Source organism: Cyclopterus lumpus, chromosome 7 (assembly GCF_009769545.1).
Source record: "Cyclopterus lumpus isolate fCycLum1 chromosome 7, fCycLum1.pri, whole genome shotgun sequence".
NCBI classification, from domain to species: Eukaryota; Metazoa; Chordata; class Actinopteri; order Perciformes; family Cyclopteridae; genus Cyclopterus; species Cyclopterus lumpus.
The window spans coordinates 6,971,982-7,116,160 of NC_046972.1; the positions used below are offsets into that span (position 1 = coordinate 6,971,982).

At 42.3% G+C, this 144,179-nt stretch overlaps 1 protein-coding gene across 1 annotated transcript; it reads left to right on the forward strand.

Moving 5' to 3' along the window:
* Positions 1-7,937: 7,937 nt before the first annotated feature.
* ajap1 (adherens junctions associated protein 1) lies at positions 7,938-102,924 on the forward strand. The gene is made up of 5 exons (XM_034537534.1): positions 7,938-8,086; positions 87,924-88,675; positions 100,957-101,044; positions 101,174-101,416; positions 102,852-102,924. Exons 1-5 carry the CDS (start codon positions 7,938-7,940, stop codon positions 102,922-102,924), a joined length of 1,305 nt encoding a protein of 434 aa, XP_034393425.1.
* The last annotated feature ends 41,255 nt before the right edge of the window (positions 102,925-144,179 follow it).

Below are 144,179 nucleotides of genomic sequence, written 5' to 3' on the forward strand. Positions count from 1 at the left end.
CTATTAGATGGATTGACACAAAAGTGTGACCTACTTTTCCTCTGGTGCCGCCATGAAGTTGATGTTTGTGGTTTTGAGTGAAATCTCTCGACAGCTATTGGATGGATTGCTCCAACATTTGGTACAGACCCCCCCCCCCCCCCCCCCTCACTATTTAGGACCAAATACCTCTCAAACTAATGACATTCCCATCCGCCTCAGCTGTACTTTGTGTTGAGTGCTCATGAGCAAATGTTAGCGTGTAAGCTAAGCTGATGAACATGATCTAACGTGCTACACGTGATCGTCACAACTGCGTTGTCAGCATGTTAGAATGCTGATGTCAGCATTTAGCTTAAGCACAGCCTCACAGAAGCACTTGCATGACTCCGTCTCTATGGGCTATATGAAAATTAGAGGTAATGCAGTTTTTATAGATTGTGGATTAAATTGATTCCAAAATTAGCATAACTTTTTTTTATATATATCATTGTAATCACAGGGGACGTGCAGTAATTGATCCCTCCTGTGTTGCCTCACAACTCGATCCTCATCCAGCATTCTCTGTGAAGTGTTTTCCGCTGATGCAGTCCTGAGTTTCCATTCAAACATCGTGGACGTTGCTGCTGTTAATTCCACGGGAACTAAATCCATGAAGCTATTTGAATTGTCTTCAAACTTCGCCAAGTCTCCCCTTTTTAAGTTTGTTATTACACCGGAAACTTTGACCCGTAGACGGAGAGAAGCGACTGCAACAAAGTTGAACTGCGACCAATTAGGGAAGGAAAGTTGCCACGAAAAAGCAAACACGGAACTATCTGCTGCTGAGCTAAATGACTGCAGGAGAACGCATCAGTGCACACACACACACACACACACACACACACACCGACGTGGCTGTGTGTTTACACACATAAACAAAGATGTGTGCTGGTTAGGAAGAGTGAAACACAAGCTCCTGTTCCCTTGATCTTTGTTGGCGTGTCAGTGTGTTATCAGGTTCGGCTCCTCATCTCTTCAAACTACCGCCGCCTCTGAATAAATGCACAGCAAACACATCAGGCTGCGGTGCAAATACCTGCTTTTTACACTACCGACATTTCATACATTCAGCTATACATCTCATTACACTTTGAATTCGAGAACTGGTATTGTGTATATATATATATATATATATATATATATATATATATTTATTTTTTTTAAAACTCATGTTGCCTCGTGTTCTCTGTGATACAAAAGGCTGGATCTTTTCTTTGGCAAACACTCCGCCGAAACAGGTGAAGAGTGAAGAGTTAAAAAGCTTTTGTGACAGTTCATGCCTTATGTCAAAATTACCTCTCGTTTTCATCCCCGCTGTGCAATTTCAATTCTGTGGCTTCCTTTGCACACACACACATACACGCACACACGCACTCACACACACACACACGTACACACGCACACACGCACACACACACACACACACACACACACAATTTATGTATTTATTCATTTCCTCCACAGCTTGTTCAAAGCGATGTACACATCACCCTCTCTTGACGTGTGAATCTCTGGTTTTTAATTATTCATTCTGCAATATCTAAAGCAGATATATTCCAGCACTTTTCTGCTGACAACCAGAGCTTAAAAACAAGAGCAAAGCGGAGGACAATTTGAGTGAGCAAACAAAACTCCTACAGGGTAGTAAGCCCGGTCTTCTCACTCATCATTGAGCTCCATTTGACATGATGGAATAAATCACTTTGCCACAAGATGAATCCCAAACGCAGCGATCTTCGGCCTGGTCTTTGGGCGATACGTTTGTTTCACACAAGACGCGGCAGAGACACGCCTCCTCAGTGCATTTACGAAAACCACTTTCAATGTGCAGGTGGACGGCACGCCGCATCGCAGCTGCATTTAGGAACTCGGTCTCTGGAGGCTGAGTTACATATTCATGCAGGCTATTGTGTTGTTTATGACCCTTTGGTCACTAATGGCCTGGAGCCTTTTTAGTTCACAGCCATTACTTTGTGTTCGCCTGCAGTTCTTCAGCACGGACCGATGAGACAAGACAGCCTTTTAGCAACGGAGCTGCTGAAGGCTGAACGGAGAGAGTGACACATATTATGTGGCACATTTATACAGCTGCTTGGAGCTCACAAAAGGTGGCTCTGGGAAAAAGTGAGTTTTTATTTAAACGTTTTGACAGTGAGCGGACACCCAGTTAGGTTTGCAGGGCTCAATTTAAGGAAAAGATGTTGTATTTGAATGTGCTTCTTATCACGATGACACGACTCGGGGAGAGAAAAGGACAAGACTGAACTTCTTGTGCCTTGGCCTCCCGCAAATGTTCATTAGACCTTTATAATGTGAGGGTAATGGACCGAACTAAGAACATATTCATAATCTTGACATCCTCAGATTCAGAGCCGAGTGGCGAAGCGGAGAATGTCATGTTTCCAAAAGGAGCGCTGGAATGAAAAAAAGAATGTCTGTCAAAGCTGCATCAGTTGTTTGTGCTTTTTTTATTGCTCAGTGGAACAAGCTGTAAACACCACATTGACACTCGATCACCTTATAATTGACACGATGAACTTGTGAACACACGATTCACACACCCAGCGGACACAGAGGAACATCAGCACTCCCGTGTCTGGTGGGCTGACTCACTCAATGTAAACTCTGGGTTTGTGCATCTTGTCCAGTAAATAAACAGGAACAGCTTTTTTAAAGTTTTTAACTTCGCTAAACAACATGCTGCTGGAACGAGATGTTTTATTGATTGAGTAACATCAGCGTTTTTAATCGTTGCTCTATGATCACTGTGATGGAGACAACATGCATTTGCTAATCCAGTAACCCTGAAGGTGAAGAAGATACAAGTGTGCATCTATTGCACTCAATGACAGTGTAAGATGCCTTTATTATGCAGTCAGCAGAATAAATGCATTTTCTTACCGATGATTGCCAAACCTTTACTGCCCCATAAACACTGCCGTTACCCTCGGCTGTGCTGCGTCTAGCACTTCTCTGCTTTAGGCGCCGTGCATTTTTGGAAGAGTGCCTTGAGCGCCCTGAGTAGAAACCTACTCCGCTCATTGTTTTTTGTTGTTGTTTTTTTCCATCCTCCGATTTTATATAATACCTGTGTAGCCAAATCACAGCGAGCACAATAAACAGCATGCTGGCCGTGTGACTGACGGCAGATCGTCAGCTATTCTGCAGTCGCCTGGCAACAAGCGAAACAAAACCACAGCGTGATGCTCGGTTATGTGTGTGTGTGTGTGTGTGTGTGTGTAGGCCCCTTCCACAGATACATAATAGTTGTCTGTTTTTCTTCATTTCTATGCTTATAACACGGAGGCAGTGCAGCTCTCGGTCTCTGTGTGTTGTTCGACCTTCAGCTTGTACCCATTATGCCTGGGTCTCCGAGCAGCTCCTCGGCTCTGTTTACTCTGCGTCTGTCACCGGGAGAGGTGGCTACATCGTGGACAATTAATCACAATGTATGTTCGCCAGACCCTTAGTGATTACTTTTAATGCTAATGAGGCTTAATCGCCCTAATGCCATACTTATTACATTATGACGAGAGTCCTTATTAGTTAAACATGCATAGATTACATGTTATTTCTTTCATCTGTTGTACAATACTTCATTGATATCTGTTTAATTCATTAACGTGTTCCTCTGGCAGCTTAGAGCCATGTCCAATGTCTAGTGATTGCATTAATTATCTCATTTTGAGGAGTCCCTCAAATCAATGGTATTCAATCTTAATGGTAGATTATGATTCGTATAATTAGAAGTATTAGATACATAATCCACAAACCCTAGCATGAAGTTTCATATGGTGTCGTGACACCTGGTTCACCGGGAGTCATGCATCGCACTGGAATAAGACATGTTTGATTTGCTGCAGTATATAAGGGTCATACTGTAAATCCATAAATTAAAGAGATACAATAACGTATTGCCATATCAGTACAACCGAATTACATACTTGGTTCACAGGGGACACAGACAGCAGCCTCCTGGGGTCAGGACTGTTTTTTTTTTTACCCATCTACCTCCTCGACCGTTACTTTTTATTTGTGATTTATTTGTTATTTGTCAAAAGCAATAGTAATCAACGACGTATGTTAAAAAAGTCTAATTACCAATGCAGTTTCATTGTGTGGAAATGTCGTTTTCAGGAGCCGGGGCTGGCTAAACACAGAGAAGAGATTAATGTGTGCAAGAAAAACATAAGCAAAACTGTCAAGGTTTCTTATTTTCTCAATAGATTTACATTCCCTTTTCACAGTCTATTGTGTTCTTTAATCTAGTATTTGTCCCATCGGGGCTGAGCTATTGTTAAGACTCTCAGTTCAAACAGCTCACGTTACTGTCGATGGAGATGTTGTGCCCAAACTGCTGAGGCAGGACCTGTGCTGCTGTTGCTCTGTACAGTCGCGGTGGACAGCCTAATAAGCCTTGGGAGACAGTTGTGGACTTACTGTCAGCTGTTTTGAGGGTTTTCTGACCCCTGGTGGCCCAAAAATTGTGAACGCAGCTTTAAGGGCTGAACATGACAAGTATTTATTGCTTCACTGAGACCAAACCAGCTCCAATTGTTGAATTGGGAATTGAGTAGATTACGTGCCGCTCCAACTGGAGCAGCTCTTTCTACACAGGACTTGTAGACTCTGCCGTGGACAGGCTGGTCTCACGGGAGGGGCCCGCTGTTTGTCCCCCATGCGAAGTCAAGAAGTCAAGAAGATCACTTCCGTGGTTATTTTTACTCAAAAAACGTTTTTCTTTTCTGAAACCTAACTAAGTAGTTTTGTTGGATAACCCTTAACTAGCTGAAATTGACACGCACAACAAACGAGTAACTTTTCGTGGGATATCATGCAAACCGTTGTATGAGGATAAGCTGATGGGACATGTTGGTGGCTCGGTTGACCCCTGCATATCCCATAGAGCCGACCCCTTGATGCCTCGTCACTCTCATGTATACATGTTATGTCCATTGTTTGAGAACATATTTCAAACAAAAACAAAACAACTTTTGTCTTCTGCATGATGTAAAAGACAAGTTACTCCACACCCTAGTGGTCCCACTCCCAAGCTCCTTCATATTGTTGTGCAGCACGAGGAACAGATGTGGAGAAAATTATTGAACTACTTGTGATTGCTCTGAGGATGAACAAAACAAAATGTTGCTGCGAGAAGTCAGCATTTTCCCCAGCATATTGTGCCCCAGAGCAAAAGAAACTGAACGCCACACAGACGAACAAGTACATTGTATCCATTATTTTTTATGACTCAAATACATTTAGAAGTGTGTACCGAGTCATTCAGCTCAGAGAGGATTATTCCGTCTCTCGCTGCCATCGGCTGAGCTCCTGTGAGCCCTGCGGCAATCAGTTCAAGATGCTTTAGCGTCAGCCTCCCCATAACCGGAGACGTCCTGGACTTTTCTGCCGGTGCCACACAGTTTATATATGACCTGCCCTTGCTGTGATGGTAATCCTAGAGTCAAATATTGGTTCAGACTGTCCTTACCAGACAAATGACAGCCTTAGTCATTTGGTCAAGCACAACCTATGTTTACATTTCCCCTCTTGTGACAGTGCAAATATCGACTGCTGTCTGTGAGAGAGGCAGAAGTAGCACAATATTGGCAAAGCACCACAAACTCTCTGAAAGGACAGGTCACAGGCCTCCCTTTCAAAACAGATAGCGGCGAACATGAACACAAGAAAAAATGCCCGATGGAGCGTTGATCCGATCACCGGTTCCGTCAGCGGATCCTTCGGCATCAACGAGTGCTCCATTGCGGCTCCGTTGCTTTTTCGAGGTGTAAATCCTAAAACGCTAATGTCCGTGTCCCTTTTTATCACATGCCGCTTGGGAGAGGAACGATCTTGGCAGGCGGGAGGAGTGACAGGTGGATTTTCAAAATCAGGGATATCTTCATCCAAAAATTTGAGAAATGACTCCAACCCAATGCAAGAAGTACTGGGCGACTGGAAGAGATCGGCCCAACAGAACTAACCTCAGGCGGTGATAACTCAACATGAGCTACAGTCAATGATAAATACTCTTTTAGTAGGATGCATGTATGTATTTGCTTATGTATGTGCGAATGTAATGTGCATGAGGTCAAAGGGTCAACAAACTAAATGAGAAGTAAACTATGAAATACTCTGGCAGCGCTACACAGCTCCTTCAGCCACCGGCTGATTCATCCCCGGTGTCTGGGGGAGAGGTACCGCAGGTCCTTTCTCCCCGCTGCTGTCAGGCTGCACAACAAGCTGAGCTCCCAGTAGGCCACAAACACTTGAACACTTTGGACTTCGCACTGAACAGCACTTTAGCCCAGTTGCCCAGTTGTGCAATACTAATACGTTTAAGTACTTTTTTAAATTTTTTTAAAATTTATTTTATACACTTTATCCACTTTATTCTATTTCTACTCCGTCTGTATATATAATAATATTCTTGTTTTTTACTCTTTTATCTTAATTCTGTTATTATACTACTTGTTTTTTACTTATTACTGTGAGCAATGCTGCTGTAATCCTGTAATTTCCCCACTGAGGGACTAATAAAGGATTATTTTATCTTATCTTATCTTATCTTGAATATGAAATGGATAGTTCCAGTCCTTGTTCATGATTGGCTGAGCCGCGTTCAACACAGCTGCGGCATTTCAATCGTAGGACTGCACCAAACTAGTTGTTGCGAAATGTCAGACTTTGTTGCAAATATTTAACTACGGCAAGTGGGTGTCGTCCCGAACACAATTTAAACTGTTAACCAATGGGAAGCCGGACAAAAGACGTAATAAGTTCGAATGTAAGGTCAGTCCAACAGCCAGTGAAATGAATGCTGGTCTCTGAAATAAAACGCCTTTACACACCAAGGCTTTTTTTGGGGTCAAATTCATTTCAGTAAATTTTTCTCAAAATGTCGTTTTTGTCATGAGTATGTTCACACAGAACGTGGCGAAAAAAAGCGACTTAGTCATTTTCCAGGAAGAGATGATTTTTTCTGAGCTTCCCATATTCAAACTGTACACGACATTGCACAACGACACGGAGGCTCCAGAGTCTGAACCATGATGGCAAACTCTGTATCGCCTTTAATTAGTCTTAAAAACCTGTCGCGGGCACAGAACAGTAAAGCATCCTCACGAGAGAGCATTTTTGCTCTATGTGCACAAACGAGGTCCCACGACCACGGGGGTCTGTGACGAGCGCAGAGCTTTTCCTTCACGAAGATGCTCTTCAATGTGTGTGTGTGTGTGCGTTTTGAGACTCAACGGCAGCGCGTTACAGCGACACTCCTTCCGTTGTTTCCTTTCACGGTAACACCCCCGACTAACACACACTCATTTCGCTCAAAGGGAAACTCAATAAAATGTGCTTCCCTTAGCTTTGGCTGGACAGCAATCAGACGCTGCTCTGGGTCCATAAGATCCTTAAAGTTGGACCTCGGCCTCCTTGAATCTATTCCAACTTTTTGTTGATACAATGCTGCCACTGTCACAACTTTGCATGTTTGTGTGCGTGTGAGTGAGTGTGTGTTGTGTGTGTTTAGGTCTGATGGTCAGCTGAGTGACTAAAGTTACAGTCGACCTACTGACAGAGCATATATATATATATATATATATATATATAATTTATTTTTTTTAACATCACAATTAATTAATTTGCAGTTTTCGTGGTTTGACTACACATTTACATTTTTCAAATGATTAAGACATGTAGGCTACAATGCAAGTTAATATGGTGCCAGAGTCCATAAAAACATAGTTAATGTAAGTCAGTATTACTGTCAATGACTTCACTGTTGCTTCAGAATCAGTGAATTTAGATGTGCATATGCTGCGTACGCATAGGGAGGATGCTATTATAATTGTATTATCGTGTGCTGCCTGTTATGTTAATTTGCTCAGGAACATCAAACGCCGACCCACGGACTTATGTCTGCGGCTGGGAGTGTGGATGAGTGGTGGGAAGAGATGGACAGGATAGAGACGGCTGAAATTAACGAGAGAGAACTCAAAGAGCTAGACGGGAAGCAGGTGTTCTGTCTGAGTCGGTTCCCCCATCGGGCAGCGTTTCCCTCTTGGTAAAATTGTAGCACACTCCTCGGTGGCTGCGTTCACGTGTAATCAGGCCGAAAACACAGCATGGGGAGAAGAGAAAAAAAAATACGATATGTTGCTCTAGCAATGGAATAAAATATATGAAATGAAACTATGTTGCTTCTCTTATTTCATGTGGTTGTTCTCGTCGCTTTAAAAAGCAGCTTTCTCCTAATATTCTCAAGCTAACTTAAACAACTCTTTTGATTGTTAAAGGTTAAAGTGTCTTTCCTCCTGGACTAAATGAATGCTAAAAAAAACAAAAGTGTGAAAGAAACAACGAGAGCCTACAGGGATTTATGCCGCCCAGTCCAGCGGCCATTTATTTCCATCCAAAGAGGACAAATTAGCTCCAATGTTTTTTATTTGTATCAGGCTCACTTTTTTTTGCTTGGCAACCGTTCTGCTAAATGTCCGCGTTGTGCCTAACAACGGGACTGTAAAATCCCTTTCGTGGCTTACTGCTTGAATAGACGAAGATGCGGCTACCACACAAGATATTGTAATTAACAGTCAACGATTATACATACTTGGTGTATAATAACCTTTAATTAGGTAGGCTACAGCAGGACAGATACAAAGATAATCTGTTTCAATTAATTGACATTTTATTCATTGTTTTATTCATTTAACAAGCTCTCAATGAGTCAGAGACGCTGGTTGGCTTTCACCAGGCGGCACAAGAGCCTTTAGAGTGATCAATCTCAATCAATTGAGGACCGTAACGGACAAATTCATCTCAGGTAAATACGACACTTTTTCTGATGTTAAAGCGCCCTCAGAAGTGCATGGAAAAATACTGCTTGTCTGGTAACTCGTCTAATTGCCACGGGGCATCACCTCTGCGTTAGATTTTCCTATATTAGTTTTCCGAGCCCAAACGAGGCTCATTAGCTGGCTCGCTCTAATTAGTGGATATATATCAGAACACCCTGGGGTTTCTCACACTGCATGCTGGGAAAAAATGAAATGCCATTAATCAATCTGGCCTCGTGTTTAATGTCTCGGACAGTGGAAACAAACGAAATGCTGATTGAGTCAGTGATGCGGAAACAAAGTTTGTCCGACGCAAAGAAAGTTAGTAACGGAGACGCTGAGGCATCGCAGACGGGCTTTTGAGGAAGAGTTCATATCTTAGTTTGTTGCATTAACACTGGTATAGTTTCTATTCATTCTAGTTAATTAGCCAGCTGCATGTCATTTAAATATTTCTCGATATTTAGAACACTCCCCTCAAACAGAAATGTTTCAGGCAATTAAGGAGACTTGATCTCGCTGTGTGTTCAAATAGCTCGGGAAGAGTTGGGAGAAGTGGAAGCTGTTGGATGGGAAGAAGACAAATACGGTTGGCTGCAGGAACCTGGAGAGAATCCAGCTCAATGAAGCAGGCAGACAGAACTCAGCCGTCTCTATAAAAGGAGACTTCATTGTGCGCTTTCAAATATATTGTGACAACTTCACATTTGGCACAGTGCTGTATACTGAGCTCAACATGCCATTCATGTTCTCAAAATGACACTGCTTTAGGCTCACCCGGCAGTTGAGATGAATTTTCTAAAGTGATTATATTACCCGCAGGGATATTTTGAGATCTTTAGTGGTTTGCAATAAAACATTATTAGTATTTTTTTTTTTTTTTTTTTATCCAGCTGACTAAAAAGGCTCTACAGCCCTTCCAATGTTTTAATTATAAGACAATATTCTTTGTAGATTTGCAAATAAATAATTCTCACTTAAAAAGAAAATATTAATTTGGATTTTTACATCAAGCACTTTTCACCACAAGGGAGTCAACGCATCAGTTGTCATTCGTAGCATGCTTGGGTTGCATTTCCTAATCTACTCATCCTTTCAATTCAAAACTTAAGGCAGACAGCAAATCACAGTAGAATACAAAAGAAGAAGAACACAAACTGGCAGGCTGGACACGTCAGCTAAGAATCAGAAGAAGAAGAAACAGAAGACTCGTTTCAAACCATTTCATTTGTGGTCATGAAACAAAACAATGTCGCTGGTCCATTCCCTCTATCGACACTGTTTGTCACTGCCCTCTCAAACCATAGAACATATGTTCAGGGTTAGAGAAATATCATGTTTATTTCATGTTTTTATGTATTACTATAGGTTAAGGTTAGGTGGTAATAACCACTTATATGTAAGGGAGCGGCCATGCGTAGTCTCTCGTGTTGGGGTTAGGGTTAGTCCATCTTTATGTATGTGTAAATGTTCGCTCCGCTTCGTACTTTTCTATATGTGACTTACATTCGAAAGCCTTACTCAACAACAAGACCAGCAATAACAAGGTGGAGAATAACATTGATGCTTTGAGTGCCTTGTTTGAATGGCACCAGGATGCATTTCTCTCCAAACACAGATAAGAGGTTAGCCCCAGCATGTTCAGGTCAGGTGATGTTGTGCAGACTCTCTGTCAGGTCTCATCCCGTCTCCCACATTAGTCTACAACCCCTTTGTGAGACGAGCGCGCCCTGCACAGTGTGTTCGTCCTCCTGCAGACTCTCTGTAGAGAATAGAGATCGAAGAGACACGTTCTGTTACGCGCTATTCTTTACTTCAGTAATACAAGACTCATCAGAAGCGGGTAAAGGATTTTTCCGCATCAAGACATATGAATGCGTATGCACTTACATGCTTTTCTGTTTTGAGGACAGTCTCTCATTAATGTTTTTATCTTACCCTAATCTCAATCGGGTGGTGTTACTTTCCACACTTCGGATAAAGGTTTTATTGTTACATTATGTTACAAATAACAATTGGCTATTGTTTGTTTAGTTTTTTTAGACGTGGCGGAAATGAGGGTCAACCCGTCCATTGAGCTAATCTTGAATTTAGTTATCTTAAAGTAAACTTGTGTAATTATTGACTTAAGAGCCTTTCTGAAACCAATACAAGGTTGCATTAATAAGCAATACAACACACCCATGAATTCATACACACACATGATTGTGCTGTGCGCTTGCTGGTGGCTAATGCCTGTTGCTGTTTGAGAAATGTCGTTATCCTTTCAAGTTGAACTTACTGCAAGGAACCTTCCGACTGGGTTGATTTTGGCGTCCCCCGTTTCCGAGACCACCCCCCCCCCCCACCGCTTTGCGTGGTGAAGATGTGCAGCTGTCTGACTCCCTTTAGAAAAACCTCTCATTTTACTGCGGCTCCTGGTGTCTGAGCTGAAGGAGTTCGTGGTGAACCTGCTTCACGGGAATTGTTTCGTCTGGGAATCTGACCTGATGGAAGGCACGAAGGAATAAACAGAAATAGCCGATGGTCTCGCCGAAGGTCTCGACTGCTCATGTCGTTCTTATAGAAGCATCAGTACTACACTCAAACAGATGGATAACCAGTTCCCTTTTAACTGGCTCAAAGTCAAGTTTTGTGTTCATCCAACTTTAAAAAATGCTTCAGATCCAGAATATCACATTGACAAGAATATCAAACTCAACATTAAAAAGAATATTACTGTCTAGATGTCAAGGATTCATTTGCACTTTATATGTTCTTCCACGTAAATATGTCAGTGTTTTGTATTCGAGGAATAGAACGCACCGTCCTTTAGAAGACATGACGTCTGTTCCCTGGTTTTGCTCTCGTTCCATTCATTCTCAATGGATCCGCTTGTGAATGACATTCAAATGGATTCCGGGGAATGAAAGGAAATTGTGCTGATTACCTGTTGATACATACCGTAACCGTACAGACGCCCTTATGGACACTTTTAGACAGAAGCTATAAATGAAGTCTATACATCTTCTTCACTGATGTTTGACGTCACAATCAAAAGCTCTCTGATGTTCAGGTGACACATCAACACAAATATCAGTCGGTTCAAAGTGAACTTTGGCTCAGTTCGACGGCTCCGCCGCAGCAGCACTTGAATATAATGCAAAGAGCAAAAGGAGGGCATTCTCCTTTGACAACAAACAAACCACCCATAAGGACAAACGGGCATTCACGGTGCTGCCTGAGTCCCCTCCGAGCGCCACGAAGCCCCCCACCATTTAACAATGCTCCCTTCATCTCCTGTCACATTGCAGTTTATACTCTGGATGCGAGAACATGCTTTCTTTGCAATTTCGAGGCTGCTTAATTCCTTTTGTACAGTTTATCTTTTTATAGTACTTTTTATTTTTTATTTGTTGCACTTTCCTCTTTATCTATCCGCATTTCTCTCTACTGCCTACTTATATTTGTCCTTGTGCATTTCCCCCTCTGGGGATCAACAAAGGTTATATCAACTTTCATAATGGTATCACTTTTATAGATGGCGGCTTAGAATGACATGTTCACTATAGTATACTGCATATCTACATGTATCCGCACATCCATCCGTCAGCCGTCCACCTCATCTCACAGAAACACAGCGTCACTGGATGGAGTTGGGAGATGGCCGAAAGCCTTCTGAGCCTTGCAACCTCTAATACACTGACGCCATTGAACAGGCAAGAGGGGCTGTATTGACTTTGATCTGAATTGAGCGACTTTCATGGTCAATTTTACACGGGCTGCTAGCTCTGCGCATCAATTCACCCCGAGAGGAAATGAGATTCCTTCTTCACTACTGGACCTACTGCAGTGTGAAGACCAGATACGTGCTCCCTCCGCTCTCGCATGACGTGATATTGTCTCTTTTAAGCACACACGCACACACACACACACACACACACACACACACACACACACACGCACACGCATAGCTGACCTTTGTACTGTGAGGTTTGTGGAGACCTTCAGTGGAAATACAGCCGTTCCCTCACTGTCACCACTTGTTCTATACCTGTTTTACCAATTCTTAATAAAGTCTCATTACAGTTTGTCAGCCGGTCATGGACTTTAAACATTTCATTTTATTCCCCAGCAACAGGATTATGTGGCCAGGACTTTCTCAACCCGTTCATGATGTCATTTTTTACATTTAAGGCACGCAGAGATATTTTGTCATGAAATGTGGGTTTAGGGCAATACCATCCTCATAATCATGCAATTCAGTTGTTTCTTATTACACTGATATTAAAACTAATGTACATCTTTTGTTCAGAGTGTCATTTTTGGTCATGTTGTTACCAAATATACGTGAATGTTAATACTGAACTTATCGGTTAAATGTTCACTGATAATCATACAATCCAATAACTGCTTGTCTAGCAGGGTTGAGCAGAAGTGTAATATATATATATATATATATATATATATATATATATATATATATATATATATATGTGTGTGTTATATATAAATGTTCAAGGCAATGCAAATTTGAAGTGAAACCAATGGCTGCCTGGAAGATGATGTGACGTTGCTCCAAGTCAACTTTAGGGGAGAGTTTACTTTAACCTATTTTCCAGCAACAGGTCGCATCTTCAACAGTCTGTGATCTCACAAATGTCTCAAACCAAAATGATTAAATCCCACTTTCAAACCATATTTTGCGACAAGACTTTCCCAATCCGAGGAGCAGCTAGTAGCCAATAGGCTCGGACAGTGGGCGAATCATAGAGCCATGTTTTTGGTAACGTTACGAAAGAAGGTTTGAATCCCAACAAAATAATGTATTTTAACATGTGGCTCGTCCTGGGCAAAAATGTCCTCATTCCACCTGAGCTGCATGGACAGACCTTTGAAAAAAATATCCCAAAAGTCTGTACTTAAAAAAGCTAAAGACATGCTGTCAACAAAAAAAAATGTCCGTAAGGAGAAGAAATGAAGACACTGCATTTTCTCTGTATTGAAAATATGTCTTATCTAGTAAACAGCGCTGCGTTTTCATCCTGAGCGAACCATGTGGCTGTGTTGGACCATTTTCACATTTCGTAGTTTATGTGCTAAAAAATACGAGCCTATGGAATGGTTATCCAAGGATACATTTAAAAACACCTATTTCCCTTCAAAATGTTTGGATAAAAAAAAGAAAAAAAACTTTATTTTCTTGATGTTGTGGACATTCCTTATAATTCGTTTTCCCGTAATTAAACATTTTATATCCAAAACATTCCTCTTCTTTAATTTTCTGCTCTACGGTCAATACATTTTGCCTCTCAAAAAGGTCCAAAAAGAACACGTGCGCAAACACGCCGCGGGCTCTAAATGGCTCCAGTTTAAAAAGCGTCTGTGTCATCGTCAGCTTGTCCAGCAGCCATATGACGCGGCGCATCTCGCCAAAGAGCTTCGGCGACGGGGAAACGCAGCGGGGGTGTAAGTGTATGGATGAAATTAATAAAAAATGCAGGAAAACATCAGCGCACTCTTTTCCTCAAAGCAGGCGCTGTCACGCTCTCTGCTGGTACGTGTCACATAAAGTGCACTTTGCAATACGTCGCCGCTGTACTCATTTGGCGGTTACAAGCCCACCACTCTCTCGTCTGACCGTGTTTGCGAGGAGATGAAGCGCAGGACCATCTCAAAAATGTTTTTTTGGGGGGTTGTTGTTGCAAGAGTCTCTGGTATAAACTCTAAGCTGTGGATTACCCAATCGTCTCTCGGAGGAATGGAAGATTGTTTGAAATTTGATTAAATTCACTGGACTTGTGGGTCGTAAAAGTCAGCGGTTTAGTTTTATGTAATATTATGTGAGATTATGGAAGCTAGAAGATGCTCTCGGTGCCATTTCGCTGGGACTTTAACGGCGCTTTAACATTTTTTTTATTGCAAAGTTCTTTTGAGATCAATTCCCTATTTAAGCATCCAGCAGACAGCATTCATTGAGAGTTCACTCACAGTTGCAGCACTGAACGTCGCTGTATATGAACCGTTATGCATTCCCTTACTGTTGATCTCTATGCTTAGCTGAGGAAAAAAAACCTATAAATTCAGGCAATTTGGACACATCGATATTAATACACTTTGAACAAACAAATGAAAGATGTCTTAGCAGCAGCGGAGGCGGAGCTTCAGGCCTCTACAGACTGAGGTCGGATGCCGGATATACTCGTGGTACAACCAAAGTCTTTCCCTGGAGTCAACGAGTGATCTTTCTTTCCCGAAACGGCCACGTGCTGAACAGCCAGCTAGGAGGTCACCGAGGTCCGGACCCACCGTCTCCGCTTGAAACTGTCGGGTAAGACAGCTGTCTGTGGAGGCGAGGTGGCTGGAGAAGGCAGAGAGGGTGTGGCGCAGGGTGCCTGCAGCGATGTCATACACAAAAACTACATAAAACTAAAAATATTACTTGGTGATATTTGCATCTCAAACTACTTTGCAATTTGTTGTGCCAAAACAAATGACCTTTTTTTCATATTTTAGATTTAATTTAAGACTTTTCCACCATAAATTACCGCAGAATACGAAATCAAGTGTCCTCTCCTCCCCCTCGTGGCTGACTGATTATTGCCTGCCCGTGCCTTTGCCTTTGAGATGCAAAAGTGAAATGGCACAGATCGTTTTAGGCCTTTAAACAAATGGCCGATGTGTTCTTACTACAATCATCCAATGAATCACGCATCCAGCTGTTTATATGGTTAACAATTTGCATCACAAAAATGTTAACGTCCACTGAGATGATGTGGGAAATTAAGTTGTGGTAGTGAAATATATATCTCTCTCCCTCTCCCTCTCCCTCTCCCTCCCCCCCTCCGAAGCTTTGAATTCAATCACTGCAAATTTGATTAACAACAAACCCATCGCTGGCCTTGGAGATTAAGTTTTGTTTAATTTTTCATCAGCTCTGTCAAAAGACGGTGAGGGCAGCATCACCCAATGGGGCTGGATCAATGGGCAGATGTGTCACTCGCTGAGGATTAAGCTTCCAGCTCGGTCACGCGGCATTGTTTGCGGTGCTCTTTTTGTTGTCAATATCTAAAGTGCAACCGCCCGATTTTGTCGACATAAACATGCACAAACAGAGTAAGAGCCCGGCTGCTACAATACTCTAAATCTAATCCTGATGGATTCTTTTTTTTCTTCCTTTTTCTTTTCGTATGTAAGCCTCACAGAACATAAAATCAGGGACTTCATTGCTAGGCAACTAGTCTCTGCACAGAGATGGGGAGGGTGTTCTGTGTTTACTGTCAGAGAACTGCTGCTAGTGGGAGTGCAGCCTCTCCAAAAGAGAATAGATAAAAAATAGATAAAACAGATAGCACTCGTTTGTGCAGATTTGAAATAATAATAAGACCAAGGAATTGCTGCATTCGACAAGAACATGTATGACTTGTTCGTGCTCGAGGTCCGTCCGCGCCCGGCTCAGCGTCCACTCCTAACGCGGCACATTAAAGTCTCACGGCGAGAGGCGCTCCCTGGATTACCGCGCAGCAAATTTACTGGGCAGACTACAGAGGGAGAGAGAGCTCTCTTGAGAATGGGAATGATGAGGTAATCATTCACCCTGATCTGAATTAATAAGGCCTCATTAGGCAGTCGGAGACACACTGCAGCACTGGAAAAAGCCACAGTGTGGATTCGCCCCACCAGTCGGATTTGGCCTCTGCAGCCCGCCGGCGCACACTGTGTTCGTTAAGAGAACTCCGTGTCTCATTTGCACTTGTGCATTAGCCGGATCTGAGGTGCGTGGGAATTGTATTTAATTGTCTATTTATTTTATTGTAATTGTATTCTATCGCAGGGATGGGCTCGTGCTACATGCTCGTGCTTTGTCACAACAACACAGTCGAAGGAGCAGGTCTTCTTTGAAGGGAGATGAGGATGTCAGTGCAGCAGACTCAATGTACTGTTGTTCAATAGATTCGGTTGCATCACATATTCCAGCATAATCTGCCGTGTCTGAACGCTCCACCCTTGCGAGTAACTCTCTTTTTTTGGTCTGCCAATGCGAGCGGTGTGTTCTGGGTCAGCGGGAGAGGGCCTAAAGCCCCCCAAACGGCCAACAGGCAACTTGTGACAACTCTCATTCCCTTCAACTGTCTTTACTGGGTTTGCACCCCTGTGAAGTGAACCTAAATGTGCAGACAGCCCCACTGAAAAACACCATTGATTAAATGGCCAAAGACCTCACCACAATCTAGATTTCATTACCCAGGATAAACACGTTGCATCAGGGCCTGAGCTTTTGTCTCCCTGCCAGTCTGTTTTGAAATTCAATAGATTATAGTGGCAGATCTCTGAGGAGTGGCAGAGAGAATTGTTTCATGGAGTGGAAGCCTGTGGTTTTGGTTTTATTCCCAGGGAGTACTTGCCCGAGCAGACTGAAGGGCACTTTGGTTCAGAAAGCACCCCACCTCGCCTCAATCTAAGTAGATGTGACAGGTAGCCATGAAAAACACACACAAACACACACACACAAAAATAGATGAAATGCAACAAAGACACAACAGCGAAATTACAGACATGAAAACCCCTGCCTGTCCTTTTCTCTCTGCGCTGTACATGGTATTGCATTTGGAGGACAACCAACCAGAAAGAGAAGTAATAGGAACAGTTCCAGTTTGATGCATCCTGATTATTTCCATTTACCTCAACCTTCAAAAAAAAAAAATGGAAGTTAGGTAACAGTTAAAGATCGAGCTGGAAAGTTGAAATACAATTCCATGAAAGTTACATGATATATGAAAAGAATCCTGTTGCAACAGTATCATTCGCTGTTTCGTCAGAATCATTCACTGAGGTGTGACAAGCATGCAGAAGAAACCCAGGGGTAAATTATTGAGGACTAAGTCATTGACCTACTTCTGCTCTTTCGTCAATGTTAGACTCAACTATGAATGAAGTAAGAAGGGCCAGACACTTGGAGACATGAAATAAGCACAGTGTGTTCAGATTTTAACTTTTCAATTGTTCCATTAGCTCAGAAAACCCAGCGTGAGTGAATGACCACATACTGAGTGATGAAACGATCACAGTCACTGAATGCAGTGCTTCACAACATAAAGCACATGGATCTGTACATTTTATTTGTTACTGGGGCAGATCTACTGCTGTGAGAAGACAGAATTCCCAGAGGAGAGGTCATTTATAGGACAGAGCCAGGCTGTCCGTTAGAGAAAGGTTTGCATTGGTGAACACGGACACAGTTCAGATGGGAGGACATCCAGCTCAAGGCCAAACGTTAATATCTTAAAAGATCCACGAGGACTCTGCTGGCGCACAGTTGTCCAAATGGAGAACGAAGCATCAGTGGACAGAACGGATAAAAAGAAAGAACGGTGAGCTAGATTTGTGACCAGTTTGAATCAATATAGACTCATGTAATCATGTTACTTTTCCCGTGTTGGAGTGAAGCTATAACTGCTTCCATGTAAGTAATAGCCTATTGATCCACCAGGTAGCATGTAACAAAGAGTCTTTATTCTCTCTCCCCTCTTCCTTGGTCCAGTATGTATTGACATCCAGCCTGCAGGTCATGTGAATCATTGTTGGAAATTGACATGAATGATATAACAAAGGGGGACATGTGATCTCTTGCTCCTTTATATGTTTATTGAAGCACCCTAAAAGAAACTGTTTGAAATGTTAGGATGTGTCAATAAAAAAAAAGTCTGTACTAAATAGATTTTTGCAAATATGCAATATCAGATCAACGACAATAATGCCCTGAAAGCTGCTAAGTCATCATACTATAAACTAATAAATTATGCATCTATGATAATAAAATCAAGAAGCCCCTACGGCCTACTGGTGTCCTTCAATGTGAGCTTTTTCGCATTTGACTATATTTCTAAACCTCTACGATGAGGGTCAATGCCTGTTCACACTTTATTACTGAGATGAACCTCCCGGCAGTTTGCACACACATTACCACCATCATCAATAAGTCACCCAATGACCTCCTGATGGCGGCTGACTCTGGAGCTGTCAGCGTTTTGATCCTTATAGACCTAAGTGCATCCCTCGTCCCGGTCAGACACCCACTCTCCTCGACAGCATGGAAAAATATCTGGTCATGCGGTTTGCATCATTCCTGACAGATTGTTCGCAATCTGTCATTGTCGGGGCCCACCTCTCCTGCTCATGTAATACGAGGAGTCCCACAAGGTTCTGTCTTGGGCCCACTTGTATTCTACATTTAAATGCTGCCTCTCTGGCACAGCATTAGGACATGTGATATGTGAGCAAGGATTGCATTGCTATGCAGAAAACACATAAATACCTCAAAATTGTACTTAAATACTGTACTTTATTAAAAGTACTTCCGCCACGCTTGTTTGGAAACCTCGGAACAGCTACAGTCACTTTAATGAAACCAGAGATTGTGCAGGTGAACAGGCCATTGCAGTTAATAGGTCACGTGGTATGTAGCTCGTAGTATACCACTTTCACACAGATGAGTGTATGACTTGTGTCTGACCCATTCATTACTTTTCACAACTTCTACTATGGTGTCTCCGATTGTCCCAATTAGGTGAGACTCCATGCTCCAGTGCACCACCATGAAGGGTTGGATCATTTATTATTCTTATGCAACACAGGGCTGGTCAACCAGATGCAGTTATAGTTGACAAACTGACACAGGAGTCCATTCCAGTAGTGCATGTGTTATTTGATTCAGGAGGAGAATGTGAACAGCGGCTACAAAACAATTCTCTGGGCAGATAATATGGCTTGCATCTTTACATTACATATTGACATTGCTGTCTTGGGAAGTATTGATGAGTGTACTTCTGTCCAAAGCCATACGCGCTCCACTAATAAAACACGAAAAGGGAACAGATTAAAAAGAAAAATCTGCATCTACATGCATTGCGATGTACTTATAAACCTGAGAAATCAATTACACATTTAATAGTTGGCACTTTTCTTCCCTTGTGCTGTCATATTTACACACTCCCACACCTGTATGCTTTGTCTCTCTCTCTTTCTCTCTCTCTCTCTCTCTCTCTCCCTCTCTCTCTCTCTCTCTCCCTCCCATTTTTCTTGTTCAGGCAGTGCGCTAAATACCATCAGTTGACCGAAAAAGCGGGATATAACATCCAAACCACGTCCAATACTGGTCTAGAGACGGCTGAGATGCACTACTGACATTGGACACTGCAAAACAGGAACAAACTGCACAGTGAGCAGCACCTGGTCAGGTGACGCTTGAGTCGCCCGTAAAAATGATGCACATTTGATTCAAACCCACCCACAGATGAACCCTCCACGCTGCCTTATATAACCACAGTTAAGTATGGATGACGCTCCAGCAGCCATGGCATGCAGCATTAACACCGAAAGGTCACAGCGATGCAAGGCATGTGGATGAGCATCGATATAGAGCCATTAGTCAGGCCTCTCCTGAGAATTTTCTCTTTAATACAAAACCCGTTCTATGTGACCGGCGTCTTCAGCGGCATGAACCCCACCCACCCCCTCAAAAGTTGATGTGTCTCTTGTGACAGTGCCCACAGCTTCTCAGCAAAATGTGGGGAAGCAGCAGGCACTGTTGGTTCCTGCAATTTGCCCTAATGGTTTTACATACCTCCTTCATTGAAACAGTCACTTTGATTTACCTTTGCAGAGCAGAGAGCTGGGAGGACATTTGGGATTCCAGCGGATCGGTGGCGCGTACAACGGCGATAAGTAATCCAGAAGGTGTGTTCAACAGATAAATGTCTCTTTGCTTGAGCTCCGTCCCTCCCTGTGCAGACCGTGTGGGTCTGAGGGTCTGTCGTCCTACTCTGTACTCTGTTTATTCTCAGCGCCTGCAGCTCTAATGCTCAGCCGCTTCGCTTTCTTATTCCACTCACAAGATCGTTGAAGTATTTACTAAGACATTCAAACCTATACCAACGCAACACAGTTTAGAAAAAAAGAACCACTTTTCTTCACTTGATGCTCTTAACGTTTGCCATTTAAAATTGGTTTTCAAGAAATGACTATCAATTAATGTTGGTATTTTGATAGTTTTCATATGATATTTTCATAAATACAAAGAAGCCACTTTTGTTTGGGATTAGTTTGTGAAGTTAGGTTATATGTCAGATATCAAAGTCCAGATGAGGTTAGCGGGAATGTTATTAGGTTTGTCGGTATTTTCGTCATGAAGTATTGTCTGTTATCGGATTTTGACCTGATGATGATTCTTTGGGAAAAGTCAATGAATCATCAATGTAGTTCATCCGGAGACGGACATAATCATGTTTGCTAAATGTCTTGCCACAACACAACATTTCACAGCATTCCATCCAAAAGGTGAAAAAGAAAATAGCCATTCCTGCACGCCGGTAGAAAGAAACTCGTCCGTGTTCTCTTGAGGTCAAACGACATAATGACAGCATTAGCCATTTCTTCTTTCAACGTAGGTCACTGATGTGACTCTCCTTTAGAGAGATGGGTAACGAAGCCTGTCACACTTTCAAATGCTGCACATTCAGCCATTATGCATGTAAAACATTCAGCAAATTAGCATGGGACCAGCACCAGAGGACACCAAAGGCAAGTCTTCTGTATTATTCATGGGGATTTGGGTTCCACCATCTCAGGAGCTTTTCAATTAGGAGTTCAGAATGCTTAACTTTCAACTTTCATCCAGTTTTCATAGATCTTTAGACTGACTGCGAGTCGGCCTGCATTTGCATGTATGACGTACACTTTTGATTTGTTTTCACCTGCATACAGCTGCTTCCTTTTATACTGCCAATGACTAAAGAGTGTAGGTACAGTACACACATAGCTATTTAAAGTACAGGCTTGGATCCTTCCCAAACAAGTAGAGAGAAGAGGCCAACATGTGTTGCTGCTCTCCTTCTCTCTAAGGTGTAATATGTGGTTCAGTACCACCGGACAGCTGCAGGATAACAGCTTCGATTTCTTTTGCTCTCTGCTCCGAAATCCTGTGTGACTAAATGGTCTGCCATCATGAGTGCAGTGCTGAGGTGCAGACCGCAAACAGGGCCGTCCAGTCAGGTAATGAATTATGAAATGACATTCTGTACAGTATATTTCATTGTTTGCTTCGTTCTCTTTTGAAAAATGTAAGTACAGTGACTCCAAGGACGAGCAAACCTCACGAGTGAAAGCCAGAAAGAAAACTAAACAGCAACATGGCAAGAATTATATTAAAAGGCTGGACTTTTTGGATGTTTTCTATAAACAGTATATGTACTAAATTGTAGGTCACCATACTCTATAAACATCATAACCTTTTTTTTTTAGAAAACCTTATTTCAAACATAAATGAATATTTCATTTCTTGTGGATTTTAGCCATGGAATACAAGTGCGTAGTGAGTATTTACAGCAGCAACGCTGAGTAAATGGGATTAACTCAAAATATCCTTCAAGGGTAGCATCCTATTTGTGTTTTCCCTCTAAAATTGTGTCTGTGGGGGCCATATAGAACTGCTTCTGGAAGAACAATGGGAACATTTTCATATTCTCAACCTTTCTTCATCTTGCTCGCACCAGCATCCCAAGTCGGTTTCACAAAAAACGCTTTGACTGAACAAGCACGTTAGATGAAGGCCGCCTGCTCATGAGGTTTGTGAGATTCCTACATTACACCCTCAAATTGCTATATAAGGCTACTTGTCCTGCCCCAATTGAGAAATTTAATTCACAAAAAAGTAATTTAAGAAGAACTTCAAATCGCTGCTCCTCAAATCCTGACAGCGGTTACCGTGGAGACCCAGTTTAAACCTGGCATTAATGTCTCTATATACAAGCGTAAACGCCTGCCAGGACTCATCCAATCACTGAAACCACTTGTCAAGGTGGTCTTTGGTCACAAATGTTTTGTCGTGTAAACACTAATGCGTCTTGAGGCGTCTCTCCGACAAGGACGCAACAGGGAAATACGTCACCACAGCCGCGGCGCTCCTTTTTTGCTCGTCCTCGTTCTCAAAAAAGCTGCTGTAGAAGCAGGTTATGAGTCGTGCTTATTCTTATGAAGGTAGTGCAATAATAACACGTAGGCTCCCTAGTCTGAAGCAAGACAACTCTTTATTGCTCCCACATTGTCAACTGCAGCATATTATAGGTGCACTCTCTCTGTTCTTACCTTTCACAATAAAAGCCAGAGACATAGACTGCATCTCAAACCAGAACTTAAATTTGTTCAGAGCCTTACGCTTCGAGGCAACTAAACAAAAATAGCTTACACTGGCTTTTTCAATGTCTGACATTTTTGATAAAACCCATAGAGGTATAGTTTGAGTGTGTCAAACGCCTTTTGAATATCTTCCTCTTCTTTTAATATCTGGCAGACTAGGCAGGAAATGTTTGTTTGCATACAGACAGGGGAAATGAGATCCGATCACAAGTGGACACTTAGACGTGTGTGCAGACACATTTTAATGTGTGCACTGACGTACTTGGAGCCGCCCACGTGTGAACTGTGAAACCAATAATATTGTGATGTCAAAATATACTGATATACCATCCACCCATGAAAAAGCGTTATATAGTAAACACACTTGGAGATTTTATGTAAAAGAAAAGCGATGAAAGCGACGAGTTCACAATTTGTGTGCGAGGTTTGCGCATGAGGCTCATTGCCTCCTTTCGCTATTTTTGTTCCTTCATAAATATGTAACCATCAGGATACAACATGTACATAAGGCATTTTAAAATCGGAGTAGTTAAAGGTCAATTTAGTTTTGTACCTTCTGACAGCTTGACTGCTTCCTGTCTTTGTCCTAAGCTCGGACAAATATGGCCAACTGGTATATATGGCTCTGGGCAAGAGTTTGGTTCAATATGTTGGACTTTTTCCATGAATGCGTTGATCTGCTTTACTGATCCAAATATTCTGAGTCAAACGTCAAAGGTCGGTCTCCTAAGCTATTGGCTTCTTCTGCCAACCTTTGACTTTCTACTTCAAGTGGCTACTAAAAGTGAAATGATGTTCAGTGGACCTGCACATTAAAAGTATCCCAGTCATTAATTACCATGCAGGGGAATCAATAATTACTTAATGAGTAAAGTTGATAATCTCAGAAAGAACTTCATATCCACTGATGGCTCCTCCTCATGCACACTAATTGAGAATTGTATGATGGAGGATAACAACTGCCAATTTGATTTTGTGCAGGTTACTTCTCTTTGCATTGACATTGAGAGGATGTGGTTGTCTCTGCCTACTGATAAACTGGCTGGTATAGACCATCTATATGGTAAACACTTGCGATTTGCTTCTGATCACGTATCTACTCAAATATGTCACATCTTCAACAAATGCTTAATTTGCGGTGTGTGTCAATTAGTATACTCCCCATTTTGAGAAAATTATTGAAGAAAATGGTTTTCAAACAAATGCAGGATTATTTTATTCTGACAAGGAACGCTAGCTTAGACCACTTGATACCTCCAACCCCAAGAACAAACCTCCTCAAACTACAGTTATTTTTCATGCAATTACTGCTTGGAATTGACCAACTCCTCTTAGAACTCATACGGGTAAAAAACAATTAAAGGCGCACCTCAGGCCATTAACCACAAGACGTTTTCCATTGCTTTTGTAGTCATCTGATCCTTCTTTGTATAAATTACAGACAGAATACATCTCGACTAGATATCTGACTGTACTATTTTAATTTTTTTTAATTCTTCTGTTTTGTACTATTTTCAACGGTTTGTTTCACATCATGTTTTGCACGTTTTGTATGCATTACATTTGGTCCTGTCTGTGGACCCCAGCGTCACCTAACGGGATCCAGTTAATAAACTAAACTAAATCCAAACCACAGTCATAGCTGAGTGAGTGATTGTTGGTTGGCCTGTTGTAAAACACAATTATTTTGGAATGGCCTCAACATGCCGTTATTGATGAGAGCTCGATAGCTTTCCTACGAGAGCGCTTGACCTCGTTAATTGCTCGAGGAGATGTAATTGTGTTTCACTCACTCAAATCACCCCTTCATCCGTGCAGTCACCATGTAACCATCCACCTGTTAACATCCAGGATCTACTGTGTTGCAGCAGCACAGCGTCGTCTGAGCTTGAGACAGTCTCTCAACAAAATGTTCCATTTATAAGAGTTGAAGTTTTAGGGCCAATCTGCAGGAGTCAACAGAAGTAAAACCAGAGGTAACAGATAGAACGATATGGATTTTATTGTTAGACACTTTTCACAAAGCTCCATATATTTGAGTGAGAATTCACTTCCTTCCTGCACAGTCAGTAACAAGAAAGTAGCCGTCCCGCAGAGCTGCTCCTATGATAATGAATAGAACAATATAGATACGGTGACTGTAGGACCATTTTGGAGGAGGGGGTCGGAGGGGGATAATGGGTCCTATTTCTCAGTCGGATCAGTTATCTCCATAAAATAATGCTCATATAGTTAGAAAACAACAGCGCAAACACAAAAAAAGCTCAATAAATCAACATGGCTCAGACAGTGTCAGTGGAGCAGCTCCAGGTTGCAGATTGCAAACATCAGAAGATAAAGCTTGCGTGATGTCTGGCAGGAGGAAGGGTTTTCTCATGTTTGATTGCTGTTCCGTTTCATTTTTCGCAGCCGTTAACAGCTGATAAGATAGACCCCATTTCTCAGGTCTGCCCACTAATCTTCCTGAGCAATAACTAGGTTGGAGCCGTCTCGAACCGGAGGCAAAACAATCATTCGATGAAACCCTGAAACAAGGCCAAACCCTCTGATGGAGAAGGCATGTTCCTCTCTGGAGCAGCTTTATTAATATGTAAAGCTCAAGTAAATGCGGGATGTGTCACATGTCACTTGAGGGGGGGAGCAAGAGCAGCAGCGGAGGGACTTTTTTTGCATCTGATGGAGCTCCTCTCCTTCCGCGAGGGCTTCATTTGGAGGAAGTGAGACAGACCTCTTTTGCTGGCAGTGTTAATATTTATTCCCCTCATTTAATTGTCACCCACCCACACACTGTGAAAGACCCACGCATATCCAGCACAAATGGGTACATACCATCTTTCAACCAAAATCCGCTATGAGGTAATTTGACACAGTTGTTTTCTAATGGGTATTTTGCCGCTGGTAATGCAACAGATGAACACACTCAGTCTTCCTTCCAAAGCCTCCAGCTGTATAGGATTTAGCCTAGCACCGCTGGAGAGACCCCAGCACTTATTGCAGGCAACATGGACAATTTATGTCCCCCCCAGTTTTGGTACCCAAACAACACGTGCCATTACATAATGCTCAGCTGAACAGATAATACCCAGAGTCCCTTGGTATGCAGTTGCTTTTTCTCATTAAGAGTGGAGGGCCGGGTTATCTGGGAACACTTTCCAATAAGTAAGCCTAATTCTAAAATATCTGTTGTAACAATGTGGAGCTCTAGAATTAAGCTCAAATCAGGTATTAATAGAAGAAAAATATTGCACATATTATATTCCGAATTGTAGTTTTATAAAGCCATAATATTGTCGGGCGGCGCGAATTTTTCGCCCGAGTTGAAATATTTCAACTTTGGCGTCGGGCGTTAAAATTTGCCTCGGCCAATCAGCGTTGAGATGCTCCGCCCGTCACTGTGCCGCCATTGTTGCATCAGAAAAACATGGAGGACATCGTAGCGGTTTGCGGACCCCCCGAGCTCTTTAATACAGCTACAGGTTAGCCTGAAGTAGCGCTGGAAGCGGCAGTCATCCAGACGCAGTTCCTGGTGAAATTCACCGAGCTGTGTGCGGCGACGGGTGATGTTCCGACGTTTGTGGTATTTCCACAACAAGTACAGAGTAGAAATAGTGGCTATTTCTTTCATGGCGGACGGCGGAAGCTATAACTTTTTTTACGGAGACAAACCACACACCCTTTTCGCGTCAAACGCGTCTGTGCATTGACTTTGCATGGGATCTGGACGCGCGTTTGGTGTGAACACAGCACAACTTGTCGGGCGTCGAAACTCACGCGAGTAACGCGGCGCGAATATTCGTGGCGCGTTTGGTGTGAACGCAGCATAACAAATGGGCATGGGGAGGGTTGTCACGTTTATGAACCAATATTGGGCAAGTTGCCTGACAAATGTAATCAAGGATTGGTTGCTCATGACTCATCAGCAAAAGTAAAAAGGTTGCCTGTTACATTACTCGTCCTTTCTCAGCCCAGGTCGGTCAAAGCTACTTGCAAACACATTTTCTCTCCAGTTGTGATAGCATTGTGGTGGTTAAAGTAATTCGTCAGCCAATATGTCGGTTGCATTGTTAAAACGAGGCAAGGTGGTCCCACGTTCACACTCAGCAAAGCCTGCTAGCTTGTTAACAACCTGAACATATGCTCCTGCCAGAAATGGCCAGAGCTATAAATAAAACTATGTTTTCCTTCAAATTGTGTGGAAAGGAAAAAAAAAAAAAAAGAAGATGAGTGGTGTGTACTGTAGCGAGCCTACAGTTTAGAAAGTCTAAGATATATAGATAGTATATGATTATGCCTTTTCTATTTTGTGATGCGCGTGATAGTTAAATACCAATGGCTTAGCGGCGGGTGTTGTTGACCAAAATTACCTGGCTCATAAGATAATAAAATGTACTATTAAAAATAGTTGAGCTGCTGCAGGCATTTTTTAACTTCACCCCAAGAGGTTTTTACATTTTGAATACACCCACAGTTTTTTCATGCTGCGAAATCTGAAAGTCTGGTGTGGAAATGTTTACAAATGATTTTGTTTATATTCAGAAACAGCGATTACACATTTGAGAATTAACTTAAAACTACAACAATTAATCATTTCAACACTTTAAATGTACAATTTAAATGGGTCTTATGGGGAAGTAGATACCATTAGAAGTTGCGAAAAATCATGGCTGAATGGCTTCACTCCTTCATAATGTCAGTTAAATTTTTCATGAAGGGGTTTGCAGTGTCATTCTTTGATCTTAAGGATAGTTAAATACATATTATAGAGGTACTGTAATATATCCTGGGCCACGATTCAGCTGGGAAACGTTCACCTCTATGTAACCTGCACTTAATGAGTGAACAATGACTTGCTACAAAAGAACAGACTCTCTTGAATTTTGTTATGGATATTTATGGCCATCATAAGATGATTGCGGATGGAAGTGCCTCTCAACTGACAGGCCCTATTTCCATAATAAAGTATGTGGCTTATTCATGGTCTACGGAAGATGAATCCAACGTTTCTGTGACTACCAGCAGATCAAAATTTGTATTACACAAAAGAAAATAGCAAAATCACGTGAAAAGAGTTTAAGGACAACGCCATGGTTGCGACCATTCAGTCACAAGGAAGCCCCGCCCTAAAGCTGCTTTATTGTCTATTTTACTCTACACAGGAGCATAATTCAAGAAATTACCATCCTGCTGTATTGAAGAAGACTTGAAACTGGCGATTAAGACCATAAACTCACGTTGACAATGTTTTCCAAGGTGGTAAATCTAGTCAAGGTACGGCCATTTTCTCAGAGACTTTCTTCCTCTGTGCCATTACCGGGGTCATCCCTGCTAGAAAAATGCTGGAAACTAATATTTAAAACTAATAGCTAGATTTACATGAATTAACTTTTACTCGAGCAGCTCAAAACCTCAATTTCTCCAGTGCTTTGACTCGGTAAAACTAATAAAATCCTCATCAGCCTGAGGTGCAGTTTGTGTTCAGTGCTAATCAGGAAACATTATCACGCTAACACTATTCACTGAACGTGGTTAACATTGTACCTGCGTCTGAGTGCACAGCAGCACGGCTGCAGAATGAGTCCAGTGTGGACACTAAAACAGGAATTTGGGTGACCTCAGTAAAATGATTCAACTATGCTTTGTTTACGGGTGACTGCGGGTCAGTGGTTAGCAGGCCTGCGGTTTGATCCCCGGCTCTGCTAGCCCTAGTCGATGTGTCCTTGAGCAAGACACTTAACCCTGGATTGCTCCCTGTAGCTGTGTCTACGGTGTGTGATTGTAAGTCGCTTTGGATAATAGCGTCAGCTAAATGTAATGTAATGTAATGCCCCTCGCAGACCTCCACTCCTTATCGGCTGAGGTCGTGGTGATCATATTCATTCTGAGCACCGCTGAAGTTACACTGAATTTCCAATTCGTGGCTTCCTAAAGCGCCCCCCCCCCCAAAAAAAATCCTCATTTCTGATACCAACATACTAGATCTAGATTGGGAGAATGGGACCTTTCAGTTTCACTTCACTTTTGTTTCAAAACGCACAATGAAAACATAAAAACCTTTATATCTCCCTCATCCCCCCAAAAAAGAGCTCTTAGAATATATGTAATAACTTGAAGCCTAGACAATGAAGAAATTGCATATTTGAGCAAATATTATAGTCACAAAAATCTTGGACTTCTGACAAAGTGTAGCGTTTACAACAGCTCTGTTTGCTTCAAAGATGTCCCGTGTACTGTATGAAATCAAATGTTCGGATTTAATTGAGTCTTAAATAATGCAATCAAACAGCAGCCTGCTCGTGTGCCAGCTAACATAGCCTTCCACTAAAGATAAAATGACTTGTTCAATTCTTTATGAGCGATGGGAGGAAAAGCAAAAAGACAGCCGGAGACTATAGGCTCAAACGAATTAACCTGAATGCATTTTCATTTAGAGCGGACGGGGATTCAAACCATTCAATAAAACGGACCGGCCTAAGTGAAAACGGAGTCACCATTAATAAAAGAGGTTAGCGTTCTCGAAGCAATTATCGGGAAAGGTATTTGCAACGGTCATACCAAAGCACCATCATGTGATAAGGAGATGTGGAATATGCTGATGTGAGGAAAAATACGTTTTCAAGGTCACGAGGGAACATTAGGCAGAAGCCTAAAGGATGAAGGGGAGATTGTAACCGAGTGGACCTCAAAAGGAGTCAAAGGTTATCAAGGTGAGTCCCTGTGCAGGGAGCAAGATAGAATTCCTTGCCATTAAAATATGAATCAGTCAAGAAATAAGCAAACGCTGTTGATAACGTAACTCCATTTGTGTGGCCCTGTTTAATGGATCTTATCGCACTGATAAAAGTGTGTGTTGTTCATGAAGAATTAATTACTAACCACTACCAAGGGGGCCATGTTAGGAGAAAAGCTACCAAACAACTGCGTCTTTTATTGGCAGGAGAGTGTTTATAGGGCTTTAAAAAGAGACACGCTTTTAACAACGGATGCCCTTATCTGGAGTTTGCCAGTTCATTACCAACCACACTACATACAGAAAAAGAAAGGGTTCATCCAGGCTAATTTAGTCCTGGCGGTAATTTAGAGAAACCTGACAATTTATATGAATTGCTCTTGTCGGTTTCTTAAAAATCGTTTTAAAAAAAGATTACTCATCGTACAAAGTATTCGCCGCATGAGAGTTAACAGCTTGCTCTTTTTGCAGAGGACGGCACCTGCCGTCAGCTTGGATCAGAGCCACGGAAGAAGAAAAAGTTGTCAAAATGTCCATAAGCATATTCAAACCACTCCTGCAGCATTAGCAACGTTTCCACTCTCGAGCCACGTGTTTTAGGACAGTTGTTTCAGGAAGCGACCTGTGCGTACATTGAGGTGACGCGGGCTCACGAGCGGCTGTAGGAATGATGACTCTTGTCCGTTGGGGGGCACAGGGGGAAATAACACCTTTCAACCCAAAGCGTGATCTTTCACTGTTTCGGTACATCCTAAAGGAGTTGGAGTTCAGGTCTTTGTGAAAATATCACGTTGGGGCCAACACCATGAAAAAAAACTCCATTTCTTTTAGTCTATAGCTCCAAAGCGTTGCCAGCGGCGGCGTATTTAGCGCTCTACAGCACTGATTGTGGAGAACACTGGGATTTAACAGTGGATTGTGCTGCGTGAGCGGTTCGAGCAGCTTCTTAAGTTATGACACGTTTTTCTTTCTTTCTGGCAGTAACTGTGGACCTCTATTGTAATCCAGTGTAACTGATGTGAATCCAAGCTGACTACAGCCGCCATCCTCCAAGAAGCAGCGAGCTACAAACTTTTCAGCCTTTCAAGCTCACTGCGGTAGGAGGTTGTTATTTTTGATAGATTTCTTTAACACTGACAGATATTTGATGCACTCTGAAAGTGACTCATTCCGAAATAGAAATAAAAATATATACAAAGTACACGATGTTATAAAATATATTTAATAAAACATTTCAATGTCATGGTTGAGCGAATAGGAGTGAATAAGGGCCGTCGACCCCAATTTGATGAGATTGTGAAACGGTTTAATTGAAAAAGGAGTAGTTTACTTACATCATTTTTAATCATAGATAAGTGCATGTTTATTTTTCGAATTGGTATCATCTACACAGACTTAAACTTTGTAGACAGTATACTGTATATCGTTGACCCCACTTTGTATAACAATCTATTTTTGTTGACAGCGTGATGTCGTGGTTTCGTTCCCCCATCTTACATGGAGCTGAATCAGACCGCGACGTAGACGACACATCCTGCGCACTGCACTGCCATCGAGTCGAGCAGAGAGACAGGCGCCCGAGCAGCTGAAGACAAGGACACCAGGGCGCAGAGGGCGAATTGCTCCACAGTCGACTGTTCCACGGCTCGGGGCTCAGGCAAACATCTGTTGGTCGGTTGAATGTATTAAGATCTAAAATCGAGCCAATTACCAGAGAGAAACACAGCCCCTGGTCAGTCTGTCCGCGGCCCATTTCTGGTCAGCTGCTGATGACCGCGGCTTGCTCCCATCTTCCTCCCTCCCACAGGCGTGATTGGCTGATACTGGTCCAAGGACGGGGATGTGGGGTGCTACAGCGGCGATGAAAAGCCAAGCGACTGACTCATGTTGTTTATAAAGGAATCCGTGCTGGAGTGGGTGTGAAGAGGTGTACCTCTTTGTTTATGTGTGTATATGGTGTGTGTGAGCGTTGGGCTTAATCTCTGGCAGCTATTTAACATCGACACATTCATATTCAGATGTGCTTCCAACCGCTGGGGTTTTTTAAGGCCTTTCTCTCTCTATAGGTGGCTTGATCTGGAAGGAGGAGGCAATTATTTCTGATTGGACACAGATAAAAGGCTTTGCTAAATGCGTACGTGCCAGGTCTGTTCTGCGCTGTCGGTTCAGTGGCATCGACACCAGATTAATATGACGGTAGTGGGACGGCAGATAACGGACCAGTTATATAAATGTGTGTGATTGTTGTTCAAGGAAGTGACAATCGCCACGGCTCGGATGTGGTCCTGCTAATTGACGATCAATGCCGGCGCTGAAATCTGTAAAACTATAAATAAATGTTGTCAGGAAGTATTAAACTAAAACCACAGGCATGTTAAAAAGGGCCTGAATGGCAAGTGTCCCCCTTTGCCCAAATGTAGGTTGTAGCTCAAGTATGTATAAAATCCAGCATAAAACAACCTATGTTTATATTAATCAGACTGATTCTAACTATGCACATTTTTTACTTTTGTCTTCTAAAAGCAAAACCTAAAAGCCCCAAGCTCTGTAATATTATTACTTAATCATCACTTGAGACCGCTGTTTGTGTCCCGTTTCATAGCAACAGCCAGCGTTGCTATGAGCAGCATCATTTTTTGCAATTAAAGAAAAGGATCCAAATCAACGCACGCAGAAACAAAGCTTATGTCTTTTCTTATGTGTGTTCATGCATACTCTTTCTTCCTCGTTGAAAGCCCGGCACCTAAAGTACATTACCCACAATGCAATTTTCCTCCACATTGTTCAACTTTTTTTTCCTTCCATTTTTTAAACTTTAAATCTAGTGATGTCACGAGGGGATTTCAGGGGATCTATCAGATTTCATGCCGCTCCCTCCGTACTCCCCGAGAGTCCTCAAATCTTTTCGTCAAATAGCGTCAACTCAAGGACAAAGCGGTGTCCCCGAGGCTTTAAAAAATGATCAGTGCAAATTAATCCATATGGTTGTTCTCATAACAATGCTTGTATTGTGTATTACAATGAAAATGGCAGCCTGTATTGATCATTATAGTTTTTTATTTATTTATTTTGTTTTGATAGGACAGTTAACAGGCATTCATATTTGACACATTAACCCCACTGAGAAAACAACACCTTTTACTGAGACGCCTAGGTCTCAGTAAAGGTGTCAAACGTATCCTACAACACTGTCTTAATTCTATCTTCGAAATATATATATATATTTTTTAAAGTGGTCCAAAATCCAAAATGAGCTTTACTCGTCCACGGTCGTGAACATGAAAGATGTGCTTGTGGTTGTCTTTGAAGTACATGACCTGGCATTCGAGTGTCTTTTCTGTTCATGGGAACTTGACAAGGATACGTTCTTCCATCAGCAAAGATCGGGGCTTTAAGGAATGTCACCTGGTGGTGAAATAAGATTTAACGCACATATCTTCTACTCAAAAGAATTCAGTAAACCTCCCCACAATCAGGACATTTGACTGCTGTTATGCTGTTGAGTGTATTTTCCCACTAAACCTTAAACCCGCAAAGGAGCGATTTCATATTCTCTGAGAAAAAGAAAATGAAGAAGAAGAAGAAGAAGAAGAAGAAGAAGTGCCTTGTCAAACAAGTGTTCAGACTGATTCAATACTGTAGGTCAAGCACCTCCCATACTCCATTGAAAATAAGATTTCATGCTCCACGGCGGCAATGTAAGTCAAATTGGGCTTTTATACAGCTCAGTCCGAGCAGTGAAGGTCAGCATTTGGCCTTTTTCTCTCGGATTCAGAGCCATCTTCAGACATCTGACTGATGTCATTATCTAACTCTTAAAAAAGGCAGATTTCTATGAGACTCGGTGACACCGGCAGATTAATCAAAGCAACCTCTTTTCCCCCCATTTGACAGTTAGACATTTTCATGTACCGGTACACGAAAGGTGAATACGTACTCGAGTATGTATGAGTACACTGGTAGGCTGCCCAGTCTGGTTTATGACCGTTCCACATGTAATGTCACACGCCCTGCTGGGTGACCGACACTCTCCTCAACGCCTCGCGCTGGAATCCGTCGTCATCTTTCTCGTTTAATGTCGGGCCGACAACGTCTGTCAACCATATCAAACTCAATTATTCCCAGGGAAGCCTCCACCAAAAAAGTAATTTCACACCAATTAAAAGCTGCAACAACAGAATCTGTAATTTGGCTTTGCAGACCCCTTCAAACCTGCCTGCAGTCCTGACAATGTGATACAATGAGGTCAGTCATAAGCTGAGCATGATGATCGTAATGGCTCTTTTAAAAAAAATAAAATGTTACTTCATAGGATAAAGTAAAAAAAAGAAATGGGGAGGAATGATATCAAGAAAATCCCCACTACATGAAGGTAGGGTGTCTATAGGGGCAAAGAGTTCGGGGAGACGAGAGAGCATTCATTTAAGTGCTAAAACACACAGCAGCTGTTGGAGGATATCGTGAGATAATTAAAACCCGCAGAATACCTCTGCCCCATTGGTTTTTATAGCAAATGTTAAACTGCCAGATTATATTTAATGAACATTGGGTTGTCACTGCGACCTGAAGAGGTGAGGGAAAAATTAGCACGGGTTAGCGAATAACCTCCATTGGTGCCACGTAGTCATTAAAAGCATAAGAATCCCAGATGACACATGTGCGGAGAAAGAAGGGCATCCATCATGTACTCGAGCATCTCTGACACTGAACCCGTTGGGCCTTCAAAATCCCTTTATTATGTTGTTGCCAGCGGGACGCGGCTGCTTATCAAATCTCTCATCCCACAGGACCTGTTATGGGGGATTTTCTCTGTGGGAATCGAATTATTGACGGTTTTCTCATTTGAATAATTTTGCAATAACAAGAAAATGAATTTCCTGTGTCCCTCGCCTGGAAGTATTCGCGCAGCTAAAAAGTGTATCAGTGTTTTAATAGCTTGCCTGTGGTTGTTGTTGCATCACTTTGTACAAAGGCCTGGAAACTATTTGAATGTTGTCTGTTTGAAAATAATCTTCTGCTAATAAGGGTATTTGTATTCCTCTGTCACAACGGTGTTATTTATTGATTATTAAATGCATAGTTTTAAATATGTGCCCCTTTTGTTGTCTGTTTGATGGGATTTAAAAGGAGGAAATACACGAGCTGTCACGTCCGGGCAGAACACAGGACACAAATGCAGGGTCTTCCAGGTAAAGTCGTCTTTATTTGTAAGACTGACTCTCCAAAAAGTAAAAAGGAAAAAGCAGGGCTATAAAAGATTATCAAAAAACAAAGATCACTCCACTCTTGGAGGAAAACAAAAACACTCCTTAAAAACTGGAGGCACTACGAAAGATTATCTAAACCAAAATCACTCCTTACGGAGGAAACAAAAGACTATGAAAACTTTAACAAACAACCTAATCAGGAATCAGGGAAGACAATCAGACAGGGGACACATAAGGGAAGGACAAGGAACCTGAAACGAGAGGAGAGTTACTACTTCAAAATAAAACAGGAAATGACAAGACAAGAAAACCCAACAAAATAAAACAAACCCAACAACTTCACCGCGGTGCGACACGAGCAACCGTGCTCTGAACACATCTGTCAGCATGCAGTAACGCAACACTCAGCGCCGGATTAAACCCTAATCCTAGACAATACCATGAAAACCATAAAACAGAGACACAGAAGTTTAAAGAACAGCTAAATTAACTGAGTATGAAAAAAACAATGAAGACCGACTGGCCCCAGTCAGTGCTAATATTATTATATATCCTAATGTGTGAGTATTATTAATGATGCATTGACATGGACGCAATATTTATGTGTATGATTTTGGTTTATATGAAGTGCTATTTTGGTTCCATTTTCCCCATAGATTATGTTAAGTGACTTAATTACACAAAATCTGGTCCTTTTAATAAAAATCCACAAAAAAAATAAATATATATATATAGTCTATATATTTCTCTGTTCCAAAAGGACATCTCTGGCATAAACTATAACCACTGAGAGAGAATCAATGGGAAATAAAAGTATTTCTGCCACCTTGTGAAAAAGTGACACAGACTGCTTCCATTTCATGCAGCTACATTAGTAGAAGAAAGTTGAAATTAAAACGGTATTTGCCTGATTCTCCTAATTTTCTGCACCCAGCTCATCAGTGGCACATTGGCACGTCTCTTTATTCTGCAGGCGAGAGCGCTTAACAATGTCCTGCGTAACCGCACACAGCTCACATCGGTTGATGTAGCAAAATGCATATTAGACAACAGCCTAGTAACAAAGGAATACATGGGAAATGTCTGGCCCGCCAAAAAATACTTGTTTTAAAAGGTAAAAGTTTTTCAATGGAAGGTGAAATGATAGCGTTCCATTAGCGTTATATGTAACGAGTAACTACCCACCCCATATATTTGTCACTGGCGATAGACAGATCATTTATTAAAGTAAAAAAACTATATTTTAACCTTAAAATAAATTATGTTTTTTCATTTATGTTAACAAACTGATAAACAAGAAGTAAAACCCAGTTGCAATCACCATTTACTGTTGTTGCAAAATCCTTGTCTGAAGTCTCTTTGTATTACAGTGTCAACTGTGTTGAGATTATCTGAACAGAAAACACATTTCCCTAATTAACCAGACAAGAAACGTGGGCTTCAAAGTGCCGCTGCAGTCTCTGCTTCACCGTTCCTGTTCTCTTAGAAGCAGGTAGCACTACTGCTGTGGATCTGTATTGGCTAATTTGATCCCCCCCCCCCCCCAACACAGGAAAGTTGTTAGCACAGGATGTCTTCTCGCTCCTGTACAATTTGTCCTAGACATCCCATTACTGATTGCTGTTTTTTTTTCTTTTTTTGGTTGATGACAAAAGAGAAATCATCTAAACAAGCAGAAAGCGGCCACAAACTCGCACAAAGGTGATCTCAGGACCTGTCAACATGTCATCTGACAAGTCAGCAGAGAATGAGGGATAAAACTTGAGATGCATTGTCATGACCTTCTGTTCGCTCGGTTTTTTTTTTTCCAGCTGGCACGGGCAGAGAGAGTGTACACACAGATTTGTTGTCTGAGTGTTTACGTGGACTATTGACAAAGCCGCGGATGAAGAAGAGGCTCCATTAAACACCTCGGGCCCCGCTTGTGCCACCGTTGAGAGAATCACATAATTTATCTTTCTGATTGTCTGAGGACAAAATCAATTTGGACAGAACAGCCAGCAACAATACGCCGGGTTAATTACCATCGTGCTATATGATATGCTCCGAGGGCAGAATAGAAATGTGTTCCCAACAGAGTGAAGAAAGTTCTGCTCGCTGCGGAAACACAAAAGTTGGAGCTCTCACTCACAAAAAGGTTTCCTTAACTTCCACACTTTTACTTTAACAATGCCGGGTCCAAAGCTCTATATATTCACTAATCATACATGAGCAGTGGATCATAAACTAATCTCCACAAACAGTTTCCACATCCATATGCACGTGCTACGAAGGCATTTTTAAGCACGTAGTCATAGTTGTGAAATTAAAACAAAACCACTTGGTTAGGTTCAGGAAAGGATCGCAGTTTGAGTTAAAAAAATAATAATTCTCTTATGCAGCCGTTCTGTTGGGGAGGGCGGTCTGAAACATTCACTAAACAAGGAAACTATACAAGTAATTAAACAAGCTGCTTCACTATCAATTCAACCTCACTGGACGACAGACGTCCTCATTAGGCTCATATAGGCCATTTAGATGTATTTTGCACAGGGTTTTGTTTAGCTCTCACTCCATTTCAATATTACATGCCAACAGTGCAGAAGGAATTATCTCCACACTCATGAATATTCCAGCAGGGTTTAGGTAGAGGTTTTGGAGCTACAGTATCTTACCCCAGATCTGACTGCTCTCATCAGCCAAACTCTCAGCAAAAATTATACATAACATCAGTCGCTCTGGAACAAAGACAAAGACAGAAATATAACTTCAGAGAGAGTTGTTGCAACTTCTCTGTCAGCAAACCATATCAACAATGTATGATAAAATGTTGGAAGGCTTTCTGTATTCGCTTTCTTAAACGCATCGACGTCTTTTCATTGGAGCAACACAGAACGAGCTGAAACTACTTCAGAGGCTTGGAAAGAGGCAGACTGACAGGGTTCTGACATAAATTGGATACAATTGCTGTCTTTTGTTGATTCAAACACATGTTCACATCTCAGCAAAATTTCACAAGCTGTTGGCTGATACATAATAGAGCAACTCACTAGAAAGTAGCACAAAAGGATAGTACGATGATATGTAGTACTTCACAGAGCATACTAAAAACAATGCCACGAACAATATAATAATACCCAGTGCCTCAATGTATCAATCAAGATATTTAAATAATGTAAAGTAATTAATGGGAGGAGGGCGACTGTGGCTCAGTGTTGAAGAGAGTTGGTCAGAAGATCAGCGGTTTCGATCCCCGGTTAGTCCCTGTCGATGTGTCCTTGGGACACTTAACACTTAAAGTTTTTTTTCTTGCCCTCACACAGGTTCACCCCTGATGCTGGCCAACTAGCTGGGGGTGCGCCTGGCTGAATTCAAGCTGCTGCAGCCACTAGCTGGGGGTCCGTCTCCAGCTCTCCACCTGGCTCCCAGCAGCAGCGAGGAGGAGGGAGGGCGGGCTGCGCCGGCTCTCCAGTTCTTGTGTCATTTGTGGTCTGACGAACGTGGCAAACACAACCTAAGCTCAAGGGTCAGAGACAAGACATTCTTCCTTCAATTAAAACCGTACAGGATGGATTTGAAATCAAGTGGCATTGAGTCTGGGCCCAAAATGCACAAAACGCAACGACACTGATGAATTGAACTGACAAAAGAAAGCCATTTATCATTGATTGATTGAAAAGAGGAAATTCTGTAGTTCTTGTTTCTGTTTCTGTGGATGGAGACAGAAAGCGGCGATGGATGAACGACCAATAGTTTCTCAACGTGTGGGAATATCCGGCTAATCCAATGAGGCCGAGCGCTGCCTTCCAAGCCGCTGAGCTCTGCACCACACTCGTTTACGCTGCCAGCATACCGAGAGGGCGCCACTAATTCCACCCGAGACCAGTGCAACTCACACTCTGATAACACAGGAGATTGATTATTGAACCGAGCTCGTGCCACATACCTCGCTCTATCGTGGGTCATACATCTCCAGCTGATGACTTTAACCTCGGAGTCAATGGAGGTTAGAAAACGAGATAGTGTTAAATGGAGACAGAGATTGGTGCGGCAGGCGAGTGATTACTGTATATGGATCAGACTTGAGTTAAACGTGCTGTGTGTTCTCACGGTGAAAGTGGGGTTTCCCTTCCCGCTGCTCGACGAGGACTGAATTGCACGGCACGAGATAAATCTTATGACCCCTTGTCGCTATGAAACACCGGGCATTGCCTCCTCAACCTCGACAACCCGTGATTTGTGGCCCTGCAAGGTCATGATGGTGATATATCTGCCAGTTACTGGTTTACTGCCCAACAGGTTCTCGTCCAAAGCATCCTTCAGAGATTGAGCTGCCGTAAACCTGATGTACCTTGTCTTTGTCGTTAAAATGACAGAGATTTTCAATTTCATATGGCGGCCCACGTAGAGGGACAGATGTTCACGGAAATGTATGAATAGGAGACAAACAATAACGGTCTCTCTCTGGAAAGCAAAACCTGATATATCCATTTCTTCATGGTTGGTGTACATTTTGATTTGTCGAGATCACTCAATAAAAGGTGAGGCGGGATTTGCCTAAATCATCCGTGATCATCCACGAGGGCCCACAATCCCTTTTCATGTGAACCTTGACAGCGGTTGTTTTGCTTTGGCCCGGTGCAGGTCCAACTCGCATCGCCATCTTTGATGAAAAATCACATTTCATGACATCTTGTGTCTCAATTTCTTTTTACTTTTGGTCACACGTCAGGAATAGTAACACTCTATTCACCAAAACCAACCTACCCTGTGGAGCTTTGACTACAAGCAGTAGCAGTATAGAGCAATGTTTACAAAAACAGAGTCACATCCTGTGGCGGTTTTTGTGTTATTTCGCTGACAAAAATCCATCACACTTTACCGACAGATGTCCTGGTCCCTTGATCTTATGGACTTGCCCCATCGGTCTGTGCTGTAGCAGTGTTGCCCGGTTGTTGTAGTAGAGTGTTCTCATGTTCAGATCAGGTACAAACATTTGTGATTTCCGACAAGGTCAGACTTCCTTTAAGAACAAACTCTTTTTAAGCACAATCCTGGCCCTCACTGCTCCGGTTTAAGCGAAGTGGAAGTTCAAACTATAGACGATAATCTATTTTCTATCTATATAATAATTCATTTAAAATGAACTCACTCTGTATCCATCTCGTGGTGAAGGGAAGCTAGCGTATCCATTTAAAGTCAGACATACAGAGCAAGAGTGTTGCCCCTGTGAAACCAAAATGCCTAAAAAGCAGCTGGCATGTCTAACTGCAGTCCAGTATCGTCCTTGCTGAGCCCAGTGGCTTTCCTTAAAAAACCCTGGCCATTACTTAAAAGATTGGCACAGGCAGAGTGTTCTTTTAATATGCTTTTGATCCTGTGCCCCTAAAGAAGGTATTTACAATTCTAAAAGTGGGCGAGTGTCCTCCTTTCAATGAGCGCACCACAGACATTATTCACTTCTTGAAATTGCTCTCGGGCAGCTTGACCTGCGCAAAATCACGCCGTCGTACTCAGTCACAGAGTGATTGTAATGAGCGAATTTAATCACAGCTTATGGTCTTTCACAAAAACACGTGATGTACATTTAAAAATGGGCTGCTGCCACAGTCTTTGGAGAAGCCAGGCGGACTTTAAGTGGAATACCACAAAAGGGTAAATGAAATCGTATGCCGGTTGCCTCTGGATGCCCAATCAATATGTCTAAGTGTGACTAAGACGACTCGCCAAGAGCTAGAACATCGAGAAGCAAATCTCTGAGATGTGTCATGTCTAATGTTTAAGGCTGGTGCAGCTCTGCAAACAACGAATACAGATTGACATATTTATGTCGCTACTTTTGCCGGGCTTTAGTTGCCAGTTCATGCAAATGTCACCCGACACTGCTGGAGGTTAACTACAGGCTCATCTGTGGGTCTTAATCAGTTTGGGTTATCGCCCCAGATCGTTAGCAGAAAGCGGTGTCCATGCCATAGAGGGAGTTATAGAGGACGGACATTTTCCACTCAGAATTACCACACGCAAATACAATGGTGAATGGTTCACTAAATCACGTTATTATTTAATTTATTAGTGTCATAATTTTTTTGTGAATAAATTGTGAATCATTAGGTTTCCGCACTGCGTTGCAGCAATGCCGGGCTGAAAATCTCAGCAACTACTTTATTGAGTACAATGTTATCATAATGACGATCAAAACTAAAACGAAATATTATAATAATCCAAACACATTCTTTGATATTTAATCCGTTTACTGTACTCATACATGTTGTGTAATTATTGTTGCTATTATTGTCCCTATTTTGGTCCTGGTCCAGTGTGCAGAATGCAATGTGCTTCTGCCTGAAGCCTGAAGTCAATGCATCATTGACACAGAGTGTTATAAACAAGCACCTATGGTGCTTTTTGGTTAATTTGGTCCTAAATCAAAGGTGTTACAGTCAATAGAGCCACATATCTAGAGGGTGGATAAGTAAAATGATTCAACAGCCAACAATAAATAGACGCCATAAAAGTGGCAGAAAACCGCCAGGCTCGAGCCAATTTGAATGATGGGAGTAACATAAGACCAGGGAGCGAGTCGTGACGGTTCACACTTATTTGGCTTCAGAGGGTTGTATTTCCAGATCATTTCCACCTCTCTCCCTCCAGCTCATTGGTACATTTGCATATCCTGTTGCAAAGGTTTGGCACCAATTGACAGCCTTCTAATTCTGTTGAGAAACATCTCCGTCTGAATCAAATGAGTGTTTTCTCCATGCAGAGCGCTGGCACGGCGCACAGTAAGTGGGAGACTCTTATATCACCAAATAACACTGCCATTGACTCATCTGCAGAAGGATCAATACCAGTCAGGCGTTTTGAAGATTAAAACTGAACAACAGTGCACTGACTTGTAGGATGCAGGTGGTCAATAGATGACCGTGTCCTCATTAGGAGAACAGATTAGAATAAAGAGACTCGATCTCCTGTTCCGACACCCGACAGGAGCGACCCAATACATATTCAGTGCAATTATTACAAGTGCAATTCGTAATATTTGACTGGCTCTTGCACAAGAAAGGACATCATTTATCAGTGGGTGGGAGTGTTTCTGAATACCTTAATCGCTGTGAAGATTTCAAATATTCTAAACGGGCAGCGGTGGCCCGGTCCATATTCTCAGGCCCCCTGAGCTACACATCCGGATCGTCTCAGGGGCACAAACGTTTGGACATTGCTTCAGCCCTCCTTGAAGGATGGAGGGCGCTTCAGACTCCGGTGAATATGGAGTGGGTATTATTGTACATCTGCGGCACAGGTAACCAAACAATGTAACACGTGTAGTCAGTCACATAAGCCGGTTAGTGATGTTGCAAACACCAGTTTGGCACAGAAGCATATTTATAAAGATTTTACAAACATCCCGTGGTACTCGCATTGTGTTGTTTTTTTCTTCTTTTTCTGCGAGTGTTGCTCTGTATGTATAGTCCGGAATTAAAGATTACACTTTCTACACTAGCAAACTAACTTCGGCTTTGACTCCTAGCGAAAGTGAAAATGTGAAACTTACTTTTCATACAGAGCAATAGGTAACGTAATCGTACTAAAGAAAACAACCTGGACAAATGAGTCGGAGTCATGAGCTCCTGTGAAGCCTTCTCATCACTGTGGAGCTTAATGAACTGAAACATAAAGGTCTTATATTGTAGAAAGTGAGAGTTCCATGTGCTTGTTTGAATTGTTATTATTCCAAAGCAGGTCTAGTTCAATATCAATAATGTGAAAGTATTAAAAAGTCCCCTCCAGATGTGCCGCTAAACTCTGGGTAGCTGACACACCCAGTGCATTAGTCTACTTTGAGAAGTCCTATGAAATGGAAATAAAAAAAGATCAGACGGATGATTATGTAATGCGCTGCCAGTACAAAACCCCCAAGCAAATACAGAAATGTGGAAAGTTGAACACAACGCAACAGGAGTTTCAAGGGCACATTTAAACTGGTGAACTGTATGCACTGTGTGATTTGAAGCCAGCCATTACACGCCCCTGAAGGGTTGTTAAAGTTTGTCGAATTTAATTTAACTGATTGATTGCATCGCTTAAGTATTAATGCCTCCTGCAAATACTCACATTCCACTTTAAATGTGCCGTATTTGAAGATTGAGAAAGAAAATTTTTTTATATATATATATATATTTATATATTAATATTTGTGTAACTAATCTAGTCTGTCTGCTGGGTTGACTCATTATGTAAATTGCATTTTTAATTCATCAGAAGTTCAGGGGGAGGATGAGATAATTGGAGAAATCCTTCATCAACAATTTGCTTTTCTGTTGAGGTCTCCAACGTGACCCGCTCACTTCCCCGTGCCCGAAACATATTTGTTCATCTTCTCCTGTGATTAATTTAGTCATTTACTGTACTGCAGACATTATGAGCAAAAAAAATCCACACGCCAGCATGAATGCTCAGCTAACAACGGGTAGCCATATCTTTTTTTTAAAAATATATATAAATGAATAAAGTCATACATTAAAAAACAAAAATGGTATTTACTGTCGAATGGACAAAGATAACACATATGTGTTACATATATACGGTATATTATAATTATAAGGAGTTATCGCTGTTTGACCATAATTGTGATTGATTGTCCCAAAGAGTAACCGGATCACTCACAGCAGGTGACATGTTTATTGTTGCTTTGTTTCAGAGCGAGTCCACAGAATCACAATTCATTCATAAAGTATGTTGTCTGTGCCGTGTCAGTTGACTCTAAATGTAGGTTCTGTGTAATTTAAACAAATGGTACAAGGCGGCATCAATTGAGCATCACGGGGGCTTGAAAAGCCATATATTTACTCCAATATTTCACTTTTCTCCAGCACTCAATCAACCCGCTCCAAACGCGCTGGGAGAAGGAGTGAGCGAGTGAGGAAATTGAAGGCAAAGGCTGTTACATGTAAGAATCCCCGCACCACGCTTGCTGATTTATTTTTGTTTGTCCTCCCTTGACTCTTTTCCCTCGCTTACCTCTCCTTTCCAGCTCACTCATTCTCCCTCTCTCAAAGTCTTCCTCGCTCTCCCTTCACAATTATCTCTTATAGCCTGTGAGGTGATTAATGGGTTTCATTTGACGTCCTCTCCCACCCTTCGCCGAGCACCAACAAATAAAACCAGGGCCCAACACACAAATTGTCCCTCTGAAGAGCCGTAAAACTGGAGGAAATACGGGGGCTGCAAAGACAATGAAGCAGAGAGATCTGGCCTTTGGAAAGAAAAACATTTGCTAAGGAACGGCCTGCAACGATTTCCTCTGTAGCCTCTCTCCCCAGAGAAATCCCCCTGCTGCTAATCTACAGTTATTGCTACTGCCGACGGTAGTCTCCAAATTAAAGAAGGGAGGGGGATAGAAAACACTTAGACCTTATCGTCCCTCCACTAGCCGTATAAACACTTTTCTTGCTCTGCGTAACAGAGAGGCCTTACAACTGGCATTGTTTGCCTCGTCATTGGTTAAAAGATTCTGAATGAGAAAAGGTCCATCCAATCGACTCAGTCATTTGATCTTTTTGATTTTTCTTTTATCAGTGGTTGCTGGAGGAGCATTTAAAGCTCTGATTTGGGAATACAACTAACCACGGCTCCTTACTGAGGCCATAGAGATCCAAATATGGGCAAATAATGTCAAAGGTCCACCAGACTTGCAGAGCTCACTGTGATGTGGCGATCGAAATTGAACTTGGTTGGAACATTCATGGTCCCCAGACGATGAATCCTACTAACCTCTCTCCTGACTTTTCCTCCACCACCACCATCAGGTCAAAGTTTGGCACCGATCCTACGAAATGTCCACTGGATGCACTGACACAAAGTTGTGTACAGACATTTGCGGTTCCCAGATGCTGTATCGTACTGAATTTAGTTATCGCTTGACATTTCTTCTAGCCATGAGATTAATTTGCTTTGAGGAAATGACTGAATGCCACAAAGTATGATCCGCACATTAATGCCCCCCTTAGGATGAATTGTAATCGTTGTGGGGGTTCATCGTTACTGCAATAGGGGAGGAGCCTGGGCTGCTTTTTTTGGCATCAATATGTTTGCGTGCAAGCTACAGTCTGGAGTGGACCCTCCAGAAAGTAAAAAGTTTGCATGTGGACACTTTATGAAGTGAGTATGGCAGGTTATTGCCACTCTAGACATCACAGGTATGCCCCCCCCCCCCTCGAGCCCAATCATCTGCCGGTGCAGAACCCGTCGGCACATTTGGATTCAGCCGAGGAAGCCCCTGTGAATTTGGACATATCAACCACCACGGCCGACATCAAATAAACAAACCTACTCCGAAACCTACTTTCAATCTTTATAGCACACACGGCCATCAACCGCGCTGCAGCGCTCCTTTATAGTCACATAAAGCAGATATTCTTTTACAAGGAGCCCTTCCTCCGAAGTCGTTCCAAAGGAAATGCACGATCTAATGCATCTGTTCACAACTATTTCTTTCTGTGTACATTTTCAGACAGCGATGGGCCTCTCCTTCATGCTCGGGGCCATTTTCAGCTGTCTTATCCATGAGGCATGGTGGGAAATGCCAGCCAATGACATTCAGCTCTGTAAAGGGTACATCAGTCCATCTGCTTTGCCGTTCGCAGCTGTCTGACCACTTACCAAACCCTGTCTGGGCATCATTACCGTATGTCCACCGTCCTTCTGACAACTGGACCCTATGTGAGACAAATACAAAGGGAGCCCTGAGGTCATCCAGGAATGGAAGTACCAGAGATGAAAAGGACAAAACTAATGGCGATGTAAGTATCCCTACGTGCCATATCATCATCGGTACATACAGCATGACATTTAATTCAGAACCAAAGGCTTTTCATAATTGCATGTCTTATTTTCCCTGTAGCGATGATCAAATGTCATTTACACGCAAACGGGACACAGGCAGAGTCCCGCCGCCTCCTTAAAGTGTGCAGATATTCAGTTGTTAAACAGCATATGGCATAACATAACCCACAATACCCGGGCCACAGCAAAGGTATTCAGCTGAAGTGGATCTCCAATCAGCAAAGTGCCGGTTTCACCACAGTGCCATTAACAAGGGAACCAACGCAATGTGTAAGTAAGGGAAGATATAAATCATTCAAATCACCTGTCTTGAAACCTCGAATTTATAGCAGAGTGTGGAATGGGAAGGCGGTGGCAGTGGGTGTGTCGGAGGGAGCTTTACAAGCCTTTCAATAAACATATGAATAATTGTCAGGGAGTCGTTACAATCCGCCCGCACTCTTGATCTCAAATCGATGCATTGAGGATGAATGAAATGCCACAGAGAGGGGAATGACTAAGCTTAGCAAGAAGGAGCGGAGCTGAGGCAATATTACACGCTGATTAATACAGTGTCTCTGTGAATTGCTACACTGGGAGGCTGGCGAACAATGAGGAACAGCGGTGTAAAAGAAAAAGGCAGGAGGCTATCTTTTAACCCGGATTTGTTTCTTTTTTCTCTCTCTCGCTCTCTTCCTCCCCAGAATGTGACGGTTTCAGCTTTTACATGACAGTATTTGTAGAAATGTCTGGCAAAAAAAGTGTTCTACACTGCCGCGTCAGCACAATCCTGACTCGGAATGGTTTCCTTTGAGCATAATACTTGAACAATTTTTCTGCGTTTATCCAAATTTCCCAGCCCCCCCTGACAAGTGGCACACACGGCTTAGCGGTGCGTGACGCGGGTTCCTTCAAAACAGAGCATGTATGGCCTCTGTGCTTGTATACTGTATATGCTTAATCATACGCCGCTATTAAGGGCTGTCATTGTTCCGTCAGGATTCCGATGCTCGATATTGAGAGGAAGTACGTTTGGTTCCTGCTTTACACTGGATTAAACTAATCTGATTTGAGCCTGTGATGAATCTTATTGGATTTGTGCACCAATGCCATAACCTGCAGAGGCAGGGGAGTACTAAAGGAGGAGAATAGGTGTGAGAATAGGTCCTTGAAATCCAGAATGACTCAATGCGCGTTAAATCTGCATTTACTCATGAGACATAACGGGGGCATTAGGACAGAAGAATCAAATTATTATGTTTGTACAGCAAAATCCTTTGAATTGCAGATGAAAGCAAGTAAAACCTATTAACTGCCTCATAATACACCGGTGGCACACACGCTCTTATCAAAACACACTATTATTCAGCCCCTGGCAGCCACTAGTAGTGGTGTGGAATGGCCCGGTGTGGTATAAGGATGATTGCTGCTTTTGCTCCAAGGGTCCTGTTCTTTACAAATGTCATATTTGCGGAGCTTGGGATGAGAAGAGAGACGTTCATAGCCAGAATGTCTTTAATCCATTGGCGGACTTCTTTTATATTGTTCAGCGGCGGAGTGATTTACAGCATCCCGGTAGTACAGCCGGAGGAGTAATACCATCAATTTGGCCTAATTCAATTTCAGTGACAAACCTCTCACACTGGGTAAACCCATTCCCACTGATCACCTCACTGCAGTTAAGAGAGAGTGTGTTTGTAGCGCAGAGCCGAGTGTCCCAATGTGGCACCGTGACAACAACTTTGTAAGTGAGCTTACTGTCAAAACCCAAACAATCCCAACAGGTATGCCACTGTCAGGCACCATGGCGGCTCCAATACACGTCCAGAACTACGCCAGCTTGTCATTTTATATATATATATATAGGGACATTAATTGTGTCCATGTTGTGTCCGACTGCTGGTGAAGATCACGTGGTATGAAAGAAAGCTCCGGATCAGCTACTACAAATTTCAACCTGGTGTAGGCACGTGACATTTGATAAGACACCAGACACACAGCTTTCTTCAGGGATCTTTATTTCTCGACTACTCTTAAAGAAATAGAGAAGTATTACATTAATTTGAAATCATTTTGTGTTAGATTCAACAAAGATTGTCCAGTACACTGACAGTTACACTGTGAACACAACATCTCACTTTAACACGTTTCACATCAATCTGGGTCACTAAGCTATATAGTAAACTTCCCAATCTGATGAAATGACTCAAAGCCTTTTAACTAACTCAAAGTGCCTTGAAACTGTGTCGCTCAGTACAAACAATCAGTGTAAAAGTCAAGTGTCATAAGTCAGCAATACATAACAAAATAAACATTATTTTGGGTACAATGGACACACAATAAATGTTCTTGAACATGAATAATAACAGAAGGTATCCCTGTAGGATGGTCTTAAGATGACACACATTATTAGCTGTGCTGTCTTCTCATGAACGCTCAGCACATTTAGCGACATGCAATACATTTCCTGACTTCTATATATATATATCTTTCGATCGTTTTGTATGAAAATAACATTTAATAAAACATTTTCCCACTCGGTTACACTGGTTTTAAATATCTTTTTGACCAATTTACAGTGTCAACGCTGGGTGATCTGGTGGCCATCAAAGTTGTAAGTCGCAAGGAACACTGGCGGAAATAGCACGATGACTTGATTAATAATGTCCTCGGCCTCCAACCGGGGATGTTGCTGTCACAAGAACCTTTCTGCAGGCAAATTGTTCCAAGTGCCGCTTCAAAAGATCCATTTCCAAGATATGCAACGACTTCCTTTAACAACTTCTCAAAGCTTTAGTAGCTACAAATGTGCTTTTCGTAAAGTTGGAAATATCTCTGTTCTGCGAGTTAAAGCCGGTCCTTTTTATCGGGTTTCCTCCCAGACTTCCCGACTCCTGACATTCTGCGGTCCGTCCACTTCTGCCCTCTCCCTCTCCCCCCATAGATATCTCATCTTAATAACAAAGCCAACCATGTGTGATATTGGCTGTGCTGGCTTTCCAATGTCCACGATCCATCCACTGCACTCCCAACAGTATTTTGCTTCACCAATATTGAGGAAAGCGTGGTTATTCTAGGACAGCATTTTTCTAGATGACAGGGGCACAGAAGTGACTTGAAATATATCAAATTACCCCGGTGGTCATGCCGGTCATTATGCTCTGTCTCTCGAGGACAGAGTTGAAAAGCTCAATTTCGAAATTCAAAATTCACTGGAGAAAGAAATAATGAAAAGGAAGATGGGCCGTTAATCCTGCTGTACTTTATTAAAGGGCAAAGCGCAACTTATAAACAATAGATAAAATAAACAAACGATAAAGGCTGACGGTATGGCGCTCAGAAGTGTTTCATACTCCTTCAGGATCAATTAAAAAAGGTGCCCCTCAAGTCGGTCCTGCGATTGGCTCCGGGCATCCAGCTCGGAGCCAGAGCGCCTCCCTCCAGGATTTGGTTTTTAATTTATTGTCTTTGCACAACATTGTTGCCATTTGTTACAAAGAAAATGTGTCCCGCCTTGGACACATGGGGAATAAATGCGCTGCACACGCTGCATATGGAGGGGGACGACGACCGGGTATCACTCTGCACTTCCATCGGCGCCACCAGCCAATCAATTAGAGCATTATTTCCTCCTGCTCCTGCTTTTAAAATATGCCCTATGCATGCCTCTTTTCTGTCAGTGTTGTGCTTGTTTCCATAGCGATGACTCCCGTGCTCCCACATCCTCTACTTCTAGGTAGGCACTGCCGGGGTGACTTTTTCTCAGAAGAATTTCTCCTCATTACCGCTCCTCCGCCAGCCTAAAGAGAGATATTCCAGCAGTATGCCAATTGTCCTTGAGTGCGCTCCAATAAATGTTCATTGATATCTCGTTGGAAGGCTCAGGTGTTTAGATTCGACATACCAGAGCGGCTTTTTACTTATGTCTCTGGGTGTGAGGCTGAATGAAAAGGGACGAGGAAGAGGAAACCGACTGGGGTTCTATCTTTTTGGGGGGAGAACGAGAAGGGTCGACTGAGGCGCAGCAATACGTTTCTAGAAGTAGTAAATGCTTTTGCCTCACGATCACGTTGATTTAAAAGTGATTTCACTCTCATGTCGAAGATTTTTAACATTGTCCTTTAACCACTGGTTTTATTTTTTTTGGCATCCCTCTGGATTTAGCCCCCCGCCGCTCACACAAATTGAACATTTCTTCAAGGTCGTCTCTCCCGCATTTCACGTCACTGCTCCCACCCCCCCCCTCCCCGTCCTTCCACGCGGCACTGCTGACGTTGCTCAAATTCTAACCGATTAATCTGGCTGCCTTTGTATGATTCAACCAAATGACAGACTATAAGAGGCAGCAGCGCAGGGCAGGAGGGACCTCCAAAGACATGCATTACAACAATACGCTCCTGATAGGGTTTCTGGCAATGGGCCATTTGGGTTTTCATTTTTATTTATGAATGGGAAATGCGTGCAGCCAGAATGCACAGGGATAAGGGTCTTGCAGAAAGTCAATTAGCAAATCGAGCTTGATTTAATGTTCCCCTCCGCCATCTCATCATGCAAAAAACACTCGAAGCGCTGTCCGGATTTATCACGTGCCAATCTTTCCCACTTCCAGCGAGGACCGTACAGTGTGTGAAACGGATCCAGTCACTTTGTTGTTTTCGGTTATTTCTTCCCGTTTATTCCAGGCATATGTCCGTGGCCGTCCATAGATGCCAAATGAAAGAACCCCAGTCTGTTTTCTTTGGAGAGCATATGCTAGTGGCTCAAAGACAAAAATCACTTATCCTTGTTTACTTAATTTCAGTCTCCTCACGATCACCACTTTTCCTTTTATTTATATATATATATATATATATATATATATATATATATATATATATATATATATATATACATTTCACTCATTATAATAAGTTTAAATACATCTGAGCAGCAACCTTGCTGAAAATGACACATGCGTCATCAAATTTGCGACTCCCAGGGTCTGAGTGTGAACTCGCTTGCTTGTTGACACGTGAACAATGCGAGTGACTCCGCCGCAGCTGTGTGAAAGCACACAGGAGAGCCCAAAGTAGTGCATCAAGCAGACAGCCACCGCCGTTACAGACAGACGGAGCAGGTGAACAGGTACATTTTGTGAGTGCGCCTCCCTCAGCATTCATCTTCAAGCTATCTGTCACGACATAAACGGTCATTGGGAATCTCCTCCTGCACTCCTGTGCGGAACCGAAAAGGTACATTTGGTTTTTCTACGGCAAAATGCTACATGTAAACTAAGGTGAATCTACTACTAGTGCTCTTTGAAGGGAGAAGATGTGACATTTCCCTGAAAATGGGTGAGCAGCGCTGGCCAAAGTGAGCCTTTTTGTGTGTGTGTGTGTGTGTGTGTGTGTGTGTGTGTGTGTGTGGGGCGGAAGAGACAGAATAAGTGCATGTCCAGCTTGTTGGGGAGTGTCGAATCTCACAGCTCTGGATGGCAGGAGATCAATGGAGGTGGCTCATCCACACACTCTATCGGCCGCCCTGCTCACACTCTGTTCACCCTTTTATCTACTCCCTCACAGACCCTGGTAACAAAAAATGCAAAGTATCCTCATTTAAAAAAAAAATTCGGCCACTCTCCTACGAATGTACAGATCAGTGCGCAGGCGGCTGCCCCCGCAGTGCAGAAGCTGTTTAGGGAAAGCAAAAAATACTTGGTTCGGTTGAGGAAAAGAATGTGGTTTGGCTTATAAGTACATTTTGTTAAGTAATTTACACTGTTTGGAGTCCGTCCACCCCAACGTCTTCTTCATGCAGACTTTGTTGCCAGCTGGGTCCCTTCGAGGCAGCTCTGAACCTCCTCTCCCACGACTACTTGGGTTATGTACGTATAGATACCCTAAGATAAAAAAAACAAAACGTGTTCACACACTTCCCATCATTTAAGTCACGCTCCCAGGAACACGGCCTGCGAGGCCACCGTCGGCACTGTGCGACACACGACGCACACTTTGGCATCACAAACAGCCCGAAATGATCCTTTGCATAATCCGAATTTGATCCATTAGTGCAATAGAATTATGAAAAAGTCTCGAAAGAGCCGTATCAGTAAATGATGATCTCGTTTATGAGTGTGCTCGATGGGGACAAACATGTGAAAAGCAACAAAGCGTGTGCAGTTCTCTTAATACATCCATGCAAATTCATTAGCTCCTTTGTGCATGGTTAAAAGCCCACGTCCCTCCAACTCCGCGGCCCAGTTTCTAATACAAGCTCTCTCTCTCTCTCTCTTAAAAACCCTCCAATTGTCTCAAAACTGACACAACGCCTCCAGAGCCACTTCCTTTTCAAAGGCTGAGTAGTGCTCCTCAGGACTAGCACATTTGTAGTCACTTGTAATCCTCAACCTTTCATGATTAATCTGGATCTTCTGCCCGTGCCCGTTCTGCGGCTCCTCATCACCACGGCCTGCGGTACCGCACCTGTCCACTACAGATCCACCTGACTGCACTCATCAGCCAGCTCCCTGCACAGCTGTTGGGCGTTTTGCTCACGAGCTCCTGAGGAGATCCGGAGACGGCGTCCCACGTGCACTGGCCTGATTGTGTGTGTTTTGTAACTGATGCAGCGCTTCAGCTGTCCCTGCTCATCACATCTGACTCCCTTGCCTGCTGATCTATCATTTTAACTCCCTTTACGCCGGATGCAATAAGCAGTACAACGCCAAGGCATGTCTGTGTTGGAGAGGTATTGATTCAGCTAAAGTTAAGAGGCTGTAACCTACTCGTGCTGTTATTGATTATACTGCATTGCTATGTCATATTTGGCGACTTCCACTTCCACTTTATACAATGTATGATATTATACGCTTAAGGGAAAGGCCCAAGGGCAAAAAGCCAAGCAGGAAGTGCCAAAAACTGCAGTTCTTTGAATGGCCACGTGATCCCCTTAGACCCCCATGTTAAAAGGCTTTACAGCACGTTTACAGCCCCGGTCGGTACAAAAGACATTTTGGTCTCTACAGCGAATCCCCGTTCACGTCAACTGTTCGGCACAATTGAGGCCGTGGCTGCTTTGAGTGACATGCAGTGGAGGCCGTATCAGGTCGCTGGCCACTAGCTGTCTGCTCTCATGCCACGCAGAGTACGGCTTCTTCGTCGCTGCCAAGATGGCGACGGCTGGTTGGTGAAGCCGCCCTTTGGGCTTCGTTCACTACGGATCGTCAGAAACCTCTGGGTGCAAGTTGGAGACTGCGTCCATGTTTTTTACACACTCAATGAATGAACCTCATCGACTTCCCATCCATTCCATTTAGTTTCATATGTGCAGTGTGTGGAAGATATAAATTCAGATGTTAAATAAATAATTGTCCTTATTATGACACGGTAAATGCCCAAACCAAAGGGAAATGCATACAACAAAGTGCATTGTTTTTCACTTTATTCTCTTCATCTCTCTGATTGTTTCAGTTGAGGTATTTTACATCCTCCATACACAAAGAGGCAACTGGTCAGTACAACTGAGGCTCCTGTGTGGACAGCTGTAGCTGTAGGTGTATTTGATTTGCTGGTGTTCAACCATCTTGTATTGTACTCTTGACAGGATTGCACTAAAGTAAGTAAACAGACGCATATGAGTGAATTGGAGCCAAGAAGCATTGCTTCGAGGGAGCATTAGAATATTCCACATGAAGCGGTCTCCCTGACTAGACTGTCAGTAAGCTCCATTTAGCCTCTCTTAAAGAAGAGAGAGTGGGCAGCAGACGATGCAGGTAATGACCAGTCAGTTGATGTAAAGATGGATAGCTCCGCCTTCATGTCCAAGCACTTGAAAGCTGCTTTCACGTCAACGTCAACACAGTGGATGGAAAACATGTAGCAAGAAAGTTGGCTTTGTTCAGTTGAATTCTACCCTGATGCACAAGTTCCCCACAATATTGTATTCTTTCTTTTATTCTTATTCATTATGAATGATTTATTTATTTTGAGCAAAAGGAGTCTTTTCTCTACAAATGTCATGTGTTGAAAGGAAAAGAAGAGAAAAAACCACTGATCTCGAGGAAGTGAGTGTTCCTCGCAGATGCCACTGGATGATGTTGCCATAGTAACACATCAGCTTTCTCAGTCACATGATCCACATTTCTTTTGGGTGCATGACATATAGTGATATAGTCAGATTACATGCTGCATGGTTTCCATGGTAATTATCAAGAGTGTAGCAGTGGGTATTAACGGTCTAAGTTAAGGACTTTATCCAACAGCCCTCATGTGAACAGCGGCGGCTGCCCTGCACACCCTTAAACATTAAGGTGTGCAACACAAATCAATAAGGGGCCATTATTCAGTGTGAACCCTCCCACTAAATAATATTGTAAATTAAATGAAATGGAAACCTAGAAAGGTCATCTGTTACACTCGCGCCACCTTTCTCTCTTGATGTATCGTCAGCACTTTGGAGAAATCGCGTGGTAAGCACACGTTTCTAAGGAAATATAAAAACCACCCTGCACTAGAAAACACAATAATAACCCAAGGCAAACTTTGATTTTTGTTACAAATACAGTCAGAAGGCGATTTGAGGGGGACGACGACACATAGTTGCAACGATAGATTCACCGATGAAACTTTTTCCGTGCAGATACCGATACTCATACGCGGTGTGGGCCGATGCACCGATCTGAGACCAGTGTTGAAGCTCTACGCCTCTCTGTGTGTCAGTGGCTGGGATCCTTCTTTTATATGTCAAGCAACGCCAGGGTCGTCTCGACCTTCGCTTTCCTAACTCTGTAATACATAATGTAATAAGTAAACTCATAGATATGAATTAACTGAATTTTAAAAAAATGGTATCTTTCTAATAATGAATAACAAATGAACAGAACATTACGACTCGGGTGTAACTGGTCAAAACTTAAACAGGAATTATAATATATAATGTAAAGACGTATAATTTAATTGAATAGAGTGGCCCTATAGGCACCGCTACCCGATCCGTTATTCCAATCAGCCCCTCCCCTAGTGCTCGGGCAGAGGGGTCCTTCACTTGAAGGGTCCAGTCTGCCTGACTCACTGACCCTGTATCATTGTGCAAATTAGAATCTATGGCCCTGACCATGGCTCTGTAATATGAACAGCAGCAGTACAGCACATCGTTACCTTGAATATGATATTGTCATTCTGAATGTGAACTCCAGCCCACTAAAAGGACGTGCATGTTAACAACCCAGACGATGAAATAAAGGCGCAATACAACTTCTCAAAGAGGAAATAGCACGAAAGAAAGAATAAATAAAATGAAAATATATAAGAGTTGATCTCTAGAGCCACAAAACGCACCCCTCCTCAATACTCTCAGGGATGTTGCTGTCATACTCACCAGCTTATGGTGGCGAATGTTTAGCTAAATTCAGGTATCACAATGTAGCCGACATTACTGCGTCATTTTGCTGAATGGATGAATGGCTGCTCCTGGTTGTCATGGGTCCCATTGACAGCTGCAGACTACATTTAACAACCCTGCATTTTGCAACTTCGACTGTCGAAAACTTTGAAGGAGAGTTAATTTATCTGAATGAGTTTTTTTGTCTTTCGAGCCCTGGTCTTACACGATACATTTGGAGATTCAAAAGGAACACATTCCCAGGATAGTAAGTATTTTCCTCATATTATATTTTGGGGCTTCGGGGAGATCTGTCTGGCAGCCGATTCTGACTGCCACCACTTTACCCACCAAGTAGCATGAAGCTGAAACTCACAAATTCCCATATTGCAGCCTTTGCAATATATATTTTTGTGCTTGCGATTTCAGTTTGAAATTCCCACTAGCGATGACTTTGAAATCTGGAAACTTGAGCATAAATTCTGACTCATAACTTTTGGCAAGGGACCCATCACAGGGCGTAGAATCATTTTGTTATGTTTTGTATTGTTATTTAATGTATATGTGTCTCTTGTTTTATAACAAATTAACGTTAGAATCATATGGGTGGTCTTATTGTTAAAAAAAAATACAGGCTAACCTGTCCATAAGAAGATTTCCCCTGTTTAAAGCATGAGCACTTTTTTCGAGTGATATTATAAATGTGTAACTAAACTGCATGACAATAGCTGGTTATATGGGTCTTTGCATGCACAAACAGGAGATAAACAGTAGATAGCTCCTCAGTAATCAAGCAAAAGCAAATTCTGAAAAGCTGCCAAAACACCGGATTAAGTGATTTGTATAATGGAAGCATATGGCCAGACCGGGTCTAGTGCTACCACTTGACAAGAATGAACTCAATTACAATAACATTTTGTATTCAGAGTATGCTCAATTAACTCGGTGATGTAACATCAAACTACATAGTCTAGCATGAAATTTGAAAAGCCGTATGCTTATTCCCATTTATTCTTGGTAAAAAAACATAACTTACCCCAAATATATACAATACAAACCTAATAAATATATATATATATATATATATATATTCCCATTGTCGACACATTTAAATTGATTGTGCTGAATATACTGTACGACATTTTTAAGTCACATCAATGCAATGGAGCCACATGCATCAACACCTTTTACGTTCATGTTAAAACAACATTACGCGGTACGATGCTGCAGCAGGGAGATTAGAAAAAAAAAACAGCTCTGCTCTGTGGGTGTAATTGCATTTTAAACATTTAAACATCTGTATCTTCAAGTATGTCTATAGATTAAACTCTGTTCATTTAGGATGTTGTATTTATTATTTGAGTTTCAGCAAGAAAGTACCTGCTGTATTGCCCTTAATTTGGATTATTGGATGTTAAATCGAATCGAGCATTGTAATTAAATTGTATTCATTAAAGTTGCTGCTGCAAAATAAATACATACTGAACAAAAAATAAACAAGTTTGTCTTTCCTTCTTTCCACTGACTGTGCTAATCAGTGCTATCATAGAAACCCATGAACACGTCCTGGCTGCGGGAAAATGTAATTATTGTGGAGCGAGCCTGATTTCGCAGCTGCCTGGATTATTTTCGCCGTATGGCCCCCAAACATGTTTATTAACGATTAACAATCAAAAATCATTGTCAACATGACATCAGGATGGACATTACAATCACCCTGTTCGCTTAATGTGCATCGCCAACTGTTTCCTAAGTTTAAAAAAAGGATTTAAAAAGGAAGGCCAGACGGAGAGTGGATTGAACTGTTGCCTGGTGATAAACCATGTCAGTCAGAATACTTGCTGTCTGCAACCCCAGCAAAACCACGGCCGTAACCCCAGCAACCAACCCTGCACACTTAAACTGTATAGACCACAACCGCCGTACAGAATGACTCAATCCAGCTTAGGAGGCACACAGCAACACTCCAATCCCTCTTCTTTTTAATTCACACTCTTGAGGCGGGGTGCTAATGGCTTACACAACAGATGTTTGGGTCCATGTGAGCTGAAGCCACCCACAGTCTTCGACATGCATGACAACCTGTGACTCCCTTGTCTCCGAGGCACAACAATCAGGCCGCTCACGCTGCGTGTGTGCCGCTCCCATGAACAGAGAGAGAGAGAGAGAGAGATACAAGGGGAATGGGATGGATGGAAGCGACGACAGCTCCCATCTGCCTCAGAGAGAGGTATCCACTTGGATCAGAATGTATGTACACACACTAATGCAGTAATCAGGGTATTTGACAGAAGTGTGCTTTATGGCGACACTTAGAAAGGGGGAGGAAAGTTGCCTCATCGCGTGTGGAGCAGTCAATTTTATAAACAGCTGCTATTCATCTGATTTGAGGGGAAGGAGAGCGTCAGCGTTAATTTTGACAGAATACGCTGATCAAGGCTATCCCGAGGAGCTGAAGCCCGACAGAGCTACACAGACACACCTGAGGCAAGAAGGGTGGGGGGGCTCTTTTTTCTTCTTCTTCCAGGTATAATTATGAATCTCTCTAGTTGAGCATTTGTGCACGAAACAAGTCCAGGTACGGTGAGCGTAAACAATTCAGCTCTGCACTTATTTTTTTTCATCCCAGGAAAGGCTAGAGCGGTTTAAAAGGCTAAAACAGGTGTGATGCGTTCATCGGTTTGACACTTTGACCCCCGAGCTGTACATGAAAGGCCGCCACGTTCTCTATTTTTCTCACGCAAGACTTGATCTTGTCATAGGTGATATTTCCACCTATCTCGCTGTGCGGTCACATCAGCACATTGACTCTAATGTAAGGGGATTTCGCCTACCGCTGACATCTTGCAAGTACATGTGTTGCAAAAAAGCCTCCGGGATGACAGTTTAATGCTGTATTCATCTCGTATTGGGAAAGATGGTCGAAAAGTACCTGTCACTTCAGCATTCTGCTGGTACATGTTGCGAACAACACAGTTAACCTCAGCTTAGGAGAAGTTACGCTATCACTCCTCTGAAGCGCAGGGTAATGGGATAGATCCTGATGTGATGGGATGGACCCAGACATCTGAGACTTCCTGAATTCTGACTGTGAGTGTGTATGTATATATGTATACACAAAATTCATGCCCTGCCAAGAGTAGTGAACATAAAAGTTGCTATATTTATATATATATATATATATATATATATATATATATATATATATATATATATATATATTACACTCTGAGGTTGATTTAAGTAGGGATATATATATATATATATAAAATAATATAAAGTATATAGGTATTATATTATAATATATATATAGATATATATTATTATATTATATTTTATATATGTGTGTGTGTTTATATATCTCTCTACTTCACTCGGTAGAGGGGCCGCAGAGTGTAATTCATATATATATATATATATATATATATATATATATATATATATATATACACACAGCAAATGATATGTTCACAACTCTTGGCAGAGCATGACTTTTTTTAGTATAATAATAATACATTTATTTATATAGCACCTTTAAAAACAGGGTTTACAAAGTGTTCTACATAGAAGCAAGGTAAAAACATAACATCAATACAAGTAAACATTTCAGAAAATACATGAGGCAAAGGAGACAATGCCATATAGGCAATGAACACAATAGAGGAATAGAAAATTACAAATACAAAATAAAGCAGAACAGACAAACTAAAATAGGGGAACCAAAGAACTGCATAAAAGGACGACATCTTGGAGTGTACCAGTCCTGTTTTGGGGACTGGAGTCAGGAGGAAATGTAGAGGGTGCTGGGGGAGCTGTAACAGTTCTTAATTTCGTTGCCACCATCTCGCTCTTGGAGACTGTTGTTGTGATGATGAGCTGCAGCGATGCGCTCGTCCGACCAGAGGGAGGGGATGGAAACCGTGGAGCGATCAGGCCAGGAGCAAACAAACCCTCCTAGGGAGGCTCTGTGGATGCAACGGGGCCGACAAAGGAGTCCGAGCGCCCCGATGGCCGAGACGAACGGAGGAGCAGAGAAGCTGTTGAGCCCGAGGTGCTGCGAGGTGGAACACTGCAGAACCACGCCAGCCGGGGTGGATGCAATCGCCAACCATGGACCGGACCACCGGAGCACCAGGACCGCTAAGAGGCGACCAGCCTCAGAGCAAGAGCACGGAGCAGGGAGTCGGCCGGCTCGCCCGCAGCCGCCGGCCAGCAAGAGACCGTTGGCCAGCCAGCAAGAGACCGTCGGCTAGCCAGCCAACGCCAGTTGATCAGATCGCAGTGGTGGAGAGCAGGAGCCAACGGCAATCACAAAATAAAAAAGAATCCAAGATTTGCAGAATAATTATAATTATTATAAGGAGCCGCCAACATCTGTACAAAGTAAAGCTCTTCGAAGCTTTTTCAATGCTTCAGGCAAAATCTAAATCTGCAAACATTGTAAAATATGAAGCACTTTTTGATTTTTTCAGCCACCCCGCGGCATGGCTTTAGGGATGGCAAAACATTGCATCACTTTGGATGGACCAAATAGAACAACTATTTGATGGATTGCTAAATGGCATGATCGTGCTCTGATGAAACAAACTCAGTGCTGGAGTTATTCTGATTATATTTGTCAAAATTCATAAAAATGTGCATTTCATGGTTGAAGATGGCTCAAAACACCATCTGCTGCGAATCCCGCAAGGCTGATTCTGAGGTGTAAGTGAACCGTCTGGGAACAATCCACGTGATGAAATGAAAGACCAACCAAAGTGGTCTTTAAACCCCCCCATGTAGCTATTTTCCAAGCTACTGTAGCTAGCTGCCATTAGCTCTGTCTGTCATGTGCGCAGGACTTTTCTGCAGGTGGGCGTGGTTTCACCTCGCAACCCCTTGACCGCTTTTTTTTCCAAATGGTGTAGTGGGTGGACCTGGGTTCAGACCTGAGGTGAACTAGCCCCCCTCCCCCATCAAGAGACTTTACACATGTCATGCCTAATCCAACACTCATGCGTGTGAGTGATTGACGTGACGTGAGACACCCCACCCCATATGAATCTAGGCACTCCAGCACGTGGCATTTTTTTTTTTTTTGTCTTTAAAATGACGTCACGGACGCGAGGTGCTCGGCAAGCAGGTCGTTCGTCAGTCTGAGAGAAGGAGAGAAGCAGCAGGAGACGGAGCAGCCTCCTCTCTCCTCACTCTGATGACAAACTCTCATCCCCGCTCTCTCCAACTCCGCTGAAAACAACTCTCAACCCCTCCAGGATTCTCCTCCGTCGTTTTTCCCCCTCTCTCCTCCTTTTTTTTTTCTTCAGTTGCACCTATTTTTCTTTCCTTTTTCCCCCCCCCCCCCCCCGCCCCCCACACACACACTTTGTCTAACCCCTCCGCACCGCTCAATGCCACCAGAGAGGTTTGTGATGTGGCTAATGAGGACCCCCTACCAGCGGTGACTCGTCTCCTCCGCGCTTCATCCTCATCTTCCACCTCCCCAAAGAAATATTTGGACGTTCATCTTGCCTTTCAACAATGTAGGAGAAAGGTGCGCTTTTCATTTTTTGCGACTGGGATGCCAACTACATGCCTTTTTTATTTTCTTCATTTTTTCTTTATTTTTTGCTCACTCCCTCTTACATTTCTGTCTTTCCAGCCAGTGGTGGTGGTGGTGGTGGTGGGAACTATGAAAGATTTTCATGAAGGCAAAGTTTGAGGGTACCTCTGTCGGTTTCCCGCTCCACACCTGTCCGCCCGCACGCGCGAGCGCGCGCGCTCGCCTCCCCTCGCCTGTGTTTCACTGATTATCGCCGTTAGAACAATTGACACGCAATTTAAAAGAGACCTGACTGTTGTTCCGCTCTCGCGAGTGGGTTTTTCAGCGGCGGCGTCGGGAGGAATTTGATGTGCGCAACGTTGAAGGATAATGGCTTAAATAATGGTTGCGTTCCCGACAGCCGGAGTAAGGTCCGTCACTTGAGTGTTTTCATCACTGTCGACTTCGGAGGAAACGCATCCCGATGGGAGGCTACCTGGACGACTGAGTCGGATTCGGCAGCCGAGAACAATGTGGATAAAACGGAGTGTTGCGCGCAGGTAAGACACGAACATTGTGTGTTTCACGTCACATTATAGTTGCACTGGGAATTTTGCAATTTGCTCGGGGCGACCGACACACGAAGGTATTTTAGGAGATAGTTCACATTTGACGTCGCTGTTTCGACATCACGTTGTCTTAGTTTTTTCTTCTTCTTCTTCCATCCACGCCACTGCAAGTTATGAGTGTGCTGGAATCGACGAGTGTCTGTATCGATAGAAAAAAGTGCAAACGTGTTTTTTTTACTGCTACCAAAGTTGTCAAATAATTAATAATAATGAATCTGTTGTTGTGTTGTTGACGCCGAGGGGACGTTCAGACGGAGTAGGACGCTAACGTGGGGAATGTTTTGTGATGTTTGCGGCAGACAATGTGATCGAACATTTCACATCCTGTACGCTGGGGGTCGCCAACAGTACGGCGCAAGAAACACGCACGCGCGCTCCAAACACACGTGTATGGACGCACGCGCGCGCGCGCGCACACACACACACACACACACACACACACACACAGCCTCAAGGTTAGTTAGGTCTGCCAGCTCCCTCTTTTCGCTCGGGGGAAACAAACACGTGTACGTGCTCTCAGAAAAACTCAAAATTCACAAGGTAATTTAGTAGGTGAAAAAATCGAAAATACATTGTGTGTACTGGCGCTGGAGGTCTGATACATATGGAAGAAGTTGGGGGGGCAGAGAGTATCGTGCTGATCCCAGGAGAGGATGCCATGCAGAAGGAGCTTCGCCTCCTTCATTCTCACGCTTTGCTTCCTGTCTCCTTCGGTTCTTTATATTGCAACTTAAAACAAATGATCCAGGCACAGAACAGAACAATTATAACAAAGGGATGCTTTCTTTGTTTTTATGATGAGTACAAATGATAGCCCTAAAACTGTAGCAGTAGGAAGACCAGTTTACAGACTGCAAAACAGCTAAAATTGAGCTCATGAATTTGAGAGAAAAATGGCTTCAGAGGTGATGACAGGCTGTGAAATGAGACCAAACCTGCCAGCCAGGTGGGATCCCTCTTGCCACCTGCTGGATCTCATTCCCATCAGTGGCTCTAATTCGTTCCCAATTTAAGCAATTCATTTGTAATATATGCCCGACACACGCTTCAGCTACATCTTAGGGCTGACCTCGCAGGGTTAATGACAATGCACGACCGGCAGACAGAGCGGTTGTATTAAGACGATGAAATTAAATGCATTTATGTTTCCATATCTTGAGATTGATCGGTGAGACGCACAGAGAAACCAATTTCCATCCTTGGAAATCTCCCTGTTGCTTGCTGACATGATATGGATTGTCAGAAATGGGAGAAGAACTGTTAATAGATCCACCACGTTCCAGATTGCTGTTTGCATTTGTCTCTGATTGTCTTTTTACTGTGATTGCGGTGTTTGGTTTCCAATGCATTTTGTGTGTGGGATAAAGCATTGCTTTCCTGTACAGGTTGTGTTTAGCAGTATTAGTTTAACAAAACAAAAAGAAGAAGCAGCGAGCAGTGAGCACAGTGTGGGGACGGCTTCTGTACCTGAACAAAGAACAGACCACCTACAGAAACTTGATACGTGGGTGTAAATGCAACAGCACTGAGTTTAGCAGCCGAGAGAGGAGGAGGAGGAGGATGGGTGGAGGGAATGATAGATTCCTTAATACATTAAAACCATTGATTTAATCCACTGTAGTTACTCTCAGTAGCAATCTGGGCAAAATGTCTCATTAAGACACCTTGTGGATTTGGGCTGGGTGATAATTCACTATAATTGCCTATCGACGTTCAGTGTGATGGTAGGATGATGGTATCACGTTATTATCCCACAAAACTGTGTTGTTCAAACTAATAACACAAAAAAACTAAAACAGAATAAGTCATTTAAGTTGTTTTAATGGTTTTCTCTACAGTGAACACAACAGTGGAATACTTGGATATTAATGTGTGATTTTAATATTTCATAAATTAACCGCAATGGGGTATAACATGATATGGCAATTATGATATGGTTTCACTTAGACTATTTGAACTATAATGCCGAGCTTTCAAATATCTTATTGCAGAGTAACGACAGAAGCCACCTCTGCTGTAATGGGGCTCATAAAAATATATTTTAAGAGCTGCAATAAAGTTTGAAAAATCAATCTTTTTTTATTGTCGAAAGATAATAAAACATGTAAATCATCACTTCACAATTTTAAGTTATCTTCAAATTGTTTCTTTTGTCGAACCAATTGTCCAAAGATATTCAGTTTGCAATGAAATCAAAGAGTCACACTGTGGAGCTGGGACCAATGAGTGTAATGCACCTCTTCTTGATAAATTACTTAAATCAATGGTCAGTTGTGGTTGATTCATTTTCTATGAATGTATGTATTTTCTAAGTTAGAGCTATTGAAATAAGTTGGCGTGACACAGTTGCTTGTTGAAAACCTTTTTGAAGCATCAAAAACTAAAAAAAAATATTCCACTAGCAAGATTGGAGAGGTGCTTTATCCTCATCAAATCACACACCGCTGCAACTTTGGCAATGGCAAGAGGTTCATTGGCTTGAATACTGTGCAAAGTTCAATTCCCCCTCCAGCATAAACTACCAAAGTATATCATTATTACTCAGGAGGAAGACACACTACACCTATGAGAGCATGTGAGCTTACATGCACCTATGTGAGCTTGCATTGCCTCTTAAATGTGACACTTTCCTGTCAACTTAATGGGCTTCTCAAGTTTCATCCATATACATCTCAAAGAAGATCAATTTAGATCCTGTAACGGTCCAGGATTATAACTAGCCCCAACCAGAGAGTGTCTCACTTGAGGGCTAACCAGCAGGGATTCATCTCTCTCAGGCTTGGCGTCTCCGGGCTCAATCTTTCATGAACATCACACAGTTTTCGGTTCCCCACGGTGAGCTCTCATAACGCCTCGGCACTGGAGATGCAATCAGGCCTCGGCACACTGCAGCTGCAAAATATAGCTGGCGGAGACGCCGGTTGCCTTTTCAGCAGGGCTCCACTTGTTAGTTTCCAGTTGCCTACGGCCACATATGTTAAATCCAGGTGACCCTACCCTTTTTCAGTCCTGGATAGATACCTGTAAATAATGGGGATGGGGATAACTGACATGTCAAGCGATTGGACGGAAGACTCAGAATAAATAATTTACAGGAAGAGAAAGAGAGGCACTGGGTTTAATGAATCCACAGCTCACAAATGTATGTGCGTTGATGTTCCTGGTGATCCTGTGTTTGGTATTCTGTGGCTTATACTCGCTTGAAAAAGAGAACTGCTTCGTATCTGAGAAATAGTCTCATCCTGATTAAAATCACTGGCTTAATGAAACAATGTTCCTAATATATTGTATTATTAAACTCCACACAGAGGGTTTTTCTCCAGTGGGAAACGATTGCCCTTGCGCAACATCAGCAGTCTAAAGCGGCAGCGTAGGGCGTCGGACCAGTCGCCGTCCTCACTCGCTCTTCAAAGAACCGAGAGGTGTAAGCGTGGCATTACTGTGGACGAGTCCATCAGATATTCAGATATTCCTGTGATTTAGGTGCCATCTTAATAGCTTCCATGAGGGTTATTAACTGGGCCTCTCTGGAGCATGATTAACCTAATTTGCAGTGAAATAGGCTGTGTTGCCTCTCTGAGATCCTATCCTCTGGAGATGTGTGTGTGTGTGTGTGTGTGTGTGAGGGAGAGAGAGAGAGAGAGAGTGCATGTCGTAAACACCCTGTGCTCAGCAGTCTGTTAAATCCAGAAGGACCAGAACAGGTTGTCCCTGTGAAATGGTGTAAGAGACAAAACAGACATGGATGCTGTTTGGAAAGACAACAAAGAGAGCGAGACCAGGGAGAAACTTGCTGTTGTTAAGTATGGTTGGTGAACCATACATGTCTCGCCATTAGGCGGAAGTGGACTATAACGGCCACATAGCTGCTTAAAGGGTGCTTTATAATGAGAGGACGGGAGATCAGCTTATATAGCTTTTGGAAAACACTCTTTTGAATTCATGCTCTGTTGGCTAAAGTGGTTTTTCATTCAATCGGAAAGGCAATGATTATAAGTACATCACTTTTCTTTTTTGGACCTGAAAATACTATGAAACAGGATCCAGACCATCTTAAAAAAACCTTTCCACTAAATTAAACCCAACTAATTGTTGTTCAGTGGTTTCCTAACAGCTTCTTAAGGCAGGTTTCTGTGCAGGTTTAACTGGGTGACAATTTAAGGAACCCTAACGATGATCGTTTGAGGATGGCAAATTACTGTTGAATATGGGTTCTTTAGGATGGATCTATGAGCTACTTGGGCCAACAATGACGCTGCTGTCTTCCCAAGCTAAAAGCCCCTCATTCAGTGCCCACCAAAGTGCCAGCATCGCTCAGCCTGATTGGGTTTAATGACCAGCTTGTCTAGTTTGGGCCATGCGAGAAAGTGTGTGTTTCTATTGCACTGAAGCACATCCATCCCACCGAGTGAAGGAACTAACGGTACGGAGCTCATACTTGATTCATGCAGTGAGCCTTCTGCTGGATCAATACTGCCTCTACAAAGAATCAGATTTATCCGTCATGGCCCTTCCCACTAACTGGCCTTCTCCGGGCACGGTGGGCGCCTCTCAGTGGGCCACTTTCCACAAATAAAAATACTTTATAAATGAACAAAAGAAAGCTCCCCCCTGAGAAATGGGCCAAAATAAAAAAAAGAAAGAATTTCAGCGAGAGGCTGAGTTGATTGGGGCATTGTCCTGCTTGTCTGATCTTTTTATTTTTTCTTCTTCTATCTTACCGTATTCCCATGGTCTTTACAGCCCTTCTTATCTTTCTGAGCACGTGGGTCATGCACTCTGCAGTGAGAGTAATAAATGGGATGATGCAACACCCTGGCTGTTGCATCTTAGACCCCCTCAAACCACACACATATCTGGAATCGCATGCTAAATGACTATTCATGCAAAGTGTAACGTCAAATTGAGCATTCCATCTGCATTGTTTGTGAATTTTGTTAAAGCGGGATATGGCGCTGACTGGTCAATACTCGACAGCCCCACAATGCATCAACAACTCAGTGTTGGCCCCGACCCCGACTGCCATGAACCTCGGTGTGACACTCGACAGTCAACTCTCCCTGACTGCCAACATTACCACAACAACACGCTCCTGTAGGTACATGCTGTACAACATCAGGAGAATACGACCTCTTCTCACTCAGAAGGCGGCACAGGTTCTGGTCCAGGCTCTGGTCATCTCACGGCTAGACTACTGCAACTCCCTCCTGGCAGCAGGTCAAAACATTGGTACTTGCGTACCGTGCTGCAAACAGATCGGGTCCGGTCTACATCCAGGACATGGTCTAACCTCACACCCCAGCTCGTTCACTTCGCTCGGCTTCTGCCAATCGGCTCGTAGCTCCGTCACTACGAGCTAAACACTCAACAAAGTCACAACTGTTTGCTCTGCTGGTTCCTCATTGTTCCTCATTTAGCGTCCGCTAAATGTAATGTAATATATGTCACTTTATTATGTTTTTAATATATTTTCAGGTGAAGAAATAACTGTTTAGATCCCCAAATATGTGGCCAGTTTATCCAAATAACGGCTGTTTGAAATTTTGCTGAGACTTTTTTCAGAGACGTGACGGAGTAGACTTACTGTTAATAGTCTGCTGGTAATGGCAGACTTAATCATTCACTCATGTAGGAGGTGGTACGTCAGCCACACACTCTCCACCCTTTCTATCTATGTTCCGAACTCAGCAATGCAACAATGTTTCTTACACTTCGACCACAGTAGTCGGTGCCACAGTTTAGCCTTACAGGCATGGATGCAGTCTCTCTATGTGTGTTTGTGTGTGCGTGTGCGTGTTACACAGGACCAAAACACATGGAGGATTTCATAGAATAGTTGCTTCCCAGAGGCCCGCTGCACAGAAGCAATCCATAAATCTCTGGAACTCTTTGGAGAGCCAACTGGTATTTATCTCCCTAATACAGGATATCTACTGTGGAGAGCTTAACTCCTACACCTCAGAGCCTGTATTTTTCAAAGCTACACAACCGCCATGCGGCTGATATTCGGAAAAAAAAACACAACCAACGCATGGAGATAATTCCAAACGGGGTATTGTTACTTAACAGATGTGGCGTGGTGAAACTGAATTTTACAAGTCCAATGGGAAGGTAGCTACTGGACTGCAGCAGTCTGGCACTCAGGTCTAAACACAGGATTTACCATCTATTTCTACCTCTCGAGAAATCACTTGTTTACTGGATAATAGCTCATGTCTGAATTAAGGTTTTATAGATTACTACATTTAAAATGGTAAATGTTTGCTTCTATTATCTCTGAGTCAAAGTAAGAGTTTGAACGGGTCTTCGTAAAGGGGATAAAGTTTATAGGAGCCAATTGAAGGCAGAATACCTGCTTGTGAACACCGGGCCAGACTCTCATGTCATCCAGCGGAATGTATCACTCAGTTGGAGCTGGATCCAGGAAGATTAAGCCCCATTATCAACAAATTAGAAAGCGGAAAATATAGAGGGAATAAGTCATTTGATTCCTGTTTATCTTGGCTATAGAGTTAGCCCCCACAGAGCCATTTACGTGAGTGTGTGTGTGTGTGTGTGTGTGTGTGTGTACACATGCTTGGCTGTATTTGCCCTGTCTCAAAGATTGAGCACACAGCCTTCCTCAGCTCCAGTAAAGGCACTGCATATTCAACAGGCTGCAAATAGAGGATCAGAGGTATCACAGCTCCGACAGAGGAAGGGTGAAGGCCCCTCGGCTGTACTGCCTGAAACGCGGTGCAAATACAACCCACAGCTGGGGCCGAATGCACCGCCTCGACTATCTGGTGCACGAATGCGAGTGTGACGTGATCAGAGAAATGTGTAACACTTACACGTTGGTCATTCGGTGAAATATCACCATAAGACATTATAATTACAGGATAATGATGATCGTAATTACATCAGAAAATGTCATGAGCTTAATTTTTTCCTAGGGGTGACACTGTTTTGGTATTTATTCTTGCAGACCCTGCTCATATGGCATTTAAACGCGTCATGAGCTCTGGGCTCCTTACAAGATGATGTGTGAGTCAGTTTAAGTGAAGTCACATGTCATAGAATAACAGTCTTAACTGTGTTGTATTCTCACTTATTACCACTTATCAACAATAAATAAAAATATCCTTATAATAAATAACTAAATGATGTAGATGTTCCATACCAGAATCATAAGGCATCGTAAATGTAATAAAAAAATGTATGGCTGGTTATTTTCATATAATTTTATTACCATTATCAGCAGATGAGAAACCCCATCTGGTTATGATAATGTGCATATGAAAGCAGAAGGTTTATCAGCCGTGAGCTTTCAGACGTCGGGGGCCTAAACCTCCAGGATCTGCCAACCCCCATGATCTTCTCTCAGAAAAAAAGGCTGTTGGAGCCTCATCCCTGGAAAGTGCTTTGCACAATAGGAGTCGTGAGAGTGGGGAAAAAGTGCCAAGCAAAGGCGGGGGAAAAAAAACTGGATTAAAATAACAATAGAGCATTTTGCTAATGGTCCATTTTGAGCTGCTGCCACAGTATGATACTGTCTGTGATAATGATGGTGGATAGGAAAGGAGCTGGTGCCTCGATGAGTCCTGATGCGCCGCGTGTCGTACTGTGCGAGAATGTTTTTCCAGAGCAGAAGTATTCTGACTGTCATTCGTTCCCTTGGAATACGTCACCTTATTAACACACATTAAAGCTTGCAGACAATTATGAGGAATTAGGCTGAGCGCTTTTCCTTTAGTGAAGAATTTACCTCCAAGTCTGGAAATTTGTGAAGCACTGGTTCAACAATGTGCTAAAGGAGGTTGTCTTCAGTGTCATGACAGATTCCATTGTGTTCAGGACTGTGGGCCAGGTGCCAGTTAAAATTAGTTTTAAATGGAACAATGGAGGAAGCCATGTAGCCTCATAATTCATAACTATTCAATATGCAGCGCCATTCATCAAGGCGGCAGAGAGTTCCTCTCAGCATTTTGTATACCTTCTGACATTTTCAATTTGCCTTATCATTAACAGTTTATTGAGTTCATTGGACTGGAATGGCAGCCCTGCCATCATTTTCCCCATTACTAACGCATTCCTCTGGGATGCTCAGCCTTTTTAATGGCTATATGTTTTCTTTTTAAATGACAGTTGGGTGTTTCTTTCAAACTGTTTGCATCATTACAATCCCTTGTTTATTTCCTCGCACAAGTAGAGATGATTCCAGTCAATTTAGGCGTTACCTGTCAAGAGACACCTGGATTGCATTGTACTGCAGCTATGGTACATGTACTTACCACTCACAGCGCTGCAACACTACATGTCATCATTCACCCATTCACATACTGATGACAGGGGCCACCATGCAAGGTGCACCTGCCCATCACACCCATTCATACACTGCAGGCACAGCCTACGGGAGCAATTTGGGGTTAAGTGTCTTGCCCATCGACATGTGCTAGCGGAGCCGGGGATTGAACTGCCAATTCTCTCACTGAAGGGACCACTGAGCCACAGTCGGCCTGCTCTCGCTCTGATCTTCCTGTCCGGTTTTAGTGATCAATGCGTTACAGAGTGGAAAGGTAATGAGGTGAGATCAGGATAACTTTCTCTGACACCGTGGCGTCAGTAAATTACCTTGGTCCACTATGAATACCATTACCTGTACGCCACGTCCTCTTAACCCTGGAGTTCATTAATGATAATATTAGAGCACATTATTTCTCCATTGAATGTATTTATGATGTAATTCAACTGATTAACCCCTAAGTGCTGTTCACCTTATTACAATTTTTTATTGTAGTGTGTGGTGGGTTTGACCTATGAAAGGTCACCACATTTAACAAGGTTTATCCTCTGGGAACCTGTAATGTATATTCCAAATAACCAACACAGGCTAGTGCGCCAAAAAAGCTTTGCTTGGTGAAATATTGGAGATGCAAAATTCAGGTGCAGCGATCACGTTTGTTACAAATACTGTAGGTCTTGGCAGAGTCAGTTCCCCAGAGAAACAGAAAAGAGGATGACAGGCTGTGAGACTTGCTGTTTAAAAAAAAAAAAAGCTATACAAATATTGTTGTTATGCTATAAATATTCCATCCAGTTTGATTCTCTAAATAATGTAGAGCTTTTCATGCCGCCACCCATGGATTCAATTGTTTGTTGTCCCCTGAGTGTGTGTGTGTGTGTGTGAGAGAGAGTGAGAGTAGGTGTGTTTTTGGAGCGTGTAAGATTTAAAAGCGTCCACATGCTCCCTCGCTCCCTTCGAGAGTTTTGCTCTTTGCAAGCACCGTGCAATATAAGAGCCTCACTTTTGCTCCATACTCTAACTGTCCCAAAACTCCCCAGGCCCATTGTCTGCTTCGCCCCCCCCCCATACACACACACACACGCACACACACACACACACACACACGGAAGATGAAGCAGCAGCACAATACAAAAAAAAGTGATTCCATACATGAATACAATCAGTTTGTGACGAGGAAGGAAGAGTTCTATAGTCGTGTGCATCACAGTGGCCTCCAGTAGATGTACAAATGATGAAAAACTGGAGCCCCGAGGATTCAGTCAACATGTTTTCCAGTGTTAACATGTAGTACACATGAAAACAATTCTATGTGTTGTTTAGATTTGATGTTGCAGTATTTTGCCCCTTAGACAGGTTCAAAGTGTATGTATAGTTTCAGTCATCTGTATGATTAGATCTTTGTAAAGTTCTGTTACTGGTGTTTTAATTCCAGTGATCTCAGCGGCTGTCTTTAGACATTCTGACTCGATGATCCACATTATTTTGTTTTATAGCAGTTGTTGGGCTTCAGAAGCTGCGCCATCAGTAAATGTGAGGTGGTCGACAATCTCAATCCCAAGATATAAAGGCACAAATGATTTTACCTCTTACCCCATCTATCTTAGTCAATAGCACTGAAGGCTTATTGAAGTCAGTCAGTCCTGAGACAGTTTGTTATTTACTGACGGCTCTGAACGGAGGCAAGCGTGGCTACACAATTGTTCTAGTTGTTTACAGGTTAACCAATTGAGTTTGGCACCCTCCTGCCTCCTGAACTGTAGGTTGTAGCCTAAGTCCTGACAAAGATTTGGCATTGTTGAATCTGGTTGGTCAAGTCGACTGATTGGAACCGTTTTTTTTGTTGCTCATTGATCCCCCTCTGTTTCAGCTTTATGCATAACATAAACAGTACTCGGCAGTGTTTGTACTAGTGCTCCGTTAGCTGTTAACGCTTAGCCGAAGACACTGTCCAAAACAATAACAGCGTACAAACTACCGCCGCCCCACTGTGTCCACAGATGGTTGGGGGTTATCGATGGACTCAGCAGTGTTATTACTAGCTACCTCAACTGGCCGGGGGCTGGTAAAGAGTGGTGAGGTCAATGGCAGTATAAACCAGGCAACAAAAGGTGTTTTGAGACAGTGTGAGTCAAGCAATCATGAGAAGTCCTTGAGCAAGCATCCATTACTGGCCTCCCACAATATTGTACCGTTTGATGCAAGCAGGACTTCAAGACACAAACATCTGTTTCTGAGTGCCTCCCCCCAGGTGATTTTAGAAAATCATTCATAAATTCAAAAAACATTTAGCGCTCTTTCCTATATGGGTGCTCTGGTAAATATATTTATTAAGTTATTTTTTAAACGGTAGCCTTACACTGTTGGTATTTATGAATGATGAATTATTCTTTGTTTCACAACCACATTCTCCTGCCACACAGGTCTGGCTCCGTGAGATGACCAGAAGTGTAACATGATACCATTCTAACCCTCGCTGCAACTCGGCCCTTGAGAGTCCTGCTAAGAATCTGTCGGTCAATCTCACAAACCTAACCTGTCTCAGGCAGAGCATGTTTGCACCTTGTTCACTTCTTCGCTCCTCAGCGAGGGCTTACATCTCTGTATTTCTGTTTGCCTTTGAAACCTAGATAATATATCACCACTGACCTGAGTATTTAGATTAGGCATACCAATTAATATTTGATATTCTCGTCCTGACTGATGGTCAACCCTCTTTAACCGTTCACAAACTATCACGACCAGTGCCTTGCATACAGTGGGTGCTGTGGTTAAAGAGTTGGCAGCCGCGTTGTTGTCCTGGCGAACTGTGCCAATCTGTGTTACTGCCTTGCATACGGAGCAGGTATCCTGTCACGAGAGAGACGTTGAGTATGACGTTATCAGTACCGGTATAGCTGTGAACGTATAGGCTGAACAACGTGATGGGGGTTCGCCCAGAAGTTAGCAACAACTCCGGCTCACTTAAAGTTTCTTTGAACTGTTTATTAACCGAGAGCATTAATTGATCAAAATCCATTTAGTGGGTTAACTGTGAAACAGTTAATGGTTCACATCCCTAATTGTTGTAGTGTATCTTTGTATCTTTGCTCGTGCTGCTTCTGTTTTTACAAAGAGAGCAGTATTTAAGTTAAATTGCTAAGAGCTTCCCTACTTAAGGTTTTTAAGACTCTCTTAAAGCTACATGCTGGAATTAATAGAACTGGGAAGGGCAGAGAAAGACTGTTAATCTGCCCTTTTTTTTCAATATGCTGCAGCAAAAAAGCAACAAAAAAAACTGTCCCCTCAATTATCCCAAAGGGGTCAGTCATTTCTAAAAGAAGTGGGTTTATGTTTTCTATAAGACAGCAAGGCAATTACCAGCATATTAGAGAGTGATGCAATTATTTACTGTGCGTCAGCACTGTTCATGCTTTTTTTCTTTTCTTTTCTTTTCGAGGTCAGTTTAGTCTTTGGGGAGAGCAAGTGGCATTTTTCAGCTCCCCAAGGCTTCATGCACTTTTGATTTTACAGTGACGCTGATACGGCATGAACCCTCCTCTATTGTTGATAGCTGTTATCGTAGTGTGACAGTGCATGATGTCATGTATCTACTGTACATTCATCAGTCTCAGCTCACCAAGCAGTGATCTGTGGAGCAGAAGATGGATGTTTTCCCTGGACAGCAGAGAGGTGCACTTATTGCAGACGTGGAGGGCTCACGTGTGATGTTCTGGGCTCGGCAACACGATCATGTCAGGCTGAGAAACCTCTCGGAGCTGATGCAGCACCGCTAACATCCTCCCTTTGTCACAGCCATACGTAGAGTGTTTGGGCGAATTGAGCCACGAGATACAATGACCGTGACACACACACGTACAACTTTAGGGCTTGGATAATAATTTAATGTTTATCACTTTTGGTGGAAATGTATTATAATGATGAGATAACTTCATAATACAACTTTAATGGTTCCGATATCATTTTAACTATTTTTTTGTTTAAGATGTGTGAAGAATTATTTTTATGTTTACAAGTAAACACAGGTGACTGCATTACACAGAGCTGGAGTAAAATCAGAACTACAGGGTTGTTTCTCCAACATTACTTACATCATTTAATATCACATTTACATTTATAATAACTACTACATCCTGCCCTGGATCTTATTATTACAGAACAGTATTCAATGTGTCTAGTCAGAGATAACTTCAAAAGTGTATGTGTATAGTGTAATAAATCACATTATATTGTTGTTTATTCAGTATTTGCTTTTAGCAGCCTTTAAAAAAACACAATTTCCCACAAGCCTCCAGACCACCCTGGGTTAATCGTCCTTGATGTAATAATAGCAGTACGGTTTCGTCAGTGATTTTACAGCTAACGAAGATGCAACATTGAAATTAAAAGAGAGCATTCTTGGTTATTGTATTATGAAAGAAGCCAAGTTGCAATGATGTAAGGATGCTTGCTGGTAAATTGTCAAAAGACCTGTAACTATTGTGTATGTTTTTAATGCCTTTTTTGTATTCGTTCAGATTAATCTTTGTTTAACTCTAATGCTCACAAAGGATTCAACCTCTAATAGCAAGTGCTGCAGTAGATAATCATTTATGTTAGAGTGTGAATAGTACACCCTAGGTAACACTTTGACTTAAGTCCCCCTATTTAGCATTTGGAAGCACTAAAAACATTTGATGAATGGTTTATAACACATAAAAAGACAAAATAAGAGGTGGCAATGAGTGGGCCTTTCAAGGTAATTACTTTAGAATATATTGTCCCAGAAATAAGTGTACATTATTCAAAAGATCATTGCCCGAATATTATTGGGTAATGAACTTTTAATTCTTAAGATTAATGAGACAGTAGAAATTGAAAGAGAAAAAATATATTTAAATAAACCAATCAACACAATAAATAATATGTACTCTCATAGTTAACAAAAAGCGCGTAATGTCCAGGTCTTACAATGGGAGCAAAGACACATCAACACAACGGACAATATTGAGGGAAGCAAACAAGATTGACGTCATGTCATACATTATGATGATAATAATATCATAAAAAATGATATATAAACACACACACACCCCTCTCTCACTCTCACTCTCACTCTCTCTCTCACACACACACACACACACACACTCACACTCGAGGGGCCATTGTTGTAATTTGATGAAGCAGTCAAATGCAGCTTGCTTTGCCAGTGGGGTCCAATCTGCACTCCTGTGTGTGCTGCGCTCACAGTGAGTCGTCTGAAAGGAGAAGTGTCCTTGTTCTATGGCCTGGATGTTATCAGTTTTACCCCCCAGAGGAGCAAGAATGCCAAACAGCTCCTTCCTCGTTCGCTCTTTTATTTCTCCATCTCTGTCACTCTCTTAGGCTAATACAAATGCATACTCCATACCCCCCCACCCAGCTCTATTTTAAGAGTCTTCTTCCCAGTGTGGATGGGCTGTGCTCGGGGCTGGCAGAATCAGGGAAGCTGGAATGAATGAAAACACATTGTATGAGCTCCTACCAGCATCCATCTGTCTTTAGTGTGTTCTCAATCCATAATCCTTTAACATTGTTCAATGTAGCAACTCAGCTACTGGTTCTTCTAAATAGTACCCCTCAAAATGTGCAACTTTAAAGGAAGACATAACCAACCCACACATCCCCTGGAGGCTTTTGAGGAAAGCCGTGACATTGTCATGTGTTTGAGACAACTTGGCTAAAAATAACGTCTAATACAATGATCCACACAGGCACTGAATGCCAGAATGAATTTTTTCAAGTGGAAACGTATCTGATTATGCAGACACTCTCAAAGACGAGATCAACATCATATTCCTTCATATTTTCCCCCACAGGGCATATACAGTGTATGGTATTCATTTGAAAAGCTGCTTGGTATATATCAACTATTATTTCACTGACTGATACTAACCAGATGTTAAGTTGTGACTCTAATAATAATTATGACAGGATTAGGATAACATGTGCAAGATCATGACTAAGAAGTTTTATCTGAGGATATGTTACTGTTTTCTGATTTTCATAGTGTTGCTCTATTAAAATAAACAACTGTTAGCTGTTTAGTACGAGAGCAAGAATCATATATCAATTGGTATATTTGAAGTAAAAAGTAAAACCCACAGTTACCCTCACTAAACCTGAATAAGACTATCAGCAATGGAAACATAGCCCTTGTTTACACCCGGGAGATGCCGACTGGTCGTCTGTATTGTGCTGTAACCAACAGCACAATCGGTTTGGTTCAGCCCGGAGGCCTCAGCATCTGGACGTGGTTACGATACAACAGTTCAACACAAAAGAACAAATCAAGTTCCTGTTGAGGTTTTTTCTTGAAATGTTGTCGACAGGAAATCCTCCCCTTTTCCCAAAGAAAACATTTGACATGACCGGGGGCAACTTACCAACGTGCGTGTCCTAGCATTTTTATGATGTAGACTGACAGCTACAACGAAATCCTACAGCGAAAGAGATGACGATGGACGATGTCTACCAGAGTAGGGTTGGGTCAGATAAGGGCGTTATTGTAGATGCCATTAAAGGGTCTGGAAAAGTAAAGCTGATTGAATCTGAAGAAAAATATCCTTCATGAGGAAAAAAAACAAACTATGGGTGACTATTAAAAAAACAGGCTGGAGCCTTGTAGACCAGCTGCTATAATCAAACAACATTATAGATCAGGAATGATCGGCAGTTAGTATCGGTGGCAAAAAAAAAACTACCTGATCAGTTATCTCTAAAATCCCTTTTTGTCTTTGGTGTTGATCTGTGATCCGATCTGTGATATGATCCAAACTGGGGGTTTAATGATCCGTTGAACCACTACTCAAAGCCCTCCCCAACAAAGGAAGGTCACCGCTCAGTGTGGCTCACTACTCTCCAGCATGAGGCATTCATTCAATACTTGATCTTTTTTTAACCACATTTCTACAATACAGTCTTTATACACACTGCGGTATACACAACACATCTGGTTTTGAAGGCCAGATCTTAAATCCCTTTGATCCTTCTACAATTGACTCTTACAATGTGGTTGTTAATTCAGACAATGTCTCTAACGTCTGTAGTTTAAAAATAAATAAAATGTAACCCACTTTATAGAGTTGTGTGCCTCTATGCCTCATAATATATTCTTTAATTTCCATCTGAATAGAGGACGACTTTTCAGCAACGACAACAAATTCATTCATTATTTATCTTCACTCAAACATGATCAGAAAGATGGCTTACAGAGTACTTTAACATCTTTAAATGACCTAAATACAATTCAGATCACTTTGTAAGAGAATAGATCTGAAGGTGGAGCATATCTATTTATTCATGTTGACTATGAATTTAAAATTAGGGATGATCTCTCTCTAAAGTCCTAAAATCCTTTCTGCAATATGTTTTGGTAATGACACAACCCTAGTTATCTCCGATTAAAAATGTATTTCACTACTTAAGGACGTTATTACGGGTTTAATTGCCTAAGCTACATGGTTCAGATAAAAAATTAACTTTGAAAATGAAAAATCATGCATGCTGTGACAGGAATATTAAGTTATTTTATTTGGCATACATTCTTCCCTGAATAAGGTTAAGCAAGTTTTTGGAGTAATCAAAGGATTCATCAAAACATACTGACAATTAGTTTTTTTTATATCATTTGACTTGACAAACACCCCTGTTGAGATCTAATAAAGTAATGGATTAGTATTTAATGTGTGTCTGTTAACATCCTCATATCAAATGAAAAAAATATAGATTTGTATTCCTACAGCTCCAGTACCTCAACTAGGTCAGCATTCTGCGTCTTTAAAAGCACAACCATTGTTTGTGATGGAAAACAAAAACAGATCAGTTGTGTTGATACAATATCTAAGTTACTAATCTTAGACATTATTATAATTTACCACCTTTTATGTCGTTGTCCAATCAGTGTTATAAGATCGAGTCGATTCAATAAATTCCTTAGTGCGCGCTGCTTTGACAGAACGCTGAGTTCTGCTGCTGGCTGCTGTGTCTGTCGCCAGGGACGACGTGTAACAGAATGCATTGTTCCTCCTGCACGTCTGACGCAGACACAGCTTCGACCTCTCTACTGCGTCAACGGACACACTAAATCCATCCTCATCCATAACATCCGAGGTGCACTCATGGAATGCCATTTTTCGCTATTGGAAAACAAAGATAAAACTTAAATTAAAACAGATTATTCTAAAGACTCTTTTACTTCGCTGGATGTCATAGCAACCCCATCCTTGAAGTGAAGAATCTGTATTTTTTTACTTAACTTAAAATGGTTACAACATCGATTTATTACATCACTGGAGTAAGATAATCAAATGTATGTTTTGCATCAATGTGGGACAAGCAAAATACCATCTGTTTGTAACATTAGTTACTATTTTCTCACCTATACATGGCCGTTAAAGTAAACAGAATATATTAAACCAGCAAATGGCAACGTTATATGACGCATGGCGTAACGCTATGTCTCCAAACAGCAGTGCCGAATTTAACACTTGGGGGAGATGAAAAAGCATACAGAAAGTCAATTTGAAGTGACTCCTAAGACATGTCCCCGGTGTTAATAATCCTAAAATATAATGCTTGCCTATTGATGGCGAATATTCACTTTTGATATTTATGGCATATCCTTTCTTACGAGGATTCCAGAAGTCGTGTCGGAGTCCACACAACGCCACACACATTTAAATGTCAAAAAGAACAAATCCAGTGAGTGAAAAACAAGTTTGTTGTTGAGATGCAGTCCTCCGGTGCAGTTCACAGGGTCTCATTGTAACATCTCACTGTGTCTGTTTGGACCCACCAGAGAAAACCACCCACTGTAGTTTGAAACTTCATGAACTGTAGCTGATGAACCTTGTCCCCAGTGGATCGCTCTTTTTTTTTCTTCTTCTTTCTTTCTTCCAAGTGCCGTTTTTAGAAGTGTGTGGGAGAGACATGGATACCATAGTTCAGCGTGTAAATGTTCCATTAATTGCCAGTGCTACCGTGAATATAACCGCTGGTTATTCTTCGTACTTTAAAATCATTGCCACAAGGCTGAATAGCAGCACCTTCCCCAGGGGGGAAGGAAAAACCCCACTGAGAGCTTTTGAAAAACAAAATGAATAGAAGAAGAAATTGCAAACCATCGATTCAGAAACGGGCCTGGAAGATAGCGTCTGCCATCCCACCCGGCGTGGAGTCACCTTCAACGTGGCACCTTCTTAATGCCTGTGTTGGCCAGAAAATGCCGTGTACTCAATGGCAGGGCTGTCGAGAACCATGCTGATAAAACCTCCGTTGATGGCAGCGAGGGGAAGGCAGGGCGAGGGGGATTGAAGAGGGCGGGCCTTTCTTTCGCACCTCCTTCAGGTAGAAAAGCCCATCTGCTATGTCCTCACTCCTGCAAACTCCCAACAAGTTCTAATTAACTTACTACTTTGCACACAGTGTGATGGTGACATGGGAAGTGGGCCAGAGATACAGTGCAGAACACAGTCATTAGGTGCAATATGTGATTAGCTGCAGAGATAATGGTTTTGTTTTACTGGCACGTGACGCAAAGCACAAGTTCAAAGAGTCAGATGATCCTTCGTTAGCCCCTTGTAGTCTCCTGACAATAATTTACATACACTGTAAGAAAAGAAGCTGACTCTAAATTTAGACATTTTAAAAAGTCCTATGTAGTGCTTCTTTAATGTATTCTATACCGTTTTTGCCACTCTTTAGCCTTGACTTCTTATGATTACTAAAACATCGAGGCTCTGTGATGATTTTTTTCTTTTTAAAGGCTTCAGAAGAGCTTTTAAAGTTGGCCTCCTTCACACAGACAATATCCTGCCCTTTGTTCCGTTTGCTTATCTCAGCCCCACTTGCACATGGTTTGCAGAAACGCCGCTCATAATAGCCTGCACAGCACTCAACGACTTTGATCTTTTCTGGGGGCAGAGCAGAATCATCAAGCGCTGGGCATTGCTTCACCTTTTCCAGTGCACTTGACATGTTGCAAGAGTCCCCTCCTCTTGGGGATGAAATGGTGGCTGTCACTGAATAGAAAATATGTCACATACTGTCTGATTAGGTGTAGATACTGTTGATTTGAGCTGTATTTACTTCTTCAAATGACTATCACGCTCAGGTTCCTCTGTTAACCAACACCGTTTCACAGGGGTGAAAGTAGGCCCGTACGGTGCGACACTCGGTACCACTAGAAGACCCGGTGAAGAGGTGACAGCAGCCGTCTGCCAACAAGAAAACACATCTGCTGACGTTCAGTCAACATACAGTTAGTGCCCTCCGCAAAGGAGGTTGTGTTTTCGATACGTTTTGTTGGGTTGTACACACATTACAGCACGCATCTCTTTCATTAACATTGCAAGATAGGGCATCTGTGCTCCTTTCATGTAGTTTTTGGAATAATCGCAGAAGTGAGTTTGCGACTGGAAAAATGAATAAAACGCCCCTTCAAGTCGGGACAACAGCATAAAAGCAGCAATTTTAAGCCGTAAAATACAACACTTTTTTTGTCGCATCCATGTCGTTTCCACATTACAGATTAAAGCTCATGAACACACCGGAGTCACAACAACGACTCCCCAACTCTAGAAAATGGACCATTCGAGCAGCACCTGAACTCTGCGTGGCGAGTGTCACTTTCTTTATAAATTGCGTCTAAATTATTCCAGTGGCGGTGTGTTTGTGTCCAGCACAGAATCTGCTGGTTTTTAATCCTTTCCAAAACTGTGTAGTTGGCTCACTGGTGCCAAACGTTAACTTATGCTGCAGCTGACGTCTGATATCGAGTGCTGTGATTTTTTTTGGCACGCAGTCGTTTCTTGCAAAATCCCACAAGTAAAATTACTGAATAGGTTATGATGTTTCCTGATGTTCCGTCTTTTATTTCGCTCTGTCATAGAAATCCCTTCCTTGAAGTGAAGAATCCATTTTTCTTTTACTTAAAACTTAAAATGGTTACGAAATCGATTTATTCACTGGAGTATGATAATCAAAAGCATGTTTTGCATCAATATGGGGCAAGGAAAATACCATCTGTCTGTAACGTTAGTTACTATTTTCTCACCTATACATGGCCGTTAAATTGTAAACAGAATATATAAAACCAGCAAATAACAACTTGGTTACAATCTATACGAGCACTACGCCTGTGATTCCACAACTACCCTGGATGTACGTCTGTATAGTAACTTTGCATATATGACTCTACATGCACACACAAAGGTCAGACAACTTTGCATCATATCACTGCTGACACATGATCTGAGTCATGCATTGGAGTTAATACAGGGACGATACTGTCGTACTCGTTCAAATTGATTCACGGAACTATGAGTAACATGATGATTGAGGCTTGGGCCGTTATGGGATTTTCATTGCAGCTAATGAACCTATTTATTTATTTTTTATTTAACCTTTATTTCGCCAGGTGAAACAGATTAAGAACAAATTCTTATTTTCAACTGTGGCCTGACTATTCATGCTCTCCCTGAGTGTTGGTGATGTAGAGCATCTGTGTGGTAACTGACAAATGTAGCAATCGCATGACTTCCCTTAGCACAGACCCTACTGCACCGTATTGACACTGAGATGCATTCAACTCCGCTTCAAACATCTCCCTCTGAGACCGTTGCCCCGATGCTACATGTGAAGCAGAGGGAGGGAAATGTAATGATCTGGAGTGCATTAGTCATTGTGCTGCCGAAAAACGAGAAACCCTCATACGCGCTACGGCTGAATTCCCGGATCATGAGCGAGTGAAAAAAACACAACAGGCCTTCACTTCACAGTCGAGCGCTTCATAACAACGTGGGACGTAGACAACGTCCTCTTATGCAAAGCAACCTGTGTCTTAAAGGCACCGCTGTCTGTATGAATGGGCTCTTTTCATTAACCGCTCTCACCCTTTTGCTCAAGCATTTCACTCAGGATTATGCTGTAAATCTATTTTTTTCACAGACTTCAAAAAAGACTATTCTTCATTCATTTTGGTCTTTTGATGTCATTATGTCGGTTGTATGAAGTGCTGTGTCCAACAGATTACTCAGTCTAATGTTTTCGCTGTTTGCACAGCTGTGCGGCTTTGACAGGAAATCAGAACAAAAAAGTCCTCTTTGGTTCCAGCATTAGCGAGACTGACGGTGTGTGCTTGGACTCCTCTGGCAATGTCTTCAGTGCTACTGGAAAGCTTGTTTCCAGTAGCAACTCTGCACTTTTTGAGCAGCATTTGGCGTATTGTAAACTTAGTCGCAGAATGTTATTTATTCCTGACTAGAGAATGCAACTAAGCTGTAGAAATCAGCTTGAGTCGTCCGACAAACGGGAAACCCTAATTATGTGCTGCAGACCGCGAGTTCGCAAGCATGAAGATCATGTGTTTAATTTGGAGTGCCGGTCAGGGCGTAATCCTAACCCCTTTGACAGTGGCTTTTGTAGGAAGTTGCAGAATAAGTTGGAAGTAGATTTACCGAATATAGTACAGCTTAAATTGGCACAGAAGAGAGTGGAGCTTGGTGAACCCAACCTCCAGGGATTTTTTGTATTTGGCCCGAGAAGCATAATCCAAATATATTGCTCTGAAATATCACATCTCACAGACACTGTGACATCACTTGCTTTCTGTTGAAACTCTGCATTGCTTCAGGTTGATGGAGAGCCGAGGTTTGTATCGCACGCACGCACGCACGCACGCACACGCGCAGTTCCTCTCAGTTCTGGCTATACTTGCTCTATGTGTAGTTGAACGTATTGGCAGGCATCAAGAAACAATGAGAGATCACAGCAAATGTAGAATATATAAAAATACTAAACATATTACGTTTGTGTATAGGCTCCAGGAGTGAGTGAGTGAGTGAGTGTGTGTGTGTGTGTGTGTGTGTGTGTGTGTGTGTGTGTGTGTGTGATAATTCTTTTAAATAACTGGTGCATCTGTAAGCAGAAGCCCAGGCTGCCTCTTTCATCTGCTGTCTGTCATGTCCTGGTTAAAATCATCATTCCAGCAAGTCTTTTGCTGACCTTCAAACCCGACTCCTCCCGGCCAACAGACAGGCTAATTAACGCTTCTCTCCATAACTTCAGAGTAATTTCATTCCCCGTATGTCTGGCTGTAGAATGGACTTGGCATATTGAGACCCAGGAGTTGAAAGTAGCCGTTTCGGTCAATTAATAGCCCGAATAATGCATACAAAGTAGCTTGCAATCAACTTGAACTTACCCCAGTCTTCCAATAAACACATGCATAGGAATGTGTCCTCCTCCTTCACCAATATACCATTTAAAAAAGATAATAATTTCAGCTCATTGCAGTTCCTCACTGAAAAATCCATCTGTCTGTGTGCCCCGCAGCGAAGCGCCTGTACAATCACCATGCTTTGTGCTGATGAGAATGTGAGGCGGGGACAGTACCAGCTCACAATCAGGAGATGTCACAATTTCCACTAAAGGGATTTCCTGCCATCTTGTTGAGGCTTAACTGTATATACTGAAGTTAGTAATGACGACATGATGGAGCATGTGCTCATGAAATAGGACACCAGACACGCATTCCCACCAGAAAGCAATCTGGTATGTTCATGCTGCACTTTATCAGCCATCTGTGCAGTATATACTTCCAAATGAAACTTTCATTATGTGGGATGTCAACAAATATTTGAGAGTCGCTTTTATATGATAAAAGCTCATCCCTTAGAAATTATTATTTCTAGTCCAATTTATCAGCTGTTCTTTCTGTGTTTAGAATTGTAGTCCTTGTCAACATTGGACGTTTACGTACAGAGACAGTACTTTACGAGCGTATGTAGACGAGTCAAGTGTACATATCTGTTACCATGTTACTGAATGTACCATTAGGAATGCTGCCTGAAACTGGCTTATTTTAAATAAATTTAACATAAAATAGGAATAATTTAATAATTGCTAATCACGGATTAGTTACTTAAAGTTATGTATGACAATTCTGAAAAAAATCATAGACTATAGAAGAAGTGGACGGAGTCAACGTGACATCACTCACAGGTTTGTGGACTACGATTGGGAAGCCATGCTTTTAGCAATTTTGTTGTAGCCATCTTGGTTTATTCGGAACCAGAAGTGACCAAAGAGGGTGGAGCTAAGTACAAACTAACGCTGAATGAGACATTTTCAGGCAAAACAATTAACTGATTAACTCATTGTGAAAGGGTTACCCCGCCCTGAAGCACACCCTGCTACTTTACTCTAAAGCGGACCATAACTATTGTAATTTATCATGCTGTAGTGAAAAATTCACTTGTAGATTTCTGTACATTCAGACCTCAGGCAACAAGAGGAGTCGCCATCTGCTGGCTATTAGAAATAATGCAAGTTAAAAGCACCAATCAGAACCGGAGGTAGCCAGCTGCTATTGCAGATTAAACAGATTATAACACGTGCTTCAGTTTCTGTTAGTCTCAGTCTCTGTTAATAATCTTTCACAATTATTAAAGTCATTTCATCATACATTTTGTATTATACACATAGATAATTGAATGCGTTATGTTGGCAACCATTATTCCTCAGTGGGGCCTGAGTGTGTGACATCCTCCTTCTCCCCATGCCTATGCATTCACAGCAGCCATTACGACATGTCATACTGTAGACAAACACTGGGGTAATTTATTCAATAAATGATGGTCCCATTCTATTGTGTGTGTCACAGCCATTCCGGTGAGCCGGCATGCATAATACCAGGGCCATGCTTGATGTTATTAATCACACCTGTGTTTATCCTGTAATGACACAACGGCTGCTGTGAAAATGGTCTATTAAGAGTTATGCAGTAAATCCGCTGGACATTAGCATCTTGAGGGGCTAACCTTGAAGAAGGGTGTTCAACAGTAGGCATGTGTGTGAGAAAATACATTAAATATGTGAAATGACATAGACTTTTAAAATTATTTTAACTGACCTGTTGATACTATGGGTCAGTGGTTAGCATGCCCGTCTTTCAATCGGGGTCGGCAGTTCAATCCCCGCCCTAGTCCTTGAGCAAGACACTTAACCCTACATTGCTCCCCGTAGCTGTGTCTACGGTGTATAATGTAACATGTAATGTGTCTTTGAGTATCTTAAAAAGCGCTATATAAATTAAATGGATTATTATTATTCATAAATATATACATTACTCAAAGAAAAAATGTTGACATGGAATCAGTACCTGAAACATTTGAATGGCGACTACACCATCTGGTTTATTAAGAGTTGTGTTAACTGTGTAATTTAAGCGTGATGTTAATTAATCACCTCAATCTGTGTTAATGCTCATTAATTGACAAATATTAAAACACAAAGCAAGTAATTAACAATTCAGGATCACACAGTTGGCATAAAAATAATTAGGATATTAAAGAACAGAAATTGTGCAGATTAGGTGAACAGACCTGGGACAGATGGAAAAGCTCATCCAGCACATACACACGTATACACTATAGATAGATATACATAGCTTTTAACATTTCTGGACACATTCGTCTACATTCGACAGTGCGTCTTGATTGATTGTGGAACTAAAGATGATTGGGGCAACTGTAAAAACTACCATAATTCATATTTTATATCACTGCTTAGCATATTGTTGGGGAAAGACAGGAAGATGTACTTTTTTTTTCACTGTTTCGAAACGTTGTGTTGGGAATGAGTTAGATCATTGCAATGTTACACCGAATGTGTTCAATAGTAACGTCAACTCTTTCCTATTAGAAAAAGTGCCAATTTTCAAAGAACTCTGTCCCTAGCTCGATTTCAATGTCGGCGATCTGCGGCTTTCATTCAGATGTTGGCGTTTTTCTTTATGAGTAATAGCTATTTCACACTACATCATTTTCTTCACTCGCTGAGATCAGAAGCAAATCGGCATTGGAGCAAAGTTGTTGTTGCACCGATGGTGTTGTATGTTTCGCATGAAAGTGTGTTTATTATTGCGCTCAAGGAGAAGTCATGTTGGGAAATCTGAAAATCCGCATAGGCATACTCAAACATGTAGGCTACAGGCGGCCAACGAAACTCATACACAGTCGAAATCAACATTCAGCCATGGCATTGAAAATATTTTAGATACTGCTAAGCTAAGCTTTCTATACTCCTACACAACAAACTCTGCCCGGCAGGTTTCCACCGTTGTCCTCCGGCAACACGTTGCCATAATGTCAGACACTTAACAATAACAGTGGGAGCCTGTCATGGCAAAAGCGAATACTTGAAGTGGACGAAAATGGCGAAGCCAGCCGGCCCCAATCGGATTACATTGCAGGCTGCCGTCCAGGTGGAAAATAGCGAAGATATCCTTTAACAAACACGGCCATGAAACATTTTACTGCTCTTCTCAACCTGCTCCACATCACATTATGCATGATGAGTGACACTACTTCCCTGATCAGATATTGCATTAATGTTGCATGGAAAGTTAAACTTGAGTTTCCAGTGTGTTGATTGGTGAGGTGCCAGGATCTCAGTCTGAGGTCACAGCCAAAACACTCACACAACAAGTTATTAGCCATAGTTTTAACTGTCCTTAATACACTGACCTTGTCACTGCTCTTTAATGACCACATCAGTCACCATTTATGGCTCAATCAAAATGCCGGTCAGTTAGTGGTTTGCTGGTCCAGCACAAGTCAAATAGAAAGGTGGGGTGAATGATAAAACCATGGTTCAGAATCACTCCTCATCAGTGTAAGTGTGTATACAAATATTGACCCGACGTCACTTGAATTGTCTTAAGTCCTATTGTTCTTCCATTAGTATGCTGTATTATGCCTGAATTTTAATATAGCAGCATGTCAATGATGGATGAGAGCTTAAATCAACATGTCATAAATGTCAAACAGTATTTAGAAACTCCTCACTAAACCATAAACCTCAGTGCTGTGACACTGACATAAAATGATTGTGTTCAGAAAAAAAGCCACAGAGTAGAGTAGGGCTCTCTTTTTTTATTTCAATAATCAACAAACATGTAGTTTGTTTGAATGAATTTAAATGCGAACCATGAACATCCTAAACTATGTTGTGACTTAAGTGACAAGCCGACGTTACTCTCAGGCAGTTGCATTTACTCTACATATAGCCATACCTTTATTATTGTTCACACATCAAATCCAAACAATATTTGCATTTTGTGCAAACAAAGAGAACAAGAACAAGCTAAGTTTACTGACAGGATAACACGGCATGCAACGTGGACGTGTTGAATTTCTCATTACAATTGACATCCAGTGATATCTGAAATCTATAGCAGAGCAGTTATAGTACATTAAATCGCTTGGTGTGAAATTACTGCAATCACTACTGAGAACATTGACATTTGAACGCAATGATGTAGATTTGCATGTGAGAAGAATCTTAGATGACTTGTGCTGCAACACCCGCATCCCCAACAGCAGTCCGGTTCGTCTTGCCAAACGTCACCACAGCATCGCCAGGCGATAGTTGGAGACTTGCAAGAACATGACTTGGTGATTATACAAACTATGGACATCTTTGTGTCGCCTCTGACAGTCGATGAACCCATTCGCACTTTGCCATCCATCATCACCTCTGTGATGCTTCCAAAATGAGTCCGCCGTGTGGGCTTAAATTGGCCAAGGACAGCAGAGATGAAAGATAGCCCATAATGAGGTTTCTCCCTTAGGAATCAATGTGTAGCTTTGTTCCAGGGGCCACCGAAGGTTGTCTGTAAATCAGTCTCCTGCAGGGTCCTGGTGTGAGTAGCCAGCCTATCTATCACCTTGCCATATGTTGATAACCCGAAGTGAGGTTTATACAATAACAAAGGACATTTTTTGGACATACTTTGGTTTTTTGAATACATTAATGGTGTGGCTGTGTAGGTGAACGTTTCTACAATATTCTGGTCATGCTGTGTCTTCTTCCGGGCATTGCGCGTTACCCTGATTATTGCACCGCATAATCAACTTGCCCTTCGGGAATCAGATGACTTTGTTTCTGAGGGAGATAATGCAGAATATGATGATCAGCTAAACCAGGCCTGATCTTGTGTGTCGGCGTAATCATCCCTGGATTGATATGAATCTGTAACATCACTGCTTTTGACTGCTGAGAGCAAAGAGTGCAAATACATAATCTTTCACATGTTGTACAACATTTACTTTGTGCCCGACCTTTAGACTACAATTCAAGAGGCGCAGCTAATTATTATCGAAGCTTAATTGAGTAGGACTTGAAGTTGTGGAATAGAACTTTGCCAGGAGTGCAAATGGAGTGTGAATACTGATGTGAATCTTTACAACAGACCATTAACCTGATTAGTATGGTTTGAACGTCCAGTATAGTGAACATATACTGAATCTAAAATGCCTCCTCTCGTTTACTTTCTCCCTTCTCTGCAGTCCGTCTGCTTTGAGGCCAGGCAGCAGCGTGGGGCACCGGGTGTGGATCCTGCTGGCCATGACCCACCTCACCCTGGACTTCTCTGTGTGCAGCCCTCTCAGTCAGGGCATGGGGGTCAAACTCACGCCTAAATCGGTGCCTCGTTCTCGACCTCGCTGGCAGCCGCTATGGGACGCGCCCAACAAGCTGCACTGGAGAACAGTGAGCCCGTTGGCCCGCCGGCTCCTCAACCCTATCCCTCCACCCCAAGACAACAGGGCAGGGGTCAAGGGTCAAAAGCATCGGAAGCCAGCACATAAAGGACAAGCAGCGTGTAAGGAGTGCCGTTTGAGATACTTTCAAATGGAGACAAGTGATCCTTTGGCTGTAATAGCGGGGGCTCCAGAAGCTTTATCCAGCGGGAGCAGAGGAGACACAGTGCGGTTGTTACTTAGAGCCAGGAGGCAGCTCAAATGGGACAGCAATGACAAGTCTCAGGAGGGCCGGACTACCACGGTGGCCGGATTTATCGACTGGGGACCCACAGGGACAGATAGCATAGATGACAACGGCAAACAGGAGTCCAACGCAACGCTGTCCACCAAGGTCTCAACTACCACAGTGGCCACTACCCCTGGCACTACAACCAGGCTCTCCCAAAGGACGTTCACTGTGGTGACCACACCAGAGTCCAACAGGCTAAGCACCACCAAGGCCACTGTCGGGTTCGGGGAGACTGTCAAACCACCAAAGCCATATGGGGACACACCAGGTAAGACATCAAACAGCTTTACAGCATCTATTACCGCGAGTAACCTACAGAAATCATAGTTTGAGCTGCCTTTGTTGCATCTTTTTGCTTCAGTCACACTTAACAGACTAAGCCCATGTCTTCATTACTGAACAGATACAGTGCTGTTAACTTTTTCATTTAGTCAGTACTGAAAACAGATGAGAAACCTGCATGGCATAGAAATGAACACCAGGGATTTAGAGCCGTCTCAAGTGTATTTCATAAAGATAAATAGGCTTCTGCTCTGCAAAGTTCATATGACTTCATTTTTTGATGTGATGAGGTATTTAAGGATACGCTGACACTTCAAAAAGCTGTAACTCAAATTTGTAACACATTTAGAAATGGGCCTTTTGTCTTTGTAAGCCAATGTGCACACAGCTCAAAACAAAACAAACTGAATCAGGAACGTTCAGAGCATCAACCGAATGTTCGCCATTGTGAAGATTGGACAGACAAATAAAGTAGTCCTACAATTCAGTAAAGTCGATATGTAAGAGGAAACTTGAACAAACTAATATCAGTTTAAATGGCACACTTGTCACACAGAGACCCAGGGTTGGATTGCTTGTAGTGGAACCTCCAGGTTGACAGTGCAGTGTTCACATGCGTGAAGCCGGTGTGGGATAACATTCCTACCGTCGCACTATAGATATCCACATGATGTTTGGGGGGGCTTTCATGTGGGTAGGATCTGGGGGAGGGGCTGAAAACCCCCTCGCTGGCAGGTGAAAAGAGGCATCTGGCAACATAATGTGTCATGCAGACGGCATTCGTCTGGCTGTTAACGTCCTCCTCAGGCAAACAGGGACAAAGGTCACTATGCATACAGAATTCAATTGGTGAGAAAATGGGGGTAAATTGCTCAGAATAAATTAAATAGAAAAGCAATAATGTGAAGTTTTCTCCTACCCATTTTCTCTAATTATATTGCAAATGACTAATGATCTGCTTATCACTGATATCATATCGCAGCTTGTGAAAATAGCACCCGAATCAGAGTATTTCCTCACTTCTCCTCGTGCCCTCGTACTGTACATGACCACGTGTGGTTTTTATGGGCCATCCCTCTGTGCAGTGAACACACAAACCTCCCAGCCAGACATATTAGATTTACCATTTCATTAAGTCCATGAGGAACAGGGCTTTTTAAATGGACCATACAGGTAGCCATAAAACATAAGTCATGTTTAACAACTTGTGAAGCAAGCACTATGCTAATTGCACCTTTCCCATTTGGTGCATTAATATAAATTTCATAAAATTAGGCAGCTAACAGTAAGGGTGATCAAAAGTCCTTGGCAACCTCCTACTCAATTACAATGAAAGATGTCTTAAAGCACAGCGGAATGTGAACATCCTGATGAAAAATGACAAAATATCTATTTTATTTTAGGTTTGTGGAGCTGTACTGAGATGACCTTCCCAACCTTTACAGTGTTGATGGATGCTTACTTGCATCCATAGGACATGTCCAGCTGTGAGTTTGGTGGTCCTACATGGGAAGAAGGGTTGGGCAGTTTGTTCCAAAAATTGACCAATATGTTTGTGTTGGGGTTTGCGACGTTCCACAAACGTTCTTAGCAAATAAATAAATAAAACAAACTATTTTCCTTATTAAAAAGAAAAATACAACCCTAAATTTCTCTCTTTCACCAAAGTTGCCTTTTAAGTCATTAAAACCCACCTAATTCAAACTCAACAGTTACAAAATCAAACTCGCCAAACCATCTTGGTTCGTCTTTCCACTGTTATTATTATTCTATCTTTATTTAAAAGATTTATTCTTCATTTATTTCCAACAATCACCAACTCCGGAATAAATTCCCTGAGTGTAAATATGTTGGCTCAACACGCTGTGTTTACAGGCTGTCTCTCTCTCTGGCGGCTAAGCAGAATCTCTTACTTGCTCTTCGAAAGGCAGATTATTAAATTAGCTAAATAAAGTTTGTAAAAACAGCCAATATATTGCAAAAAAAACAAAACAGCGATATCATCTATCGGCCAATCAGCAATATATTTGTCCAATCACCCAACCCCCAAGCAAACCTTAAAGCTGACAGTAGCCTCACAGTCATGTTACAAAAACACTCATATGAGTAAGTTTTAATGTTAGGGGTTTTATGTACATGTACATATACATTTATATTGTACGATTGTGACCGAGTTGTATACAGTGAATGTGAAATAAAATGGCAGCATGTAGGTGTCTCATCAGCGACGTTGTGATCCCTTTATTTTCTTTTGAGAGGGAGGTGAGTGCGAGACCACCAAGTGATTCAAGACGATGGCTTTAAATTTCATCCTGGAGGAAAAATAAAAAAGGCCTGATTTCTCAGACTAGGTGCACATTATTGTATCACTAAGCAGACCATGTCTCATCAGAGCAGATGAATGGAATCTCTTTTCAAAGCACTGCCCGGGTGCTGAAATGCTGCAGAAAACGTTCCTTTTGCCTTCACAACACATTAACCCATGTCTGTCTCACAGTGGCCCCAAGGCAAGACATAATTACCACACCGACGGCACAGCACTGGATTGCTGATAAAACTAAACTATTACCGAAGGAGATGGGCTTCACTTCGTCTCCTTCTTTTATCTATTCCTGCTTTGTCTTTGAAGATGTTTATGGATACATTGCATTCAATTTTAACACCTTAAACTAACAATCTTAATCAGGTGATAATCAGAATTCACATAACTCAACTAGATTTATGCTTGTCTTTATTATTGATTTATTATTGCATGTGTTCAGTTCAATCAATAAATACTTATACTTAGGCTAAGTGCGTTTGCAAAGAGGACACACACACTGCACATAACTCATACCTATTATATAATATAGAGAAACTCATACCTATTATATAATATAGAGAAACTCATGCGGGATAGATATTACATGTTCTGGCTTATATTGGTTAAAAAATGACTGGTTCATTACAACAGCCCTTATTTTTGCCAAATTTGGCCATCACTTATCTGTTAAGTAATATCTGTTAAGTAATGGTTGTACTCACCAGTGTAATAATAACATGTGGTCTCGAGTGCCTCTTGGTTGCATTTGGTCAAGAGCAAGGGAAATGTTATTTTTGACCTAAAGAGGGTGGCATGTTTGCTGCATATTAAAATATTTATGTTAACATCGTTTTAGGCATCCTTTTACTGGGTAATTGAGTTGGCATAGTCATCCAAAAGGAAACGTTCATGACGTGAAATAGCCGCCTTGGTGAAACTACTGCGTTACAAATCGTATGGCAGTGCTCAAGACAAAAGGACTCTTCTGGCAGTGCTGAAAGAGGTTTTCTGGTTCAAACTGCGCCGCGTGAACTTCCAAATTCCGAGCACGTCTATCTCCTCCACGCAGCTTCTCAACATGGCAGCCGGCTGCCACTGTTGAGCCGCCGGCTAACGGCGCTAACAATGCTAACAACGGCAGCGGTGCTGACAGTTTGAGAGACAGTGTTTACCTGAGGGGGGCACCAGACAAACGGGTCGGCTGGGGATGGCCTTCACAGCTGTAACCGCCAGTGGGGGTACGCTCACATGTACAGACATACACTAAATAAACAACACACGACCGATTTGGCGATGTAAACTAAGCGCAGTGAAGATTACTCCAATTCATCTTCATAATGATGATAGTTGAATGATGCTGCATCAGTGCTCTGAATATTGTATGAAGAAACCTTTAATGCTGACTTTTGAGAGTAATGCGGATGCGCATGCACACCATTTTGTGATAATGGAGATGTATTACATTGAAAATGCATAACCGCTCTTACATTTCAATACGAGTGTTCAAATACAAGAGCGGCAGGGCGCGAAAGCCCAGGTGATCTGTGCCCATGTGAACGGGCAAACATCAAAATCATGCTCGTAACTCCTCACTACTTGAACACTATTATGAATCCCAGTAATCAGAGAATCAAGTGTGCACGGGAGCAGGTGTTCTCGCTCTCTTGTTCTCTTTGTCATCCAGCGTCTCAGACAGAAAGGCCTCCGCTCAGAGAGCACCTCTGGGAGAAACGCACCCAGCCACCCTGACGTCGCAGCTAATTGCAATCTGAAAGCGTTGATGTAGAAATGACAGGTGGCTCCAAAACATGTCTGTATTATGTGCAGAGCTTTGACCATCAACATATACTATGACAATTTATGAAATGTAAATAATAAAAATAATATTAATAATGACAATGCATATGGAGCCTATCCTGGATGTTTAGATCCCTTTCTATTTGTAGCAAATACATTAACTGGATATAACTTATTTATGTTTACTTATACAACTAAATTAGAATGTTTTTGGAAAGAATAATGCATATAATTAATTTCAGATTAAGTCAGGCTCTCAGGAACTGTGGGATTACAGCAGGAACATTCACCCCTGCAATAAACGGTCTGCATGAACTAATTCACTCTGACTCATGAATACTGTAGGCAACCAGCACAAATTCAAGCCATTAGTGTACTTTGTCTTAGCTACAAAAGGCATGTGAGGCGAGTATGATGACCGTAATCATCTCACGCTTTGTGTGTGTGTGTGTTTGGTGGGAGAATGTGCACATCACTGTCAAATGTGGATGCAAGCGGTTGTTTGTGGAAGGAGCTAGAGAGCGGAGGAGGAAAGGCCTCTCTCACACAGAAGCGCTGCTCAGTAGTCTGAATCTTCCACTGTCTCCCTCGACTATGGTCTAATGTAATCATTAATACATCGAGTGACGATGCATCTGTGACAGCCTGTTGCATCCGTCTCACCATGAAGCGCCAGAGCACGGCAGAAAAGTTGTTAAATTACCTCTTTTTGTTTCTGTGCAGAGGAATTTCACCATAATCAGAGTCTCATTCACTCTTTGTACAATAAAAGTTGTATTGTAGAAAACTTGATTTACCTTTTAATGCCTGAAGAAGGGCCAGCGTGAAACATTGTCCATTTACTACATTTGGAGTGGTCAGTGGTCAGCGGAAATTATCCGTGGACTTTACACCCTCACAAACCACGCTTCATTAGTTTTAGCTCTGTGACAGTTTGGTTTGGTCGGACCTCAACTGCGTAATGACACCGAGTAGACGACAGCTCGCCACAGCTTGTCCGTGTTGCACTTATTGACTGCAGGCTTTGTGTCTTCACTCCCACTCACTGTTGGCGTTGATGGTGCAGGACAACCAAAGGGACAACTCTGTCTGTTATTGCAGAAAATCCAACACGCTCACACCCTTTCCCACGACAAAGACTTTAATGTGGCTTGTAATCAGTGGGAATGCCTTTCTGTCCAATTTATAGTTTGATTTTCTTTTGCACATTTCTTTTCCATGCACAGTTTTCCAATTAAGAGTGTCAGCCCATATAAATCAATCAACCAATCAAACTCTGATTTCAGAATCAAGGTCCAAATAGTACAAAACATTAAATAGAATCAAAATCACAAGTAAAATGCATACCAACGAATGCCTTATATACCTTAGTTGTCATTAGGAAATGCAGCCTCACCATTAATTGTGCAATCAGTTGAAATAGCACAGTAGGCCACTGGCCGTGGCACCGAGCAGCCATAGACAGTTCAGCCTTGGTGGTTAATACCTTGAATGTACATGTAACCTTGTGCATATATCTTAGTCCATCAGGAGTTAGTCTGGATGATGCAGCGCTGGTGGATGCCTCCTGTTGATCCTTGCTCTGGAGGTGGGAGGAGGAGGAGGAGGAGGAGGAGGAGGAGGTATAGCTGTAGTGCCTCCAGATGCTCGCTGATTGTTCCCGGTGACTGTGCTGCTAGTAACTGCGACCCCCCTCTACTCTACGCAGATGGAGCTGTCAGCTCCATTATGGCTACGAGATGATTAAAGTCAGTAAAGCCACTACTGATAACTTAGGTCTTGCAATGCGGCCTGAGAGGCACACGGTCCATTGTTGCAGGCTTGTGTGGAGTAAGCAAAAGGTACCAAATGGTGTCAAATTAAATGCAAACCCACGTTTTAAAAAATGAGGAATGATTATTTACTTAGCTGTCAATCCACAGAACCATAACAAGTGGCAATAAGTAACGCTCTCTCTCTCTCTTCTCACCCTCCATCTCTCTCCCACACACACACACACACACACACACACACACACTGTTCATTTTACATTTCAGGGTTGACATATTTGCGGTCAAGCACTTCCCTACTCGTGACTCATCAGCCAAAATATAAATAAGAAAACCTCCTAAAGCCTCGTTCAGACTGTAAGCCCTGTTTTTGACATTTCCAGATTGATTTTAAAAACATGAAATGTGATTTTTGAAAACACATTTTGAATTTTGTTTGAGATGCCAATCCGATTTCCACAGATCCATGTCGGCAGGACGTGGCCCGCTGTAGAGCCTTACAGTTCTGTCCTGTGGCGTCCTGAAATAGTCTTTAGAGATCCCCCAAAAGCAATTCACATCACGCTTTCAAGTTTGTGGAAGAGGGGTGGAGGGTTAAATGAATGGAGTAAATAAGTAAGTCTACATCTACTGTAGTGCAAAGTGAGGACATGTAAAATGTATGTTAAGTGTCCCAGGGATCTATTTTTAGAGGTGGGCTCGGTGAACATTGTAATGCAGCATTATGACCTGTGGTGGACCTGTAGAGGCGTACAATACAGCCTCCTCAGCCGGGAGAGACGCACAGGGAGACGGAGAGAAAGCACTTCTCCCAACGGTTACCATGGCAATCCAATAAATTTGGCATTACTCTCTGTCTTGACTCTGAATAAAGTGGGCAAAAATGAATCTGCTTTTCTCGAGCGTTAAATTTGGACTTAAATGCTGATGCCTGGTGACAGGCGTGCGGAGTCAAACCCCCTTTCCCTGATTTACAGCGAGCCGAGCCAAGAGGAGATGAAGTGACCGAGAGATGCTGTTTCACTCTCTCTGCTGCGCAGCTCTCTCGCCATGGCTTGACACATCTGCCTCAAGGAAGAGAAGGGCAGATGTTGACGAGACACTATTTGGATGCAGGAGAGTTTCTGTCAGTCAGAGGGGACAAGGCAGAATTTGAATGTGTTTTTGTTTATTTAGGGGGACATTGTGTTGCTGGACAGGAAGGACAGAGAGGATGATAGAGCACGAAGGAGAATTGGATTCAGAGCCAAACAGTGCAGGTGCATGGTGTGCCTCAGCGAAGCTTTGTTTGTGAAAGAAATAACTGCCGTCTCCAACATGACAGCGGACAGATTTCAGGATGACTGATTGGAGCTGCTTCTGTAGCAATGCCATTTCACACCCACACGAAAATTACAGTCATTTCCATTTTGTCTGTTGCTACCAAGATGAGCCACTGTGTGTTCGCCACTGTTCCCAACAAAGGCCCGGCTCACAATCGCAAGCCTTCCGTAAGGGATGTCGCCATAGAAGCAACACCCTTTTTTTTGGGCCGTTCTAACATTGGCCCTCCAGTCTGACTGAGTTATGCAGGGCCGCCTTTGACACAACTAGAGAAGAGGCATGAAAGAGTAATTGTTTCTCTCTCCCTCTCTCCGCACCCTCTTCTTCAATAAGTGTTTTAGATTGCTTGGCGGCTCAGTGGAAATCAGCCTAGACTGACACCTTGACACCGACGCTAATTGGCAATTCCTCACCATCGGCACTTTGACGGAAGTCTTCCACCCCGACCTGTCCCGTTCAGGTGCCAGGTTGTAGGAGAGGCGATCTCGGCCGGGGGTCATGCAGCGCATTAGCCAGTGGCGCATATGCCCGTACATATGTGCTTCGTGGCGTGTGGGAGGGAGGTGGCTCAACTTTTGTAAGCCACAACTAGCTTTACAAATGAGGGGCCTTTCCCACATTTCTTAGGAGCTGTTAAGCCAGCACTGCGGGGGCGTAGGCACCATTAGCCCTAAATGGCTCTTTGCAATGGATGCCTGATTGGGCTTACGGCTACACACACAAACACGCATGCATACTAGTTAAATAGGAATTCTCTTTTCCTCATCATCTGTCCAGTATTGCCCCATGGCATTGTTACTCAGAGGACAAACTGCCTGCTGTCCCATAATTCACCATGTTAATAGCTGATAGTCAGGAATTCAGCAAGGTCATAAAAGTGGTTGCATGCAGAGGCTGAAATTGTCTTTGGTTACAGAAAGTTATGTCTGGCTGTAACAATATGTTCTCACGTTGCAATTTTGACATAGAACATATGTCCACAAGTACATTCATTTGATATTGAATACATTGATGCAGTCTGTCATGACAACTTGGCATGTCACAGCAGGAAAGTCACAGGTGTAAATCTAAAAAGTCTAGTCGCTTGAGTTTCAGGGTGCCGGTATTTGGCATGCCGACTCACTGACACACTGTCACGACTCGAGGCCTTTACACACCTGGGTTGTGACGGAGAAACGATACGAAAAATAGCAGCTTGGCTGCGAATAGTTTGCGTCAGAAGTATCCCGTGTGGAAATAAGAGTTCCAGTCTCGACTTAAATGACATCTCGGGATCATCTTGTGTCAGTAAAGCAGCTGCTAATACATTTAATGTTGTTTTTTTTTAGTTTGGTGTTACCAACATTAGCAAATCCAACCCTTTGTTTTGGACCAGGACACAACTCAATAAATATGTTCAATTCTAAGTGAAGTCCTCAGACCCCTGAAGCTCCGGTCTTCAGGTGAATTAAAACTGAGGGTCTCGGTTACTATTCTCTGGGTATGTCATGACCGCTTACAAATAGTCACTTGATATTTTAATCTGTACTGAGGCAAACGTTATATCACTGAGGATTGATACACATATAGTTGATGGAATCAGTCTGAAATACTGAGCTAATGTGATGCGACAATGGAAAAAAACTAAACATATTGAAAATCTGTTCCAACCCAGACGTTCCCTACATGTATTGACCCCACGCTGAGTATTTGTGTCTGAGCTGGCATTCTTTCATTAAAAGTAGGTACCGAGGATAGATTTCATCTCACCGCCTTGCTTTTCCTTGACGTGTTCATCAAACTGTCACGGCCATGAAGCAAAAAAAAACTAATTTATTTCTTGCTGGGAGCAACGACGGGATCTCAAATCCCGCTGCCGCTGAGGTCACAGGCTCGCTGTCCTCTCCTCTCTGTGTCCCCTTCTGTCCCTCTCAGCCTCTCTTTGTTTGGCAGTGATTTGACCAAACAAAACCTAACCGGGTTCCTCCAAAGCAAGGTGACTGCCAAAGGTGACATTTCAACCTGACTGCCAGGGCTCAATGAGTTTCAGATGGCCGGGCCAAATTTCCTTCCCTCCAACTGGCAGTGCTGGATGAAAATAGAACTGGTCTCTCAACTCAGATTTGTCACCCATATCATTATCTGCTCGATTATCTCTTTCCCCTGAAACGCAATGCCCTGAAAATGAGGTTATAATGGACTTAATGTTGATGTTTGTTTTTCTGGAGCTCACATTGTCGGGCTAATTTGTTTCGTTAAAGAGCTGTTCGAGGCAAATGTACATATTTTTGGCTTCGAACGGCAGCCTGGTGGAATTCTTACTGAGCTATTTGGACTGAAGTACAACAAGAACATGTAGCATAGCATTAGTGAGCTACACACGGCATGCTCACATTGTATCAACTGGGCCCATCGGATTCACTCTGGCCGAGCTGCTAAGCATGCGTGTGTTGCGTTTACTGGCAAAAACATTCGCCAATCAATGGTTGCACGCACTCTATGACAGTTTGGATAATGCTCAGAAGTTCCCCTTGTGTGGGAAGAGGAGTGCTGGTATTGCAGAGCAAATTCGCCAAGTACAGCCTTTAATTTGACATTTCCTGACTGGGGAGTGCTCCCTTTCACGCTGACATCAATGAAAAAACGAAACAATTCCCAGCAGAGACCTCAGCTATTGATCAAGGTCAAGGCCAAGCTTTATTATGCCTGAACTCGGACAGATGTTAATTTATAACCGAACACTTTCAACCTAGCAGCCTCGACGTCAGCCGGAGACGGGCAGAGAGGGAGTCGAGCGGGGCGGGGGGGGGGGGTGGGGGGGGGGGGGTATGAGGGAAATGCAAATGAGTTGTCAGATAAGTTAATGTGCCTTTGCCTTTGCCGTGGCGAGGGACTCTGATTGCGCTGGGAAGGTAAGGCTTCCCTGAGCCAGCCGGAGTTATCATTAATCCAAGGTTGACCTGGCCTGCCTTTTGCACCGCCTCGGCCCGCAGAAGTTTATTATCCAAGAGGAGGTTTGGCGGGGCAGCAGGCAGGCAGAGGAGAGGCCGCACGCTTTCCCAAAATGACCGAGCAGCACTTCCTTTTGAGTCTCCCCGAAGACAAATTGGCTTGGATCAGCAGCTAGGCAGCTGGCTGATGGAGAGGTGAGATGTATAAGGCACACGTGGGCATTTCCATCATGACGGCTTTTCTTTTTTCTTATTTTTCTTCTCTCTTTTTTTTTTTCTCCGCCTCCTGCAGCGTGTCACCTGCTGCAGTGTGTCATTGTGTCCTCATAGCCCTCATGCTGTATCACTCACCCACACACATACACAACACACTTACCGCACAGCGCAGTTGAATAGGCTCACACTAATCCTCACTTTAGACATGTACCGCACAGTTTTGTTTGTGGATTACTCTCCTCTGGCAAAAGTGAGAGATCAGCACACACAGGAGTCTTAAGTGTTTAAAAAAGAACAATGCTTTTGTCCTGTAGTCATATGGAACAAAGGGAGCAAGCCGAGAACCTTTGGTCCACATTCACAACCGCAAGCTGGTTAAGATGCAAAAGGGATGCATCGTTTAAAGAATAGATGTAATTGTATGGCTTTGTAATGTCCAACAGCTCAGCAATGAACCAGATACCTGTCGCTGAAGTACAGCGGCGTGGTTCCATTGCTCTGGTTTGACTATCCGAGGTTAATGGGTTTATAATCCTTCTCAAATCACACAACATCAGTGAAAGTCACTGAGTGTACTCTCCATTGACCGTTCAGCGTTTGAGGATCCAGTCTGAACAATTTGTCTTTTTTGTTCAGCCACTGTCTCCGTTGTCCTTTTGATAGCACTGTAATTGGGTTTTAATATGTCCAATAATGATTTTTTATAATGTGGCAGACAAGTGCAAGTATATCTTAAACGGCCCGTGCATTATGAATATGAAGTGGGTGACCGGTGGATACGTCCTGACTGGAGTTACTTATTCCCCAATGTCGTGTATTATCTGTGGTTCACACACTTACTGTAATACATAACATGACCTTGCCGCTGTAAATACTGCAATCAATTAGCGTCCCGGGGGCGTAGCAGGGCGACGATAGTCCCTCAAAGCAGCATTATTCAATAATGCTGCTTTGCAATATTTACGAGAGATAAAATGACTGCAATGTGGAAAGGGTGACAGAGAATTATCATCACCCTGTCAGTTTCCCTCATGGCAGAGCATTTTGTTCTTCTGTCTTAGAGACCAACACAGAGCCAAAAAGAGGGAATATTGGGCTCAGAAAGTCAAGTTGACAAATTCTAAAACGAGGTACAAGGCAAATTCTCTGACTGGTGTGATTTGACAAGATGTGAGTTGGGCTGACGCATTTATTTTCTTATTTACAATTTTGCCCTTCAAGCTGGTCGCGTTAAGTTTGATTTACATAACATTTATTTATGATTATGACATTCATATACAGTACTCATTTACACATTTACTTATGTGCTTCTTTACTTTGGTATTAAAACTGTTTTAAATTCAATAAACACTTCGATAGTCTTACATGATGCTCATAAAAATAGCATGAACACTTGCTTTATACAAATATATAAAGAAACAAAGCGGTTTTACTGCCCGTGTGTGTGTCACTCCTCCACCCAGCATTAACATGCCTTCCTTTCCAAATCAATCAGACTACCTATCAGGGCCACCTTTTATGATCAAACATTTTATTTGATACAGCATATCAAACAATTTGCTCTAATTTAATGTTTAAATAAAAAGCCTTTGGTGCTAAATCTACACGAGTACGAGAAAAGGTGACAACGAGCTTTGGAAGGATTCATTTGGTTTGACAAATACCAAATAAAACCGGGAATAAGAAGAATAACACGTTTTACAAGTACTTTGACTTGGTTATCTATTACGGTTGGCTATGATGTAATGGAATAGTTAATATTACTCTCAAATTACGAATAGCAGCAGGTGACAGTGTCATCAATACTTACTGAAGAGCAAAGTGTCACCCTGCGCTTTTCAAGAGAGTGAACTGCTTGTTGGCAACCGGAGCGAAACAATTTCCTCTACAAATCTAATCCTCTTCTCTCGTGTTTGTTTTCTTTCTGCAGGTTTGGCAGTTCACCAGATAATCACAATCACTGTGTCCCTCATTATGGTTATCGCAGCCTTGATCACAACGCTCGTCCTTAAAAACTGGTAGGAAAGATTCCTTTACTTTTAACTCGTTACCCGCCCACGCTTTGCCAGAAATCCCTGCAGATGATTTAGCAGGGTACACGGTATGATTTTATGTTTGTTTCTTGTCTTTGGTGCGTGTTTCTGTAGCTGTGCGCAGTCGGGAAATGGCCGCCACAATAGCCATCAGCGCAAGATCCACCAGCAGGAAGAAAGCTGCCAAAACCTGACAGACTTCACCCCGGCCCGGGTGCCCAGCAAGGTGGACATATTCACTGCCTACAATGACAGCCTGCAGTGCTCACACGAGTGCGTCCGGACAGCCGTGCCCATCTACACTGATGAGATGATCCAGCAGACGCCCGTCTACAAGACTGCGTACAACGGGAACAGGTACGCCGGCCCGGGGCTGTTTATAGCACAATGTGGATGCACATTGGAACATTAGTTCAGTCAGCCAGCCACTGTATGCTTTTACAACCAGATGTATTTGTCCACAATGTTATTTGGTGTTTTTCGTTGTAGCAAGCCGTGATTAAAGCATTGAATCGGGCCTGGTTAAGAAATCACTGTCGGCACCAATCCGACCTTTTTCAAAACCAATACCTGGGCTTTGGGTATCAGCAGAGTAATGATCCTTTACCACGTAATGCACTATGTCACCGATACCCGATCAAGCTTTTTGAGTCAGTATCTCATCAATATCAGCATCGCTATCGGTGCCTCCCCAGCTTGGGCTCCTCACACTCTTCCCCTTGCGTGTGCTGCTGCTCTGAGCCACAGTCGGCTTCAGTCAGAGGTTAGTTTCTCACACACAAATCGGTTGCCTTTAACGCTGTCGTCCATCGCCTCGTTCCTCATCCTTCTGGCCAACACCTGGCTGAGCGGCGCCTCGAGCCGCACACAGACCTATGGACCTACCAGCGAGTTCCGTGGTTCCAGTCAATCTATAGATGTACTGTCAGCAACAGTAACCTTAAATGTAACCTTTAAGTGGCATTTTGTCACCGATCTTTCTGACAGCATTTCAAATGGCAGACAGTATGTATATATATATATATATATATATATATATATATATATATATATATATATATATATATATATGTATATATATATATATATATATGTGATATCATCAATCTGCACAGAACACATCCGTGTTTACCAACCCAGCTAATATGTCTTTATAACACTGGTGAGTCATCGGTGTGTTTGCATATCACGGAGCTGAAATCACTTCCCTCTGTGGGGGAAGATGTGTCTCTCTTTGTGATATAATCTGACATGGCAGGTGTGTTTTCAATAGAAATCAGGCATAAACTTTCATTTGTATGTAGTGTAACAATACGCTTTGTGGAGTTTTGACAGTGTTTGCTGTGAGTGGATAACAGTAACAGTCATTGAAGCTGCAGGGCCAGCAGAGACGGTCACACTTACTCTGTGTATCCAAAACCCTGTAACAGATTCATTATGCTGGCAGCGAGGATGGGATCATTCATCTGTTGTAAATAGTCCAAAGTGTCTGTATTTATTTATTTAAAGTCATGGAGGGAGGGGACACATTTTTCAGCAACAATATTGCTGATAATCTAGGATTTCCGGAGGCTTCAGTATGCGATTATCCCTGTTGTGTTGGTCTGTGACCGATGGCACAGTGTCGACAGTGGCACTAACGTTTGATTACTACAGCAGGTCTTTGAGAGGATGTTCTGAGTCCTTGGAAAACAGATATCAGCGCGCCTGCTCAGCAATAATGTGATATAAATATGAAAGCAATCAAACTGCCATCCATCTGTATTAACTCTCCCACCTCTTTATCCCGCAGGCCCTCCCCCACTGAAAGACAACTGATTCCTGTGGCCTTCGTGTCAGAGAAATGGTTCGAGATCTCTTGTTGACGAGCTGAAGGCCTTGCTCACTTCCCGTGGGCGGAAGAGACTTACTGAATTCACGCTCTGGTGGGTACCGTGCCACTTCGTCCCCTTGCTCACCATCGCCTGGGCTCCGGCCGCCTCGATCACCGCGGCAATGCTGCCCCACTTTGGGAATAGTTGAGAACTTAGCATATGTTTGTTATTTGTGACATGATTATGCTCCGCTCCATCTTCTGCGCGGTGATGCAAAAAAGGGGCTGAGGAATCCAGTTCAGTGCGCTATGAGATATCTCGTTGAGATACAAAGTTAATTATTTATATATCAGTATTTATAAGCTATACATTCACAATTAATCATTTCCCTCCTCGTTTCTGAAACTCCTTCATACGTGTGCCGCCACTCTCATCCTGACACCAAACGCATATTGTTTTGAACACTGAACCGGAGGGAAGGAGCACTTTTACTTGACTTGTGCCATATTTTTAATGCATGGCTAATATATGCCAGAATGGCCCGCATTTAAAATTCAAAGCATGAAAGTTAAACACATGCTCTGGCCCCACAGTGTTGCTGGAAGCCCAGGGGGAGGTGTAACGTCTGCTATTGACCCAGATTTTGAGAGGGAATAGATGGCCTGCAGGTAGTGCGGCGAGAGGACAGCGCCTCGCCGATGTCTGGACACACATTAGTCTCAGTCAGCTCTGCACAGCCTGTGCACAGTGATGCAGCCTTACAAGACATAGGATCCTTTATTAATACGCTCTCCTTGAATGTATATTACAGGATATATTTCAAATGTGTTTCTTCAGGCCAGAGCTGATACAACATCAAAGTATAAATTATAGTCCTGTTCTGAAAATCCTGTCTGTGTTACAGTTTTTATTTGGGTTTGTTTGTGATATGAGTGATAATTGTGATTTTTTTTTGTTTTGTTTTTTTGTTCTCTGCAGGCTCCAGTTGGAAACAACAAACACACAAAAACAGCTTCTTTTTGTAAAATAGTGTGATCACTCTTTGGACACTGGTGAAGATATTTATTTTTCTAGAGATGACAAGCAGAGCAGCCACAACGCTGCCACTCCATAATTTCCAGGAACGTACAGTCATTTAGATATAGATTATATATATATATATATATAGGTATATTTACAGGATGTGTGGGACAAGACTGTGGACGTCACAGATGTCTCAAGGAAAACATTTGATGCTTGAACCCAAGGAGCTGCTGTGGGTGGGAAGATGAACTGTATTTCTGAACAATGTGCCAATAATGCCACTATGTGCCACAACCTGGATAGATGGAAGTTTCAACAACAACGGATGGACTAAAGAGAGCGCTATATCAACCCTGTATCGACTCCAACTCTGTGTTGTTTTGAAATAGTTTTAAGAAATGTGTTGCAAAAAATAGTCTGAAAAGATATTTATAAGGCGCACTATTCTATTACTTTTGGGGTGAGAAAAGCTGTGGTCGGGGGGGGGGGGGGGGGGGGGGGGGGGGGGGGGGGGGTTGGGGGAACGGTATATGCTTTAGTGAACAAAACATTGTTTCTATAGGTCCCATTTTAAAAAGAATAGTTATGTCTATTTTTTTACACACAGCCCCGACAGTGGAGGTCCGGAGCACTTGGGATTCAGTGCTGTTAATAAATACTCCCACCCGAGCTGAGATTACAACAAAGAAACCCATCTGAATGCACCTGGCCCCAGCCAATCCAACGCCCGCTCCGATCGCTCATTGTGTCAGATTTGTGTCCGATTTGGTTTAATGGAAAAAGAAACAAAAAGGTTTCTGTGGTGCTGGATCACAACAAATCCCACAGCAGCAAATTCATGAATGGATGGAGTAAGGACAGCCACAACAGACTGCATGGAGCTGGACAGGACATTCATACTGCCTCAGGTCTGTCTGGCTCTTTTGCACACTTCACGTTGGTCTCAGTTTCAGTTGCTGTTTGGGATGAATTCTAATGATTCGGTATGATTTCTGATTCGAGCTGAAAAAGCAACAAAAAAAAAGAATTGGAATAGATTCAATTTGAGCTTCAAATTCAAACCATTCATGTGGCAATTTGCATGAATAGGAAAAAGATTGACAAATTAATCCCTCCTCAGAAAGTAAATGAATATCCCCACGCGACTCCCAGATTCACTTGATAAATTAATACTACATTTGGAAAGCTAAAAAGTCTGAATTACAGCCAGAAAGTCAAGAAGAACATGAACCAATTTGTCGGATGATCAAATTATCCTCCGTTTTTTTTTTTTTACAAACTAGGAACGGAGGAGAGGTTTTGAAAGAGGTGTCCGTCAAGATCTAAAAGATCTGCGTCACGTGTGTTTTTAAATGCGAGGAGGGAGGGGTTCTCTCCAAGGATGCCGTGGCAGAGGTTAGTTTCGCTCTCTCCGGAGCCGGAGCCACTCAATACTTGAGGACAATATTTACAGCATATCAGAATTTCAGCTCTCACAGCCAGAGAAGTTGGGGGTCGTGCACAAATAGGTTGTTGTAACTTGTGCATATGGGGGAGAGGGGAGTTCGATTGTGTTCTTTCAAAGAGCCAACAGACTCCGTCGGTGTATTGTTGAAGGAGGGGGATTATGACAAGCCAATCAGCCGCTGACAAATTGCTTTAAATGGTCTCTTGTGTCAAGACGAGGGAACTCCGTGGTCAGGGGAGGAAAAGCTCTCCAGAGAGCTTCCCCTTTCCCTGAGCCCTAATCATTTCATTATCAACCTCCAGCTCTGAAAGACAGATTAGGAAGCCGCCTACGAATCCACTTTTTATTGTGCTGTGGGTTTGTTCAAAGCACAAATACAATTCTATAATTGTAAAAGTTTTTTGGCTGCAGACGGCAATATGTACAGATTCAAAAGGTGGGGTTCTTTTGGGGGGGAGTTGGCGTCGACAGCAGGGAGAGTGTGGGGGATCTCCGGTAATTCGCTTAGGGTTGTTTTCAGGCTTCTACTTCTCTGAAGGATTCAAGAAAGCAGGTCGTCCCAGTGAGATCAGTATCTGCAAATGTGAGCCATTCAGGAGGCGCCAAGACGGCCTGAGATAAACACTGTGGAGCAAAACTAAACTCCTGCTTCTGCCCGTCCATGACATGAAAACACCACACTCCCATGAATGACCCGTACCAATTCAGCCTCACGTGTGTTGTCAGGCTGCGGAGTTGCTTCTTTGACATAACATATATTTTTTTGAATGAAGAGTGCTATCTTAATAGTCAAGAGGGTTACGAAGACTTACTGTATATTATACACGTGTAAATGTATTTTCTATATATTTGCTTCTATTTGTGTACAGGTGTGTTCTATTTTTCAGGGCCGTACCCCGTTTTTGGGACGGTTTCAGCTAGATCGGGGATAGTGTCTTTGTTTACATGTGTAACTACAGTATTTCTTTTCAAAACACAAAAACTAACCTTGTGCCAAGCTTCCTACCTGCACTTTCAAGCAGTACGTGTATTATATCTTTAGCTAACCAGTATAATACTTCAGTAGACGCTGCAATAGTTCAGAGACTGGCGGAGGGATTTCCAGGTGGCAGTGGTTCGAAGAGGTGTTGTGATCTTACCTCGCTGTGTTCATGGTACGCTGAGAAAACCAATGGCTTTCTGTTCTTCAATATCATTTCTACATGAACTCTAATATCAAGTCTTTCATCACAATAATAATAAAATGAAAAAAAACAGTGTAAATCCAACAGTAGCTGCCAAGAAACCAACTAAACTTGACGTAGACTGGGTTGCATTTATTTGTCATATCTTGTTTTTGTATATACACATTGCGACAACTGCCCCAGAAAATGTATGATTTGCCACATTGTAATCACTGCGTGAACGACAGCATATGAAAATAATCAGGGAAAGACAAATTGTGAAAGGAGGATGGTTTGTTCAGTACCTTTTTGAAATGCCAAGAGTTACGCACAATGATGTGAGAAACCCTTCACCTTTTTTCATTCACTTTCAAGTTGTTAAAGGATCATTCTGGTTTATTTCAACTTGGGCATCATAAAAACCGTTGGCCAAAGTGACGACCGGGTCATCAGTTCTGACGTTTTACACACAACGAACAAATTAAGTCCAACGGGGTAAAACACAAGCGCAAAGCTGTGTGGGCACACGACTACGGCAAGCACAGTTAGTCAAAGTTCATCCTTGAGGTCTCTAATCTGAGTCATCGTCGTACAGTTTGCCTTTATTTTTTTCCCCTTCATTGAACAATATTATTATTAATGACGGCCACGATGGGCAAAAAGAGATCCGAAAATAAGAGTCAAGTTTTACAGAACCTAAATTATCCTGTGAGCCTAACAGACCAGTGTGTAGGCTTGAGGAGGATTCATCAGCAAAAATGCAATGTAATACTCACAACTATATTTCCACGTTTCATCACCTGAAACTAAGAGCCATGTGTTTTTGTTAGCCTAGAATGAGCCCTCCATAACTAGATAGGGAGCAAGTCCTCTTTATTGGTCTGCCATGTTCCTACGGTAGCCCAGAACGGACAAACACTGGCTCCAGAAAGGCCCTTTATGTTTTGAAGTACACCGAAGTTCTCGGACGCACGAGGGGGAGGGGCTTATAACAACCAAACGCTTAACAAGACCTTTGTAGGCGGTCACGATTCACTTTCACCAATTGAATATACAGACAGGTGTCCATCACAAGGTGGCCCCTGAGCTAATGAGCCTAGTGAGAAGTGCAGTCATTTTATTTTATACAATCAGACTTCTTTTGGAAAAAAAAGAATGCAAGTTTAAGGTGTTTTACGCACCGACTTCACATTTCCAGACCAGGAGTTTGCCACCTGGGAGTCACACACACTGGTCCTTTTAAATACTGAAGATTGTGAGAGATCTGTGCTGAAGTATAAACCACAAACCTTTAGAAGTGTGGGCTGCCCAGCATTTGTGACCATGCCAGTTGTTTTACTTCCTGCAAGCTGTCTCATCAGAAGAAGGGTGCATGTGCTGGCCGAGTCTCTGCATCAGTCACTCTGTACCCGATCATTGTGAAACGTCAACGTGACCTCTCTGAAAAATCATACAAGGCTAATAACGCATGTGCCAGATTGTGATTCCTCGTTCTTTGAAAAGGTACAAAATCAAATTATCGAACAAAGTGAAACGTTCGGAATCCCTTTCTCTGTCTCCTACAGTACGAAAAAGGGGTTAGCCCTGAAAAAGCTGGTTTGCATCCCCCGATAAACGCACAGGGAGCTGCTGGCCAAAAGCAATTAATTTTGCATTCCATGCATATCCGGGATATATATATATATATATATATATATATATATATATATATATATATATATATATATATATCCTTTGAGACGGACTATCTGGAGACATCGGCATAGATCACCCTCCCTCCTTTTACCTCAAACTGATATGTAAGGAAATGCCTTGCTGCTTCCTTGCCTTTTCAGTTTATGTTTCAGGATGGCTGATGAGTAGCTAAGAGGGGGGAAATGATTCCGCTCCGCTGGTCAGATTTGATTCGGGAGACATTATTTGAGGGCGACCCAGGCAAAGACAGGGGTAGAAAAGTCTTAAACAGACACCAAAGACTTGACATGCCTTTTTTTTCACATTAAATTCATATTTAGCTGCTCCCGTTTCTGTCTCCTCAGCGACCCACACAGAACCTACTACACAAACAAGCTGTCAAATCCGCCAGGGTCTTCCTGTCAGAATGAAGGATGTTTGCATGTCGGACACACGGAGGGGAATCTATTGGCACGTGGGTTTAGAATTAGATGGAGCCTGAACATCTGCAAGGCCGAGGTTAGTTTGGCCTCCCCCCCCCCCCCCCCACATCACGGGAGGAGATGGGTTCGATGCGTCTCCTCGGTTTAATCACGGCCTCCGGGTGTCTGCCGTAGAAACGTGTTCACGGCAGACACCCGGAGGCAGGTGAGACTCGGCAGGGAGACGGGAATGATCGGATCAAAGATTATCTTTATAGACTGATATGTATCTTACTGAAAACTGTTTATTTTTGTTGCCGTTAGAAAACTGTAGCTCCTCACTCCGCTTCCCCCTCACGCCGCTTCTCATCGTTTCAGAAAAATCACGTACTGTGCGCTTACTGCATTTAAAGCGGAGGGCTCTGACTCTCCTCGTGGGTCACGTTTTTACTTTTCTATTCACAAGAGCTAAGGCACTGTCACCGTCAGTGTGTGTCGATACAGTCAAAGACTTGAAAAAAAACCCAGCTCAATACTCCCAGAATCCCCCCCCCCCCCAATCAGAGGTTTGATTTGCATAGTTTGGCCCCAACGTTTCAAGGACATTTGGAAAAATATAGATCCTTTGCTTGTTTCCTGAGAGTTGATAGAAATGAAAAAAAATCAAAAGATATATATATATATATATAAATATATAAATATCACAGTTTCAATTTCTAGGGCGTGAGGAAGTTGTATAGGACTTTTTCTTTCTTGTTGGGGGGGTGTTTCACATGTGGGCACACAGTGGTCTGTTCATCGAAGCTGACTTACAATCACAATCCATACCTACCGTGAAGGAAACCTGACTCGAGTTGTGTTGTCGCCATAAAAATGAAGAGTTTGTACTTTGTGACTCTTAAACTTTTGATATTTGTGTTTAATATATCAATGAGTACCTCTGTTAATTTTTGTATAAGACCTATGTCTATAGTATATACAAATACACACACACACACACACACACCTCCACAAAAGGGACTCAAGTCTGTCTCTGTGACGGCTAAATGTTGTGTGACTTTTATTTCCGTGTCATATGAACCACATCTCTTCCTTTTGTAGTTATTGGTAAACGTTTCGATTTCCAGGTGACTATGATTTGGTTACTCTTGTACTACTAAGCTCTGTATTTGCAAGCACTGTAAATGCGATTCTCATTGGATTCGTCCTCTGTACATTTAGTACTCTGATGTTGCTATTAATAAAATGTAAAACAACATGGGCCAGTGTCTTTGGAGTGAGTCCGAGGGGAAGGGCAGCAAGACGGCACCACTAATATGCGATTTCCATCGGAAATTCATGCCGGGTTCTGTATGCGTTCATCAAATCGAATGACGTGCTGATTTAAAATTGATTAGATTTTGATCTTGTTGAATTGAATCCTCTAATATAATGACTGCGAACCAAGGAGACCAGCGCTAAGGAGCACCATGGTGCTCCGGGATCAGGGTTCTTCCAACACCGAGAGAGTTGGGCATCAACAAAAGAGGAATATCTGGTGTTTTGGATGCAGATAAGATACCATGGGAGAAGATATGTCAAACTTAGTTTTACCAATTCAACTATAATGTTGTTTTCAAATATAAAGCAATAGATTTACATCTCATTAGATGGAATTGTAGTGTGATGAGCACGGAGGTCATGAGGTGAGAACAAAGCATGAGTGCCAGATAAATAATGAGTAGACCTAATATCACAGTTATGGAGTTATCAAAAAAGTAGGTATTGCAAGAAAGTTACAGCAATAAAAAAACCGGATATGGGCCTCTCTCTTATTATCACCTTTTAAAATTATATCTTGAAATGAATTAAAGCAAGAAAACACTATCTCAAGCTCAACAGATGATAACTCCGGTTTATTACAACCATGTTCTTATTTGAAGTGTTTCATCCATCGCTCTAATACCACTACACGTATCGAAACCACTTTCTTTTAAAGTGAAAGTGAAAATGTCAGTACAATGCAATGAGGCACAGCTACAGCAGGAAGGAGGTCAGTGTGCTGCAGCCCTGTTTTTAGATCTCATTCGGGCACAATGTCATCATAACCAAAAGATGGTGGGCAAAAACCTAAAACCAAGAAAGACACAGCTGTGATCAACCGGAGCGATCACTCGTCTGCCTGATTCCACATCCCATAGTTCGCTTTTGATCAGAGCCTGGTTTACACAGTTTGTTTGGTACTGGCCGTGTCCTCGAAGTCATGGTTATAATGGTCACGGTTCCATTCATTGCAACAGCTTTAAAAAGCTGTAATAATTGTCCTCATATTTACAACGTTAAAAAAGTAAGAATACCCGAGGATGTTAATCATCTCATTATTATTTAATAAATATCATCGAGGGTAAGCTGCCTGTATGCGTTGCTCAAATGTTATGAGTGTAATATCACATCATTCTTCCACGTTGACCGTTTAATTTGCTAATGAGTGATTGGCTATTGTAAATGTGGGATTATCTTTTCATGGGTCTAAGTGGGAGCAGCTGGGAGCCTCTCTGGGGTCATTGACACAGGAGACATCTGTTATGTTACTGACAATATTAGTATGGTCATTATCGTCAGCTCAAATGCACGATTTACTTCATAACTGACAAAATTAGCTCTGGCACAAAGATAGAACCCAACAGCTCCTTTCCTGCTTGATTAAGGTGTGAAATTCCTCCTAAGCCGACTCTTCTCCCTATTTGGAGCAGTCGACCTTTAATAATCGCGTTGATTAAAGCTTAATGAGCAGGTTTGTTTAATATTCACTGCACAATGTTTTTTTTGCCGGCTGGGTTGAGGATCCTGTTGAACGTTCCATCAAAGTAAAGTTAGATCCCGACCTTAGAAGCTCACACGAAAAACGCCACCGGCATCTCGAGCACCGACTGTCTTTTTTTTTTTTCAGTCGAGTTTCATTATTTGGCTTTTGTTCCTACTCGTGTTTTATGTTGAGTCAATCTGGCGGATTGGCTCATGGGGAAATGTTCCTCCGTCGGCATCATTCCTATCGTTTTGTAACCAAAGAAAATTGCTGAGATTTGGGAACGTGGCAAAAATAAATAAATATTTTTTAACTTTAGGAGTTAGACCTTCTGAAGATTCCATACGTTGTAATAAGAGCTATAGTGTTGTATGATAGAGTTTTTGTAGTCCTTGCCCCCTGGTCTCTCATCACTGCTATCAACCTTGGTTTCAACTTTGACCCCGCCCTAAAATTTGATAAATGGTCAAAAATTATATTTCTTTCAGTTCCAATCCATAGCCCAATTAAAACCTATACTCTCCTGGATATAGTAATCCATGCTTTGATATCCTTATGGATCAACCACTACTAAAGAGCCCACATCACATTGTCTCTTTATCAGTGTACAGCACTTTTGTTCTTTTTAAATGTGCTCTATAAATAAGCTCAACTTGGAACTAGACCGTACATACTACTGTATGTATGTTAGCTTTGCTAGGGAATCACTACCTCTACAATAGGGTGATCCAGGATATTTCTGACTGATACAAAGTGATGTAATTAGGGGTCAAAACAAACAAAATCTGATTAATTCATGCACTTTCAGCGAGTGTGGGACAGTATCATGTAAAAGAGGTGGAGCGGTTTCCCAGGAGACTGCCTTAGTGCTTTGAAGGATTAATATTTAATTTCAACTCAACAATAATTCTTGTTCTGCATGAATGATGCAGTTTCCCTCGGTTTCCCTTGTTTCGGTAATGGAAATATAACGTTGCATTTCTTTTTTTTTACACTGTCATTTCGAAATGCTAGAACATAGAGGTTCGGCACACCTTTCGCCCAGGTCTAAGCGAGTTGCCATAACAACAAACAAATGGATCGAGGCATTTTCTAACCCCTTACACACTCGGCCGATTCCATCGATAAACATAAATACAATTAATTTCCCCAAGCAGCCAGTTAGTCCTTTTTCCATTTACCAACCCATCTTCTGATCAGAGGCATCTCTCTCATCCTCTCGTGCCCTCTTTTCTCTGTCTCTGGCTTGTCGTATTCTTTCTGCCTCGCCCTTGCTTTCTCTCTCATGCTGTCTGGGTGATTTTGGGATCACCTGGAGATACAGTTCTCCTCTCCTGTTTGACGAATCGGCATGGGCAGAATGAGTCCTCCTCTGTGCTCCCTGAAGTCGGGCTCTTGTCCTCGGGGAGACCTGGCAGGCCGCATTAGCATGAGGCCAGTTGGATCGTCTGTGACAGGCCTGGAGCCCCCCCTTTGCTCCTCATACATTAAATAGAATTATGCAGTCCTGCCTGCTCAGATGAGCGCGATCAATGGGGGGGGGGGGCACGGCACATGCCAACAGCTGCCAGGGAGATATTTTAGTGTGATGAGATTAATCCCTACTGCAAACCTGCACCCATCAAGGACTCGGCCGCCACCAGGTTCAGACAGCACAGCTCTTTGGTTTGGATTGCAGGGACCACTTCTGATTGACAGCTGAAACAGGTGTGGGCGGAGAGGACTACCAATCAGGTACTCAACGTTCTGTGTCTTCCATGAAATTGTACGGCGATTGGTAGCGTCCAGGTCGAGAAAGTGTTAGTGCTTCACCAAATTAATATTGCATTTTCCAAAAATTCAGCTGCTTCCGTTTGTGCTGTAATAACATGGTACTTATTGTATTCGTGCCATGAAGTAGTCTTCATTGTTAGAGAGCGTCAGCAACTCTGGCTGCTCGTCTCCGGCTTCTTACTTTAATAAACTACGCCTTTCGCCCTGGCCCACCCGTGCAGCTTTCTGATCATTTCTGCACCCTCTGATGAACATTATTAATCAGTCCTACTGCACTACGACCTCCGTTTGACACAATTACCTCTATTGTCAGTGGTGTTGTGTTTTTTATGTTCATACATATACTTTTCTATATACATTTGTGTTTGTACATAGTAGCAAATGTATTGATGCGTACCTCTGTTCTACTTTGTTGTACTTGTTTTTGGTTTATTTGTCTATTTCTATGTATGTACGTTGAGAGCAATGAAAACTCAGAGTCTGATTCTGATTCTGATCACACGCACTTGATCGGGAGTCTCCCCACAGCACGCTTGATCAACCCTGGATGTTCAGTTCAACAACTTGTTATTCAAAATCGCATACCTCCTGGAGCTTAATGAATCCAATAGCGTGGCCATGTCTTCACTAAAGTAATAGCTGGAGTGCTGAAAGAGCCAGAGGATGGAATCGACCATATTCTGCCGTCATTGTACTCCTCTGACAGAGCGCCATGCAGGCTCTCAAAGTGTGTCTGTTGGATCGTCTTAATTCATACAATCCAGGTCCAAAAAAGGGGGGTTAGCTGCAGGGAGAGAAGTCAAAAGACAGACAGCTGTGTGTTGTTGCAGGAGGGGAGTATTCCTCGCTTGTCTGGTTTGCACTTTTGACATGGCGCGGGACCGCATCCCAGCACAAAACCAATACGGCCGAAGTGTGACTAATCCTGTGTTGGTAAACCTAGCGGACCAAGAGTCTTTGGGAAGCTCGTCGTCTGTTTGTTTTGCGGCATCTTCAGCAGAGAAGCCTTTGAAGACTTTCCCCTACGTCTACACGGGGTTACCTCCGGAAGGTTGGTGTTGGCCCACAGGTGACAATGGCCGTGTGTACGTGTCCGCCCTATGGAAGATTGGGGACCTGCACAAAACTGAAGAGCATCAATACCTGGCTACTGTACGAAGGTGTTGCGTCAGCGTCGAGGCTGCACCTCTGCCCTTCCTCACATTTACAGATGTCACATCACAACAGATGCAGAAATGGGGCTAAAGATCATTGGGAAATACAGCAAGCCTTTAAAGTGCCATTTTATCACTGATCTTTCTCACAGCATTTCAAATGGCAGACAGTATGTGTGTATATATATATATATATATATATATATATATATATATATATATATATTCACATCGATTAACACAGGTTAAACAGGTACAATTAACAACAGATCTGCCCTAAATCTGGAAAGATAAAGCTCTTTCAAATGATATATGGTCTCAGAGTGTTCTCATGTAGCGAGAACAAGCAGACAGTTTAAACTTTAAACCATGATGATAATGGCCACTGCTCATATCATTTACAAAATACAACTCAAATAAAAATGAATGGGAGCCGTCGAATGCAGAGGAGAGAAAAATATGCTGAAAAGAGAGTAAAAAAAAAACGATTCGTCAATGCCCCAGAAATACGTTTGCTCATGCTCGAGTAACAAAGGCCTCCAGGAGCCAGGATGTCATCAGAGGAAGGACCAGACAATAAAACGTTGAACTTTAACACGTCAGACCTCTAATTTCAAAGATTCAAAAGCTTTACAGTTGGTGTAAAGGACTTTAGAGTTAGAGATAAACATCCTTATGTATTCCAAAAAACTCAAACTGAAATGGGAGGATGGACTGTTTTACGGCATTTAGATGGCTGATTGCATGGTTTTAAGAATAAAATGCACCATGATATTGCATTGTTAGTAGGTTTGTAGTTGAGTATTGTTGTTGTATATGAGCACATGTAGAGACACATATGTACACATGTAGTATACTTACTTATATATGTATGCATGAACGCTTTTATGAATGTATGAACATGATATGTCTGTCAACAATTATATGTTAAATTGTTTAAAAATTATGTTTTTTCTTTGTTATTTTTAATGTGGAGTCTTGGAAGGGGTCCAAGTCAAACTCGGGAGTCCACTATTCTTTTTTCTGGTTTTCGTTGGTGTCATTTAACCAAACCTCAACCAAGTATTTATTATTGTAACCATGACAATATGAGCCCCCTCTCTCGTTATTTTTTACCCAAACCAAGATTTTTCTCTTCCACAAACCAAGATGTAATTGTGGATAAACCTAAACAAACTTTAGCTAAATCTATTGTATAATCTAATCTATTTTGTCTTTTAATTTGGAGGACGTGTTGGTGCACAAATACATTTAATAGCATGAAGGAACATTGGGACAATCTCTGTATTTGCAAAGAATGTGGTGGCGGTCGAGATGCATTGATGGGCATCAAAAAAATACATCTGGGGTCACAACCTGTGTTCTATGTGTTGTTAAATTTAGGCCACCAAAAAGGCTTAAAGGTGTTTTCAGAGCATTAATAATAATTTGATATCCAGGCTCCTTCATTGGACCAGATTTTCTGGCTTCATGAAAAGTAGAGATGTGGAAAACCGGTAAATCCTTGAAAAACCTAGAGGTGACATCACAGGTGTCACTTTCATCTTTCTCCACAGTCTGCGATTAGAACTTAATCCTCCGAGTGAGACAGAAAATATATTTTATAGCTCTGATAATGAGCTAAAAAGGACACAGAGCACTTGAGTATTACGCACCACTTATGGTCAAATGCCATGCAATAAAACCACACTCATCCTTAGTGCCTCCAGTAATGCATTGTTAAGTCTGCAAATGGCAACACATTTACGGGTGACAGACCGACTTAATATGTCCCTTAAAGGGGCTGTGAGATGCCACAGGGGGTGAGAGAGAGAGAGAGAGAGAGAGAGATACTTTCACAATTCCTTCAAGAAACTTGAAACCAGCTGAGGCTGCCCCAGGAAAGCATAAACATGACAATTTAATTCCTTTTGCAACTGGAGGAAACTCTCCAAAACAGGTTAAAACCCAGAGCCTGCAGTCACCAGAGGTGATTTGTGATGATGTCACGCAGCTAAAATAGCTCCTCATTAGCACCTCTGAAGCAGGTTGCATGATTAATCGTCACCAAAGATTTACAATCCAATTAGAGAGTGTCTGGTTGTGGAACAAATGGCTCACCTTTGAGGGGGACACATCAATGAAAAGACCAAATGGACTGTTTTTTTGGGGGGGGTGCAATTTTTGTGCCTCGGGCCTGATTGATGCTGAAGCGTATGGGCGGTGTGTCTGCGCCGGGTGGCCTGTTATCAAAAAACATGGCAAGTCAGTGAATTTAACGCGTATTCTCGACATCAAACACTTCGCTCAAGTGATTTTTACGTGATATCCTGTCAGAGACCGGCAACAACCAAAAAAAGAAAAATGTGGGTCTCGGCCGGCGCACGTTTGTGAGCGTGTGTGTGCCTGCGAAAGCATTTCTGTGGGAATGACTAATTTAGCAGCCAAACGCTGCTCGGCTCTCCAGCCTCGCCTGAAGTTTTAATCCCCACATTTGCATGGCTAAACATAGATCAGCCGCCGCCGCGCGCGCGCAAACACACACACACACACACACACACACACACACACACACACACACACGATATTGACTCGAGGAGTATAAATGCTTGTTTTGACTGCACGTTGAAAATGTTGATAAAACATGCACGAGCTCCCTCCTGCTCGGTCTTTCCTTCCTTCCTAAAGACTACCTGTACGTGATACAGCGAGGCACACTATATGCACAAGCTCCCAACAGAAGTGAAGCAACTTCAGATATTTTATTATTATTGATGTATTTTGTCATCCTTGTTGGGACCACTCTGTGTTCCTAAGAGGGATTCAGTTCCTTGCCAATGGGCTTCTTTGCTGAGTCGGAGGAGAGAGAGAGAGAGCTCACAGATGCGGAACGGATGCAATAACCTGGCTGATAGAAGAGCTTCATCTCACACTATTTGCACTGTCGAGCTGCGGCGTTCTCTCTCGCTGGTACGTCTCACACACAAAGAACTGTACGCAACACAACGCCAACGCACTCAATGAGACACGGTTGACGGCAATGCAAACGTTGTTCGCCTGTGAAACATATGGATTTGCATTGTGATTGAGCAGGAATAAAGATGTGTGCGCGTGCGTGTCTGTGTGTGTGTGTGTGTGTGTGTGTGTGTGTGTGTGTGTGTATGTGTATGTGTGTGTGTGTATGTGTGTGTGTGTGCGCTTCATGGCCGGTAATAGTAGCTGACACCGAACACACCGCAGCAGCTGCCCGGTCCTCCTGTTTGGCAGAGCTTCCTATTGGACGCCGCCTCGCCTTTGGCAGAGAATGTGACGCAGAGTTCAGACCGACGTAAACCCAGCAGGGTTCATCCTCATCTGTTAGTCGCTGCAGAACGAGCGGCTCAGAGGTCGAGGAATAAAAAGGCACAGCTGCTCGCTGATGTCCGGGGACACGAGAAGCCATTGTGTCAAAAAGATGTTTGGCCAACGAGGTTTGAGGACTTTGCGAGTGGTGGTGTTGGAAGGCGTTATATTATTTATAACTGATCAGAACGAGCATATTCAGATCAAAGCAAGGGAGGTACCGCTACCCGTGGTGGAAAAAAAGCATGGCCGTGTTTTTTCAGAACGATATGTCTTTCATATGTATCTCAGGACGACCAGAATGTCAACGAATTTGGACTGGACTTTCAGAGATATTCATTGCATGCATATAACCGTTTCACCAATATCTTTGTCATATATACACTTGAACACACATGAACTATAGGCAGAACTCAAATAGGAAATACAAAATCCAAAAGGTATGTATGTCTGTCCTTATTAAAGCAGTCTGATCACCAACAAGGTTATTTATATGTTCCAAAGAATGACAGTTCTGTTAAAAGTAGGTTATTTGACGATATATTTCTTTAATATATGGTGATACTATGAGCTAACAAGCAGCCACAAATCTAACATTAATATCAGAATGAATCATATGCTTGACATAACCTTGTGTTGTTTTTCCATTCAGATGAAAGACATAAAGATGGCAGCTGACAGAGTTCAGATGAAATAGATGATATTTAGCATTCTATTTATCCTTCCTACCATCACATGCCTCTACGGATGAGCTATATTTAATGCCACTTATCATGGAAACATCCGGCATTTAACAGTCAAATATTTGATCAACTCACATCTTAAATCAACCATGTCATCGGGCATCCTGCTGACTCAGCTGGTTAGGAAGGAGCTACTTTTAGCCCCCGAGAAAGCGGCGTGATGAAGAAGACTATTGAAGCTCGTTCTGAATGACCATAAACAATAAGACATGTAGTTTTAGGGCGTCCTCATATCAAACCTGTCTAGATGTCTAAACATGTTGAGACTCAACACAAAAGCAGGGCACAAACCCAGTTTTGTATTGTGAAGGCTGAAAATAGCTTGTGTCTTGTTGCTGCCGATAGCAGATATGATGCTATATTCTTCATTGGCTATAGCATTAAAAAGCCCTCATTACCGTACATACACACTGTTTCCACATCATATCATATGGAGAGCTGAATCTTTATTTTCTGTACTTAGGAAGAGCTGCAGCTCATCTCCCCCCCCCCCGAGCCTGCTGTCCCACCTCAGTCAGGTTCATGGGGAGTCATCAAAATACTAAAAGAGCACAAGCAAAGGGAAACAAAAAGGTGACATTTGTCGGGGTGCACTTCACAGGCACAATATTCATATTCATGTAATGTGTTTATGTAACTCTGTTCATTCTGTACACATGACATCTATTGCATCTGTCCATCCGGGGAGAGGGATCCTCCTCTGTCGCTCTCTTTTTTTCCCTGTGAAAGGTTATTTTTGGGGAGTTTTTCCTGATCCGATGTGAGGTCCTGGGACAGGGATGTCGTATGTGTACAGATTGTAAAGCCCTCTGAGGCAAATTTTCAATTTGTGATATTGGGTTATACAAAATAAACTGAATTGAACATTTAAAAAAGCATCGGGAACATAGAGCCCCTCCATCTGTCCAGAACACAAAACCAGTCGGATGAGATGGTCATGTGCTCGTCACCTGGAGCGAATGTATGAAACCCAAGCTAGTGAATCCTACAAGGTTTGTAGGAAAATAAATACATCGTAAATTTGTCCTTGAGAAAGTTGCCGAGAGAAGGCGACGGGGGCAGATTCCCTTTCCGTGCTCCTACAATGAGGATTCCCATTGTCCTTGGAAATTAAAAAAGGCATGTTGATCCTAATTAGCTGCCAATCCCCATGAAAGAGCACGAGACTGCGGGGCCGTGTGCAGAGACCGGCAGAAGGCGGAAAAAAGGCCGTCGCATTCAGCCGCGTTGGTAATGGGAATAAAATGACGTCACCGGAGACTTCGTGGGTATCGAGGGAGTAGGTGTGCATACGGACGGTATTGGACAATATTTTGGGAAATACCTTATTAATATGTGTCCCTACCAAAAAAACATTAATGAATAACATTTGCATTGTCTTGTCGTACTTGGGGACAAGTGCATAAGAAGCCGCTACATTTAACTATTGGCGCTCTGTTGCGCCATTCTTTAATAATATTTGATTCTTATTTTCATACAAGCGATGATGATGATAATTTCCGCAGCCCTGAGCAGACGGTCCGTGCCGAGTTCTGCTCGTGAGTGAAGTGAAACTTTCAAAAATACCAGACATTTGAATGATTTATATGAGTAAAGTACGCTTTAGAAACTTTGTCAAGTGAAGTTTCGAGTTTATGAACATTTAGAGTCATTAATGTTTGATTAGACTCAGAAACCTGTAGCGTTCCGTTAAAACGATTGGTCTGAAATGTGCAAGGTTTCCTCGATTAATCTTTAAATATGTTCTACGGGCAAACTCTTTTCTGTTCTTTTATTTTCTGGTTTTATCGCATTTCAGACCGCAACACTAAACTGTTATTTTACATTGAGAATAATGGGCCCCCTTTTATTCTAGTGTAGGCTATGGTTTGTTATTAAATGTGGTAGAATAATTAGCTGGAACCTCATTTAATTCATAGATCTCTACATACACATTTAAAATGCCTTATTTGGCTGAGGTATGTTTTTTATTACCTGCCAAAATAGCAAGTTCCTTCTTATCAGCTGTTTGAACCTAAAGTGTATGAATGTGGAAATACGGATGTATCATCTGCCAGAGTTTGCATCTCTCGGTTATTTCAGCCACGATTAATGTTACATATATGAAATTCACACTGTTCCCTGAAAACAGCCCAGAATGTCAGCTGGTTATATTGTTTGATACCAAAGTTATTGTCGAGGAACTTAATAAGTGGATGTTAGGGAGCGAGGTTGATATTTTACCTGCCAGGATTTGCATTTCCTTGTTATTTGAGAAAAGATGAATGTTACATATATGAAAGTTACCATAGTCGCTCAAAAACATCCCAGAATATCAGCTGGTAACATTGTTTGTTCCTAAAGTGTATGTAAAGCAACTTCATAGGTGGATACATTATGGGACAATAGTGATATTTTAGGATTTGCATCCCCCCCTCTTAGAGGTTGATTAATAAATGAAAATGATTTCCATTCATCATTGAGCTGCCACACTCACATTGAAAGAGGCCAAAGATCCAAAAGAGGAGGGAAGCGTCAATCATGCCTTTTGTGTTTGTTGACATTAAATAACAATAAATGAGAAAAGTTGATCGACAGGAGAATACATTTCTGGAAGCAATACAGAATGACAGAGCTTTCATATTTTTTAAATGTCACCTGGCAATTTGATGTTTTCAAAAGACTGTTACACCATTATATGATACAGAAAAGAATGACGCTGAAACATTGCCAGACCCCACTGGTTATTATTGTTCATGTAGACCCAAACCTGCACCTGTGATGGGTCCTTTTGAGCATTTAGAGCCGCCCACCATGCCAAAAAAAATAGATTACTGAATAAATAAATACTCTGGAGGTCATCAAATCTGTATTTTGTTATCCTGGAGACTGTGTCTCCATGATAAGTAATATAGAGGACATCATTGAAAGAAAATGTTTAAATAGTGATAAAGAACATTTTGGTGAACTTCCCACATTTCAACTTTACAGAGATGTCAAGTGAAGACCTCATTATCCTCGAGCCCCGTCTTTCAGATACGGGCCCTGTCTAGTTCATCATGGTGGGAGGTTTATGAATGCCAGTTGAACAACGCAATCAACTGTTTATGTTGTTGTTGTTGTTGTTGTTGTTGTTGGCAAAGCAATATCCAATACGGCTGTGTTATGGGAAACTGACTGCATTAATATTCGGCTTTTCTAGTCTCCACAATGACGTGCGCGGACATTTTGACATTTATGAAGTGAAAAACTTGAAAGACAGAATAAATAATTGAACAGATGAAGAAGTCAGATTTCTCCCTATATTGACCAAAACAAATATCTGTAGTTATTATTTTTAGGCAACCACAATCAACAAGTAAACTTTTATATTAACATATGTGACTGCACACTTTCTCTTATTACTATTAAACCAGTAGAGCTTGTGTCAAAAGACAGAAACAGCCCTCCTGCTGTGGACTTAGGTATCATTCGTTCCCCCCTTTAGTCCATTATTTTCATGATGGATATAAGGAACATGTCAAAAGCTTCTGTACACTGAACAAACACGTTCCCCGAGGCCAACGGGTAACAATAGGCCATCGCACTGAAAAGCATCTCTTATGCCGTGTACTACATCCCTAGAATAATGGAAAAATAAAACTTCAGGAGGAGTGTGTTTTATTTTGTTCCAACTTGGTTACACGCCAAGGTAAACGCCATTCACTCATGTAATTGCTTCATCCCGTTCACCTTGAAAGCAGCACGGAGAAGAAGTCGGGGGCTGCGGGGGTTGTTCTTCTCTCTGGCACATGTGGGTGGAAGCATGTTCAATGTTTCTCCAATCATGTCCCCTCCAATGATGCGTTATTATGAATCCTACTGCTTTTATTGGCAAGACCCGCCCTGCGTGAAATTCAAGCGCTTGGATTGGCCAATGCCTTTACCCCCAACTACTGAAGGTCTTTGCCAATCCTCAACCAGTCACATCTGCCTCAACCAGCCCGGCGGGGCGGGGGGGGGGGGTCCACACATCGTTCTCGTCTTATGTCTTAAACACAACTCTCTCTCTGAGTTATATCGATTTGTTCCCCTTTCTTCAGCACACAGAAGGAAGATAAGTGTAACTAATCTGTACATTAATTTGGAGACCATTCCTTTGGCAGTCACACACTGCTACCTGGTCACACAAACACGGTCTTAGCCATTAGCAGTAACTCATGGCGACGCGGGGAAGTCACCTCTTGAGGGTATTGATTGTTCTCCCCGTGAAAGTTAAATGTTTTTTTTTTTTAAAAGAGTTCAGCGGCTGCAGTAGAGGGCCCAGAGGCGACCTCTTCTCTCTTTGAGTGTGCCCCTCCCCCCACCACCTTCATTCTGTCCCGAGGGCCGAGCACTGATTGACTTCAGGGCGGCACCAGATCCGCCTCTTCCCATTCATCTCCGGGACGCGGCCGCTCTCCTCATCGCCCTGATGTCCCTCTCCTCTGGTGCGCACAGAGAACTTTGATTAGCTCCCTTCTCAGCCCAGTGGCTCCGAATGTCCAGACCGGGCAGGTCAGGGCTCCAACTAACAATGCAGGTTAGTGGGGAAGAATGGGCCGGACTGGGAACGCTCCGGCTGGAATTACCGGTCCCCTTTAGCGACTTGTTTTCCTTCAGCCGATGGAGGAGGACTTATTTCTCTCTGGCTGAGTTCCATTTCAACCAGACGGGAGGAGATCAAAGAGGTAGAAACGACAGCGAGAGTGAAACTCACTTTTGGATTTGACTTGTAAGAGTTTATGCAGCAGCCACTTTAAACACGTTTATTTGGATTTATCTTCTCTGTTATTATTTAAGCAGGCAGGATTTGCTATCCATCTAATTGTGTTACTTCTTTTTCTCACAATAATCCGCAAATTGAAAATGGGCCTGCATGCATCAACGTATGAATATACTGTGCTTCCAATTTAATTTCCTTACAGAACCCTAAACGCTCTCTGAAAGGGATTGACTTTTGAATTAAACGAAACCCACTGCGTATCTAAGGAAGTGTACAGGTTGCGTATTTAAAAAAGGAAAAAAAAAGACTTAAAAGTACACAGAAGACCCCAGTTTAAACTTAAGGGGTTAAACTAGATCAAAGCTGGTTCCGATGTTAATATTTCAGAGAGCGTGGAAGAGAAATTGCACTTTGCAATATGCCAGGAGCCTTCCTGTCGGGTTTGTTCATTGTAAGGTTGACTCCTGATCCTGGGGGATGATGGAATTAAGCAAACTGAAGTTACGCACTTTGATTCAACAAATCCTTCACATTGCATGTGTGTGTGTAAGCAGTGTGGGAGGTATTGAGTGAAGTTGCTTCGATCAAATTAAACATTCCAGCCCAATTTAGAGTGGTCTTATAGATCAATAATGCTGATGTTTTTATACAGAATTTAAGTATAACATGCAGTAATTTGAGAAAACAACTCTGACTGTCTGCTGCACGTGCAAGTGGAAGTAGTATCATGCTCCATTATGAAATGCATTTGCTCTGTCTGACATATTCCCATCCAGATGCTAATTGCCTGCAGGCAACAGATGAGGTGGCACACTGATTATAATCACAGATATGTTGGAGATTTTCATATTTTGCAGACAGCGTCCCGCCGGCTTGACCTTTCAGCTTTTCTTTTTTTTTTCCACGGGAACTGCAGTGTTTATATGATCAATACAGCAGCTGCCCTTCTGAGGATTGGGCCCTGTGCTCTGAATCCCTTTCTCACGGCCTCCTGTGCTTTCAGTTCATATAAGTGAAATGTTACATTCGGATGTACTAAACAACAATAAGGAATCCGCTGTTCTTTTCTTTCCGGTAAGAAACGTTTCTGGACACAACTAGAATCCTACAGTTTACAATAATTATAGTTTATAGCTATAACCCTCAACAAGTCCAGCCTACCGTATGGATGAGATCGATGCAGCTGCCCAGGTCGTCTTCTTGAAGTGTGCCGGACTTCTTCACCAACTTGGTTTACTGGGTCCATGTAAACCAACCAAATCTGATTTTGAGCCACCGCTCCTTACCAAAGTCTCGTACAGTTTTGCAACCACAAAGTCCAAAAGGATTTGAGAGTTTTCCGTTTGCACACAAGGTACGAGGATGTCATTTGTGATCAAGTATTGGAAGCTATAACAATATAAGCCTCAATGTTCTCAATGAAGCCTATTATTTATTCAATGAGTCGTAAAAAAATAAAGACTTTGAATTGGCGCCCTGAGTCCAGCTTAGAAAAGAAGTCACTTTATTATGGAGGGACATTCTGGGGGGTGATTTGTTTCTTATGACGTCATTGATGATAGGAACATCAACACCGTCTGTGTACTAACACTGAGAGCTCCACACACAGTATCACTGTAAAGTTTGAGCAAAGTCATTTCAGCAGGTTTCATCAGTGGCAGCTGGTGAGAACATTAATTACCAATCATTTGATCCTAGCAGTTTGCTGGGGTTAAGACCATCTCATCTACTTAATGTCATCCACTGCTTCTCCCTCCTCACATTGATCCAATGTTGTTTAATTACTAGCCGACTGTAGAGACTCAATGAACTATTAAATAACTTAATGATTTGGCACTCTCCCCCCAATAGTTGGGATCCGGTGAAGCGGCTCGCTGCGCTTATCATTCAAATGCCCGCCGGCGGAGGCGTGTCAGCTCTGCGCCGGCGTGCTCGCTGTAATTTAGTTTCTGTGAAGCACAGAGGATATGTAAACACCTCTGAGATCATAAACACTGCAGACAAAATTGTTATCCTAGATTTGCTCTTTAAACAGGCTTCAAAAACACATAAGTCATTTATTTCTGCTGCGTTGACTCCCCCCCCCCCCATCACCCCCCTTCATCCCCCGGAGGTGCTGTATCACCAAATTGAACAGCAACGTTGCAGGCTTTATGGATTGGTGATGAGATGACGCCGTGACCCGCCGTGTCAACACTCACGGCGGGTCTCGCGGCTTCTATTTCATGCAGCTGATATCTGATTTTACTGACAGCTTAGGCGGGGAAATGAAAGTTATGGATTATTAATGGCAGCTGGAGTAAGTCTGTCCCACTGGAGGGACAGACTTTATCTTGGTTGATGTTTTTTTTTCCAAGTAATGATAGTTCCCATTAAATTCACAACATCACTGCTGATCACTCTCAAAGCACACTGTACTGGCATTTTACGGAGATTATAATTTTTTTGTTTGTATCTTTGGATGTATTTGCTGTTAATTGCTTGCTGGGTTATTAAAAACGATGCGTTGCCGAGTCAGAAATGGGATGCGAGTGTCCCCGCACCGATGCACGACTTTTCAAAACAGTCCCATCTGTGTGATTCTGTAAGAGCCTACAACATCTTATTGTACACATGTTCATGTTCTTTCCTTATAAATTGGATTAAAGGCATGGAAATAGCAAGAAATCAAGAGAAATTCATAAAAATATGACATGTGACCTATAATTGACAAAACTGACTTTTCACTTACTGCTTATATCTGATTAGATTATATACATAGTTATATCTATAATGCTTGTCACTTTTCGTGTTTAGATGAAAATTCCCAAGTTCATTAAAATTGCAATGGTCTGCTGGTATGATTAATACACAGTCAGATACTTCTAGTTGTATTCATCTCTTGCTCGTAGTATCTCACACTGTCGACCAGCTGATGTCCCACGTCGCCGCGAGCGTGGTGGGAATTTGTGCCGATGTGACAGGAAGACAATGAGCGAGTGGAGCGCTGGAAAGGAAGCCGCTGGCAACACGTAATGCATTGCTACGCCACAACTTCATGTTGATTACATTTGTTATGCCTCTGCACCGGCAACTCCCCTATCCTATTACACGTCCGAGTGAAATTGTCGTAGCTATTCTTGGAAAATATTTTGTGACGTCTCAATGACCTTTTGACCTCCAAAATCGAACCAGTTTACTAAGTCCAGGTGGGGTTTTTTTCTTCAAAAAATTTGAAGTAATTCCCTTCATCATGCGTACATAATGTATATGCATGTGGCTACAGGTTACCCAGCTTGGTTTAAAACAGTCATCACATAGGTGCCAGTCTTTTGGACACTATATTAATACATTCGTCCTGTCTGTCCTAAAGTCCACAGAGACAGAGAAGGTGAGTCATCCATCTTCAGCCCTTTTCCTTGATGCTGTGGCACGGTCTGGCCATCCATTCCTCCCCGATGCAAAAAAAAAGAAATAAAAAAAAAAAGCTATCCATTCATCCTCACTATGCTTCAGCATGACCATCCATTTTTAGCAGGTTGTAACAAAACATGAGCTCCGATACGTCTTTGATGGGGTCAGAATACAAAGCATGCGTGGTCCACAAGGACGTCGTCTCACTCACTCAAGTTCAAGCTGCAAATACGAACGAGAATGACGAAGAAGTTGCTCTTTGAGCTCCTAGAAACCCGGAGAAAACTGTTGAAAGTAAAGTGTTCCTCACAACTTTTGGAGATCTTGCGTGGCAGAGATGGATAAGTCTCTGAGGTCTGGGAAAATGTGAAAGGAAGTCATGCCGCAGGCAGCGTTTCCTGGTGCGCCACCCTCGCACCGCTGTTGGAGATTTCAAATGTTAGGATTGAAAAGGGCGGATTTGTCACATCCAGTTGTTTTGGAGAATATTTGTGACAGAATAGTGCAAATCAGGTCTCTAATTAAGAGGAAGCTAATATGCATACGTTCAGAGGCCGAGCTGCAGCTGTGTTTTCACACCCTCAGCTCTGTAATAACTAACGTGCATCTGCAGGGAACAAAGAGAGCAGATGTAGTTATTAAACACTCATTTAATATTAGAAGTTGTGTGTTGTATTTCTTTCGCTGCTACTAAAAAAATAATTAGAAAATTGGCTGTTTTATTGGTAATCTAAGTAACTCGGTCCTTGATACAATTAAATACAATTAAAACGTGTTAAAAAGCTTTCACTGAGACAAGATGTAGAACATAATACATGAGTGAGATTTTAATCAGGAGCATTGCATCATCAGGCCACCAGTACTGAAGCTGAGCAGCTCGGCGGTTGGGGAGCGAAGGAAGTCATTTCTTTAAAACTGTTGAATGTATTGCAATGGAATATGGTGCAGATATATATGGCGCCAAGAGGATGTATCCTATGGACTTTGGTGATCCCCTGACTTTTCCTCTCGCATCATCATCATCAGGTTCACGTGTGTGGTTTTAAGTGAAATCTGTAACTGTATATCTGTATATCCTCCCCTCAGGGTTGTAATGACATCAGTAGTCCCTTCACGTTTCCTCTAGTGCCATCATCAGGACATCATTTCATTTGTCCAGTACTCTGATTTATGACCAAATACCTGCAAAACTAATAGCATTCCCATCAGCCTCAGCTGTACTTTGTGTTCAGTGCTAATAAGCAAATGTTGCGAATGCATGCTGTCTGCAGCCTTTACACGACAATGTTCATAGACTGCAGTTCACTGGTTGCTGGATATGTTAATGTAACGCTGCAAGCATGACATTTCTTTTTACCTGAAATGATCAATGCTCTTGCAAATAACAAGGTAGTAGAGAACGTAAACCATACGTTGGTGTTTCACTGTTACCTCTTTACTTAAGATTTCAGTAAACTTATTATATGTTTTTCTTTTTACAAAATGCACTGAAATACAATGAAGATCTTGCGTTGATAATAATTTGAATACCCTCTATTATACCCTCTAAGCTATCACTAAATCTGGTCGTAATTCATACAAAACACTTTTACTATGCTTGTTTACAAGATATTTAGCCAAGCTGATCTATCGAGGTTGCATGCTCCAAACAGCCCCCCCCCCCCATAGTTTGGAGACCACCCTCTACAGACGATTTTAGAAGAACCTTCCGTGAAAGTGGGCACAAAATGTCAAAGTTATGATTGCTGTTGCTGGGAGTGCAGTTCAAGATCAACAACCGCGTTGAAAGAAAAGCCTCCGCTCCGAAGTGAAATATATGAACTAGGTCATTCATAGTGGGACACGGAGGCCATGCAGCTTGATAAAGAACACTTGAAATCCCCCCAGAGGGAAGGACCATCAGGTGCGTTTATTAGGGATTTATCCTACGGGTTTACTAGCCTGTAGAGCTATAGGCAAAGAGCCAATAACACGCAGGGTTGTGCATCAACCAAGTGAACACATTGCTTGGAGGAAGAAACGCATCTTTGTCTTTGTCCTAGATTACTGAAATGTGTCTCCTTTGAATAGCCTCATTATCAGTTTTGATGTCATCCTCCCTTTGAGTGGGAAGCCTTACTTTTGCAGCCGGGGCTGCCGACTCGCCGGACGAGACCAGGCCACACCTTTGGCCTCCAAGTGATACAAGTAGGTACCCGTCATTTGAAACTTCAGGTACCGTCTCACATAAAAGTTTGGGCTTACCAAAGCAGCATTTTCCCCACGACATCATTCCCTAAAGATGTCCTGGTAGTACCTGCATAACCTCCCTCATCCTCCTCTTCCCCTGACTCCCAGCCTTTTGCTATTGTAATGCAGGGAGGGAGAGTAGAACGTATTGAAAGCCTTGTTTTCTAGCAGCTGCTGTGTCTCTGTTGAGTTTTTCCTAATTACCTCCCAAAGGAGCCCTACTGCTGTCAGATAGAAAGAGAGGAGGGTGAGAGGCAGCGAGAGAGAAGAGGAGAGACAATGTAGGGGAAAGGATGGGAAGAAAGGCAGAGCGTCAACGGGAACAGAAGGCAGCATTACGCAGTGAAAACAGAGCGAGTGAAGGAAAATGAGGAGGAGGCAGAAAAAATATTAAAAAGGAAGCTTGCATGCGAACCTCCATTTAGCCTGAGTCTGCCATGTTGACTGTCACTTCAATTCTGGGAAACAGGTAGAACGCCTCCATCTACAGTACTGGATTTAAAACAAATGCATGGAGCCACAGACAGGCCAAACACTAAAAAGCTGTAGAAAGGAAAGTGCTGCTTTCACATTGTATTAAGTATACGCCCACATAAAGCGAGTGTATGAAACATTTTGCTCAACAGCAGCTGTGGTGGCCACAAGTGGCAATTACCGCCTAATGGCTGGCTTTATGGTGAATTTCTCTTAATATTCCCAAGAGTGGTGAATGTTTGATTCACCTCATGATTTGAGTGAGTCCGACTGCTGTGCCATAGAGTCTTTAATGTGGTACCAACTGTACAGCAGTCAGCTGTACAGTTGGTACCACATTAAACCAAAAACACTTCTCTTTTTAATGCAAATCCTACATAGTGGCCAAACCATGGAATTGCATCTTCTTGGTCCGTCTTGTTCAGATAGACCTACATTAGGAAATATAGGTTTTTTTCTTCCCATTGTGAATACTTAAGTAGCCCTTATCTAAATCATTAAGTCCTGAAAGTTATTTAATGCCCTAATAGTCATATCCAGAGTTATTTTCCTTCCTCAGTACGTGTGACTAAGTTGGACCAGGAGGCGGAGTTTAAGGAAACAAAATAAGGTGCACATTCCTTCTGGGCCCCATTATGTCAAAAATCTATTGAAGATCTGGGTGATTTTATCTTAATTTCATACTCGGACAATGATTTTTTTTGTTTCATGGTCCACTGAGCAACCTTAATAGGAATAAATGGGGCGCCCTCCGACGCTGATGTCTTTATTCATCCTTGTCTCATGTATAATTTATAATGCAGAGTGCTGTGCTTAGTAACCTATATGAATTGAGCCTATAATTAAGAAAACATGTTGCTCCTTACATTTCATTACCTATATAGATCAGTCAAGTCTCCATGTATAATATATTATAAAGTAGATTACTGCTTTGTTTTTCCTTATGCAATTCATTTGAAGCCCTTGTGAATAGTATAGCCTATAATACAATATTAATAAAACACATGGATCTAGTTCATTTTGCTCCTTACATCTCATCACATCACAATACTTATGAGCAATACTTATGAGCTAAGTCCAACTTTTTAATGAAAGTAGTAGTACTGCGTTTAGCCATTTTGTTCTCTCAAACTGTGCCTGCGTGGTTTGATTCATTTATAGCCACTATTTTGCTCGATATGTTGACTTTTAAGACCCTTTTGTCATCAAGACTAAAGGTCGTCTGGCTCGTTGTCTTCGCTAATGATGAAGCTAGCGAGGTTGAGCTCGACAGGGCACTCTTATGATGAACTACAAAGACAAACGTTATGTCTGTGCCATAGAAGCATTTGACCTGGAAGTAACCATGCTTCTCATGATTGGAAGAAGACTTTGCCCAGGTTATGTTAACCCACTTATTCTTTCATGCGTTCAGCCAAAACCAGGTTACTGGAGTAACCAGGTCATGGATGTAGTTCTTAGCGAAGGGAATTGAGGCCACTCAAAAAGAGACTTTTATGTTAATGTGGATACATTATTACCATGGGAGCAGCTTACGGTCTTTAATTTTTAACACCCTTTTTTCACAAGTTTTATCAGCTAAAAACAACATGCTAAAAGTGACCAAGAGTTCACATAATTTTTTTTACAACACAAATCAGTCCCGAGTAATTAGGGCGTCAGAGGGCGACATTAAAACACATTGACACTATGATAGACAACATGGAGGCCGTGAAAGGGAAGCGCTATCACTGCAGGGAATAATGTGTAAACAGTATTTGAGGTTGAGGAGGGATTGTAAAAGTCAGAGGCCAGGAAACAAATTATTATCATCTCTTGCCCCACTTCTGGTTCTCGCTCAGAATTGTAATCTGTCTCACACAGAAATACCGTGACAATATATTACACATTTGAATTAGAGCTCTTGAAAGTTACAGTTCATTTTCCTAAACGGAATGAGCTGTCTCAATGTCGCTGTCCACGGTGCTGAAAAGTAAGTGTTTGTCAGTATTTGTAAAGAATAAAAAAACTTAACAATAGTAGCATCATATGTGGTTAATTATCACACTGTGTACATGCTGCAAATAAAGCCTGGAGTCAGAGCCTCTGGCTCGCCACCTTGTGTATAATACACAATCCTATTAAATCTATCAGCGAGGGCTTTTATAAGCAACCCGGAGACGTTGTGTCAGTGATTGCAGGTGCTGTCCTTTTGTCATCAACTCAACATTCACATTCTTCTGCTGTGAGCCGGAAGAAAACAAAGTGCATCCGCACGGCAGAGCAAAGACGGAAAAGGAACAACAAATAAAGGATGCAATTTAAGTCATTTAATATTTATATTTCTTTGCTCGGATACAAGCGGCCGAAATGAGCTTCCTCCGTAGGGTGGCCGGGCTCAGCCTTAGAGATAGGGTAAGGAGCTCGGACATCAGGGGGGAGCTCGGAGTCGAGTCGCTGCTCCTTCGTGTCGAAAGGAGTCAGCTGAGGTGGTTCGGGCATCTAGTCAGGATGCCTCCTGGACGTCTTCCATTAGAGGTTTTCCGGGCACGTCCAACTGGTAGGAGGCCCCGGGGAAGACCGAGGACACGCTGGAGGGATTATATCTCCCGGCTGGCCTTGGAACGCCTCGGGATCCCCCAGAATGAGCTGGAAAGTGTTGCGGGTGAGAGGGAGGCCTGGGTCGGCCTGCTGAACCTGCTGCCACCGCGACCCGACCCCGGATAAGCGGCTGATAATGGATGGATGGATTTCTTTGCTCCCTGTGTTACTTTTCCTACCAGTAAGAAGAAAAAAAACTGCACTGACCTCAATAGGCCTTTTTTGCGACGGACATCAATGAAATCCAGCCGTCCTTCACTGTATTGTTTACAGCTGTGTTGTTCTCTCCCTTTGATGTGTCACATGTCTGGTGAACAGCTCTATCGTACTGTGTCTGGTTGCTGAACACGTCACCTGAAACACACAAGCAGAGAACAACCGCCACTGAAAGGCTTTGCCGGGTCCAGGTGTGAAACTGTGAATTATTACGCAAAAGCTGTGATGTTTAAAAAAAAAAAAAAGAAGAAAAGCAACCGCTCTGAAAAAAAATGGAAGACATTTTTTAGTACGTGTTGTAGTTGTGACCTTAAAGTCCTCGTACACACTGCTTGCAGACGTGAGCCGAAGACTAAATTAACCCTCGAGGCTTGTGGAAAGTATAATGTGTGCTCTACTGCACGGATGTCATTGTTTTATATAATATCTTTACAGTAATAAGCATGGGAGAAGTTTTAATTTCTGTCGAAAAGTCTCTCTACACTTTATTTTCTTGCCATTTGCCGACAGCCATCCTGCTCCAGCCTCTTTGCAAAGTGTGCACGAAGCCACCCCAGGGCCTGTATTCATTAAGCATCTTAATCAATATTTGTAACTCCTCTGGATGGGAACCTTGGATTAAAATCACTCGTACCTGAGAGTCGGATTTGAGAGTGATTAGTAAAACTTAGTTCCAGCAAGGAGAAAGTTGACTCCTCTCCAAGACAGTGTGATGGACGAGCCTCCCTGCAGCAACGTGGACTGCAAATGATGCCGCTGTAAGGTTTCCAAGCTCTGCAGTTTTCTGAGCGTGTGCTTTCTTTTGCATCCTGTACATGGTCAGTAAAAAAAGTATTGCAGCAAAGTTTTTTTTGGTGCTATTACCCTATCGCCTGGTGACTCCGTGGACATCTCTGAAGGTATTCTGAATATCAGTAGACATAGGAGTCATTTTCACAGTTTAGAAAATGGATGAAAAAACACAACATTGCATCACTCCGACAATATAAGAGTGGTTTCCTATTTAATTAAAAAAAGCCAGCAAAATGGAGGCATTAGTTTGGAGGCCGAATGAGGTGAACACATCTGTGCTTCAGATCATTATCTCAAAACTCAGTTGGGATAAATACTGATGAATGGTGTTTAATAAGGAATAAGTAGTCAACTGTCCATTGATCCAGTTATCCTGGCTTACTTCATTAATTATTAGAGATAGCATCGGTGACTTTTAAAGAAAGGCTCGCATTAGTTTTTTTACGCAGTTTACTTCTAAAATGATATATAAATGTGACCACTGTCTCAAAGCCATACTTTGTACTACTTTGTACAAAACACACTGTAAAATTGCCATGAGAGAGTTGTATGACGAAACACGCAGCCTCGGACTTCCTGAAATGTGGCGTTAGCTCGTGTCTAGTGGGGCTGCGGGGAAAACCTGTTGTTGTATGAATGAATCCAAGGTGGATTTCTGCTTTGCGAATTTACTCATGGAAATAAAATGGGATCGGGAAGAGGTATTTATTTATTAATGTAGCAAGCGAGGGGCATTACCTCAGTGGCATATTATTTTCTCTTCCCCCAGTGCCCCCCCCCCCCCCCCCCCCCCCCCTCCCCCTCCCCTCCCCTCGACAGGCGGCATTAGTAAATGTATGCTGACAGCAGAGGTTACCTTGAGCAGGCCGCTGGACCTGGGGGCTGTATGTCTTCATTTACCCCGGTATCTGCAGATGCCACGGAAAAGGGAAAGTTATTTTCTGTGTCTGGACCGCGGGGAAAACTGAGGCTAACGATCTTGGCCATGTTGATTGTTACCTTGCTCCAAGAATAGCACTTTACTTTTAGGATGAAGCAGGGAGGATGAGAAAGGATGGGTGGTGTGTGTGTGTGTGTATGTGAGTAAAGCAGAGGCAGAGGTGAGGGTTTGAGGTGAAGGTGTTTGGGTCACTGGCTGGACACACACACACACACACACACACACACACGGTGGGGTTTGAACCCTAGCACCCAGGAAAGCCAGGTGTGATTACACTGAATATCGGTGTCCACCCATTACTTATTATTTAGGTCCACCTTGTTGTAAACACCTTCCATGAAGTCGCCAAGTAATATGACTCCACAGCTCAGCGTGGCACGAGGCTGAACTGGTCTAAACTGGTCCACTAGAAGGAATCACGAGAGCGAAGGTTGTAACCGTCAGCGCTGTTGCCAGGTGAGCAACTCCTGAAATGTTGCTGCGGGATACATTTTTGGGTCTGTTGGTTTTGTATGCAAATTGCACAATATCTATAAATAGAAATATATATAGTTTAAATAAATGAAAAAGTTTAACTTGTACTACCTAGCAAACTGACTGACTGTGCACACGGTGGGTGATATGTGTCACATAAACTAAAAGCTTTTCACATTTTCAGATTAGACTCTTAGAGTCAAGAGACTATTGTGTGTGTTGCCAGGTGGCAACAAGAGGAGGTTGTGTGGGTAAATTAAGTGGGAAAGGAAAGGTGGATATTTCTGCTGTCTGGCATGGGGAGCACATTTACACACCATTTTCTTTTGGAGATTTTAAATTAAGCCAAATGCAATTTTAATGACTATCTCGTACCAGACGGGACAGGCGGTGAGGCAGGGAAGATCAGATGAGAGTGTAAAGAAAGTGGAAAGGAGAAGAAGCGCAGAAGCGTAGAGGAGGGGAGCGAAGTGCAGCTGCTGCTCCTGTTGCTGATCGAGGAGGAGCCGAGACAGAAGGACCAGAGAGAGCGGAGCCAATAACACCAAGACCAGCTGCCGCTACAGCACGCCCCGGTACGCATCGGCAATCTGGTTTTGATGAGGTGGAGGGAGAACACCCTTTGGCTGTACTATATGACCCAAGTGAGTACCGCATCTAACATATAGAGCACTTTTGGGCCTTGATCCCTTCAATCAAAGCCACCGGGAGGGGGGGGGGGGGGGGGGGGGGGGGGGGAGAAGAAGAAATAGAATATTTTTCGGGGAAGGAATGTACGGCCAATTTGTGTCGTCAGCGAACAAACACCGAAGCAGAAGGTGCCGACACAGCCATTTATTTGATGTTGGGTAACTCCCTGGGGAAACAAGTGGCCGCTCAACACCATCAACACGGGAGGGTGATATCTTATTCTGGGCTTTTCCAGTAAAAACTCTCTCAGGCTTAAATATAATTTGTCCCACATGTTTACCTTTGAACGAGGTCCTCAGCGCTGCCTTTGATCCTGTTGCCCTCCATGAACACGAGGCAGTGCCTGGTGGCTTCATGAGCCCCTGCCTCCTCACAAGAAAAGAAAAAAAGAAACAAGCTGGAACACGGAGAGTTAATGAGGTGGCCGAGCAGGTACAGGACACGTTCCCATGGTTAGTGCCCGTTATATGGACTCCTTCAGGGACGCTCTGCAGCGGCCACACCTGGACTTCAGGAACACACAGCTGTAATCAAGCCTCCAGCAGAGCCTGCATAACCTGAATGTGAAGGTTGTATAAAAAAGGAAGAAAAAAACATCTATTTCATATTTGAAATATGACACGACTAATTAAGTTTTCATCTCATGGCTTGAAATATTTGTTGTGATGTTAAAGGACACGCGCTAAAGTGTTGGTCTCAGGGCCTATATGAGGTTGACATGAAGAGGGACGGAACAGGGACGAGCTCCGGGTCAGGAGGCAGGTATGTTTGTTTTTCAGAGAGGAGGTCCCAGAACTTGGACCCACCATGTGCTCAGCTCTGAGGGATGGGTGGATGGATGGATGGGGGGGGGCAGCCGCCATGCCCATCACGGAGCAAGCTGGCCGCCATTTGCCCTGACCATCCAGTTTCTAAACTGTGAAAAGGGTTCTTCTTCAATAAACAGTGTAGGGTACATGATCAAGCAATGTAGTTGATTTAATTTGACTCAAATCTCAACCCCATGTTGTTGTGTCTGCTTTATGTGATTGCACTGTATATGAGTTCTTGATACATTGTTTTGTTTAATAAATATCAATGATTGCTGTAAAGATTAATTTGACTTTTATCATGATAAATAAGAGTTAAATAGTATTTTCCTAAATCTTGAGACACTTAATTTCCCATGTTCATTAATGAGCACAAATCTACTCATAAGGCCCGAGAGCTCTTCTGGTGCCGGCAGACACAGATATCTGGCGGAAGGCCGCACTTTGAGGGCACAGAAGAAAACATTACTTAATAATAATAATAATAATAATAATGCATTTAATTTATATAGTGCTTTTCGTGATACTCCAAGACACTTTACATAACATAATTATGTACATAATTAATTACTTACATTACCTCCACTGCTACAACTCTATTCTTGAGTAAATATAAACTATATGATTAGGATATAGTGAAGCAACATGATAATTTTCTTTCAGCTGGAATAAGGTATTGCATTACTTGCAGTTAATGCATATAAAGTCAAATTACATTACATTTAATTACTTTCATGTTGTTCACTCAGGCAGGGAGGATGGAAAAGGTGAATAGATGAAGCAACAGGTTAGTCTGTGTGTCAGTTAATTGGTCTACATGTTCATTCCAGCTACATTTTATTTCTAATATTTTCTATCTAATTACCAAGAGGCAACCACCGGTGCAGAGAAATTAAGTAAATCATGAAGAGCTAAACACTGCAGTTCCTCAAATGGCCACTTGAGGCTGGCTCCAAAAGCTTGTGGATCCACATTGACTCCCGTGTTAAAATGGTCAACTTTACAGAAGAAATAAACATGTTTACAGACTGGTAGAAAAATAAAAGGTTTTCGGCATTTATAGTTAATTTCCCCTTTCACGTCACTGAGAATACATCCATATGTTATACCGTCTATGCTAATTACACAAGGCCATTGGGCTTGTTTAGTCACACAGAACTGGCAACCCTGAATATACAGTCATTAGCAACAAAGCTAACAAGCTTGCTATCCACTATTACGGAGCATTACTTCCTCATCCATGGAACACATTGTTAATGTGTGGGGTAACAATGGTTACTAACTTACTTACTTAACGATGGATAGATAGATGGATGGACGATAGATAGATAGATAGATAGATAGATAGATAGATAGATAGATAGATAGATAGATAGATAGATAGATAGATAGATAGATATTAAAAAGACCACTGAAAGCATCAAGGTGTAAACTCCTACATTGTCTGTTTGATGCCGACACACTGTCCTTATCTACTTTGAACAGAGCTGTGCCCTCCAGCTCTTTCTTTTTCACGACAATGTAATAGATTAAGAGTGTATACGGACGACAGGGAGCAGGAGTCTTAGCCACAAACCAAAATGAAGGGTTATTACAGTTAAATACAGGCTGACACACTGTCGGCTAATCCTCAAGGCAGCTATTATGGAGGAAACTAATAGGCACATCAGAATCACGGCTAAATGTATTATCTTTTCTCAGCCTAAAAAGCACGATAACAAGGATCACTCCTAATATTTAGTGAAAAAGTAGTTTGTGAGATTTCATATGGTGAATAAACGCAACCAATCAGATTGTAAAGAATGAGTGATGGTGGTTAAAAAATAATTTGTTAAGATTGTACATTCCTCTCATATGCTTGCTATATGAATTAATATCAAACTGACCAGGCAGGGAATGGTTTGGATTCATCACTCGACCTCGCTAATGCTCTGAATGCGAGCAAATCCGTGCAGCCAGCTTCTTAGTGTTGAGGAAAGCCTTCCGAGAGGGGTGGAGGCTGTCAGAGCGGCATATTAATCAATCAAATATGGGTGTAAAGTTTAGTAGTCCATCTTTGGTTCTGAAGTGTATATTAGAGAGCCACGCAAAAGCGAAATGATTTCATAAAAACAGTCTGTAAAAAGCACTCATTCAACATTTAACTCCTTTTGCCAAAGATGTTGGTCGGTAGTGAAAATGTAAAATCCTTGTGGTAATTATATTGACATCTGAAGAATCTTTATAAAATGTCAAGTGGGGATGGACTAGGCATTTCATTTGTTCCACAAATAGGCCTACACAAAATGTAAAACCCTGATGCACTGTTGTTAGGGTGCTCATATTATTGAATTTAGTTTAGTTTTAATTTGCATCCTAATTTGACCCTGGCACCTCTGACTAAAGACCAAGGTGTTTTTTCAGTTATTCATGAGTCCTCTGAATACCAATGATCTTACTCCTCCAGCTGCTGAGAGGTGGGAGCATCTCAGATGTTGTTATTGTTCACAGGCTCAATGTGGTGTGGGCGTTGAAATGTGAACTAGCAACAAAAACCAGAACTGTCACCCCTAAAGTGTTTTAAAATACAAATATGATGGCTGGATAACGGGTTAAGAGAATATGTCAAAGCCAAAGTCAAGATTTGAATTTTTGGAGCACCGTGTATTATTAAACACTGTTATTATGTGTGATGTCTCGGTTGTAAGATTTTTCTGTTACTTTGTGTGTATTTTTACTCAACTTTAACTGACCTACATTCCCCAGAATACCCTTTGGAGAACCCCAGAGTGTGCCTGAGTGAATAATTTGTATCTTAGGTAGAGTATGCAACAGTGCTAATGTTCCAGTCGTTACCCTTTCTAATTAATATGCGACTTTGGCTGCTGTCGGTGGGGAAACAGGTGTAGCATCTTTGCATCTTCCATAATGTGTGAGCATCAGACATTACACTTCATTTAGCTGACGCTTTTATCCAAAGCAACTTACAATCATAGACACAGCTACAGGGAGCAATTCAGGGTTAAGTGTCTTGCTCAAGGACACATTGACGAGGGCGGGCCGTGAGCTGGGATCGAACCGCCGATCCTCTGATTGAAAGACAGATCTGCTCGACCTTTTTATTTTCATCCACACTTGCACCGTGGCTTTTTTGCGACAGCAGGGCCAGCCAGTCCACTGCTTTGATCTCGACTGATCCAGGTCAACATTTTTACTTATCTTGAGAAAAATTGCAACATCTAAAAACATGGCATGGAAATCGTGGTTCCCACATGACGTAGGCACGACCAGCGGGTTGACATCATTTTGAATGAAATGCCTCAACAACTTTTGGTTGGATTGCCATGAAATTTGGCACACACATTCATGTTGAACTGATTGATGAATTGTGACAACGTTAGTGACCCCTTTGACCTTTCCTTTAGCGCCACCATCAAGTCAAAACTTTGATTTGTCCAGTGCATGATATCTCAAAAACACATGGCTGGATTTACAGGAAGTCTTGTGTGGATATTCATGGTCGCCAGAAGACAAATGCTGATGTTTTTGGTGACCTTCTGACCTTTACCTGATGCGCCACTAGAGCCTAAACAATCACATTATAATGGACGGCTTAACAGGAAACCAAAGGATTTGTATTCATTTTGGCCATTACTCTAATTCCAAATGATCAACCTACAAAACAATATAACTAAACTGACGTAACATTTGTTTCATATGAATACTTTGGTAAAAAATAACACTGACAATCTTGTGAATCTTTCTTACTATAATGTAAATGTTCCACTTATTAAAAAATGACACTCTGATGGGCTTATTGTTAGGACAATTACTAAACCCAATCATATTCCCACAGGATAAACCCTTCACCTCCATGACCTCCTTCACAGTGCCATCCCACGGTCAAACGTTACATTTAAAGCCCTTTTTCATGGCCTCATACGTGACGAAGCATTATAGATTGTACAACAGTTTTCACATTCGCAGTAAAGAGTTCACTGGCTTTTATGTTTAAAAGTGGTTGCGTTCTCCTTGAAGGCCTACTGGAGCAAGACTTAGACTTTGAGCCATGTTCTCTTGTGGTTCATGGAAATATTGTGATGATGCACCATTATTCTTTGAGAATGAAACAGTTTTTTTTTTGTTGGGATTCTCCCCTTCATCAGCTAAGCGTGTACAAGATCTGAGAGCTGCAAGTTTCCCAGTAGTAAAATACAAGTATTTTTAATCTTCACACAATATTTTTTTTCATTCTTTCCATTTTAGTTTTTTGTTGTAGACATATCTTATCTGTTTTAAAGCTTTTGAGAACAAGCTGCTTGAGCAGAGAGGGGGTGAAATAGTCGTTCCTTTAAGTTGTGGACCACTCTGCATTTGGTCTCTGGCTTCTGGAGAACGATAAGTCTTTCAGGTCATGGTTCCCTACTCCATATTTCCCTCATGCATATGAGGGCTGGCACTCGGTAGCATGATAACTCACTGTGCTCAAATTACTGTCCACATCCCTCTCGGCCTTTATTGACCAACTGAGAAAAAAAAAGGATGATCCTTTCTGCTGGCACCGCCGTCTCCCTGGGCCTTATTTAGAGATTCTGTCTTCTTTTCCTCTCCATGCCTCCCTCTCTGGTTCTCCATTGGTCCCCTACGCAGTGGCAGGTGCACTTGGGGGGCTATAAAGGGTCTTTGCCATGAGCTTGAATGAAGCCTTTATAGACTGGCTTTCAATGCCCCCCCTGTTTCCCCCCTGTGCTATCATAGTAAAACCACTATCATCACTGTTATGATCTACAGCCCTCCGATCGAGGCTTCTCTCTGCCCGACGAGGGGCTTATAAAAACCTCCTGGGGCGTTGTGATGCTCCATTTCAATCAGGCTCTGGAATCGGAGCCACCCCCCACCCCCACACACACACACACACACACACACACACACACACCTCCACCACCCACCTACTGCCTCACTCTCACCGCACAGACAGAAATTGCATGTAACTTTAAGGGAGCCAGGCTACAGTGAGAGCAAGATGGACACAGAAGTCTGACACCCCGGCTTTCAGTGGAATTACTGCAGAATTAAGCTGGTGAAGTGAGAGGGGAGGAAAAATGAGTCAGCACAGACTGTCATTGTCACTAGTCTAGCCTAACACCGGGGCCACTGTAAACCCAGAGATGCCAGTTAGCTCCTTAGAAATCTGCAACATTTGATCCAAACAAACACGTTATGCAACTATCACTGATTAATATGCAACAGTGAGCCAACCTATTTTCAGATTGGATTTCACATTTGCTGTTCCAAACATTCAGTTTTCTTTACTGGCAAAGAATCATCAGATGAAGATCAAGATTTAATGCATTCAACACGTGTTTCTTTTGTTTGTGTAAACTTACTGCAAGAACTGGATAGTTATTATGGACAGGTATAGTCCCCATGCCAGACCAGGTTACTGGCCAGTATTCATGGGATGCGTTTGGCCTGACGTCAACATTATGTTTTGGAGCCAACACTGTGCCTTTTGATTCAATGTTTGCTTAGCCAACTGGGTGCAGACAAAAATAACTTGCTCACCACACAGAACATTGAAAGATTGACTGAATACTGGATGATTCTGCTGGTTTTTAAACATGAAAGCACGCAGCACAGCTCGAAGGACGGCAATGTCAGTCAGTCAGTTAGTCGGTCAGTCCACCATGTTGGTTTTGACTGACGTATAGCAACTATTAGAAAGATAACCATAAAAATGCGGCACAGGTATGAACGCATCTCAGAGGATGAAGCCGACTCCTGACTTTTCCTGTAGTGCCATCAGCGGGTCAAAAACATGCACATATCCAGCGAAATATTTCACCATGGCCATTCATGGTTCTCAGATGATGGTTCTTAAGGACTTTGGTGATCCCAATCAGAATCTAAGCCCAGCTCTGCCTTTGAGTTTTTGTATATTTATTTTGTTAATAAATCACTGAACTGGAGGCAACTTGTCTGCCTCAAATTTCTGAGTTTTAGCATTCTACAAAACACTCAATGGCATCATAAAAGTCAATCAGCTTTCAATTCAAGTGGTACATGTGATATTTTGCGATACTTAAAAGTAAGTATCATACAACATCCCCACGATGACTCTAACCTTCATGAAGGTTATATTGTTCATTATTTGTTGAAACTATTATCAATTAGTCAAATAAAGAACAGATAATAGTTTATTAAAAGATGATATGTGATGATAAAGTCTTGACAGAGTCTTTGGCGCATCAGAGAGATTTGTAACCGACTGCAACAAGATGAATCTCCACATTGAGTCCAGACCTGGTGGTGGTGGCTGATGAAGCTGAAGGATCTGCAGAGACTGGACAGCAATGGGGAGGTGGAAGGGTGCTTATGATGCGTAACAGCAACATGAATGAACTGGAGGGAGAGACATATTTAAAAGAGACGGAAGGAAGTTGAAAGGCTTACGATGTAATTGTTCTGTTGTGCTTATTGGATGGAGGAGACCCACTGATTTAAACAATGAAAGCAAGTAAATAATGAGAGCATTGGTGAGAAGTGATTGGCACATGTATGAGAAATAAAATACGGGCTTAGGCATGCAAGAGCATGGTCTTCCGACTGAACTTACGCTAAAGCGTCACATAGCGGCACATGCTTTGACAACAAAGGCACAAAATGCTATTACAGTGGTAAAAATAGCTGATTTCTTTTCAATAATAAATACTACAATATCATGTATGGTAAAAACAGTATGGTTAGGAAGTTGTTAAAGTAAAATTGTAAGTGAAACGGAATGCCCGATTGTTTTATTTCTCTTAATACATTCTGCCTATTGCTTCTTATTCGTACATCACTCAAATAAAATCCTGAGCTAATGATGAGTTGTGCTTGTACTGTATGCTTAACCTCAACTATGTAACATGTTCACAAAGTAAATACAAAGAGCTCCTTCACTATTTCCCCTGTGTGTACGTACTGACATTATGCCGACTCTATGTCTCGTCTTCACATTGTTGATTGTTTATTTGTTGTCTACTGTTGTTGTTGTTTGTTATGTCTGACGTCCTATGTTGCACCACCCACCATGCTAAGTTCCTTGTAGATGTAAACCTACTTGGCTAATAAAAATGTCTGATTCTGATTCTAAACAATTTATTGAGTGAATTCTGTGAACAGCTTATCCTCAGGGTTACGAAGAGACAAACTGATTTTTGACAATTGACAAATGAACAGCCATTTGTATTTGGCAATTATAGAACACCATTCAAATGCCAGAAACAAGGGCGCACATGCAATCTGTGTGGGTTCCTGTAATTCTTCGGTCATGTGCAGTAAAGTCTGGCCCCAGTGTAGCAGTCATGGTCTGCTGGGTCAACATGCAGTGATGCACCTGAGTGCTCCTGCCCTGGTGAGTTACGGGTCATCTACAATATTGATTGTTACAATCAATGAGAATCCACTGGTGGAAAATCTGAAAAATCCACTGTGTCTTTAAATGCTTTTCATTACTCTATTCCAAACGTCTGAGGCAGCATAGATACTCGTCACTCTGCTTCATTGAACCACAATGGCAACACAACTTTCCAGTTCAGTTTATTTGATCTGGTGTGCAGAACACATTTCAAATCTCTTCCAATTAGGACACAGCTTTCTCTATGTGGTCCGTTTCCACATATTTAAAAACACATAATGACATCATAAAGTGCACTCAGTACAAACTCATTAGGTATTTGTCCAGCTAGGTTTTGACAGTTCTGCCTTCATCCAAATATGGTGTAGGTGGTCAACATTTAGAATGTGGTCCTCATAGATTTAACATTTTTTACTGAGAAGACTTTATAATTACACTGCTTTTTAAAAAGAAATTGACATCTGTCAACAATTTCCATACAGCTGCTTAATACTAAAGTCTTTTTAAAAATCTTGTTTCATCAAAACAAGTGTGTTTACATTGAAATATCAGACTGTAATCATCCTGAAACTTGTGAATGTATAAACATTAAATCTGCCAGTGGCAACATATAAGTTGTTACACATTTCAGATGGCAACCCCGCCACTGACGTTAATGTCTGCAGCAATCGACCTGAGGCGAGCAATGCATACTTTAAAACTCCTTTTAGTTGAGGATAAAAACTAATGTGTTTCATTTAAGACATGAATAGTAGGTTTGCTAAATACACCGAATTCAGATAAAAGGTTAATTAACATACAGTATTTGAAACAAAAATGTAATGACTAACTTAGACTTTATTTTTGTGTCAAAATCGTGATATCACCCAATGCTGCCGTTTTGATGTCTCAAATTTGGAATTTTGACTGCTGCCATCTTGGTTTTTGGTTGTCTCCATCTTGTTTTGTTGTTCAATTGATCGCTTCAATCAACTTTCATGCACTGAAAACACACTGTGAAAGGGTTAAAGGTCTAATAAGAAAACAGTCAGATCGCACATATAGTTATCTGTCAATCACAAGTTAGCCACGCTATCGCCTATTTTACGCTAAATCGGAACATC

Coding starts and splice junctions, on each gene's coding strand:
- ajap1 (XM_034537534.1), top strand. CDS start 7,938: ATGTCTGCGGCTGGGAGTGTGGATGAGTGGTGGGAAGAGATGGACAGG. Junction 101,045..101,173: donor ACGCTCGTCCTTAAAAACTG/GTAGGAAAGATT, acceptor GTGTTTCTGTAG/CTGTGCGCAGTCGGGAAATG. Junction 101,417..102,851: donor ACTGCGTACAACGGGAACAG/GTACGCCGGCCC, acceptor TTTATCCCGCAG/GCCCTCCCCCACTGAAAGAC.